Source organism: Rhinolophus sinicus, linkage group LG07 (genome assembly GCF_036562045.2).
Source record: "Rhinolophus sinicus isolate RSC01 linkage group LG07, ASM3656204v1, whole genome shotgun sequence".
In the NCBI taxonomy this organism is placed as follows: Eukaryota; Metazoa; Chordata; class Mammalia; order Chiroptera; family Rhinolophidae; genus Rhinolophus; species Rhinolophus sinicus.
Genome location: NC_133757.1, coordinates 38,336,678 through 38,480,856, shown reverse-complemented (window position 1 = coordinate 38,480,856; position 144,179 = coordinate 38,336,678). Strand labels below are relative to the sequence as shown.

Genomic DNA, 144,179 nt, shown 5'->3' with positions numbered 1-144,179 from the left:
ATAAATGCTAAAATTCCTTTATAATACTAAAAACAAGCACCTAAATGTAAACAAATAAAAATTTGAGTTAAAAAATTAAAATGAAAGTTTTTTTCCCCTGAAAGTTTGGGCCAAAAATGTAGGTACGCTTTATACATAGCTCATTATACACAGGAGCTCATTATACACGGCAAAATATGGTAAATTGCTGTTTGTCTTTGTAAACACATCTACTTATTTCTTTTGCTTACATCCATTTATGTGTAAATTCCTCATCATGTAAATATTTATTTTCCATATAAAAAGGTCACCAAAATAAAGGAATGCTTGAGGTTGCTTTAGTGTTCAAATGTGCTTAGTTTTGTTTTTTAGTTTTTTTTAAAGTTATGATGAGCCCTACTTTATAAAAATATATGTGATATTGTCACTAGGCCGGGTTTAGAAATAAACTATCCAAACAATAAAATGTTTATATTTCTCTCAAAAATGGGGAGCTCTAGGTATGTTGCTGTTGCTGATTTTGAATTTGTACTTTCCAGTAATCTCTTGTGAAAAATTTAAGTCACTGGGCAGGTGAAATAAGATTAAACTTCTTTGTCCAGTTTTAAGATTCTCCATGGAAGACAAACCATATCTTGTTAACCACAGCAAAACTCAGTGAATAATATGATCTAGAAGCATAATTTTTATATTGCATTTCCTCGTGTAGCCTCTGCAATTCTTCACAGAACTTGAGCACAGTTTAAGGAAAAGTTCAGAATAAGTAGAAGACAGTCATTTTGTGCATAACTTAATTTCCCTAATGTTGCTTTATGCTAAATAAGACATTACTTCTCTTAGATAAAACTTTAAAGGCAACATGATCTTGTTTGATCACTAGAAATGAAGAAAGAAAATCAGTTGACAAAAGACAATTACACCACACATAAAGAAATAGAAGAAAACACTACAGATGAAAAGAAATCACTTTAAGCGGACTCGAGAGATGTGTTCAATAAGAAAAGCTTTGGGTGTTTTACCGCATGTGTTGTACAAAGCATGCTGCTTCTCTTTTTATCTTTAGATTTGAGATGCAGCTTCACAGTGGGGAGGCGTTTTTGAGGAAGACAAAGGCAAGGCAAGGATATCACAAACCATTGGTCCTGGGTAGCCAAAAGCAGTTTGAATGGTTAAACCTTGTTCTTTTCCTTCATGTATGCATGGTTTCACTGAAAGCTTTAGAAATCAAAAAGCTATCATTCTGTATTTTTCTTCTTGTCAAAATTTAGTCGTGACGTGACTGGAAAAGTATTAGGAAAACCCACGCATTGAATATACGAGTATACAGTTAAGCATAATGGGGTGCTGGAACCAGGGTATATGGTTAGGCAACGGGCAACTGAGGCAACCGAGTCTTCCAGCTGATTGCTTTCCATGTGATGAATTTTATTCTATTTTATTTTACTTTATTTTATGTTATTTTTCCAGCTTTATTGAGATATAATTGACATATAACATTGTGTAAGATTAAGATATACAATGTGTTGATTGGATATACTTTTATATTGCAAAATCATTACCATCATAGCATTAGCTAACACCTCTATCTCATCACATAATTACCATTTCTTTCTTATGGCAAGAAGATTTAAGATCTATTCTCTTAGTAGCTTTCAGTATATAATACAGTATTATTGTTTTTTAAAAAATATCTTAAAATTTCAGTTTTATTGAGATCTAATTGACATATAAAATTGTAAGTTATTTCAAGTGTGCATTGTGGTAATTTGATTATAATGTAGTATTATTAACTGTGATTTCTATGCTGTGCATTAGAATCCTAGAACTTGTTTATCTAATAGCTGGTAGTTTGTACCCTATGACCTATATCCTCCCATTTCCCTCATGCCTTAGCCCCTTGTAACCAACATTCTAGTCTGTGTTTTCATGAGTTTGGCTTTTAAAAATTCCACATATAAGTAATATCATACAGCATTTATTTTTAATGTGCCAAAGTATTATTAGCTCTGTGGGTTGACCTTAACAGAAAAATTTGTAAGCATCTTCTTATCAGACCTTCAATTGGACAATATTCAATGTAGTGGAAAAAAAAAAAAAAAAAAAATTTTCCCCAAAGAGAGTTTCTTGAACTTTGGATGTTTTAGAGAAGATACTGAATTCTTTTGTCTCAAAAAAATGCCTTACTTTTTCATATGCTTCCAAAAGAGTTAAAACTTGAAGTTTTGGGGGAGGAGGATGGTGGTAGAAGAGGGTAAACGGGGTCACATATATGGTGAGGGAAGGAGAACTGACTCTGGGTGGTGAACACACAATATGATATATAGATGACGTATTACAGAATTGTACACCTGAAACCTATGTAACTTTATCAACAATTGTCACCCCAATAAACTTCAATTTAAAAAAGTGTTCTCTTGGTTCAGATATTTAGTGTTTTGAGAACTGACCTCTGATCTTTGCATTTTGGGAGCACAGGATCTATGAATCTAGACTCATAGAAGCTGTGAATAGCACTAGGATGAAACTATGGGCCTTCTGGAGGTGTCTATCACAACTTGTCACCTGCTACTTTTCTACAACTGAAGGATTTTGGGATATAAAATTTTATTTTTTCAGATGCCTTTGAGCTAGAATATTGTCTGTTTTTTTTACCTCAGATTGTAGTCTTTTTGGCTTTTTCTTTTGAATCTCAAGTTCTCTTTGAAGTGAGTCCATCCTGGGCTTTTGGGGGAGTTGGTATAAGCAGCGTTATCAATCTCTTACTCACTTGACCTACGTGCAAAGCAGGCCAATGAGATGCTGAATTGCCTCTTTTTCCATAGCAATCATATTGGTCTAAAAGGTTTATAAGTTCAATGTTGGGCACAGCGCCCCTGGTGTAAGTGCAGGGAGTTTATTTGAAGGAAATGTAATTTTAAAAGTACATGTTGCATCAGGTTGAATAACTAGGTCTTTAGGAAAAATTGTAGAGTTGGTGCCTAATGAGATGGTGGGAGGGGAATAAAGACTTATTTCTGGAAGGGGTGGCAGATACTCCATAGCTTGTTAATATGAAGAGAGTGGGGTGATTATGCGTGGTTTATCTGCTGTGGTTGTATTAACTGAAATGTGGACAGGACGTTGTCCATGGGACTTCACCTACTCAGTAGTTGAAGAGACTGGCTGCTATGGAAAAGTGTGCTCATTTCTATTAATATGTAACTTTTATGAAGAGTAACTTCTAGGTGTTTTAAGTTTAAAGAAATGAAATTGTGAAGATTTTTTTTTTTTTAATGGGGATCCAGGTTTAATTTCACTTATTTTTCAAGGCCTCGTTGACATATTCTGACTGTCATACTAGCTAGGAACAGGAGACTGCAAGTTACCAGATGAATGAATCTTTGGAGGTTGGAAGAATAAATGAACTGATGGACCTTTGGAAATTAAGGTCTGGTATCTTTGATGATATGTCTGTTTGCTTGAAGTGTTTGACTAAGGATTGGTTGTAAAGTAAAGAGTTCAGAGATCAGTTTGTGAAATTTGCTAGATTTGTTGAGGGTGCATGGGATTAAATTGACATACCTACCCAGGATGCTGTTGTGTCTGTTGAGCTGTAAGCTAAGTAAGGCCTCATATAGAGACTTTCCCTGTGAACTATTCAGGTGGAAGCCCACTGTGCATATATGTGTGTGTGTGTGTGTGTGTGTGTGTGTGTGTGTGTGTGTGTATATATATATATATATATATATATATATATATATATATATATATATATAGAGAGAGAGAGAGAGAGAGAGAGAGAGAGAGAGAGAGAGAGAGATAAGAGTATTATGACCAGTCTGGATATGGAGACCAAAGTAACCATGTGATTACATCTGGGAAAGGTTAGGTGTAAGAGGTCTGACAATTAAGTTTGTGAACTTCTGCAACGATGTTGCTAACCTTATTTGATATCAGAGGGATTATTCATTATGAATTTGTACCAACTGGACAAACAGTTAACCTAGTTTACTATTTGGAAGTGCTGAAAAGGCTGTGTGAAAAAGTTAGACAACCTGAACTTTTTGCCAACAATTTGTGGCTCTCGCATCACGGCAATACACCAGCTCACGCGTCACTATCTGTGAGAGAGATTTTAGCCAGTAAACAAATGACTGTATTGGAACACCCTCTCTATTCATCTCATCTGGTCGCCAATGACTTCTTTGTTTACCTGAAGATAAAGGAAATATTGAAAGGAAGACATTTTGATGACATTCAGTACATCAAGGGTAATACAATGACAGCTCTGATGGCCATTACAGAAAAATTTTTCAAAATTACTTTAAAGGGTGGACTAGGCACTGGCATCGGTGCATAGCTTCCCAAGGGGAGTACTTTGAAGGTGACCATAGTGGTATTCAGCAATGAGGTATGTAGCAGTTTTTCGAGGATGAGTTCACGAACTTAATTGTCCAACCTCGTATGTGTGGAATCTAAAGAACAAAACAAGTGAACAAACAAAATAGAAATAGACTCATAGATACAGAGAACAAACTGATGGTTGCCGATGAGAGGAAGCTTAGGGGGGAATGGAAGAAAATAGTGAAGGGATTAAGAAATACAAATTTACAGTTACAAACTAGTCATGGGGATGTAAAGTACAGCATAGGGAATATAGTCAATAGTATTGTAATTACTATGTATGGTGCCAGGTGGGTACTAGATTTATTGGGAAATCATAAATTATATAAATGTCTAACCACTATGCTGTACACCTGAAACTAATATAAAATATTATTGAATGTAGCTGTCAGTTAAAGATTTAAAAGAAAATTTAAAAAGATCTAAAGTGAGTATCATCTACTCCATAAATCCTGTTTTCTCTTACCCAAAAGTTAGCGCTTTCTTCTGTGCTTCCATAGCACTTGGTAATATTTTTCAACTTCTGAATTTTGTTGTTGTTACTTAAAGTTATGACATTTTTAAAAAGTAGAGGGAAAATATAACACACTATTATCCATCAAATATTAACATTTTCTGTACTTGTTTCACATATTTTTTAATGTATGACACAACCCTCCTTATTTCCCAAAGAAATTTACCCTCCTAATATAATTCTACCTAGATGTAATAGACTATCAGTTCTATGCTTTGAATGCCTATATGTATGTATGTATGTATGTTTATGTACAATAAATACACATATAAATGTGTGCAAATATGTATACATGTTTATACATTATATATATACACACATATATACATACACTTATATATATTAAAAAGAAAACAACTAGTAGGATTGATTTGAAGCCTAGATTGAGCAGAATAAGTAAAAGTAATTTGGGAAAACAGTATTAGTTCATTTTAGAGTCTAAACAAATTTGGTTTTGATTAAAGATCAATACATTTAATCTTAATTTTTGATGGAGTAACGAATTATGGAATATGACTTCTCGACAAAGATTTTCCTACAAATTTGGCTATATTCACCTGTGGCTTATAAGATTTTTCTACTTTATACCTATCTCTAAAAACCTCATGATAATTTTATCTACAAGTAATAATTTGTTTTCTTCACTGTAGCTACAAATGATAAAAATCAAGAGATTAAATGTCAGTGTTTGTTGGCTGGCCAATATAAATTGTGTCATCTGCCTAAAACCAATTTATCAACATATATTAGAGATAATATACAATTTTATGTTTAAAATGTTGATGCTTGTCATATGACTTGTGATGGGAATTCCCCTTCAAATTGAGCATTAGCTAGGTGGCAATTTCATTAAAACACGTAAGTGCTGTATTTTCTGCCTAGGAAAGTATAGGGTTTAGGATCTTACTAAATTCTTAGTAAAATGTTATTTAAAAATAACTGTTCTATGAACTCCAGCAGTAATACCAGAAGCTCACTGTGAAGCATGAATTCATAGACATTGTGTTAACTTCTTTTATAACTAACGAATATACGTTCCAGTTGCCTTGGTACACATGCAGTGCCATACAAGCAAAACAACATGCATTCCATTTTTTTTTTCTCAAAGTGGAAATAGTTGAAGGAAAAGCTCTCTTAAAATTTTGATACATATTGCTAATTTGACATGTGGAGAGTTTGTACTGATTGATAACCACCGAGAATGGGTGTTTACCCATACATAACCTTATAGTTGTAAAGGCAAACTTTGTGGAAATTATCAATATTTCAAATCTTTGCCCAACTGTTAGGTGAAGAATTAGTCATGTTTTAATTTTCATTTCTCTAATCACTAGTGAAACCAATCAAACTTTTAAAATCACCATGTTATTGAGGTATAATTTATATACAGTAAAATTCCTTTTTATGTGTAGTTTGATGAATTTTGTCAAATGCATACAGTTGACAAATAACACTCCAATCAGTACATAAAACATTTACCTCACTTTTACACCCTTTTGTATCCAGTTTTCTGCCTCTGCCTAGTCTAGTCTCTGGCATCCTTTTGGACCATATTGCTCGCAAAGACCTTGAGAAAATACAGTGCAGAATGTTGGGCTCACCAAAATGCATTTCCCTTCTCTCTGTGATATTATTTTCCCAAGTTTTGGTTGCCTTGTCAACTTTGTGGTGTCTTTTGTCTTTCTGTATTTTACCCTGCTTTTCTAGCTGTTGTTGGGTGAATGGGTGAGTTTTTCTGATACTGTTTAGGGTATGGTTTTTATCACAGGAGTTTCCTATTTCTTGTACCAATTTTTGTATTAGGATTAGTTGTGATGTGATTATAAAAACTCGCCAGATCTAATTGGATCATAACAATAAATAAAAGTTTATTTCTCCATGGCTACATATCTGTTCTGAGTTACATGGAGAGTGAATCTACCACACATGCTCACCCAGGGATCCTAGGTGATAGAGGCCCTTCCATCTTGTGGTTGCACTTTCTGGAACACAAGACTTCCTTATTTGTAGTAGCAGGAGAAGAGACTTATTTAAGCGGTTATCCCTACTCTTCTCCGTTTTAGCCAATAATTCTGCCCATGAACTATTGGTCAGAACTAGTACATGGTGCTAAGTAAAAAAGGGTGGGTAATACAGTATTTTGTGTTCTTGGAAGGAGAAGAAAGCTGGTAGATAACTGCCATGGAGCCTAATGTTTATTGAGAGTCTACTATATGCCAGCTCTTATGATAGGAAATTTACATGTGTTATTTCTTATGAGAATCCTATGGAATAGATATTAATAATTTAGTTTTTAAGATGAGGAAACTGAGGATTATGTATGTATAGTATTTGTCTGTAGGTCACTCAACCAGTATGGCTGCAATCAGGATTTGAATCCAGAGTGGCTCCTATTTGAAAGTCTGTATTTTTCTGACTAGGACATAAATTATTCATGCAATAAATATTTGATGAATTAAATAAATAACATATGTTTTGGTACATGGTACATTCTTATTCAGTTTCTTTTTAGAAAAAAATTACTGCTGATCCACAACTTGCTCTTTACAGAAAAATGTCAAGTAAGAATCTGTCATCTGTCATCTGTGAGATGAACTACTAGCTCATGGGAACTGAATTCTGGAACCAGTTACTTGTTTTTTAAAATTTATCCTGACGTCTGTCAATGTAGACGATAAAACTGCTGTGGGTTGTAACCAAAAAATTTTCCTCCCACCTTCTAAGTTCTTTTATCTGGGCTGATAATCAAATTTAACAGACAGGTTAACAGGAGAAAATGTCCAAGTTTATTATGGAGGTCCATCGAGGGTGTCATAAGAAATGAGACCCGAAAATACGTTGAGCTGTTGGTTTATGTGCTATGTTTGACAAAGGAGAAGGGTTCTGGGATTTCAAAGGGAAAGCAGGTAATTTCTTGGAAGACAACACGTGATAAACAAATTCTTGCTGGGCAACCCAGAAATAATAGGACACAGAGGGGACTCTAGTGAACAGATTTTTGCTTAGATCCATCCTGTCGGCCATACTTAACTTATAGGCTGAGGTGAATATGCTAAGGTGAGTATGCTAAGGTGAACAGGCTAAGATTCCTGAAGCTGTTTTTCTATGTGAATTCCTTTTGGCAGGAGTGGGGGAGGATCAAAGGTTCTTTCTGAGTCTTTTGATTCTTAATAACAAGCTTAAAATCAATATCCCCAAAGGCATATTTTGGGCTGGTAAAGCTTTGGTCCTCTTCTCCGCTTCTGTAGGAAAGGTTCGTAGACTGAGAAGGTAGGAGCTGTAAAATACAAGCAAAATAGATCTCCATTCTGTAGGTAACTTGGGCATATTTCATAGGAGATTTTCAATATAAATACTACGGAAGAGCAGCAAACTATGATTGGCATATTACATGTTTTTAAGGATTGAAGATCAGGAGGTTTTGATTTGAAACAAATAAACTTGAAAGAAGATGTAGTACAGTTTGAGTAAAGTAGGAGATGGTGGCTGAGAAAAACATGACCCTGAGAAACCCCTTTCTTGTTTTTCTCTCGTGTGTGGGATGTGTTCTGACAACTGAAAAGAAGGTAATTTTGGAGGCTGTACTACTACTTCTTAAATGTTTTTTATTTATGTGGGAGGTTAATTGCTACTGTACCAAAGTCTGAAATATGAAATTATCACTTAGGATGACATGCATTTTGTGAAGTATGGATGGGGGATGAGGACATGTCTATCATGTCCAGATGTGCCAAGTTTTTTACATACTTAATGTGAGTTTTACAGCAATGTGTTCAATACTTCAAATTATTTTTACCATTAGCAAACTCTATATTTCGGCACCTACCGGTACAAGATTTTGTAAAAACCTTCTGAAGGTTGATAAAGATAAATCTAAGAAAGTTGAAGGGAGTTTCGGTGAACTTTAATTGAAGGTCCAAAGAGTCCTTGGGGAGGAAAAATGAGAAATCACTGCTGCTGTGACCCTTCCAGGCCATCGAGATAAATGGATTTATAATTTTGGAATTAACTAACCTGTTGATAATGAAGCTTGTGATCTTCAAGTATTTTTATAACCATTAATTTACAAAAAAAATCTTTGCCAATGTTATCCCCTAAGATGCATGTATTCTCCCTGATAATTTTGCAGTCTCGTTACTTCCTTTTAATTCTTTAGACTGGTCACAGCAAAGGACTACTGCCAATAAAAGAGCAATTTGTCTTTTGAACCAAACTTCCATCATAGCTCCTTTTGCTGCCACTAGCTATTGATTACAGCCTGTCGTGCTCACCCCTTCTTCTCTAAGGTCTTGCAGCCATTGCTTTCTGCTGTTAATGAGGCTAAATTCCACTCTGTTCCTTGGGCAGGAGTCTGTCTCTCACACAATTCTGAACACTGAGTTTTGTTTATGATGTTGTGTTATGAAATTCCCTGACCTGTACTCTTTAGTCACTAGAGGATTGCACATGAAGAGAAACTTGAATGTTCGTGGTGGATTGGTTTTGAAATAACTACTTTTTAAAATGTATTTTTGTAAGATACTTTCCAATTTAAAATGTCAATTGTTCGTATGTATTTTAAAGAATGGCATGAAAGATTGTACCCTGTGACTGTGACAAACAAGATGGGTTAGGTTATGCCTCAGGAACACCCCCAAGGCCTTACTGGCTTAAAACAACATTTATTTCTTGCCTACACAACAAGTTCATTATGGGTCAATGGAAGCTCTACCTCATGTTATTCTCATTCCAGGATTCAGATTAGTGTAATCACCTCCATCCTTAACCTTACGAGTTGTCAGGGCAGAAATAAAAGAGAATGTAGTTTTTATTTATTGATTTTTAAGGCTTCCTTTTGGGGGTGGCAGATATCACTCCTGCTCATACCTATTTCATTGGCCAAAACAAACTACTAGGCTATGATTTATTTCAATCAGGAAGAAAAACTGTAATCCTATTATGTTTCCCAAAAGAAGAAAACTGGAATATTTGTGACAGCTCTAGTGGCCCCCACAGTAATCGAGTGTATGTTTTGTTTTTCATATTTTAAGAATGGCTTTTCTAAGCAATATACAGCTTTGAGTATTTTTTGTCTAGGGTATTTACATCCCCTAATTTCATGGAATGGTTATTTTTATAACTTGTCTATGGAAGTGTATGAATATATAAACTCTAATAATATTTAAGTATCATTAGTGAAATGTGCTGATTTTCAGATCTGTCCATTGTAGGCATAAAAATCTTGATTACAATAGCTATTGTGTTAGTCTGATTTTTCCTTTTAGATTCTACCATTAACGCTTTGTATACTTATTTTATCGTATATCTACCAAATATCCATTCCTCTCTCCATCATCTGTCTTATTTTTTGATAAATTTCAAAAGCAAGTTGCAGAAATCAGTATTTTTCCACATAAACACTTCACCATGCTTACCATCAACTAGACTTCAATATTTTATTTATATTCTTTTTCTTTTGACCAGGCACAAATCATAAATGTACCATTCAATGAGTTTTTACAAATACAGCATTTGTTTATATCAAAGTCCTTTCAAGGTGTAAAATATTACCATCACCCTTTAAAGTTCCCCTTTGCTCCTTCCCAGTCAATCCCCATTTCCAATCTCCCCTTCTCCCGAAATCAAGCATTTTTTTGATTTTTTCTACAAAAAATAGTTTTTATCTTGCTTAGAATGTCATGTAAATGGAATGATATGATGTGTACTCTTTTGTTTGAAGCTTTAAGTTTTTCAGACTCACCTATTCTGTTGCATATATTTGTGTTTGTTTATTTTTATTGCTGAACAGTATTCCACTGTATACCACATTCTATTAACCCACCCTGGGTCCTTTCTAGTTTTTACTATTGTAAATAAATCTGCTAAGAACATTCTGTATAAGTCTGTTTGTGGGCATGTTCTCATTTCTCTTGGGAAAAATATCTAAAATTGGAATTGTTGGCTCATAGGGTATGTTGATTTTTGTGTGTGTGAAATTGCCAGAACGTTAAGAGTTTGTGTCATATTGCAGTCCCTCTATCAAAGTGTAATTGTTCTGGTTTCTCTACGTCACCGTTTAGTGTTGCCTGTCTTTTTAATTTCAGCTGTCTTAATGGGTAAATGTAGGTATCTCATCATGGTTTTAATTTGCATTTCCCTGGACACTAATGCTTTAAGCACTTCTTCATGTGCTTATTGACCATTCGTATATCTTCTTTTGAAAACTGTATATTCCAATCTTTTGCTCATAAAGGAATTTTTAGTAAGCTGTAAGAGTTCTTCATATTTTCTGTATAAATGTTTTTTGTCAGATATTTGCAAATAAGTTCTTCCAGTATGTAATTTACCAATTTAATTTCTTAGTGGTATCTTTGGAAGAGCAAAATATTTTAATTTTGATGAAGTTTACTTATTTTTCTGTCTGAGAGAATTTACCAACTCCCATGACATGAAGATATTCTTCCATGTTTTCTTCTGAAAGCTTTATATATTTAGCTTTTAGGCTTAGGTGCATGGTCTATCTTAGATTAATTTTTGTGTTGGTGAGAGTTACTCCTTGCAGGGTCATTATGTTTTTCCATATGGATATCTAAACTGCATAGTTTACTGAGTCTAATTGTTCTAGCACTCTTTGTTGAAAAAAATGTCTTTTCCCCTCTGGATTGCTTTCATAGCTTTATTTGATTGCATAGTTTTGAATATCAAATGACAGCATAAGTGTGAATCTATTTCTGGGCTGTCTACTCTGTTCCATTGGTGTATTTGTCACTCTTTATGCCAATGCGACACTGTCAAAATACTCTAGCCTTATAGTAATTCTGGAAGCCAAGGAGCCTAAGGCCTTTAACTTTGCTTTTCTTTTTTCAAAATTCCTTTGGATGCTCTAGGTTGTTTGCTATTCTATATAAATTGTAGAACACTCTTGTCAATTTTTACATAAAAGCCTGGTTGGAATTTGATAGGGATTAAGTCAAATCTAAAGATCAGTTTGGGGGAAATTGACACCTAAACAATATTGGGTCTTTTGATCCATGAACATGAGTCATCTTTCCATGTATTTAAATCCTATTTAATCAGTTTTAGGTGTTGATTTATTTGGTTGGTCTCAAACTATAACTCTGACTCTTGGACAGTGGCTTTGTTATCAGTTGGGTTTCTTTAGCATTAGCTAGGCTGTTTGAAATATGCCCATGCATGCCTTAGGGAGTTTGGAGAGATTTGGGCAGAATTTACATGTAGAATTTTGGGCTTCCCCTCTTTAGCTCTGTCTTTTCCGTACATCCCCTTTCACTTTGTAGTGGCGGTGGTTCCTTCAAACTCTACCCTTTAGTTCTTTAAGATAGATCAATAGTAGGATTTTATTTACCATGTATGGTGCTGACAGGGCCTGCTCTCAGGCTAAAAGCTTTGAAAGCAGGGAATTCACCAAGTTCTGGTCCCATTTTTTTTCAAATATCAGCTCTACTGAAGAATATGCCTGCTTTTGTTTGTTCTCCAATATGTTTATGTAAATTTTTTTTTCTGTGTAGAATTTATGGTTGTTATCTGTGAGCTGGTCAGTCCTAGGAGTTTACTCAACCATTACTGAAGTACAACCCAGTTAATCTAGTTTGGACATCTGATTTTTTGCTATACAGGAAGTAATACTTTAATTTGTAATTTTAATGGCAAAAAAAGGATTACTAGTGAATCATTAAAGAGAAATTCTATAATAAGAACTGTGCATACTTTACTGAGTTTATTAATTTTAATAGATATATGCATATAATCATAATATGCAGTCCAGTCCTTCATAATCCAGTGAAAAACTTACAGCAGAGAGTGGGTTTAGGAAAGATCTATTTCCTCATCTTAATCTGCTTTCTTTCTCTTCCCGAATCTGCATTTAGTATATTGCTTCTCTTCTGTATTACATACGTTGTTTTAAGGTCTTAGTATTAAAACACATTCTTAATTTCTCCATATGGTATTGTTCAAAGGTTGCACCTAGAGGCAAGGTTTAAGAAACAATTTTTATGAAGTGTATTATCTTTTTTGATTAACTGGAATTTAAGATGTTAAAAATGAGTATGTATTACAACATGCCTATTGTCTTTTCCCTGTATGTTTTTTCTCCTTTGTATTTCTCTCTTCCCCCCTCTCTTTATTCCTCTGACCCCATGACATGTTGGTAGAAAGAAATCAGAATTTAGTTTGAAAATGACCTCCAAATGACTCCTATCATATTCCTTTGATCATGGATTCTGACGTTTCATATGTTGCAAAATCAAACACATTTTCTGACTGTAAACGTTTCAAGAATTTATTGGGTATTTGTTCCTTGACTATTATGAATAGATTCCATTTGTTCCGAAACCAATGCTGTTTTCTATTTCAAAAAATCTTTAGTTAAGTATTTCACAAAGCAGTTTGAACTTTAGAAGTACCCTGTTAACTTAATAGAACATTTCCTGGGTCCTCAATCCCATGCATTCTGCTGTAATGGATCTTTGTTGAGGCCCTGGAATCTGGGTTTTCATAACGTTACCATGGGCTCTCATGATGACAGTATCTTATGTTAAATTATCTGGTGCACTTACTCTACAAATTATTGGGTGGTCGGTAGGTGTCACTATGTTCCTGATGAAGATGGAAAAAAATCAAGACAAAGTCGAGAAACACAATGAAGAGCTAAAAAGCTTTAGAGTTAGCGTTGAATTCCGTGTCTCTTAGTAACAACTTCTTTTCCTTCTCTGTAGAAGTGAGATTTTTCTTATTAAGCTATTGAAAGAATTAAATGAGATAATTTTGTTCCTAGTCCTTATTGTACTCAAACTCTTTGAAGAACTTGACACTAACATTAAGTTCATCAAGTAGTACAAGAAGCAGAAATGTGTTTTTATGCTCTGGATCTCCTTTTAAGGCTATACTTGCTGAGATCCCTTTGGGGACTGGCTGGTGGCCTTCATAATGCCCGTTCTCTTGGGTTGGATCTAGTGGCAGGAACTCCACCAAAGAGAAAAGTACTGGCTCTTGTAATATGGTTCTTAAGTGACCATCTACTAATGGTGTTCTGAACATAGCAGAGGCTCAAAAATGTGTGTTTAGCAGATGCAAATGCATCCTTCCTAAAATGAAAAAAAATCAAATCTTTACTATTCTCCTGGTTTTTGTTGTACTAAACCTCTTTGAGCAATGGTTATCTTCTTAGAAGAAAGAAATGAGCACTCCTATATTATGTGGTATTCCAGACCCTCTGAGACAGTAAAACACCTCCACAAGTTGAATAATTGATTTTTAACAATTGGGTGCTACTTTCAATTTGATAGTGGTTAGCTGAAGAGAATTATATTTATACATGCAGTGTTTTGTAGAGCTATGGAGTGGCCCTTTCAGACAATAACCTATGAACTTTTTTTTTTTTTACAAATCTTCAATATACAGAATGAAGCTCCCACTTTAGCCCTAAAATCACACCAGATACTTCTTTTACCATGGTGTCCTCTGTTTTCAGGAGCCCAAACTTTGCAGAAGATATTTGGTTATGGCTCTGATTATTTTTACTTCCATTCTTATACAATTCCTATCTATTCATTTTATCTGATTAAATGCCTAGAGACAAATCTTAGCAGCAGGACAAGCCCTACAGTCTTGAGTTCTTATTCTTTGCTTTATCTACCTTTTCCTAGGTCTTGATTCTTCATGCTATTCCTCAGTTTAAGTCTTATTAATAATTGCAGCATTTATTGAACACTTGCTGTATACCAAACACTGTGCTAAATGTTTTGCATTGCCTCATATAAAACTCTCAACAATTTATGTGGTAGATTTATTATCTTTGTTTATACAAAGATCATTATTTTGGAAGTCTTTTGAGGCAATGCTATGTGCAGTCATTTCCTGATAGCAGAGACAATTCCTGTGGAAAACAATTGAGGGAAACCTAATAAGCAGTGACAGTCAAAATCCTTTTTTTTTTTTCTTTTTTTTTTTTTTTGGTGAATTGCCTAATACATCAATGATGAGATGTATAAACCAGCATGAAAGCTGTTGTCTGCATGAGCCAGTGGCAGTCTTATTTGTTTCATTTGGGAAAAATTGACAAAGTAGGAGACAGGTTGGCTCTAAAACGTGCCATTAACCCAGAAAACACAATGACTTTCTATCACCCATGCTTTTTTTTTATAATAGTGGATGGAAAATGGGCTGTCATTTCTGATATATGAGACATTATCACTATGCTATACAGTGGTTCTGTGAGTCACAGTAATGCAATTTACTTCTTAATAGTTTTATACAGAATCATTGGACTTCTGGGCTAGTGCTAATTAGAATGAAGCTGTATTGGAAATTATTTTGCAGGCAATTTGTGTATTATGTGTCAACATGGTGTTACAGATGCTGAAAAAAAAAAAAGATTTCTCATATTACTCCTAATTTGAAAGGGTTTTCCATGAAATGTTAAATGTGTAATTTTAGTGGAAAGAATATTTATGCATGTCTTAAAGGAGTTCATATTTTAAAGGCATTAAACATTTGAAGGGGTTACCAGAAGGTAAGGGGGGGTGGTAGAAGAGGATAAACGGAGTCAAATATATGATGATGGAAGGAGAACTGACTCTGGGTGGTGAACACACAATGTGATATATAGATGATTTATTACAGAATTGTACACTTGAAACCTACGTAATTTTACTAACCATTGTCACTCCAATAAATTTTAATTAAAACATTTTTTTTGAAAAGCTTTGATAAATTTTCGTCAAATGTTTTTAAAATTTGTTTTTTCTTAAAGTTTCTAGTTCACCTCTTGTCAAGTTCTATCTTGATGATCTGGCACCTCTCTTTAGAATATGCAGGCACTTAACACCTTTTATTCACAGTTTTAAAACCACTGGTGAAAATCTGAGACCACGGGAAAAGTCTGACTTAATGTCTTGTATTAGTGGCCTGTCCACTAAAGCTAAAAAGCAGGAACTTGATAGGCATGTTTATAACTTAAAATGTTTTCATGTGACTTTTGTCTCCATTTTTGTATTATTTTAAAATAAATATTAAATTTCTCAAACGTTTTTTAATTAAAAATATTTTTTAATCAAAGTAATGTATGAACATAGCTTTAAGAGTTAAATTGTTCTAAAAGGTCTAAAATAAATTAGGCCTTTTGTATCTTCCCTCTTCCCAGCACTACTACTTTATCACAACCATTTAAAAATTATTTTGCTATTTCTTTTGGTATTTAACTCTATTTCTAAAATGTGCTATATATTCCTCTCTTTTGACTTCCTAATTTTAGACATGTCTACTATTCCTTCTCTCAACCCACATAGTAGGGAGTTATTAGGTTGAACATGTTAAATTACCAATATTTGAACCTTTTTAACCTATAAAAATTGCAATGTTACATTGTTAAACCTAATGATAATGGCTTATTTTCTTGCCTAATTTTTTTGATAATGGCTTATTTTTTTGCCTAATTTTTTTGAGTGTATGGCTATCTCATACATTCTCATAGTCTGTAAAATATTTTCTAAAAATTTAACTTAGTTAAAACTACTATATTATCTATTAATTCATATTTTCATTTTCTGGAGACCATCCTCTTAGAGCTTTGTACTCTTGCTACAATCTGGACTAACATGATGCCCTTAGTCTGGGAATTATTTTTTCTTCATTTTGTTTCCTGGGACCTTTAGTTTCCCAAGAAGAGTGCACAGGAAATAGATTATTTGAGCCATTGTATATATGAGATACCTTTATTTTCCTTTCTTATTTGAGGAAGAATTTGGCTTGGTATAGAATAATTTCAGTATTTTCAAGGTATTTACTCCCCCTCTCCCCGTCCAGTTTCCATTTTTTCTCCTGGGAAAACTGATCTCATTCTTATTCCTGATTTCAGTTGATTCTTTTTTCTCTCTGGAAGCTTTAACAATTTTCCTTTTATCCCTGGAATTTCATGATGTTCTTTGGTACAAATAATATTCTTATTTATTATTCCGAGCACTTAGTCAGTCATTTAAATCTGGAGACTCATTGAATTATTAAAATTCTTGAATTGTTTCTTTGATTATACAGAGTTTTCTATTTATTTGTGTGTCCTTAAAGAGTGAATATTTTGGAATGCTTGGTGCTTCTGTTTGATAGTTGTGAACTATTTTGAACATGATTTCTGCTATTTTATATCATGTTTTAGTTTCCGACTTGTACTTTCTACTTTAGTGAGGAAATTTCATTCATAATACCCAAATAGGCTGTGGTCAAATTTCTCTGTGCTAATTTTCTAGAGTACTTTATCAAATCTCTATTGAATCCTACTAATAAGTTAATAGTAGTATGTGCTAATCTTTTTCAAGTCTTCTACTCCCCTATGATATGGTCATTAATCACTTAAACCACAATGGGTTTATCTCATCGATCATCATATTTCTTGCTCGAAGCATTCAGTTTAGCTCTTGATTATATTCTATATTCATTTTATTATTCACAGTCTGTCTGGAAACATGATGATTGACTGTGGCTCTCCATTCTAAGATCATCCTCCATTGTCCATGTTGTTTGGATAGGATTTATCTGACACTTAATCCCAGGCAGAGGAAGAGGCACTTGATTTAGAAGCGAACAATCAGAGCACTTCATTCCCTAGTCATTGGTGCTGGGAGTACAGGTTAGTTGTCATATTTCCAATTATGAAGAAAGAGCTGTGGTGGAATAGAACCCACATAGAGACATAGAGTGGAAAGATTGGAGACAGAATATGAAAGATGGAGGAAAGAAAATAGAGCAGAAAGAGTTGCCTCACTGCTATCCATTCTTCTATATTAGCGTAAATGAAATAGTATATTTGCTAATTGCATTTGTAGTTAGAAGTGGTCATTTGACAGAGTCCTAACCAGTGAGATGTAAGTAGGTATCACTTGGAGGGACTTTCCAGAAATCTCTAAAAGAAAAGAGGCTTATTTCTCGGGTGTAGACTCCTTTTGTGTTCCATCCTTTCATTTTCTTCTTGCCTGGAATACAGTTCAGGTGGCTGGAGGTGTAGTAGCCAAATTAGACAATGAGAGCTGAAAAGGAATATTTGGCAGAAACAATTGCCAAACTCCTATTTTCCTCCTTGAATATGAGCATCTCTAGGTCTCTTTTCCCATTTTGACTTTGGAAAAAGCCTGGGACGTGGCTCCTGGTTTAGTTCAGTAGTCTATTGTGTCAATGTTCAGATTCTTATTTCATTCGTAAAAGAGTCTTAAACTACAATTTTTTTATTGAAAGGAAAGCACGGTTGAGTATGTATAAGGTATAGTGAGCAAAGGGGAGAAGAGCATGAGAGATATGAAATTGAAGAATCGGGCAGTGACTGAATCATTTGGAATCCTTTAGACCAAGGAAAGGAGATTAGAATTTACTCTAAATGTTAGCATGAACTACTCAGTAAATAGTTATGTCTTTTGATGAGATGGAGAAGGCTGTGGGAGTACTAAATTAGGGAGAAAATGACTGCTGTGATAAGCTTGAGATAGATCTCCACTAAAAGGCATGTTCCACCAGGGCAGAGATATTTGTCCATTTAATTTATTGCTTAATTCTCAATACCTTGACTAGTGCCTGACACATAATGTAGGCTCTTTCTTTATATTTGTTGAATGAATGAGTGAACAAATGAATGAGTGAATGAATTAATGAATAAAGTACAATAGATTTTCAAATTGAGATGTCAAATAGACATAAATACAGGATCTGGAGTATAGGGGAAAGAAGTCAGTATTAGAGATATAAATACATGTTCCTTCAGGAAATATATGAAAGCATGTTGATGATGGTGATGGTTGGTGATGATGATAACAAAGCATGCCTCAGAGGTAATTATTGGTAACATTTAGTTTTACATAACCTTTCTATGCATATATATTGGAAAAAATAAGATCATACTGTGTATAATAGTTTGTAATCTGTTTTTGGTTAATATTTTGTGATTATCTTTCATTGTCATTACATATTAGTTTACATTATTTAAAATGATGGCATAGTATATTGTTGCATATCTATAGTAAAGTTTATTTAATGTTTGTTATTCAAAATCTACATTCTGTTAGATTTTTAAAAATTGAACTTCCTCCTAGCTATATCTTGTTTCTATTTTAAATTCTTTCCTTGAGATAAGTTTTCTAGAAGTGGAAATGATGAGTCAAAAATGATCACAACTGTGTATATTAAAGGCTTAATGAGCATTGTCACATTGCCACTCAGAAAGATAAACACCCCTTAAAAATGTATGAGATTGCTTTCTTCTACAACACCAGTCATTACCTTTTTCTTTACTTTTATACATCTTTTTCTTTTCTGACAGGCCCCTGTTGCTTTGAAAACTTTTAAATAATGTTACTTTATATGAGGACACTTTGGAGGAAGAAACATTTTTTACTAAGAATAGGAAAATATTTTTATCACTATGTTCATCTGTAACATATTAATGAAAACATATAAGTAAGCGACATATTTTCTTGGAAACATAAATTGGACCTTTCCAAATATCTGATTTTAAATTCTTAAAGATGAAGGAACTCTATATCATGTCAGCACAAACATTCAATTTCGCACTAATTCAATTCGAGCAGTTATTTTATTCTCTGTAAAGTCACACTTAATAAAAAGTCTCTCCTATATGTTTTGAGCTCTATGAATGACATAAAATGCAAAGAGATACTAACATAAAACAGGAAAATACTTAAATAAACCTAAGTTGGAAAAGTTTTAGAAATACGGATTTTCATATATGTTCCTGGGAAATATTTACAAACTTTCACTTGTGTATTCTAATATCTTATTACATCGCATATTTGTTATTTAAATAAGAAATGTTTTCTCTGGGGCTAGTAATAAAACTAAGTTAATGTCTCAGCATAAGGTTTTTATCCTCTTTTCATATTATGAATCTCCTCTCCTTGTTGAGAAAAACACCTACCTGTGGTTCTGAAGAGCTAAACTCATTATCAAACAGGTCAATGCTGTCAATGATAATCCCACGACTGGAGATGATATGTAAGGTGATAAAATCCTGTTTCATAAAGAGTGAACTATGAAATTTGAGTGCTTATGACAGCAGGAGATATTGACTGCTGAATGACAGGTTCTATCTCTCTGGGAATATTGTGTAAGTAAACAAAGCAAGATTATCAGACCAAGGATGTAAATAAAGATTTTTCCTTACTCTTTTACACACTTTTGTAGGCAAAATTCGAAGAAATATACTGAAAGACATAGAATCAGCAAACAATGAAGCTTAGTATTACACAAAAGAACTGCGGGAGATGTGTCTTCAATTAGGATATCAGAGGCAGGAATTCAAATCCACCCTGAGGGGAACAGGAAAGTGAACCAATGGTATGGCTAAGAGCATTTTCAGATGCTTAGGAAAAATCAGACACGAGAAAATGACCAATGAACAAACATGGTATATACACCAAAACGTAGCACCAGACTGCACATTTAAAACATACATATTGATTACTTCCCACTTTTAAAAGTATTAAATGCTTACTAAAGAAAAAATATTAATGGAAGATTTTTGAAAATTCCCTACAACTCTACCACCCCAAGACTTTTCCATTTTTATAAAAAAAATTTTATTGGGGAATACTGGGGGACCGTGTTTTTCTCCAGGGCCCATCAGCTCTAAGTAGTTGTCCTTCAATCTAGTTGTGGAGGGCGCAGCTCAGCTCCAAGTCCAGTTGCTGTTTTCAATCTTTAGTTGCAGGGGGTGCAGCCCACCATCCCATGCAGGAATTAAACCGGCAACCCTGTTGTTCAGAGCTCACACTCTAACCAATTGAGCCATCCGGCTGCCCCAAGACTTTTCCATTTTAATTTATATCTTTCCTCTGTGCTTTTAAAGGTACAGGTTTTTAAAAATATTTTTTTAAATTATGAAAGTAATTCATTTTTATTATAATAAATAAAACAACCCAGAAATTTATATGGTAAAGAGTTAAACAATCTTTCAGTTTTCTAAATTTCTCTCCTCAGAATAAAGCACTGTTAAATTTTATTTGTATTTTTCTAGTCAGTTTATGCACATGAATATACACATGTTTTATATATATATATATAGCATATATATGTGTATATATATTATGTATATGCCTATTATGTGTATATATACCTGTATAGTATGTATTAATAATATGTAGTAGTTATATATAGTCTATATTATGTAATATAGACTATATATTATATAATAAAATGTATAAATGTTTATGTTATATGTGGTCATAATCATATTATATGTGAAAGTTATACATGTCAGCTCTAAAGTTACAAACATGAGACCTGATTACCCTTTCAGTGTTGTAGCTCCCAGTTCTTTCCAAAGAGACATTTTCCTCCTTAACTATTTTGGCACCTTATCACTTTGATCCGTATTTATTCAATTTCTTTATTTGTCATAAAACAAGCTGTATTTATTTTGTTCTTTTGACAGGCCATGGATAATCTAATTATGCACTTGAATTTCTTGTGGATCTCACAAAGATAAATTGTCTACGTCTCATTTGTATTGATTCATGCACCATTTGACATGCAGCTGACCCAGAGAAACACAATTATTGTTACAGTTCATTTAAGAGTTTTCAACAGTATACGATGCTAACATTTTAGAATTGATAGTCTTTTAGGGGAGATACACATATATATATTCTCCTGCCAGAACCTAACAAAACTAAAAAAAAAAAAAAAAGGAATCATACTTAACATAGTTTTCTTATAAAATATTTCTAGTTTTTCTTGAAAAGAAAAATGAATTCTCTTTAATCTTCAAACTTCACAGTTTTACAGTTAGAAAATGAAGAATCTATTTCTTTATATTACTGAATTTTATTGATTTCATATAAATAGATAATGTAATATGAAGTATGCAAATAGGGCCAGTTAAGGATTTTTCCACCATCATGATTTATTTTGGGTTAAAATTTCTCCTTTATAGAGCCTCCTGAAATAATTTACACATATATCCTCATACATACTTGTATATATGAAAAGATTGACCTTTGACTATAATGTCTCATGACACTTTATTTACATCTTTACCATTTATAACATGGTGGCAGGTTTTTAATTTCAATTATCATGTTTTGAGATAATGACAGAATATCAATTCTTATTCTCCAACAGGTAGCATAATTGGGAATTATCAAATGTGCTTACATATAATATTTTAAATAAAGTCCAAAGTTATTAGTTTGCTATGGCTTTTATTTTTTATAAATTTGTTTTTCCCATGGACATTACCATGGAAATATAATTAATATTGCTAACATTGTTTTCTTCTTTTTTTCTTAGTAAGTGATAACTTTTATTAAGGACTTAGGTGATATAAACATATTGGAAATGTATAATATTTATGTGTTATAGCAACTTAAAAATAATCTTTAGGACATATCTCAACAAACTTCCCAGACTTTCTAGTAAACATTGAACTTTTACTCTCTGAAAAAAAAAAAAAATCACATTAATAAACATTTCTTATCTAGTTTAGTACTTGATTACATGTATAATTTTTAATCTCCTAATTGTTATTTGCATCTAAGTTTATTTGCTTCTAAAGAAATAACTGCCGAGTCCTTCCACATATTTTCTGTAGCAAGATTAGAGTAGCCACACAGAAAACATGAATAGAGCAGTCAAATTAGTTCCATTCACACAGCCATGCTTGGTTTGCATTTTAAACACGTAGGACTACTGTAAAGAAATGTGTGCATTCCTCAAATCACTCTTGATTTCATATCCCACTTCTCATAGATATGGGTAAAAAAACACATTTATTTCACTTTCCTGTTAACTCTACTACTAAAATGAGAATAATAACACAATTGACTCTTGGTTTCAGTGTCAGGGAAAGCAAGAGGGGATAGTTGGGACTGTGGAAGTGTGGAGGTTACCACAAGAGAATGAAACTCAGTATGCCAAATGTACAAATTATTCAAATAGAGAAAGCAGTGTAAATATATTTGGAAATTCTCTCAAGTTTTAAATCTTTGGAAATAAAAAAAATTAAACATAGTTCAGGCTGGGAATGTATGGTTCATATAAAATATATCTGTAGGCATATCACCAATTTGCCACCTCTGGTCTGCAGTATATAACAAAGAAAAGTGCTCAGTAGGTCCCATACAAGATATGTTCATGATGTAGAACCAACTTTTCTCTTATAATAGGTGACTAAGCTTGCTCTTCAGCTATAAAGAAATGGATAAGCAGATTTCATTCATCAGAGGATATATTAATTTAATTGGTATTGGTGCAGTGGGACTTTGAAATGGCCTTGTAATAATTACTTTTTAATTGATTATAACTTTACCTGTATTTGTTTGATTTTGGCTTTTGTGGTTCTTGCCTGAGGAGACATATCCAAAATAATATCGCTAAGACTTGTCACAGTGTTTACTGCCTCCGTTTTCTTCTGGGAGTTTTCTGATTTTAGATCTTACATTTAAGTTTTTAATCTATTTTGAGTTTATTTTTGTATCTGGTATAAGAAAGTGTCCAACTTCATTAAAAAAAAAAATCTCAGCTACATGTGATGTTAGAATTTTATCGGAAAACGTGGTATTCTTATTAAAAGGTGACCAACAATGGAATTTCCAGGTTTAGACAATCTATCAACTGTTCCATACCATAGAGTTAGAAGCTTAGAGATTGACCACAGGTCTAGAAATCAAGGAGAGTGGTATTAGTTCTAGACTTCACTGTGCTTTCTAAAAATTGGCATATAGTTTACATTATTCACACATGTAAGTGTGCAGGTGATGTCTGTTACCACTAAGTGAATCAATGTACAGGACATTTCCATGTGCCCGGAAAGTTTCCTGTGTCCTATTGAAGTCAGTGGCCTCCATTCCCAATCACCCCAGAAAACTCACTGATCTGATTTCTAGCATCATAAATTAATTTTGCATGCCCTAGATTTTAACATGGGATTTTTGCTTAGCAGTTGAAAAACATTTCTTGCTTTGCCACTTGGCTTCGTGTCTGTGAAATTATGCATGTTGTTGCTTTTATGAGTAGTTCGGTCCTTTTTTTTCCTGGCTGTATTACATTGAATGAATAGACCTAACTATATTAATTCATGCTCCTGTTTAAGGCATTGTGTTATTTCCTGTTATTAGGTGTGATAAACAAGGCTGCTATGAATAGAGGTAGAAATCTTTGTAGAAGTAAGTAGAAGTCTTTGTAGAATCTATACAGAAGTCCTTGGATGAGCATATGTTTCAATTTATTTTGAGTAAATATTTAGAAGTCAGCTACGTAGGTGATGTGGAAATTTATAATTAAGGAACTGTTAAACTGTTTCACATTTTTTCTCCCACCAGCAGCTCCAGTTGCTTCACATCTCGATCAACAGTTGTTGGTATCATCAATATTTATTTATTTATTTATGCATAGTTGACATACAATATTATATTAGTTTCAGGTGTACAACATAGTGATTTGAAGTGATGACCATAATAAATCTAGTAACCACCTGTCACTGTACAAAGTCATTAAAGGTATTATCGACTGTATTGATGTATTGACATCACACCCCTGTGACTTATTTATTTTATAGTTAGAAGTTTGTACCTCTCAATCCCCTTCACTTTTTTCACCATTTCCCTACTGCCCTTTCATCTGGCCAACCATCAATTGTTCTCCATATCTATGAGTCTGCTTCTGTTCTGTTTTGTTGGCTCATTTTCTTTTTTTTTAGATTCCACTTATAAGTGAAATCATACAGTATTTCTCTTTCTCTTCTGATTTACTTCACTTAGCATAATACCCTCTAGGTTGATCCATGTTGTTGCAAACGGCAAGATTTCATTCTTTTTATGGCTAAGCAATGTTCCATTGTGTGTGTGTGTGTGTGTGTGTGTGTGTGTGTGTGTGTTGTGTGTGTGTGTGTGTACCACACCATCTTTATCCATTCATCTACTGATGGACACTTATGTTTCTTCCATATTTTGGACATTTTAAATAATACTGCAGTAAATATAGGGGAAAAATATATTTTCAAATTAGTGTTTTCATTTTTTCTTTGGATATAGGCCCAGAGATGGTATTGCTGGGTCATATGGTAGTCCTATTTTTAATTTTTTGAGGAAACTTCATACTTATTTCCATTGTGGATATACCATTTTACAATCCCACCAACAATGCACAAGGGCTCCCTTTTCTCCACATTCTCACCATCACTTGTTTGTTGATTTCTTGATGATAGCCATTCTGACAGATGTGAGGTGATATCTCATTGTGGCTTTAATTTGTATTTCCCTGATGCTTAGTGATGTTGAGCATCTTTTTGTGTCTATTGGCCATCTGTAGATTGTCTTTGGAGAAATGTCTACTTAGGTCCTCTTCCCATTTTTAAAATTGGGTTGTGTGGTTTTTTTGGTGTTAAATTGTGTGAGTTTCCTATATATTTTGGATATTAACCTCTTATCAGATGTGTCATTGACAAATATCTTCTCTCATTCAATAGGTGGTCTTTTTGTTTTATTGTTAGTTTTCTTCTCTGTGCCAAAACTTTGTAGTGTGATATAGTCCCAATTGTTTATTTTTTGCTTTTTTTGCCCTTGTTTGAGGAGGCATATCCAAAATAATATTGCTGTGTTTTATTATTCCCATGTTTATGTTTTTGACATCATATTTTACACAGTTTATGTGTGTAATTAATTTATTATTGTAAGTACATGTTCTTCTTTTGTTTTTTAACTTTCATACTAGCTTTTTAATTGGTTGATCTACTACTTTTGCTAAATGTTTGCCTTTATCAGTGAGGTTTTTTTCTTTCCTATATTTTCTTAGTTTTAGTTTGGCCTTTTCGGTTTCTAGAGTCCCTTTGACATTTCTTGTAATACCAGTGTAGCGGTGATGGACTCCTTTAGCTTTTGCTTGTCTGGGAAACTCTATCTCTCTTTCAATTCTGAATGATAACTTTGCCAGGTAGAGGTTTCTTTGTTGTAGATTTTTTTCTCTTTTACCACTTTGAATATATCATGCTGTTTCCTCTGGCCTGGAAAGTTTTTGTTGAAAAATCAGCTGTTACATCTTATAAGGGTTCCGTTGTACATACCGTGTTTCCCCGAAAATAAGACCTAGTTGGATTGTTAGCTCTAGTGTGTCTTTTGGAGCAAAAATTAACATAAGACCCGGTAGTATATTATATATTATATTATATTATATTATATTATATTAAGACCCAGTCTTATATTATATTAAAATAAAACCGGGTCTTATATTAATTTTTGCTCCGAAAGATGCACTAGAGCTGATCGTCTGGCTAAGTCTTATTTTCAGGGAAACATGGTAGCTAGTTGTTTTTCTCTTGTTGATTTAAAATTCTTTCTTTATCCTTAACCTTTTAATTTTTAATTATAATGGTGTTTTGGTGTGGGTCTGTTTGGTTCATCTCATTTGGGATTCTCTGCCTCCTGGTATTGGATGTCTGTTTCACTAGACTAGGGAAGTTTTCAGCCATTATTTCTTCAAATAGGTTTTCTGTTACTTTCTTTCTCTCTTTTTCTGGGAACCCTATTGTGTGAATGTTAACACTCCTGATGTTGTCCCAGTGGTCCCTCAAAGAATCATCATTTTTTAAGAAATTCTTTTTTCTTTTTGCTGTTCTGATTGGGTGATTTCCACTACCTTGTTTTCCAAATCACTGATCATTCATTCTGCATCACCTAATCTGCTATTGATTCCCTCTACTGTATTTTTTATTCTTTAGTTCTGATTAGTTCTTTTTAAAATATTTTCGATCTCTTTGTTGAAGTTCTCTCTGAATCCATTTATCCCTCTCCTGAGTTTGTTGAACATATTTACAACCATTACTTTGCCCTCTTTATCTGGTGGATTGCTTATCTCCATTTTCTTTAATTCTTTTTCTGTTCTTTAGTTTAGAACATATCTTTTTCTTCTCATTTGGCCTATCTCTCTGTGTTTGTTTGTATGTACTCATATTAGGTAGATCAACTGCATCTCTAGGTCTTGAAAGAATGGCCTTATTTAGAATGTGTCCTGTGGGGTGAAGTGGAGCAATCCCCCCTGGTCACCCAAGCCTGGTGCTTTAGGGGTGTTCCCTGTGTGGGTTGTGTGTGCCCTCCTGTTGTAGTTGGGCTGTGATTGCTGCAGGCTTTGCTGTTGGGCAAGGTTGCCCCCTCAGGCTAACTGGCTGCAATAACTTGGTGTGAATGATCTGCTATGTGCATGCAGGCCTGCGGGAGAGGGAGGTGCTTTGGGGGCTCTGGTGCTGACTGAGGCTGCCCACTGGTAATATCAATGCTGGTGTCACTTTGGAGGAGCTCCAGAGTAGGCTAAGGCCATGTGAGTGTGTTGTCTGAAGCCACTTGGGAGGGTCTCTGGCTACAGTGGACAGGTTGGGTGGGGTGGGACCTCAGGGGAATGCTGATGTAGGGGAACAATATTGGCCAGGTTAATGAAGGGTGTCAGTATTAGTGCATACTTGCACCGGGTTCAGTTAGGTGGAAGGAGAGTAAAATAAAAGAAGCAAAGAAATAATGGCACCTGCCAGTGCTTCTGTCCCCAGAGAAAGTTCCCACTGATCCCTGCCTCTTAGTCACTTACCCTAAAGTTAGTCAATTTAATTCCTTCATGTATGATCCAGGCACTTTTCACACTGCTGCCTCTGTGCTGGAACTCAGAGCACGTGACTTTGAATGTAAACCCTATAAGAGTAATTTCCTATAGTTCTTTGCTCTCTTGGACACAAGCCTCACTGGTTTTCAAAGCCAGATATTATGGGGGCTCCTCTTTCTGGTGCAGGTGACTGGGGTTGGGGAGTCTGGTGTGGGGCTTGGAGTTCTCACTCTTCAGGGGAACCACTGCAGATTTGCTATCCCGTCCACTTATGGATCACCATACTGTGGGTGTGGGTCCTGACTAGACCATGTCTCTGCCCCTCCTACCCATCCTGATGTGGCTTTTTCTTTATATCCTTAGCTGTCAAAAATCTGTTCAGCTAGTCTTCAGGTCATTCTCAGTGATGGTTGCTCTATATTTAGTTGTAGTTTTGGTGTGTTTGTGAGAGGAAGTGAGGTCAGGATCTTCCTGCTCTGCTGTCTTGACCCTGACATCCTCATCAGCATTTTTAATTCCAGCCATTCTAGAGGATATGAGCCATATCTCTATGTGCTTTTCTATCAGTGTTTATGAAATATGTGTTAAGACTTTTGCCCTATTTTTATTAAGTTGTATGTTATTATTGAGCTCTTGATATATCCTGTATACAAACTTTGGTTACATATGTATGTTGAGGATATTTCTTCCCAGTCTACAGATTACCTTTCCATTTTCCTGATGGTAAATTTTGAAGAAAAGAAGATTTTAATTATAATAGAACTCTTAAAATATTGAATCTTTCAATCCATGGACATGGTAAATCTCTTTATTTATTTAGACTTTTAACTTTACTCATCAGTGTTTAATATTTTTTAGTTTAATCGTTTCATGTAGAGATATGGAACATATTTTGGTGGGGTAGGTATGAAGGACAATTCTGAGTGATCATACACCTTGCCAAGTGTGATACATATATAAAAATAATGTGTAAGGATAAAAACCTAAAGCCTTTAACTATCAGTTGGTAAAGACATTTGTGGCAGGAGTGTGAAAATTGATACTTAGAATAATTATGAGAGCAAATGAGCCATTCCTCGTTTGTGCCTTGTAGCTGAGTGTAATGAAAAACTGAATACTAGTAAGCATTTAGCAGTCGGCAAACCTGTGACACTGCAAGAGTTTTCTGAAAAATACTTCGAAGTAAGAAGGTGCTATCAATACACACAAGCAGTGAATAGCTGCTCACGATACGAGGCTTGGGAAAGAGCTTGGGTAATGATGACAGTGATAGCTTGAGAAGCTTAGACAAGCAAGGTAGACAAGATAAACACCTTTTCCCCTTTTGGGTTTAATCCAATTAAGAAAGTTAAAGCCTGTTCCAATCTTTTCTATATCATAAGGAGTTACTGCCACTCAGTTTGATCCAAGGCAGATTTGGCATGGCTTGGCAGATTTTCTTATCTCATATTCCTCGTAATAACATTATTGGAAGAGCCCTCAATTGCATGTGACAGTTCCAGGCTGAGACAGGATGCTGCTGTTGAAGGTATTTGAAATCAGTGAAATTCTAATCCTTTTATACATTGTGTTCTAACCCAGAGAAGTTAGTTACCAAGCAGATTTGCATCTTCCTTTTATTCTTTATTTCATTGTTTTTTTCTGTCTTGGCACTTGAGCTATCCATGTGCTAAGTAGAAGAGTGTTAGTGCTGAATGACAGCGATGAAAGAGCAGTTTATTTTTTTATACATGTCCATTATAAACGAGAAGCCATGATTTAAAGATAAATTTGATTAAGCTATAATTAAAATCACTACAATTGCTTAAAATAGGAAGCTTTAAATGTTATAACAAGCCAAAGCTACAACAAGACTGTTTGAAACTGTATTAAATTAGAAAATATGAATGGCATGTTATAAGAAAGTGTACAATTCCAGTTTGGATTGGTTACCTGTATCCTAAGTCAAGCCTGGAAGTTAAAAAACAACAAGGGGAATCCTAATGTAGATAACAGTGAAACTTTTAGTAAAATGCTTTATGAAAGGTAAGTATGTGAATAAAATGTGAGTAACCAAGTATAGAAGAATTGCTTTTGAATTATCTCTAATGTATTACAAACAACCCATTTCAATTTTTTCTTTTATACTCACATGTTATATTGAGTTTAAAAATTATTAATGCCACGTACCACCTAAAAGGAAAAAAAAAATATTGAGTCTAGTCTTTTCCTGGCTGCTCCTTCCTCCTTCAGACTGATATTTAGGAAATGAGCTTACTTCAGCATCTTTATCCTTAAGAGTCAATCAAGGTGGTTCACAAGCTTACAAATGAAATTGTTTCTCAAACTATGTTTTACATTTCTTTGTCTCATAATATCTTTCGTTTATTGTTCATTGTAAGCCTAAGATACTCAGTTTCTAAATCCTAAACATAACATTACTTTTGCTTCTTTTCTTCTAAGGGGCAACACTCTATTATAAAAATTCCCATACCTGGTGTGGATACCAGCTTTATTTTTATATCAATTCCCAAATTTAGAATTTTTAATTCTCTATATCAGGAAAAAAAGCACAGAAATATGAGAAAGCTTGATTTAGAAAGAGGTTAATATCTGAGCAGTTTTAAACATCCTAATTCTAGGTTATAAATGCAAAATGCTACCACCCAAAGGAGTCCTAAAAATCTCAGGCCCAGATGATGAAATGATTTTCCCAAGATCACCTGTTAAATGTTTGTGTTGAAGGAGTAATGATATTGATTGAGATCATATATGTCAAGTGCTTGACTCGGTGTCTGGCACTTCTTACGTGCATAATAAATATTATTATTCTATTACAATTCATTAAATCACATTATTACAAAACGTCAGTATATGCCAATGATAGTTTTGAGCCTATCTGTGTATTTAATTTCCCATTAATGGTTATGGGTTTGGGTTTCTTTGCTTAAAATTTCCAGTTCATGATTCCCTAGAGTTAGTGATACATTTATCAGAAATAAGTCATGCACTTAAATCAGTCTAGTCTAACTGCTGTTAGAAACAACTTTCAAATCCCAGTGGTTTAAGGCAATACAATTGTATTGCCTTTTACTGGACTGTCTAGTGCAGGCCTATAGTGGGTTTTTCTTCACATAGTCTTTTAGGGACTGGGCTCCTTTCATTTAATGGCTCCACCATCCTCCTGGGCCTTGGAGTCCTGCACTGGGTCATCTGCGTAAGATTGACAATGGGAGGTCATGAAGGAGATTTTATAGGTGTGGCCTGGAAGTATCACATATCACTTATGCTCAAATTCCATTGAAGAGATAAAGACCAAATTTGTTGCTACAGATTATAGCTCAGAAATTTCCAACTTCATTACTTAAAAGTATTACTGAAGTAATCCATATAAAATATTCATTATTGCCATTTAGGAAATTCATGCTTATGGGTGTCATATTTGCATGCTATTCACAGTTCAATTGTTACTTAATTAAAAACTTGGAAAATGTAAAAAGTATGCAATGAGCATTCCTACACTCTATCAATTTGCAAAGCTCAAACATAGAATTGCCGTTTTTAGAATGCAAACACGTGGGTAGGCTGGGGAAGATAGTCTAGCTGTAGGCCCAGAAGGAAAAGGAAGAGGGACCTGCGATAACCAAGATATAAAGTGCAACACACTGACTCAGGTGGGAGAAAATAATCATATGCTTTCCAAAGTGTTATGTCATTTGAACCTCATAACATCACAGTGACATTGGTATATAGTATCACATGAAGAAACTAGATGTGATTATGTCTAGATGCCAAGATTTCTGTTTCATGTGGTATAAATAGTTAACTCATGAAAAATTCTTCCTGAAGTTTTCATATTTGTAAAACAAAAATTTTAATCACACACTCATGATTTTTAGAGGCTGCTTAAGAGACTTCATAAATTCAATATTTTGCAAAATATTTCTAACTGCCTTTGTAGATATTAATTTATTTCTGCTTCCTGAAAAAAATTCAGTTTGGTTAGCATAGTATTGCATTTATCAAAATCTTGTTAGCTAAATGAATGCTTAAAATGGCTTAATGCTTTAAAAATTCTGTCCTTAATTAATCCTCACTGCCTTCCTGGAGGAATATTCCCAAAATGGCAATTTTATGCTTCAACTTTACTTTTCTTTATTTTTTGTTGAGATAATTTTTTTTATTAGGTTTAGGTGTACAAAGCAATGTAATAGTTAGACATTTATACCCCTCACGAAATGATAACGACCCCCAATCTGCTACCCCTATGACATCGTATATAGCTGTTACTGTACCATTGACTATATTCCCTATGCAGTATTCCACATCCTGTGACTATATGTATATTATATATATATATATATATATATATATATATATATATATATATATATATAAGTTTATAGTTGACATTTAACATTATTCAACTTCAGCTTCAGATGTATAGTGCATTGGTCTCAGGCATCTACACAGTCCATGAAGTGATCTCCCAGATAATTCCAGTGCCCATCAGGCACCTTGCATAATCTTTACAACATTATTGATTGTATTCCCCATACTGTAATCCATATCTCCATGATTATATTGTGACTACTGATTGGCACTTTTCTAATCTCTTTGCCTTCTCCCCATCCCCACCCCTCCCATCTACCAACCATCAGTATTATTTTTTCCCCTATGTCTTTGAGTGTATTTCTGTTTTGATTGTTCATTTATTCTGTTCTTTAGATTTCACATGTAAGAGATCATATGGTATTTGTCTTTCTCAGTCTGACTTATTTCAATTAGCATTTTATTCTCTAGGTCCACCCATGTTGTTGGTAAGATTTCATTCTTTTTTATGGCCAAGTAATACTCCATTGTATAAATGTACCACAGTTTCTTTATCCAATTGTCTATCGATGGGCATTTTAGTTGTTTCCATATCTTGGCTATTGTGAATAATGCTGCAATAATCATAGGGGTGCATATATTTTTTCAAATTAGTGTTTTGGATTTCTTAGGATGGATACCCAGGAGTGGAATTGCTGGGTCATAAGGTAGTTCCATTTTCAATTTTTTGAGGTACCTCCATACTGTTTTCCATACTGGCTGTACCAATCTGCAATCCCACCAACAGTGCACGAGAGTTCTCTTTTCTCCACATCCTTGCCAGCACTTGTTGTTTGTTGATTTATTGATGATGGCCATTCTGACAGAAGTGAGGTGGTATCTCATTGTGGTTTTTATTTGCATTTCTCTAATGATTAGTGACGTTGAACATTTTTTCATATGTCTGTTGGCCATCTTTATGTCCTCTTTATAGAAATGTCTCTTCATATCCTCTGCCCATTTTTTAATTGGGTTTTTTGTTTCTTTGGTATTGAGTTCAACTTTTCTAGGTGATGAATTCTCAGCACACTTATTGTATAATTTTTTAATTTTCTAAATTTTAAATAAGAATTAGAATATGAATAGCATACAACAGTTAGTACCCATAAACATGAATTTCCTAACTGATAATAATGAATATGTTTATGTGGATTAGCTCAGTGATACTTTTAATTAATAAACTTGGAAACTTCTGAGTAGAAACTTGTAGAACTAAATTTAAATTTTTATTTATGTCTCATTCTATTTTTATTTCAAGGATTTTGATCCTATCATATGCTTGTTTACTGGGCTTTTATGAAAACCAGATATGAACTGACTAACAGTACAAACTGACAGTGAGACACAGTTGACTCCTAATTAAAAATTTAAGGACATTTTTCAGATCAGTATATACATATTTATACATTAGAAATAACATTTATTTTTAAAGCTAATTACAATTTCATATTGAAATTGTAATTGTACCAGACATTTTTATTTCATGTTAAATAACCTTTTGTTTATTTCTTCAACCATCTTTTTGTCCTTCCACGTATGCTGTCCTGAGTTACCAACCAACAGGTTGGCAATGTGCTTTGCAAATACATTCCTTAAAATTTCTTTGAGGTGTACAACTTTAGAATACAACATCTATATACTCTATTGTGTGCTTACACCTGAAGTTCTAGTTTACTTCCATCACCTTGTAGTCGACCCCCTTTGCCCTCTGTGTCCTTCTCCCATCCCCTTCTCTTCTAGTAACCAAGTAATACTCCATCATTCTGTTATCTGTATCTATGAGTTTGGTTTTTTGTTTGGATCTTTTGCCATGTCAGTTCTGCAGTTTTATATTTCCCTGCAGGGTTGGAAAGAGAAATACCTGTAACAATTAAGGATTATGGAAACATTTCCTACTTCTGATCCTTTCAAAATCTAGAGCTGTAGGTCCATCAAGTTTGAGACATCCACCACTTTATGCAAATCTTACTTATGTTGAATTGAATTTTTAAATAGGATTGGAGAGTTTCACAAAGTAGGTAGTAGTCAGCCATTTCACATGTGGCAGAGAGATCACCTATGATGAATATCCTATGAACAAGAATGACACCAGCATTTTAAATCACCCACAGTTTATGTGTTACATGTACATGTTTAATCGTAGCTCAAATTCTGAAAGAGGGATTGATTAGCCCCATTTAAATCTGCGGTTGGGATTGATCCAAGATTGGGTGCCAGGGTAGGGTCCTGGGAAAGAGATAAATGGATTTGGAGGGGAGAAGGGGAGAGGACCAGAATAGACAGGAGTACATAAGAGCAGGGATAGTTGCGGTGGTGTTCTGAGTCCTGAGTTCTAGCTTGTTGCAGAGACCTTGTCCCACTTGTCAGCTTGGGTTCTCTGAGGCAAACAGCATCCTTATGATTATTAATATACTCTCTGCTTAAAGTTATTCAAGATTGATGCCTATTATATGCAACAAAAATTCTATATTATGTAGTATCTATTTTGTTTTCAGAATCAATAGAGTAAGTTACTGGAACAGGATCTGTTTGATGATAACATCTGGTCTTTTATTTTTGAATAGAGCCTTTACTATATTATCTCCTTGATCCTCAAAGTGTGGAGGAAAAAAAAAACATTGACTCCAGGTAAATTTGCTAAAATAGATTTTCTGCAGGAAAAGGCATCTGCGGTAAGATCTGGGAGCTCTGCTTTATCCACTTGTCTTTGACAGAGGATATGGCTTTCTCGTCAGCCTGTTGAAGTGTAAGTCATGTTTTGCTGACGACAACGGAAAGAAATACATCTAGGCATAAAGAATATGTTCTAAGTATATTTGGAAACCAACACTTTTTAAATATACTGCTTGGTGTCTATGTTAGCTGTAAATCAGGAGGAGCTTGTCACACTTTGTGACATAGCTGTATAGAATGAATTTATTTTTTAAAGCCTTACTCTTTTTAGAGTGCAGGGAATTCTTGGGCATTCCTAAAGTATAAATTGTTTCCCCAGAATATCAGTAGCAGAAAATACATTTTTGTGACCTCTGATAGAGACTGGAATTTCCAATTGTAGAAAGGAGGGAATTTATCCAGGTAGCCCACTTTCCACTTAAAACTCAATTATGTGAAGTCACATGCCTCAAACCTGCATACGTTATGTGCTATAGACAAGTTGTGTTACTGGTGTTTTATCAAGAACTAAGCCTAGAAAGCTACAATTTTTGATTTTCACCATAATAAAATATTCAGTCTAACAATTGATTATATCTTTCGTTAAACACATAAGAATTCTTAGGGACATTTAAAATCAATTATCTTAATTTGAGAGGGGTGTATTATCTATATGTTTCCTCAAGGCTTGGCAGGCAGTGATGATTCAGATATACATAGCCTCCCAGTATGAAAGTCACTGCCTAATGCTGCAATGAGGAAAGACCTTCTAAAGTCTCCAGAACGCCAAACTGATCCAAAATGGATAGGCTCATACATTAACAATCTAGTTCTCTCATTTGTTTTCAGGTTCCTATGGATATGAAGAGTATAATTTATTAATATTTCTGAGTAACTAAGTTATTGATCTTATCCTTTCCTTGCTGTTTTTAATGAAGCATAATTATAACCCAACGTCATTGGGAGCCAAGCTATGCTTTTCAGTTCTTCTCACTCATATTTTTCCATGACTCCCTTGGTTTTCTTTCAGATTCTTATGCTCTAAAAGAGAGGATTTACAAACTTGTTTCAAAGGTTTTAACATTTTTCTGCTGATTCTTAAGTTATTTTAGTGATATATTTGTATACTATCATAGATCTTCTGAAAAATTATAATTTTTAAAATCCCTTAAAGTATTTATATTTGAAGCCAAACCTAATTTAGCACAGCTTATTTTTAAGAAATGATGCTGGCAACTCCTCTACAAAGCTGATCTTGGGATGAAAGATAAAGATTCAAGTCAAGTGGATTTTGGCATTTCTCAGCTGTTGCTTCTTGTGAAAAATTGCTGACAATTTGAGACAGCAATTGTCACTGCAGCAAATGATGATAAATGTTCTGGGTACTAGTCCTTTCTTCTCCAGCTTTGCTGCCTAGAGATTAGACATTTATATGTTTTTATTTGCTACTCTCAATGTTCTGAATTTGTTGCTTTTAGCCACAAACAGTGGCACAAAAGCCAAGGGTATAATGGATATAGACTTTAAAAAACACCCAGTTTTAAATGGTGCTCTTTTAGGATGGTCCCTGTTCTCGTCTAAGCGTTTTTCATTAAATTCCTGGTTGGAGAAATATTTGAATCAAACATTACCACCTTGATATTTACTTGATAGTGGTACCTATTGTTTTAGACCTTGAGAGAGAAAGTGTGTGACATAAAAATGTAAGAGATAGTGAGTCAACAACACGGTCTATAATATACTGTAGTGTAAAAGAGAAGACAGGGTTAAATGAACTATGCATATTTTCATATTGAAGGACTTCTGTGATATATTACTTTAGTTTTCCTTTGGGAGTGGACATTTAGCAATTTTAGCAAAACTTGCTCCACTGAAACTATCAGTAAAGTGTTAGAAAGGTAATGATTCGATTTTTAGAATATAGGGCTCATAATAGTCTCTATGTATTTGCACATAAATAAACATTGAAATGGATGGTGATATTTTCAAAACATGACTGCTAAGATAAACCAATAATTCAGGGAACAAATTACTCTTTAGGCAATCAAAACAAATGTCAAATTGCAATGAACTCACACAAAATTCGTTATTCTCATGTGAACGTGTTTTATAGCCAAGCAATATATTTTTTCATTTAATACGTATCTATTTAAAATAATTGCACATGGTTAAATGCCATGCTGTCGGAACTAGATTGTTAATGTAATTCAGCTGAATTAGATATCAATTAAGTTTGGCAATGTTATTAATGTTAAGGTTCACAACTAAACATAAATCACCATATCCAGTGAAATGAAGCACAATAGCCTCTTAAACTAGAGATCCATTCTAATCGAGGAAAAATTCACTCAAAATCTATTCTGTTCTTTATGGTACGACAATATGATTTCTGATTTATAATGCCATTTCAATTTGTAAAACATGAATAAAGAATATGAACAATATAAAGAGGAAGAAGTAATCATTATGAGTGAAAACCTAGGTAAATTTGCTTGTAACAATTGCCTTTGCTTCTCTAACTCAGTAGAACATAAATTCCAGAAGGACAGAGACATTTTTTTTTTTTCATTGCTAAATGCATACAATCTAGAACAGTATTTGGCACAAGTAGATGCTCAGAGAAGATTAGATAAATGAGAGTCCATTTAGAAAACTGGTTTAAAAATTATTCCCCATTTTCCAAAGGGGAAAACAGCCTATTTCAAAATAGCCCATGTACTGAATTCCTGAATAGTTCTAACTATCAATATGTTCTAAAATCCAAATGTTTATATTTAATGTAGATTAAGAACCCTTGTAAAACCTCAAAAATTTTCAGTGGTTAAAAATAACTATTATAACTAATAATAACTAAAAATAATTAAAAACTGATTAAAACATATTATCTATGAATTTTGATTTAATTCTTGGGTTATGGCAGAAAATTAAAACTTGGACCTTACAATTCTTTTATGTCATGATCCCATACACTCATTTTTTTCCCTAAGTCATCATTTATTGATTTATAGAGCAACCATCACATGATAGAGGTGCTTTACAATACAGTAAACATGACAACAGAATTCATATCATTAAATACAATCAACAAATTACAGAACTGAAAAAAAATACCCAAAAAAGTGGAATGAAGCAACATTATGTCAAATTTCAAAGATGCTGAGAAGTGGCAGTATAAACAAAGTAATTCCATCACCTGGAAGCCAGATGGGCAAAGATACACGGGCACCACAACCCCAAATGGGAAGATTTGTAGAGGGTGAGTGAGCATATAAAATACAATTTCACAACCAAGAGTAAAAGTCATTAAAGATACTATGATACCCAAGTGATCACAGAACTAGTGGAACAACCTCGCAAAGATATTACCTTATAATGACAAAGGAACCAACTTCACGTGGACTTTAAACTCACAAAAAGAGGCCAAAAAGCCATTGAGTTAATCCATCCTATTATGAGCAGACTGAAATCTATAAGCCTTTACAAAACCTTGGGATAAATTTAGGAAGCAGCCAACAGTTCTGTAATCCATAAGACTATGTGATGTTGATAGTTGGCACAAGGTTAGGGAGAAAAATCCTTTTCCTAAGGCAGAGAGGAGTCACCTCACGCTAATGGGGAAGCACGGGGGGTAACAAAAGCCACCTGGATCAGTGTCACCTGAATGTGGTTTAATAACAAATGTAGAGGCATTTAAATTCACACTGTCAAATGAACACTGGGAAAGGCAGAGATGACACCTCTGACAGAGGAAAAGTAGTCAAAACATCTATCGAGGCCTGTGTTTCCATATGTAGCAAAGTAAGGGCACCAGGTGGAAAGAACTGTGAAGAGAGGTGCACTCATTCCTGGTTCTCCCCTAGATCTAGCCCTAAACAACACATGGTTATACCAAAGTAACTGTATTAAAGTGGCACTTAAAGTGCAAGAATAGTTGTCCCTGAATTACTAGGTCATTTGCCAGGTTTTAACTCAACAGATTGCGAACAGAATTATAGCAATAGGAGAGCAAAATTCAGATTCTATTTTGCCACAAGCAACCACCATGTGAACAATTTCTGATTTAAGAGTAAAGGGATTGTGTTCAAAGTCCCAGGTAGGTATGCATACTGGTACTTTGGGGCAACAATTTTTACAGAGCCTTGAGAAAAAAAGTCACAAAGTTCTTGAAGAAAATTGGGCTACAATGAATAAAATCAAACAATTTTCACATTCAGTCATTACACATTTGTGGGTTTTTGTAACGCTTTAGAGTGGAGAACAGCCTGGGATTTAGAAAAATCACTATTGTGACTATATCCTCAACCATTTTATTTGTGCTTTAAAAAGGACATGCAAAGTTTGTAGAGGACTAGGCTATTTGCAGGAATCCTTTCACGCTTTTGTCAAAGCATTTCTCCAAACCCCCCCGAGATGCACTGATTCTCATTATTAAACACCATGTCCCACCTGGTACTGTCTCAAATTCTATCCCTTATATGCCAAAGACTACCACTTCCCAATCCCAACCTCACACCAAACAGAGAGGAATCTGGGCCTGCCTTTAACACTGCACATGCTCACCTTACCATTTCCTGAAGTTGTTTTAGCAACCTTATGATATGAAGTATATGTATGCTCAAACATTAATATAATCCAAGTGTACTACATCAGTGACAGAATCTGTATGTCAAATAGCAAAGCATTTACACCTCTGTAATGCTTTGAGATTCACATAAGAATCTGAATAGAACCTAATATATATACTGACATGGTCTTGTGATTTTCAAGTATTAAAAGTTTGTTTGTATAAGGAATCAACCTGAGGTTTTTCTAAACTGCACTTCTCTGGCATTCAGCATTATAACGTTCATTCAATACAATAAAGGCCAACAACTTGACAATTATTGGGAAAAAATTGTATTTTGGAAGAACTCACTACATAAGGTGACAGCATTCCAAAATCAAATTACATGAAAATATACATCGCAATTTCGTTGTACAACAGTGAGAAAAATCTGCAGTATAGAGGAATAGAGGCAAAGAAATATGAACTTCATAAGGAGAAGGTTGTGAGGGTAAACAGTATCTTTCATAGCAAACCCAGAAGTAGAAAGCCTGTAGCGCTGCATGCTTTATTCATCCAATCTTAACCTTAGGTAACTGGACAGCAAAAATAAAACCAAATCAGAATTTTGTATAGTTTGGGAAAAATTTCAGTATGTTGAATTCAGAACCAACTCTTTTCAGTTCTCAGGGATAATGACAGTTCAAGAGCTCTGAACAACCAAAAAATGTTATTGCTACATCCAATCCAAGAGATGGGTACAGCTAGAATACAAAAAGGACAAAGCACCTAGTGATGACCACTCCTCGAAGTCATCATTAAAAATCAAGTATTTGCTTATTAAGTATTTCAGTACTTGATGTAAATGATTTGGAAACTTTCTGGCAGATGGAAGAGATAAACGCAAAGGGGACTGTGTCAAAACAAAGAAGATACAAAAGTTTAGTAAGTGAAAAGAGTTTAATGAAGCCTCAATGGTTTAAAGAAAATTAAATGGAAACTTTTAATCCTAATTGCTTTTCATCTGACATGCTTTAAGGAGTCTTTTAAAACCGATAGGAAACAATGAGTAGGGGAAGAAAACCTGCTAAAATTTTTTGGAATTTACACGATTCTTATTCTAGCACAAGAAAGCGTTATTTGGTACAAGGTGTATTTGTGGATATACATGAACAGTATATATATTATCCAGATCATATTGTGCTATGCACGGGTCTTTGCAATTCTTCCTGAAGGTTAAAACAGTTCATTAGAATTCAAAATGCGTAATCATCTGTAAGTTGGCACTTGTTAGACTCTTGTCAGCATTGATACTGACATGTTTTATTGCAGCCAAGTTCCAGCCACTTGTTTTCTAACTTGTTACAACAGAAGTCCAGCAGTAGGTGGGTAGAGTGCAGAAAAAACAGTGCCATGTTTCTCAATTGGAGACCCTAAAATAAATAAGAGAAGTTATAGCTGTTCAACAAATGTCACTCAAAAGCGGTCTCGTGGCTTTTTCTTATACAGCGGGCAACTTTCCTTTTGAATTCTCCATTTCAGTTTTCCCTCCATTCTTTCACAGGATCAACATTAATACCCGAGTCTCCCTTAGGGTCTGCTAGCACAGAAATAACACTAATCATGATGGTTTCCACGGTGTGAACGGGGAGCCAGCATTCCGCTGGTGTTTCATGCCCATATTTATCTTCCCCAGGCTCATGAAGAATAGAAATGGATGCATCACCATTTTCATCAACATTTGGATGCCAGATTTCTGTAATGAACATCATTTTAGGAGGCCAGAGGGGATAATCTTTTGGGAAAGTGAGATGAGCCTTAAAAACACCACCTTCATAAAGTGTATCTGGAGGACCAATAAGAAAGACTTCCCATCGGTAGAGATCATTGTCATTTACAAAACCTGCTGAAAAGCCTTCCACTGGATTTTTGTTGAGTTCTCTCCAGCCAGGGGCCAGTTTCTTAGAGTACTCTAGCCCCCTGCCCCCCACCACTGCCTGCCCGCGCGGCGCAGACTCTGAGTCGGAGACTCCTAGCTAGGGGGGCCCAGATGCTCTCTTCTGTCCCCGAGGGTCCAGCGGCCTCAGCCGCACCTGAGCCCGGGACCCGCCCCTCCTGGGGCCATACACTCATTTTCATTTCTGAGTCAAAAGTAATATTTCCAAGGCAGTTTAACAAATCATTTTATGTCTAATGTGAATTAATAATCAGCAAATTGGTACATTCTCTTTGTTTAGTTTGTAAACCACTAACACTAGTATAACTCAATTGAGGTTTTCATTAAATCTTAATGAATCCAGAAGTTATTCCTTTGTCATATTTCTCACTAAAGTGTCCACAAACACATTTCTTTACTGTTTACTTTCAGTGGCCAGTAACTAGCAAATAGACTTAGGTTTGAGTTTATTGTTTATTCATTTATTACTTCAAAATTTATTGAGTAACATTCTGTACCTGTTCCTGAATGAATGTATATAAATGTATATAAAATAATGCCAGTTAATGAGATGAGTGGTGCTGGGCTTTAAAAACTTGAATTGGTTACAGACTTTTAAATTGGTTTTCCATATAGAATCCAAGATGTGCTGGATAGTGGCAGAGCTCTTTAGTAGAAAACCTTAGTCACCAGCTGGAAACAGTTTTTCAAGGTCATAGCCAGAGCTGTCACATAGAGAGGGTTGGCAAGGTATAGAGAATTTTGAGATAAAATGGATGGTAAAGACCTAGGGACCCTGGGCTTTGGCTGTTCAAGAAGCAGTGAGAAACAAGAGGATCACTTCTGAGGGAATAAGGAAAAAATCTGCTCACTGTCATCCTTCACCTTTACTATCTGTGGGCAGTAATTTGTATTTCTCTATGTTAATCAATGTTCTGTGGGATCATTGCAGGGCCAAAGTTACAGTCTTCCTTGATGGGCCATTGCATAATTGTATATCCCCTATATCCCATGTTCATTAGTACTCCTGTCTGGCACCAGACTTACCAGATTATTCCTTGTGTGCAAAGAGGGGGGCATATTTGTTAGAACAGTGTACATAGATTCATGAGAGCATTTATTGCCAGATGGTAGAGATGTGACAGAAGGGCGAGTGCTTCCAGGCTTAAAAATGTACTGCCAATGACATCTCCTTTGGAATTGTCTTCACGTTCAGAGGATTAACTAAGACAATTGAAAACTCATATACTGCTTTGTGGAGACCGATTGAGGAGTGAGCACATGCTCACATTCAAAGCTGTCTGGCCTATGTTCTGGCTCTGGGAGTAGGAATGGACCAAGAAAGAAAGAGCCAGCATTGTGCAAGCCAGGGAGAACATTCTGGCTTTCCTTCTCATAGCCTCAGGAGGAATATGTATTATTTATATTTCTGTTTTTATATATTTAGAATCAATTCACTGCTCCATATTTTTCTATTGGAGGACATCTTTTGGCAATTATGGTGGCAGTGATCGGAGATGGGAAGATTCTACATTTCTTTCTACATTTTGATTTACAGGCAATATCTCTTTTAATTCTCATTAGGGAAAGTATTACTTTAAAATTTAATAGATGAATAAACTGAAACTTAGGGAGGTGAAATAAATTGCCGAGGAGAGGGCAGAAGAGTCAGGAAATCATAAGTGGTTATAAACCAAACACTGCTAAGGCATGATACTACCTGGATTGACTCTGGCATCTGAATACTGAGATCTTGTGACCTTGAGTAAGGTTCATGACTTCTTGGAACATCATTTTTTTTAACGTGCTAAATGGGAATAACAAAAGTACTTTTCTTAAAGTGTGGTAAAGGTAAAATGAAAGAAGACATATAGACAAGACATATGATGTGTTTAGCACAAGGAAGGTTATCATTACAGTGACAATATTAGAAATCAAAACCATGTATAAGTTTTAGGATATCGCTCTGCTTCCTATTAGGGTTTGAGGCACTAGACCAATCTGATACACTTATGAGAAACCAATGAACGTTCATAGTTCGTCATAAGGTAGTATATTTTGAGCAAGCATAATATGTCAGGATCTAAATTTGTAAGAAATAAAATCTTCATTACAAAAAGACATGCCCATATGTGTACAAATAAGTTAGTTCTCCTGTAGCATTTACCAAATGGTTGATTTTATAGTAAGTCAAGTTTTAAACTTTGGAAGCCCATCTAGTGTCTTGTGAAATACTGCCTATGTGAGGCAACCCACCTCACAGTCAAGAGAGGAAAAATATTCACAAAAATTTATAAATTTCTGATTTGATATTTAGTTTTATAGAATAATTAAGAGCATTGGCTTTAGGGCCAGATATGTGTTTAAGTTTTTGTTTTTAGATTTTAACTCTCTGACCTTGAGCAAATTGCTTAATTTTTCTAAGCCTCAGTTTCCTCATCTGTAAAATGATAACAATACCTACCTACAACACAGTGTTGTGGGCATTACGTGAAAGTGGATGTTAAGTGTTGATATGCAAGATATACAAGGAGTGAAGCCAGATGTGACTTTCCCCAATTCCAATCTAGAAGTCTCTTTGAAACATCATTATAATAATACATCAGAAATGTGATACATTAATTTGGGAGCCCATGTGCCATTTCATACTTGACTTTTGATATGTAAATTTGTCCTCCCATGGATTAAATCAGAATGCAGGGGCACCCCAATAAATTTAATAAAATAAAATTTAAAAAAAATTAAGAATTTTCTTGTCACAATTACCTAACCTTTATTGATTGAATAGTGTGTGTGTATGTATATATGTGTGTGTGTGTGAGAGCGAGAGAAAGAGAGCCTCCTTAAACACTAATTCAGAATCCATATCCAACCTGTGCTGCCACCAGAACAAACACCATAACAAATATAAATGTAAGCCATATTTAAGTTTAATGAACATATGCTATGTGCCAGCTCTGTACCAAATGCCTTCCTTCCATGTATTCTTTCATTTGATTCTCACAGCACCCAGTGAGTTAGATATTATAGTTGTCCCCATTTTCTGATATGAAAATTGAAGATTAGAGAGGATAAATAACTCACCTAAGATAATACAACCAAGAAATAGCAAAGACCAAATTTAAACCTAGTTACTCTGCTCCAAATCTCATGTTCTTTATCACTAGTATGATATCTTGTGATGCTATTTACTGTGATTTATTTTGTTACATAAATTATAAGCCCTTCCTAAGATGTTCTCTGGTTCAGACTACTGCAAACTAAACTAGAGGGCAGGAATTATAAAAAAGTAGGAAATATTTTATAAAATATATTTTTAAAGGATTATGTTTCAGTTCATGTATTTCTGTATACTTTTTTGAGTATTCATTACTTTGTTTTTAATATCACTTTTATTTTGATATAATTGTAGACTCATGTGCATTTGAAGATTTCCCTAGTGATAACATCATCTTACACACTACTATATAGTACAATATCACAGCTAGGATATTGACAATCCCTGATCGTCTTCTGGTTTCCTCCTTTTTACTTGTACTTATTTGAAAGTGAGGTGTGTGTGTGTGTGTGTGTGTGTTTAGTTCTGTCACATGCATTTTTATCATGTGTAGGTTTGTGTATTCCCGACTACAGTTAAGATAATAACAGTTCCATCACCACATGTATCCCTCCTGTTGCCCTTCCATAGTCATACCCACTTCCCTCCCTCCATCTCCTTTCCCTGCCACCCCCAACTCCTTTCAATTGCTAGTCTGTTCTCTGTTTCTAAAATATTTTGAGGTTGTTATATAAATGAAATTCTACAGTATGTAATTTTTTGGGATTCGATTATTTTTTCACTCAGAAACAAGGTTGCTGTAAACTGCCCTTTACATGTATCTTTTGTAGTAGTGCCTTTATCTATGGGATAAGGCCCCAGAAATGAGATAACATCCCAGAAATGTTAACTGATTAATTCTTTAATGCATTCCAAAAAGGCTATAATAATTTGTGTTTCCACCATCAAAGTATCCTGGTGGAAAGATTTATCAGCCTTAAAAAGATCAGTCAGAAATTAAAATATTTTTCTCAAAGCATTAATATTTTAATTCCCCAGCTCCTCATCAAAGAACAAAATTTTGCCATTCATTTAAAGAGAAAATAAATTGTATAATAGTAATCAAATTAAGGCACAAGGATTGAACCACAAATCTGCAAATTTTGTGTCTGGCAAACCAGGAAAGTTGAGCTAATGCACTATCTCTTATACCTGAACCAGATAAAAAGAAATAGTGTATCCTTACTTCCAAGTAAAGCTAACTCCATCTAGGGAAAGTTAGTACTTCTTAGCTCCTTGGCTAATGAAGGGTCATTCAGGTACTTGGTACGAACCTTAGGGAGCCATAACCTATAGCAACCTGGGGTCACAACTGCCTGGAGATACCAGTGTGGTAATTAGGACATGCTGTGCTGTCTCTTAAAATGTATAGTGTCAAAGTTATCTTGGGAATTCTTGAGTTCATAGGTTTCTGGCACTGTTGACTGGGAAGGCTTCTCTCACACCAGCCTGGTTTATCTCTGTTAAAGTGAGATTCTGTTTCTTACACAGTCTAACTGATAAACATGTCTCAAGCTCTAAGTGACCATGGCTTCTGCATCTGCAGTGTTTCTATGTGAACTGAAAAACTTTTTCTTTTTTTTAAATCATCTTTAAAGATAGTAAGATTTCATTTCACTAAAATACAATTCCCATGAAATTTATTTCTGCATATTAAGAACATTGGTTGAAATTTAACTAACTATAAAATCACTATTTAAATATTTTTAAAACACAGTATGTCATTTTAAAAGTAATAGCTGCACTGAAATTTATTTTAATATTAATTGTAGATAAAAGATGGGCTACAATGAAAGACTATAAAGGAAATATTTAAAACTATTAGAGAGAATTTTCAAAGAATATAAGAACAATATTTAATATAACATATTCTAATGAAAAACATTCTAATGTAATTGTAAGTCTTTTCCTACATAATAATTGGTAAGCCTCTTTCTAGTTCTTGTAAGTACATGAAAGTTTAAGAAAACTGGTTTTCCTTTTAAAAAATATAAATTCCACTTCGTTAGATAGAAATGACTTTTCATTAATTAATCCTAATGAATCATATGTGTAGTTTTATTTACTTATTTCTATTTATTTATTTATTGTGTGTCCAAAAATTGTTTGAAGTGAGTTTTGACTTTAGATTGTTTTATACAAACACACACACACACACACACACACACACACACACACACACACACACACAGAGGGTGCCAATAAAATGTCCACACATTTTAAGAAAGGAAAATCTGTGTTAAAATTGTAATACTCAATATATACTGATAACAAAAGTTGAATACAAGTCACGTTTGACTTCTGCAATTACAAGAAGTGCTCAAAGTGGTTACTATCAGCATAATTTTAATACAGTGTTTTCCTTTCTTAAAATGTGTATACTTTTTCTTCTCTCTCTCTCTATATATATATGTACATATATATATATATATATAATTTTTTTTTCTTTTTGGTTCAGGGGGAGAAAGGGAGGTAGGGAGGTTTGATCAGAAGAATCCTATCTTTTAATGGTCTAACTTATTTTGAAAAGGTCATGTAGATTCATTGGATTTTTTTTCCTTTTGGGAGAGGAGGTGAATTCCAATGATTTTTAGTTTATAGACATTGCCCTCTCTGTATAGAGTTGTCTCAAACCATTTGCCTTTGTTTAATGAAAGTCAGCTTTCACTAAGGCTATGATGTCTTGTTCACTGAATCAGCAAACAATCTATCCACTAAATTTCTATAGCAATTATTTTGTTTATTTCTCAGCATATATCATATAGCAAATTATATTATAGCTCTTCATGTGAACTTCTTGAGATAAGTGAGTCCGTATTAAATATTTTTGTACTCACCCCTTTTTAAAACCAATGTTGTTAGCATGAAATTTTGCGTGTAGTTAGTAAAAAAATAAAGGCATGCTAATTGAAATTGCCCAGACGATATTTCTTGGGAATTGGGATGGTGGGGGCAGGCAACATGGGGCCATGCTAATGAGAAGAGATAACTTTGGCAGAAAGCTCCAGAATAAGAAGATCCATATCATACTGATTATAAGTTGCACATCTCATAATAAGTTGCATAACCCAGAAGGTGGCACTTTAGCAAATGCCTACATGTGGTAAGGGAGTAAAGCCTGTGGATATTTATACTTTATCCACCTGGTTAACTGAGCTATTTATTGTGTGAGTTACTATACTAAGTTTTGGGGATAAAATGACAAGCATATCCTGCCCTACTTTCTTCAAATTAGGGGAGAGGAAAAATCAAGCAAATAATCATAAGTGAATGGAAGTTAAAACTGAGATAAATGCTCTGAAGGAATGTTAGTGATGCCTTAGAAATGTATGAAAGAGATCCCGTTTACTGTCATGAAAGGAGAACTGACTCTGGGTGGTGAACACACAACATGATGTATAGATGATATATTACAGAATTGTACACCTGAAACCTATGTAAATTTATTAACTACTGTCGCACCAATAAACTTTAATAACAAAAAAAGGGGTATGAAAGAGAAACCTTGACTTAATTTCCAAAGGTAGGTCTAAGAAGATTCCCTTAATGAAATAATGTTTGAGCCAAGATCTGAAGGATGAATGGGAATGGGCTAGATAGAGGAGGTTGCTGAGAGGGTAGGGCTTGTGGGTGGGACACAGAGGTGAAGCATGTTCCAGATGAAAGGACATAATGGGCAAAGAACCAGTGGCAGAGTGACTGGAGGGGGAGGATGGGGGGAATGGGGAACTGAAAAAAGGTGGCATATGCATGGAGTCCAGAGGCCAAGGGACAATGTAGAAAAAGGCACAATCCGTGGGGGGAGGCTGAGGCCAGGCCAGGCAGCCTCACTGGCTTTATTGCTACTAACATTAGCATTTTCAAAGCACATTCATATCTGTTTTCTTATTTTCACTTCACCCATGTGATATAGGCAGGATGCTTACAGATGACAGATGGAATCTGAGACTCGAGTAGTGTTCTGAGGCCTCATGATCAGTTAATGGAATTGCTGAAAACAACCAAATAATTTGTGTTCTGTTCTCAGGGAATTTCTCCCAGGCTATGGTAAAACAATAAATTCGTTCGCAGTTTCTGTTCCTTTTCTCCTAGATCGTGGTCATGATAGTTGATTTTACATCTAAAACACTTACCAGTAATGTAAAGCTGGTATAGTTTTGAGCTGTCAGAGGATTTCAAATTCTGTTTTTTCTGTCTGCTGCTTCTGGGTTAATGTTAAACTCTTAGGAGAGGAAATTGTACCATGTTTCTTATTCATGTATTCGAAATGAAATGCTTCACTGAATCAGTTTTATAGTATTCTATTTTAAGTTGTGATGATATTTTTAATATGACTGTTAATACCTTTTCCTCTAAGTATGAGGTTTTTTTTATATCCTTTACCTCAGAATATTCCCTTTATATAGATTTATGCAAATATGTCAGTGGCATTGCCTCCAATGTATACTACAAATTTATAGAAAGTAAATGTACAATACAAATTTATAGAAATGAAAAATGTATTCAAGAACTGATAGAAATATCTGGAGACAGTATATAAAAGGATTCAACAAAACCAACTGGTGTTAATTCAGTAATCTCTTTTTGCAGATAAGATTCCTAAATACTACTTTTCTGAAAAAAATTTTGTATTAGTTTGTCATTTCCAGTTTAACATAAGGATTATGTTTATGTGGCTTGTTCACAGGGCTTTCTTACTCTCTTCATAGCAACTAGCAATTCTGTATAACATTGCTCAGAAGTTACGTGCATTCACCTAACACAAATACAAATTTGCCTGCATTGAATTTATATACTCTTTAAAAAGTGACTGGTCAGAACAATGGATATAATAATACTACCATGTTTTGTTTGTGGCTTTACTATATTATTAAAGTTTCAACTGTATATTTCTCTGTTTATAGTGATGTTTAAAATTCTTTGAGTAACACATTTTGTAAATATTACATGAAAAAAGAATCTCTGGCCCTCTTTTTGCTTCATAATGATTTCAGTATCATACCAGTTTCTTCTTTCTTAGAGGATGCTTTATAAATATTTTGTATTCCCTGTCACTTGTGAATTGTGCATCTGTACTACCACTATTGAAAAACCATTTCACTTAATTCCTTAAGTTCTAATATACATACTACTCCATTACATCCCCCAAGTGCAAATATTCTATACACATAGCTCTGTTACTCCTGCCTTCTTAGAATGTCTGTCATTATCTAGATTCTAGTTACAAAGAAGTCTTTAAGAAGCTTGCAGCCCAAAGATACAAAATGACTCCACCATAGAAAGGGGATAAGAGGATAAAGGAAATAAGAAAATAAGAAGAAATGAGCAAATAAGAGGAAATAAAGGAAACAGGATAAAGGAAAAAATCCTAACCAGGAGAAGAAGGCAGACCAAGGCAGGCCCCTGGCATTTTAAAAATTACTCTGTTTCTTAAGTAGGCTGGCATGGACAGCGTGCTACAGTTGTTTTCAGTTTGAGCAGATAACTTTTGGCTACATAAGGATAATTAAAACAAAAAACAGCTGAAAAGAAACTTGCAGTCAAATGTCCTTTCATAGCGATAAAGAAACAGTTTTATGGGGAAAAAGGGAAGGAACAAAAGACCAGCATAAAATGTTGCTGGAAAGATCCATATGGAGCAGTATTTAATGAGTTACCTTAACTCGCTCTGGGTCTTATGGCACTGCATATCTGAAAAGCTTGCATTTATGTATTTGTCTAATATTGTATTTCCTTATGTTTATTCTGTCATTCACAAAAGAGATGAGAGGACCCAGGACATCCTGTATGATGTTCACATATGTCATCTGGATATGGGAAATACTTCAGCTATTCTAGTGAGATTGTCATGGGCCCTAGTAGAATTGAGGTAGCTTTCTTCTTCATCCTAGACTACAGAACTCTAATACTATCTATCTAGCGTATCTGTCTGCCTAGGTATTGAATTCTGTTGCAGTCTACATGTTATAACACAAAATAAAGGCAATATTTCCCTTTCGGGCTCTCATCCAATATTCTTGTCTTTTTATTAAAAAAAAAAAATCTGCAGAAAAGCACTATACAAGTCCTAGGGAAGAAGTAACTTTGTTATATAATACTGTGGTTTAAAAATTGTGTTTATCAAGAAATCCAATACGTATAGGATATGCAATGTTTATATTTCAAGACTACAGAACAATTCAGAGGAAGATAGCTATCATCTCATGGTCAGAGATGCAAAGGACAAGAGTCATAGAAATCTACCAAGCAATAACAACAGTAAGTTTTTACTCTTCAGTGAAAAGTGCTATCGACACCCATTTTTTAGATATTTATTAAGTGCATCCTATGTGTCATTCCCTGTGCCAGAAGATACAGACTGAGCAGAGAAGGGGCTTAGAAAATATCTCTGAGAATGCTCTGGAGGAAGAGTAGTGTTGTGGTTGGGTCACTGGAAATAGTGTCCGAGATAAAGATTTCTTTAACAGTGATTTGAAGCAGTGCTTTCAAGAGAAACCTGAAAGGAAGCTAGAAAGCAGGAGAGAGACGCTAGCCAAAGAGGTGTTTCCAGGTGAAATCTGGTCTCCGTCTGATTTTGTGGCAAGTTCTCAACTGTAACGAGAGTTGGGCTTTTGTACTCCTCATACCAAAAAGTCATTGGCCACCAGATATAATGGGGGTAGTTAGTTATAACCTGGCATATGTTTCTGGGCAAACAGCTTCCATCACCCAAATGTCCTCCTTTAGAGAAGGTGGCAGGGAAGTGTTCTTAGTGGCAACTGACCCAATAACTGGTAAAAGGTAGTCTGAAAACCTTGGCATGGCGCCAACAATGTCTGCTCTTATAACTGACAAAAAATGGGAAAGACATTGTAGAACCATATCAGGAAACTAATTGTTTTAGATTGGAGAAAAGAGAAGGGGTGGAGAAACACACTTCACCTGGTGAGTGGTGATGGCAAGGAGAAGTTAGGAACAGACTAATCATGCATTTGCCACAGTGCCCCTTACCAGTGCGTGCCCAAGCATGTCTGAGTGACCACCCTTCAGACGTGCTTGCCTGGAAGGTTGGTGCACCAGCTGATCTTTAAGGTCATTTTCAACTCTTGGGTGTTACGACCTTGCTGACATATAGTCCCCTGTATTCCTGCATACCAGTTAGCAATATTTTTATATGCCACAATTTCTAAACAGTATCCTAGAATTAATAATTATACTGAAATTTTTTAGTAAAAAGATAAAGGTATATCTGTGACTATTAGCAATCCTGAGTTTTCCCAGAATTTTGGTTCAGAAAATTGTCCAATAACTTTGATAGTCTCCAGAGGGAGGTAAATACATTTAGGAACAAGCTAAGAACCATATACAGCATGGGATTGGGTATTATTAAATATGATGGATATTAAATTAGTTTCTCAAGGTGACTCAGCTTCTTTTTGCTGTGACCAGGTACCTTCACTCTAGAATCTCTTTTCTTTAGAGAGGAAGTTAGTTTCTGATTGTTCCTGTAGAATGGCTTCCCCATTTGACTGGTGGCTGCCTAAGCAGAACAGGTGGTTATTTTGACATCGGCAACTAGGCTTGTGGCTTTTTAACTTGCTATGGGCTCTTCTGATTTTGCGAGGGGCAGCAGCCCTTTTGGTGACCCAGCCCTATTGTGTGGCTTTGAAAGTCCATCCTGGAAGCTCAGACCATGAAACTCTTTTACTTCAGTCACCTGGTAATTCTGTAAGGAGTTCAGTTATTCTTTCTGCTTAAACCTGCTAGAATGCATTTTGTTTTCTCTAATTAAACCCTGACTGATAAACTTTTAAATTGAACATAAATGGTTACTAGATGTACGGGTAGAAGTCGGTTACTACTTTTAACTCATAGACTTGAGAAATACTTTTTTTTTTCTTTCTGACAATGATATATTTTTATGCTAGATTTTAGACTTCAGGTAAAAATGCTTTTATTAAAAAGTTTACTGACTAAAATATGATTAGAAAAATTTCCCACATTATGCAAAAGGTGAAAATTATTTGCAAAGGTACTTGATTGCTTAAAACATTTATTATTTTTATCTGATTACAAAGATAACATTTACATTAAAGAATCTTTGGAAAGCTAGCTGTACTTTGGTGCTTCAGCCAGGCCCATCTGTCCATTTGACAGAGACAAACTATAAATTAGCTGGCTCACGTGACGCATAATGGGCGTCAGCTAGTGGCTTTTTCACAGAAATGTAAAATCATCTCTTATTAGCTACTCTGTCAGTGACTTGGTAACTTTAAATTTTGCATACATTCAAAAATTTCTGTTTTTTCATGAAAGTGAGGTCTAATGCTAAGGTTTTTTTACCCCCATAAAAGAACATGATATCTTAGCCTCAACGATTAAATTCAGAAAGAGACATTGTAACTTGCTAGTGAATTGTTTATTTCCACAGAGTCACCCATAATATTGTATTCTCAGTAATATGATGAAAATAATTCCAAAGAGGGTACTTTTAATATACTATAAATTTCAGTGTTATTTTACAATGGATAATTTGATTTCCAAACAAAGCGATGCTTTAAGCAAAGGCTTTCTCTTTTTAATGAAATAGGGAGATGGGTAGGGGAACATTCTTTAGCTTTTTTGATTAAAGGTTAAGGAATTGCTTACAGTCTTGAAATGTGACATGTACTGCATGTCCTTAGAGAATGCCACATGAAATTATAATAACAAAAATGTGTCAGTGTGCTTGGTGCAGTATTGCCAGTGACTCGATTTCATTTCAGTATAGTAAGGTTTATTATCTCATGGGGTGAGGGTATACTTACGTTTCTATGCATATCTTCAAAACTTGACTTTCTTCATGCTTCTGAAGGGTTGTCAGCTGCCCCTAACCCAACTAAGAAACTACAGAATTGCCCCCTGTTCTCTGATAATAGGAACAATTTACCCAAAGGCATAACTAATATCATCTTGGAAATAAACATAGTACCTGAAGTGTTGAATACTAGACCATGTCTACAACGGTGACTGATGCAATAATTGATACTGTGTATCACACAACTGATTTACTTGCAATATTTGGAGGTAGAGCATGAAAATTAATGCACTGGATGCCTTGGTTATTTTATGGTCATAGCCAAAGCAATTAGTAAACACTATGTTTATCATATTATTTATTACATTTATTTGCATATCAACTTAGTGTTAGCTAGTAAGAGACTTAAAAAACAGGCTATTCTTGTTCTCTTAGGTCCCCTTACTAGAATTGATTTGTGTCAACAGTAACCTAGTGAAACAATGAACTTTAAAAATTAAATACCACTTTCTTGATAGTAATGATGATAAAAATTGCACTAAGGGAAATTCCATTTTGAGTAGATAGAATATTTTAGACTTTTCTGGGCACATTTGTGTGTTTTTTAAAATTTGTTCTCTATAATAACTCTGTGAGATAGCATGAGATATCATTGTCCCTATTGTAGCAACAAGAATGCTGAAGTCTAACAAGACCTACTAGACATTTCAAAGCCTTGTGATAGAAAAATGGAAAGGAGAAATAATCTAAACACGAGTTTCCAAAGGCTGCATCTCTGTTTGCTACTTATTGATATTAAACTTATTGAGTTTTTCTCTGCTGATGAATTTCAAATTCACTGAGAGAGAAAGAAAAACAAGGTACTACCTATTAAAAATTACAATTATCTTTAAATGCACAGGCAGCTTAGCTAATGGCTCTAATAAGCATCTATTAGGCATGTTTGTATACGAGAGTGATTTCCAGACATAGAGTATGGGAAGTATCAAAATTCCATGGGTATCGCTTTTAATATACTCATGCTCTAAGATTATGAGTGTGTCTACCTGGGAAGGGTACATGCCTCAGTCAGCTCAGCTACCATAACAAAATATCACGTAGCCTTGGTGGCTAAAATAATAAGTGTTTCTTTCTCATACTTCTGGACGCTGGGAAGTCTAAGATCTAGGTGCTGGCAGATTCAGTGTCTGGTGAGGACCCTCTTCCTGATTTGAAGAGGACCCTCTTCCTTGCTGTATGCTCACATGACAGAAAGAGAGACGGCTCTGGTCTCTACCTCCTCTTATAAGGGCACTAATCTCATCATAGGCATCCCACTCTCACGACCTCATCTAAACCTATTAATAATTATCTCACAAAAACTACACCTCCAAATACCATCACATTGGGCATTAGGACTTCAACATATGAATTTTGCTGGGGGGTGGGGAGGACACAAATATTCAGACCATAGCAGGGTGTGTTTTACTCAGCTTATAACTGATGGGAACATATCATTAGTTACAAGTAACAGAACCAAATAAATGTGAATCAGGGACCGGTATCAACCAGTGAATGCTCATGGCTTCCCATACTTTGTTGATCAACAGAAATAGGCAATTCTGCAGACTAGAGAATCACTGGAACACACATGTAGCTTTTTTGTCCAACCTGAGATGATACAGCATTTCAGGTGTAATGCAGTTTAACTAGGAAGACCCCACAGACTTCTCAAAGAGGGATCAGAAGTTTGGAGAATCTGTCATGCCTCATGAAGAGTTCTGAATTTGATGGTTGATCTCAGCTTCTTAATATTGAGCCTCTCTGCTCTCTGAAAATTTTGGCTGCTTAAGATTGTCAACTTTGGTTGGACATACCACCACACCAGCTCTAGCCCCAGATCCAAACTTCAGGTCAGTTTGACTTGAGTGAGCCACCTTCTATTTGGTCCGGGTTGGGGAGGATGTTTTCAGGACCATCGTCAGTCATCTATGCAGGGGGATGGCACGTACTGTCAGGTCTAGGACCTGGGACTTCGATTTGTCTGCAGGTGGGAAGTGGTGTCAGCCTGCTGTACAGGTTATAACTGTTCCTGTACAGATATGACAGATATGTTAATGGTGATGGGGAACATTTCAACAACTGTTGACATCAGGATTGGGCATCACAGTGGGATGGTGACATATCCATGTGTGCATAGAGCATAAAAAAGAGGACTGCTTTAGAGAAGTCTCTTAGCAGATCATCAAGCCATATGTAGCCCTTAGGAAGAGAACAGACAAGAGGGCAGCAGCATCTAGATCCTAAAGGCATTAGTGTACTGGGAGTACGCCCAAAGGAGAGGAAATGGTGGCAATTCATTTAAAAGCTTTGTCCTTAGCTCGAGACTGGAAATGCCCAAGATCTAGAGTCTACTGCACATACCACACTCCCTGCTTCTGACATCTCAAACTTAATATGTCATACATCTGAGCATGCCACTCGTTCCTGAGGTTCTCTGCTGCAGGGGGAAGCAGAAGCTTCTGTCGAAGTGCCAGAGTCATGCGTGAAGCAGCCCTGTTGGATTTTTAGACCAGTAATGACAAGTCCACTTTACATTTGCTTGTATCTCTGGAACTTCTTTTTCTCATAGTGAATCCAGAGAAGGCTGTTCTAATGATAAACTTTACCCAGTAGTGCTTGTCATGGGTCAGGAACTATTCTAAGGAATTTACATAGGAAGCCTCATTTGATCCCCAACAATAAATGTATGAGCTCATTTTAATTATCATTGGCATTTTGGAGATGAGGAAAGTAAGACAGAGAGAGGTTAAGTAAATTGCCTGAGGTTACGCAGCTAGTAGATGGAAAGCTGGAATGACCTCCCAGGTAGTTTATGCTTTTTACCACTACACTATATTACCTCTTAATTCTACTATACTGCTGAGATGTTAATAGATATTACTTGTTAACCTAAAAGGGTTTTGTGGTGAAATAAGATTCGAAATGTTGACTTCATTATGCAGAACTCAGGATTGTTAATATGTGATGGGGACAGGTTTGTTTTAAAGTCTATCCAGTTTAAAAAGAGTTGCAACATTCATGGATGGGGGACAGTGTGGTCAATGTTAAATTAAGTTATGGGAGCTCTTTGCTAAAAAACGGTTTGGCTTAATTTAGTGTAATTATGGAAAAGAAAATCAATAGAAGAAATTCCATGATGACAAAATATGCTGACTGAAATATGCAAAAATCATTTAGTAATTGATTTTTTTTTGCTCAAAATTTGAAACATAAAATGGAAAGAGGTTATTTAAATCATATTTTGTTTTATGTAGAGACGTACAGATTGAGAAAAGGCCATGGGGCTTAAGTGAGAGAAGCAATAAATAAGGGCTGAGAAAACTGGATCCAGCAGGCAATCAATGTGAGTTGAATAGAATAGAACTCTCTCTCTCTCTCTCTCTCTCTCTCTCTCTCTCTCTCTCTCTCTCTCACACACACACACACACACACACACACACACACACACACGCAGTGCAAACTAATAAGCAGAGAAAATAGCTGCTCTAACATATTTGTATTTCACAGTACAGGAGAATTTCCTAAGAGAAACAGCTTTGCATTTAAAACCTAACATGGCTTTTTTACCCCATAAAAAGTAGACAAGGCAAGGAAGAACTCTTGAGAGTTGATGCAGCTCTGGCAATTCCAATAGATGCTGAACTGACCTCATTCCCTCTCTGTCTCTGGGTTTTCTTTCTTAGTCCCTCTTGCCTTCCTTTCCTTTTCTCTCTTTTCCTTTTTCTTTATATTATCTCACTAGTGAGGGCCTATCATGTGCCAGACTCTGTTCTAGGAGCAGGAGATACAGCAAAGAACGAGACAACATATGCCCCTGCTCCTCTCATGGGTCTTAACATTCTGGTGAAGGGGGTCATAGAATAGGCTAATATATATACAAGTAAAAAGGATAACTTCAGATCTTGGTAATGAACATGGAAGAGGGTGAACTGATAGTGACTGATGGAGAGAGAGAGAGAGAGAGAGAGACTTTAAGTAATCTGGGAAAGGTACTTCGAGGAACTAAAGATGAGCTAAGACCTGCAGAATTTTCATTAATAAGACACATTAATAAGATTAAAGGTAAAGTTTTCCAGGCAGAGGAAATAGCAAATGCAAAGTCTCAGGAATGACTTTGAGGTTCAAGAAACCCAGTGTGGCGGGAATATAGTGAACCACACTTGGGAAAATGCAAGTTCATAACCACTAGTCTTCTGGAGTGGGAAAAAAAGAGAGACCTTGGTGGGATTCAGAGATGGTATCAAGTCACACCTTCATAGCTAGACCAAATGGGAAGGTTGTAAAGAACTTAAAATGGTTCATGGGATATCAGAGCAAAGCATGGTTTTGCCATTCTTTACATGTGCATCATGGAGAATCTTCTTCCCACTGGAAAAAGTTAATATTCTCAAGCTGAGTTAGATTAGATGTTAACAGACAGTTTATTAAAGTTTGATGCCGAAAGTGTTATATTTGTCATGCCGGAATGAACAGACAGAATAATGCTTGTAAAACTTAATTGTCACTAGGAAAGAATTCCTTGATGGCACAGTTGATATTAAATTTAACGAGTTAATTTAGGGATAACTCAGGCTTACATTTTAGAAAATCAATTTATCATCCAATTCGTTAAGGGGGAAAAGAAAAGAAAGTCAATTTCTGACTACGGGATGAAAAAAAACATGAGCAAATGGGATTATGGAGCTTCCTTGTTTTCACATATTTGGCAAGGAAATTCCAGAGAGGATATTTTCATGCCTAGAACTCTTAAAAATAATATTCTCAAAAAGTATGTGGATTAAAATATCTCATATTTTACATGAATGATTGATTCAGTTTATGAAAGAACATTATATCTTCAAGTTCCTTCATATTCTTGAAGAAAAACTGTTTGGTGTCCATGGAAAATGAGCCACAGATGGAATTACTGTCCCACAGGGAAATCTTGAAGTTGAAAAATTTCATGTAATTTTCTTCAGGCTTTGACATGAGTTGACTACAAACCGTATGTAATTTGGAACATACATCTTTGTGCTTCTTTTTAACTTTTCATGTGTTACTTTATAACATTTTGACTAAATTACTGTGTTCTTGAAGGTAGAAGACAGATTATCTATTTCTCTTTCATGATATTCTATAGAGTTTAGACCTGAGATAATATGACAAACTTGGTAAACCAACATGGTTTTTACTGGGTTCTATGTAAGTTCTGGTTAGGACACTGGGATGAAATAGGGATTGGAAAACTATGATCCTGGAGCCCAAACTGGCCCTCAGCCTGTTTTTATAAAGTTTTATTGGAACACAGGTGTATCTGTTTGTTTACCTATTTTCTCTAGGTGCTTTGCTGCTATCACAGCAGAGTTGACTATATAGAATAGAAACTGTATGGGCCTCAAAATCTAAAATGTATGGCCCTTTACAGAAAAGGTTTGCCTTTCCCTGAAATCATCTTTTTGTTTGTGTCTTGGTGTGATTAAAAAAAAAACAACCTACATTTCCAGCTAGGTTTAAAGATTTAATTTTTGCATTTGCATTTATTTTGGTATAAAGTGTAATGTTAAAATCTAACTACATTACATTCTCCATGATAGTTGCCTGCGTACCACTTACTGGGTAATTTATCTGTTCATCACGTATATGAAATATCACACTTATTGTATACCCAGGGCCTCAATTAGAGTATTAATGTTACTTAACATGTATTAAGCTTTTGCTATATGGAAGGACTTTGTTAAGCATTTTGACCAATATAATTTTATGTATTACAATAATTCTATGATGGCTTACTTTTATTATCCCCAATTTACAGATGAAGAAACAGAAGTATATAGATATTACATAACTTGTCCAAGGTCACATAGTTAGAAAGCTGTGGAGAAAGCAAATTTTATAGATTTAAAAGAGATGAAAATGGAAATTATTAAATATTGAATGAAAGGTGAATGAATATATAAAATTCTTATATATACTTTAATTATTTGTTTGCTTTCTATTGTATTAGCTACATAACAAACACTTATGGCACCAAGCTCTGTTATAAGCACATTATAAATATTAAGCCATCTAAACCTCAAAACAAGCTTTCGAGGTAGATATTATCATAGTCAACATTTTAACAGTAAGAAATTGAGGCCTGGAGAGATGAAATGGTTTCCTGAAGGTCAATCAACAAGGAAGTATCAGAGCTGGGATTTAAACTCGGGTAGACATATGCTAGTATCCCTACTTTTCTCTAGATTATTCTGCTTCTGTTTCATTGATTTGTTCTACTAATCACAGAAATGTCTGTATCTAACTATTTAAAAAATGAGTGCTGCCCTGTGGGGACAGCCACAATTCAAGGTGAAGATAAATAGAAATCCCAAGAAAATTACCTAAATCAAGTAGTATTAATAAATTAAAAAACCTTGCTTTGTGTTCCTCAATACATCAGAATACGAAATGTGGTCTACTTGGCTTAGAAAGGCAGGCATATTTACACAGTATAATGTTACGGAAACAAGAAGAACTGGTTGTATGAACGGCTAATCCTGAAAAGAATCTGAAACCTATAAACATAAACTTCCATGTTGAAAGAGTTCAGTACTTTTTAAAGCATTACATAGGGGATCCCCCCCCCCCCAGTAAAATTGCCTTTACTTTTCTCCCCTAACTCGTTTTATTTTAAAACTGGTTTTGAAAGGAGCACTTCCCAGTTACCTAAGATTTTAAAACTGTCTGAAACATTCCTTAAGAGGTATAACTCTTCTCTTTGTCCTCTTTTTGAGCTTGGATGGGTCAAATACAATGAAATGGAATTTTAAACCTTACCAGAAAAAAATCACTGGTGGATTCTGCAGAAGTTGGATTGATTTCAACCACAGGATAATTTTTTTCAGACTCCTGTGTCTGAGCGTAGTGGTGCCTCTTCTGGCTCTGTGCGCTTCAGCGGTTATTACATTAAGAAAAGCACCACTCTGGGACTCAGAACTGTTTCCTGAGAGCAAGCCAAGTGAAGCAGAATGATATATATTTATGTTTTCTAATTGGTTATACTTTTATGGAGGGACTTGAGTTTTTCCCAGGAAGGTGTTGGTCATGTCTAAACTGTATGAACCATCAGGTCAAAGTTCATGCCATTGGAAGGTAACGCAGGGGGAATTAATTGAGGGAAATATTGGACGTATCGCATCTGGACAGTCTATTCAGTTTGGTACTATTCATAACTCCTGACTTCCTGAGAGCCAAAACCTAAATCAGTTTTAAATGGTTGGCCACACTTAAAATTGGGTTTGAAGAAGATGATTTACTGGGTCACTGGCTAAGGACTAGCTGGAAAAGAATTTCATTTGCTAACACTGTGATGCAAGTTGTTGGCATGAGCAGCCCCCTGGATGGGCTGAGCCAACGTCCTGATCAGACGTCAAATCTTGAATTTCTGAAATGCCGAAACTTTCTTTGTTCCTGGAAGGTGAAAATATTTTAATTTTTCAAAAACGTATTTAATGTTGGGTCTTTAACCAGAAATGAGCAATGAACGGGTGAAAACATTTAGAATAATCAGATACATATCATTCTTTGCATTTTTTATGCCTACCTGGCTCTGGATTAGGTGAAAGTGATGGGAATATTTTTTTCAGTAAAAGTGCTTAAAATACAAAAGTACGTTTCTATTTTTAGATCAATATTACATTTTCATTTGACAGGTGGTAAAAATTCAAATCACTATGTCAAACAATGAGATTCACAGTACAGTAGAATTAGTGGCAATAAAGCCTAAAACTCACAAAAGAATAAGGGAAGAGTTATCAGTAAGTGAACTGTTTTTCTATAAAGTTCTAAAATTTTTCTTAAAATGCAAGGCCTCAGTACAGTTCGTCTGTTCAAGGACAATGTTTTCTTTAAGTAATAACATGTAATTATACTTGTTTTGTATTCTCTAGGGGAACATTTGTTTATGATGCCACCCAAGAGAATATGTGTGTCTGTGGGGTCTGATAGACATGCTAGTACCAATATGCTTATATTTTATTCAGAACCACATCAATGCAGCAAAACCAGAGTATTTGGAAAGTTTCATAATGCATAGGAATAATTCATAGTATTTTAGTCACCAGACCAACAACAGATATTTGATTCATACTGATTAAGAAGTGATGTATGATAGAACTTTTTCCAACATTTACATACCAGAGGAAGGGAGCCCAAATGCCAGATCATTAAATTGCATTAAATTGTTTCTCCCCTTCGGTATCCATGTTCATTTGGAGGAAGACATTTGCCACTGACTAGCTGTTTAATAACTGGGTGGGCTTGAGTGACTTGCAGAATCATAGAATCTTCTGCATAAAAGGGATCTTACAGGTTATCTTGCCAGTCTACTCATAGGATCCTTGACTGTCCCCTTCAGCATTAGCACACAGTAGTTGCTTAGCTTCTGTTTGATTCCTTCCAATGATGGAGACTCAGTACCACCCAAGGGAACTCAGGCCATTTTCAGACAACTCTAAGTAACAGTAAATTCTCCAAACACCGAGTTCTTTTGTTTTCAGTTATGGAAACATAAGTGGATATAATGACTACTGCCTTTCTTATCTCACATATTTGTTGTAACAGATAAAATGAAGCAATGTATATAGAAAAGGTCGTATACTCAGTCAAGTGAGAGCTACCTGAAGGTGTCATTCTCATTACTACAAGTGTGTTGGACTGGATGACTATGTGGACATGTTTGATCTCCTTCCTGGGGAAGGATTGCACTTCCCTGTTTAATGATATTAGGCTTATCCATGTGATTTACTCTGACCAATGAAATGTGAAAAGAAGTGCCATAAGTCACATCTGGGATAAAGGTTTAAGAGCCAGCATGGGGCCCCAAGTTCCATTCCCTTTGTTATACCCATTGATATTCCAGAAAGAGGCTGCTCTGATAGTCTGAATCCTAGAGTGAAGATGACACAGGGCAGAGCCACAGCCTATCGACAGGAGCTTATTACTTGAGTCAGAAATCAATCTTGGTTGTTTTGAGATATTGGAATCATTTGTCATCAAAGCCTGGCCTAATCTTTCCTGGCTGGTATATGCTTCTCCCCAGTCTGAGTACAGGCCTGTATTACAAGTTACAGTCTTATGAGCTTCTTACCATTATGAGGGGAAAGCCTCTTCTTCCTGTTGACTCTACAGAGCCTTTTTTCTTTTCCTTCTTCTCTGTAGAAGAAGGAAAGTGCTCTTTCCTGGATTGGCCAGGTAGGAATTCAAAAGCATAATGGAAGAAAGTAGGGTTAGGTACCTGACAGCCTTGTGATCTCATGAAATTTTTCCATGAAAATTCTAAGACTAATCAATTTATCTCTTTTTAAGTTTGGAACTGTGTTTTTCTCTAATTCAGTCTTTCTCAAACATTTTTTCATTATATCCCTCTAACTACTCTTTTTAGAAATTTTTTCCTAGCCACCCTCCATGAAATTTTAATACCATAGGTAAACTGAATACTGTTTGTTTTGTGCTCTCTGGTGGAACATTTGTTTATTTATCATGCAACCCATATTTATGCTTTATAGTTAAAAAGACTAAGAGTTTTTTCACCCCCAAAAGCCAAAGTTTTTCTTTATTGAGAATGGATGCTCTACCTGAAGAGCAGATAAATTTGAAAAGGCCAGTTTCTGAACCTTCAGGCTGTGGGAAGTCTCACAATGTGTGGTCCTAAGCAGAGGGGGCTGAATTGAGTAAAGTGAGCCTCTGGAATAGGAAATGGTTTCCTCATTATAAATTAGAGAATTTTGAGAAGAAAAGAAGAAGTTTAAATCATCACAATTCAGCAATATCAAAGTTGAGTGGGTGGAAGCTAGCATAGACTGTGGTCTATGCCATAGAGTAGAGAAGGACAATATTGACATGTATAGCAAGGTCTTTATTAGCATGTTCTGTGTACTTCTCCTTTACTTGCATTGTTTCATTCAATTCTTCCAGCAAATTTCTGAAGTACTAGCATCCAATTAATTTATAGATGAGGAAACTTCAACGTAGAGAGGTTGTGAATATGCTGAGGCTATGAAGCTGACGGGCTGAGTCAGGTTATACGGCCAAGGCGGAGACTGCAATGCCACATCCCTCACTAGAAGGTGACACTTATTACCCTCCAGAGTAGCAAAGAGGTTTGTCTGGGAATGAGCTCACTGCTGGCAAGGCAAGGATGTTATAAATGATTGGTGTCATTACGTTAAGCTTCATCTTTTCAGAGCATTCTGTTCCACTGTCTTCTGGGTAACTAAATAGTGACTGTAACTGGTATATCAAAGATACATGTACCATGATTGAGGGCTGATCTTCCTAGAAATCAAACGTAACATATATCCATTACATACTTTATGTTTATTCCGCAATATACATGATTTACATGGTTATAATCAGTCCCACAAATTTTCCCCCACCCACTTTATCAGGGAGAAAACAATGTTGGGTCAATCCTTCTCCATGTCACCATATGTCTTTTAACTGCCCTTATGTAATTTTCTTATTCCAGGCTGACCCTCATGTTTATATAATCCCAATGTCCCCAGGATGAAAATCTTAGAGCACACTATAATTCTAGTTTCTTTTGCTAAGTTTTATATTCCGAACATGTATAATCATTCCCAGAATATAGGAGGAACCCAGTGAATATTTGTTGAATGATTACTCTGTAGAGTACTATTGAAATTTTAGGGCTATCTTTACCTTGGGAGTTACTGCCTACTTATAAATACAAATAGTAGTTTCAACAACACATTGGTGAGTGGCCGTTTTGTCTTCTCTGCCCAGTGAAATGGGTCATACCTTTGGATATTGATATGTCTTTAGGTTTTTACTTTAAGGTGGTAGACTGAAAAATGCATTTGAAACCCCAATGGAATGTTAGTAAAGAAGTATAAAAGGCGATATAACCTTCAACAGTGAAGGGTCAATAGTTGAAACTGTGAACAAAATTTCTGGAAGACAAAAAGCTAATGAAAGCATGTTGGTGGATGAAACAGAGCTGAAAACATGCAGAAGGGTGCTGCATGAGAATCAGTTTTCCTAGGAAACCAGTGGTGTGGTGGAGCCAGGTCTCACTGGACTGGGATTGGGTTCATTTCTTCCCAACTGTGACTTCAGAGGTATTATACTGGTAGCTTGAAATTGGCCATCCTAGGAGAACAAATCAGGGCTTCCCCCCCTTCCCCTTCTCATTAGCTGGTTGTTAAGCATTTACCAGTACATCATTGTAAGGAATCCCATAGAAGATGGGATACCAAGCTTGGGTAGGGTAATCTGATCCAAAAGGTAATAGTAAAGGGTAGGGTTCAAAAAAGGGAGTAGGGATAATTACAGCTGTAGACCAATTGTGCCAGCCAGTCCTTACTCCCTTTACCCTATTTCTGCAAGCCACTTGGCATTTACCTCCATGCAAAACTCTAGAGGCTTCTGTAAAGCAGTGCTCCTCAAACCTGAGCTACCCTCATAATCACCTGGAGGCTTGTTCAAGCCCAGATTGCTAGGCCTTACCCCCAGAGTTTCTGATTTCGTAGTTCTGGAGGGGACAACAAGAATTTACAACTTGAACAAGTTGCAGGTGCCGCTTCTGGTGGTGGTCTGGGGTCACACATTGAGAACACACATTGATGTTAAAGAAGTGAAAGGAGAATGTGAGAATGTGTGTTCACATTGCAAAGTAAAATGCTTCTCATTTTGACAGCTGTGATGGTAGGAAGTAGTCTATCGCCTGGCTTTTTGCTGTGCATCCTGAAGTTAACCTCCTAGACAACAACAACACCCTTCCATTAGAGGCAGCCCAGTTAGTTTAGCCATTTAGCTGAGAGACCTACTAAGGAAATAAAGCCCGTTATTACATGGCTTCTTGGAATCAACTTTATCTTACTTATAGGATTAATCATTATATTGACATGTTTATGTCACCTCTGTTTATCAATTTTCAACTTTGCAACCAACCGCTAGTCAAAACATAGTTAATGTAATTACATTTACAAAATAAAATGTTTATGCTGTTAATGTTAACAATGTAAAAGTAGAGAAAACGGCAGAAATTAGGAGATCAAAACTGGAAAGACATAAAAAATAATGAAGACAAGTATTTTACATAGTGAACATCTGAGTAATTATTTAAGGTTGATAGCAAAATATATAGAATTTTAAGTATATTATTCAACTTGACCAAGGCAGCCAGTAGAAGAACTGAAAAAATTTATATTTCCTCAACATTGAAAGGACGAAGGAAGAGGTACCATAAAGAAATTAAATTCTCATTGTTTTATAGTAGGGAGTAAATATAGTTCGGTAAAAACAAATAAAGAAAGAAACAAAGGCACAAACATATTATTTAGTGTTTTGGAGGTAACAACCACAAGTAAAGATAGAATGTTGAAAAGCATTGACCTCCGAGGAGTGGATAGTTGGCATGGAAACTGGGCAGACCACGGATGCTTCTCATTATAAAACTGGTTCTGTCTTATAATTCAAATGGATGTGTGAATGTGTTGTTCTTTTTAAAAAATATAATTTAAATTAAGATGACTTGTTGGTATGGATGGTCTTGAGGGTTTGTATTTGAAGCTTAGTTTGAAAATGGACAATGGATACACAGAGACTTTTTAATATAGGAATGCTGGCAGAAAATATGCTAGTCTTTGTAAATAAAACTCTGACCTGCTCACAGAATGCTCACCTGAACTGAAATTATTATCAGCTGACTGATAATTGACTGAACACTTGTATTTTTTTATATAGTTCTTTGGCTATCTTTGGAGACTGTCAGTAATAACACAAGAATATCAAGAGGACGATGATTGCTTTTATGTCAGTGGCTTCTAGTAAATATAAAGCCAAACTACAAATGGTTATGACACTCAGATAAGCACTCTAAAGTTGTTTAAAATAAGAACCCCAGATATTACCAGTTTTTGGGCATGTCAGTAATCTGCTTCACTATAAACTGCCTTATGGTTTGAAGGAAATAGTATTTTTAGTCTGACAATTTACAGTTGCAAAGAGGTGAATTCACTCAATGTCTTTCGGAGGAGCTAATGGTCTCAGGCTTTATATTTCTCTTGCATTTGGGCAGACCATATTATTTTAAATTAGAATTTGAGGGGGAGGGATAAAAAGCTATGAAAATGAAATCCCACATGAAATTGCATCAAATAGACTTTCAGTTGGCTGAATACATTTGTTATTGATTTTGCCCTTTAATAACAAATAGTCAATGAAAAAAATCGCCCACTTTTATGTCTACGTGCAGAATTCTAATATATATGGGGCTTGATGTCCTTTCTTTGTCAAAAAGTGTATTTATTCCTCAACTGTATGAGCTATTATGATGAGCAGAGTCATGACACCGTATCTTTAGCTTTCAAGACCTTGTCACAATCATAATAATTGCTGTTTTGTGTTCTAGGTGGGTGTTACTTAACATGTAAGACCATCTACAATGAAGATAATGAAGACAAATTTCTCTATCAGCTGAGACAGCTTGACAGAGTAAGTGCTGGAAGTGGGTACTTTATTTTTTCTCTATTATTTAAGTTAGAACATAGAGGTACACATAGGCAGTCTGAAATATATTATTAGTAACTATCCCTGGATCTACAACAATAACTTTTTCAAAGAATCTACTGGTACAAGATAGAAAGCCCCATACAATTTACTACTTTGTCAGTACAGGAGGCTGGAATGGAACTACTCTTGTCTGGAAAATGGAACTTGGTGAAATTGCATTGAATTTCCTGTGTAATATAATTAATGAAACCATTCCTTGGATTATTATTAATCTTTTTTTGTGATAGGTATTTCAACAAGTTTGTTTTTTAAATATGTGGAGTAAAGTGAAAAAGAAACAATGGCAAATTTTTTAAATAATTTTTTTTCCCTAAAAAATTGAAGCAGGTTTTTATTTTCATAGTTGAAGATAATTTCATCAGTTCTTCACTCTAGTTTGAGAAATTTTTCTTTGTAATTTAAATGGCATTAAATGTTTCTAGATAAATATCAAAATCATTGATTCCATTGCACTTGACTTTGTTGAAGCAATGTTCTGTATTTGCTCTCAGAAAATACACCCAATTTCATGCTTCTTGTTGAATAAAAAGTAACATTCTTCCTCTTATCTCCAAAAATGTTTCCTCCGTTCTGGAGACAGTATCTCCAAAAAGATCTGGGAAAGGTGAGGGTGTAGAATTTTGGGGTATAGAATAGTTTGTTAAAATAGCAACAGAAAACTAGCACTAATTCCTTTTTTGGACTAGATTTGTATGTGGCCTTATACAAGCCACCTAATTTCTCCCTCATCCTCAATTTTTACACCTATCGAATATTAATTAGGTGCTTTCCAAGGACCCTTTTGATTCTAAAATTTAGAGTTTGTCTAGAAGTTAGATAGTTGTGTGAGTGAGGATGATTTCGAAATACATAGATTTTGGTCATTAGTAGAGGCTATCGAAATGAGCTTGATTCACCTTCTGTCTAGTTTGTCAATTCACAGAGGGCAAGTATGGTTACTTTCATTCATCTGTAGCACTTTCCAGCATTTATTAAAGCTTTTTTCACAGTCCGTGCCTTAATCGATGTTGTTTAGTACACCTTCATACCCTAGTGGTTGGGATGGGGGACTTTAGTAACGTGGAATTGAGGTAAAGTCTGGTAGCGATGCAGGATGAAATGGAAGTGGTGACCTGTGTAGGATGGATGTAGTTAGGTCTTAAGCTCTCAGATCTAGGTTCCATTGGATCAAGGTTCTGACAATAGCACTGAAGCTACAGAGAAAGGTATGTGAAAAAGATGGCGGGGACTCAAAATATACAAGGGAGACTCTTCTTGTGTCTCTGAATTCATGCTCCTTTGATCTTTACCCCTTTCTTGTTAGATCCAAAGCAAAGATCCTCTTCTTTTCCTTCTGCTCTTAATTTGCGATTTCCCCACTCATTCCATCCGTCAGAAATAACTGAGAATATTATCCTTCGAAACAGGGCATCCAAATTCAACCATCCTTTTGTTCTTTTGGCCTTCATTTTAAAAATAAATAATTGGAGATGGATGCAAACCACCCACGATGATTTACTTTCAGAAAATACCATATGATGCTTGTATGAGAGAGAAGATTCATAATAATTTACAGAAATTATGTATCCTAAGGGAGAAGAAAACTTCCGATGAGAGCAGACCAGAAATTAGATTTTCCCTAACACAGTAAAAATGCCATCAAAATGTGCAGTGGCATTTGTACATGTCACAAAGGTGATTATTCTGCTTCTAAGTTCTAGCAAGGGTAGACCTCAGATGCTGTCTTTAAGATGAAGAAAATCAGTGTTGACAGTAGGTTGGCTGGGTTTAAAGACATTCAAATGTTTAAGCATTGAGGAGACAGAGTTTTGAGAGAAGATTACAGGGACAAGCAATAGAATTATGATGCAGAGTCATCACGAATGAGCAGGAGCAAAAAGTGTTAACTGACAGTAGTTCAGTATTTAGGGCAATGATGTGGACCTTCATACATAAAGCAAAAACAGGTAAGCTACTGAAGGACTTAGCTATGTTTTAAAAGGTAAATTTAAAAGGGCAATTATGCAGGGCCAAAAGAGGATGCTGTGTCTCTGCCTGTGCATTTTCATATCCATTGATTTAATCCTATACAACCATCAAAGGAAAGGCTAATACATATGAGCTTAATGTAATACAAAATGCATTGGCTACTAGAGTGAAAATGAAGACTATATCAGGAACAATTTTATGAAAGCAGAACAAAGTTGGAGGTCCTATATTATCTGATTTCAGGACTTATAAAGGTGCAGTAACCAAGATAGTGTTGTATTGTATGTGAATAGATATATAGGTCAGTGAAACAGAATAGAGATGCCTGTAATAGATCCACACATATTTGTCAATTGATTTTCATCAAAGGTGACAAGGCAATTAAATGGGGATAGGATAGCCTTATCAAAAATGGTGTCAGAACAATTGGGTATGTAAGTGGAAAAAAATGAGTATCAGCTCTTGATTCATGCAGTGTACAAATAATAAACTAAAATAGATCATAGACCTAAATATAAAAGCAAAAATTCAAAATCTTCTGGAAGAAAACGGAGAAAATCTTTCTGATCTATGGTAGGCAAAACAAAAATTCTAGAAGAAAAAATGATAAACAGGACTGCATCAAAATTAAAAACTTTTGCTCATTTAATGACCATTAAGAAAATAAAAGCAAGCCACAGACTGGGAGAAAACCTTTGTGATATATATACATATATACATACAGACATATATTTGTCAAAGGGTTCGTATCCAGAACCCATAAAGAACACGTATAACACAATAATATGAACTAAGTAAAGCAACCCAGTTGAAAAATGGGCTTAATATTTGAACAGACACCTGACAAAAGAAGATACACAAAATGGCAAGTCAATACATAAAAAGATGCTCAACATCATTAGTCATAGGGAAATGCAAATTAAAACCACAATGAGATGCCATGAGATACACCACTAGAATGCTGAAAACGGCTGAAGGACGAAGATTTTGGTGAAAATGTGGAGCAGCTGAAACTTTACAACATTGTTTTTGGGAATTTAAAATAGTAAACCACTTTGATAAAATGCATGAGAGTTTCTCATAATGTTAAACATATACTTACCATATGACCTAGCAATCCTACTCATAAATATTTACCCAAGAGAAATACGTCCTTACAAATGACTTACATGTACTATTCTCAGTAGCTTTATTCATAATAGCTCCAAATTAGAATTATCCAGGTTTCCATCAACAGGAGAATAGATAAACTGTGGTATATTCATAGAATGTGGTATATTCATAGAACTGAATAATAAAAAGGAACAAACAACCTGCTGGTATACACAAAACATGGATGAGTGTCAGGAACATAAAAGCTTAATGTAACTGAGAACTCATCACATTTGGAGTGAAATATGATCAAACGGTCACACCTTTTGACCTCAATCTCCATGGAAAATGATTTAAACAAGATTAGTTAGACGAAGAGGAATATAGGAACAATTCTCTTGTTAAAGAACATAGTCATGTTATAAACCCCAACTGCAAGAAGACAGTCTTAAAATCCTTGAATATAACTGACTTTATATCTTTGTGGAGTGAAGGCTAACATATCTTTAACAAATCCTTATTGGGAAATGGACTTTTAAGAATGCTGAACTATTCTGTCTATACAGCAGATCCCCAAGTCTCTCGTCGTTTTGTTATAATGTTAATGAAGGGAAAAAAAATCCATTTGCAGCTGGGGCCACTGTCTGTGTGGAGTTTGCATGTTCTCCGCATGTCTGTGTGGGTTTTCTCTGGTTTCTTCCCACATCCCAAAGATGTGCATGTGAGATGGATTGGTGTGTCTACATTGTCCCAGTCTGAGAGAGTATGGGTTAGGGTGTGAATTCACCCTGTAGAGGAAGGTCACTCTGTCCTGTCCAGGGCAGGTTCCTGCCCTGTGTCCTGAGCTGCTGGAATGGGCTCCGGCCACCTGCAGCCCTGAACTGGAATAAGTGGGTTGGAAAAAATGATCTTACTTTTTTACTCACGTTTCTTAAATGGATATGTAGCTCACATTTATTTCAGTGTTTAACATTAGAAGTGTTTTGTGTCTTTAGAAGTTTGGTGATGTTTTTGTGACCAGAAATAAGCCGTGGGAACTTAACTCTTGTTTGTATCAATTAGCCTTTGGCAAAATTGGTTTCATTATATGTTGTTTTGCTTCAAGTCACAGTTTCCAAGACCCTAGTCATACATTAAAGTGAGGACTTCTTATAATTTAGGAGCTTACCCTTTTTGTACTTTTATCTTGAAATCTCAGCCTCTAAAGTCTGGAAAATTCTTTAGACAATGGAATTTGGTTTAAATGTGTTTCCACAAAGTCACTGAGGCCTGGAAATTGCTTGTTAAAGGCTTATGTCAGAGTTAATTTTGTGTTTTGCTATAGACCATCAACTGCGCAATATCCGTGGGACATATAACTTCCTGGCATTCCGAAGCACAGAAGAAATACCAAATTTTATAATCTGAGTGGTATTATTGGTTGTCTTTTTTCACTTCCTATATCACCTTTTCCCAGTGTGCCTTTTACATACAAACTGCAGTCTCTATTTTAATACCTCTTATGATAGAAAACTCACTACCTTCCAATACTGGCTATTTCACTGCTAAAGAGCCTTCATGAAATAAGATCCTCCTTCTGTAAAGCGTGTCTTTAAATTCTACAAATTGACTCTAGTTTTATAAAATAACCATAGGAAGCTTGTATTTCTGCATTTTACCCCATTAGTATCTGAAAAACATACCTTTCTCCATGACTTCTTTATTCCCTTGGCTGAAAATTTCCTGTTTCCGTATCCTTGTATAGAACTTTTCTGCTCACAGCATAAATTTTCAAACGTCTTATCATGGCAAGAGCCCTAATCATCTAATTCCTCCTTACGTATTTTTTTTTCTTTTCAGTTTTACCTCCTGTCACTCCCTGATACTTCTTCTATGTGCCAGCCATGCTAAAACACCCATGGTTTGTGAAATGCACCGTGCTCTTGCACAGTGACATATTCAGAGACATACGGTTTTCTGTGCCTAAAGGGCTTTTCTATTCAGCAAACTCCTATCATCTTTTAGGACTCATCTAGTGACACCTGCTCAAGAAGTCCCCCTTGATTCTTCCCGGGGAAGAAAAGTTCTCCTCTCTTCTCCCTTACCATATGAGGATACCTCTGCCTAAGGCATCTTCATGCATCTCACTTCCTCAGTCTTCAAAGCAGGGACTATGCCTTTTTTATTGCTCTGGGTATTCCTGAGCTGCACATAGTGGATATTCAACAAATGTCTTGTGAATGCATGGACTCATGTCTTGGACTCTAACTAGTAGAACAGCCCTGAACCCATAGATCCCCTGGTAATAATTACACTGTGTCATGCTTATAGGCATAAATATTATCGAGGACATATGATCTCTTTTCAAGTGTCAGGCTCACTTCGTGGTCCTCAAAAAGCCACAGGTGTCAGAGCTGAGCTCGTTGAGCTACATGGGTCATTGGCCTTATCTACTCTGACTGACAAATCACATTTATTCTTTGCAAATTATTTGTCACCTTCAATTCCACTTTTTGTTTGTTTCCTCCTTGACTTTTCTCTCTCAGCCCTTGGCATATTTTTGACCTCTGTTTCTATTCTCCTTACTAATGCCATATGCTGGAAGCTCTCTCTCCTGATTCTAGCTCTGCCCTGATTAATTCTGTCTCTGGATGCTGTCCACGCTTCAGCTTAATGTTTTCTTCTCGTACTGTGTTGACATTATTGCATCATAGTCAGTGCTAGGCATAAAAATGGCAGCACATACAGTGAAATTAAGCAATGCACCGAGATACCATGTTTCCCCGAAAATAAGACCTAGCCAGACAGTCAGCTCTAATGCGTCTTTTGGAGCAAAAATTAATATAAGACCCAGTCTTATAGTAAAATAATACCGCATCTTATTTTATATTATTATTATTATATTAGGTAAGACTGGGTCTTATAGCAAAATAAGACCGGGTCATATTAATTTTTGCTCCAAAAGACGCATTAGAGCTGATGGTCCAGCTAGGTCTTCTTTTCAGGGAAACATGGATATCTGGAAACTAGTGATCAAGGGAGAAGAATGATTCTAGAGTTAGGCAAGCAGTCTGAAAGGTAAGGACAAGTGTGCTAGAAAAAGCCAGGTAGGCTGGTCAAAGTCAGATATGCACAAATCATGAGAATCAGAACAGAGGAATCCAGAACAGAGGAATCCAGCAGAAGAAAAACTGAGGAGAGAAGATACACCTAGAACCCGAGCAGTGTGCATGTCAGAAAGCATACAATGTGGTCAGTCAAAATACAAGCAGATAACTGTTTACTGACTACATGTGAGGCAGGTACTGTGCCATATATTGCACACTGAGGGATGAGCAAGGGAGTCAAACCCCTGCCCTCTGGTTGCTTACAGTTGAGTTGGGGGACACTTACAAAATAAGCAATTATAATCCTTTGTGAGAAAAGTTGTGATGGTGAAAATAACATGATGCTACTGGACACATAGCTGGGGCAATCAGACTGCTGCTTCCACCTATCTGAATGCTCTGGGCAAGCATTCCAGGGGTGCTTCTTTCTTAGTACCCTCAAATCTCATTTTCCTTTCCCATGACCACCTTGAGAATCTCCCAATCCTGAGCCCCAACAAAACCCCTTTATCCATTTCCGTCTCAGACTGCTTTGTTGGACCAAGTCACAAGGCTGCTGCTTTCTTCGCTACTTAGCCATCCTTTTATTTAAGTCACGTTCACTCCCTAGTGCATCACTTGAGTGGCTGCTCTAGTCCTGTCCCTTCCAATCATCCTCAAATCTTTCATCCTTAGCATATGACCTTGTCTCTTATTCTCCTGAGAAGATTGAGGTCATTGAGTGAGAACTCCTGCGTCTCTCCAATCCTTGCTACATGCCAAAGTGCCAGCTCCGCTGCGTCTTACTTATTTCTGCACTTTTGCTTATTCTCCTTTCTTTCTTCCTGACATAGAGAAAAAGGTAACGTTCCTTTACAGGGCTGACCTCCTCTCCTGTGTTTCGGCCCCACCTCTCCTTTCTTCTTCTGGATGCCTTCTGTTTCCCTTCCTCTCTGGCAGCTTCAGTTTTTTCCTCGGCACTTGCTTCTTTTCCAGTACCAGAATGCATGTGCTGGACTCAATCTGAAAAATATGTTTTCCAGATCCTGGGTCTTCCTTTATATTTTAATCTAGCACTCCCTTACTCTCACCACCAAACCTATGTACAGGTGGACACATCCCACATTTACAGGACAATATGTTGGTAACTTAAGAAAGAGGGCATTGGATTTTGTGTCTCTGTTACTTTTATAGCTTTTCCAGATTTATTCCTTTTTCCTTCTGCTCAGATTACTGTCATCAGTCTTGCTGGTGTATTGTCATCATTTCCTCTTACTTGGTAGTAAATCCCAGTAGGGAATCACTGAATCACTGGTTAAATGTGCAGGGTCAAGGAATGGGCTATCTGCATTCAAATCCTGGATCTACCCAGTAGTACTAGGTACATGACATGGACAATACTCACCCAACCCAAACCTTAGGTAATTGGTTTGTGAAGTTAGTAGAACAGTAACACCTACCTGTTTTGGCTGATGTACTCATTAAATAAATGATAAATAACCCTTTAAAATAGATATCAGCATACCTGGTAAAAGGGAGCAAAATATACCACCTCAAAACATGCATGTTTGGCATATGGGTTATTTTGAGCTGGTTATTTTTAAGAAACAGCAGACACAGGTGAAACTGCAAAGTGACTAGAAGTTACCCTTTTGTAAGAGACATTTATATTTATAAGGGAAATCTCCATTTGAAAATCTCTATGCCCTCCCACCCCCCCAGAAAGGGATGACTACATCCTACATCTTTAAAAACACTTATCAGTGGAGAAGGCAAGGACTTAAATCTGTGTCACAACCTTACACTTGTTTACTGTATTTTGCTGGTCACCTATATATTTGGCCTCCTCCCTCCCCAACATCTTTTTGTTTTTAGCTGAAGATTGTATTTAAGGCGGTGGCTTGGGCCATTTCAGGAAGTTACTCAGTTTTCCTGGGTCACTCCCATATATACAAGGAGGTATATATGTTTTCAAACTTCTGTTTGTTTTTCTCCTGTTAATCTTTCCTTAGGGGGGAATCTCAGCCAACAAACTAGAAGGCTAGAGGGAAATTGTTTTTCCTCCTTTACACTGAAAAAAGTAATCACTCAATAAATGAATGTTAGCTATGTTTATTTATTTATTGATTTTTTTGAGCTGTCTTACTTACCCCGTACCCTTCCCCAGTATCCATAATTGTCCAAATGTCTGGTTAGATCAAGTTGTTCATACTGTGGTTTGCACTTGATAAACTGCCGGGTGTGGAGGTGGTGAATGGGAATAATGAGCTGAACTGGAAGTAATAAGTCTTTATTTACTTACTAGGATAGTGCAGACAGGAGACAGAAAAGAGAGGCACTAGTTCCCCAGAATTCCATTTTCCCCCATGGAATGGCAGCTGGTGAGAGGTTCAGATGGATGCATCACAGAGGAGGGAATCATCTCACACTTTGAACAAAAGCATTGCTATGAACCCTGGGGGCTGAGGGAAGGGAGAAGGGGCAGGGCTAGGAGTGGAAAAATAATGAGTCAGAGGTGAGAAAAGTTTTTTAGCCAAGGTCCCCTTCCCTCATGAGGGCTCCTGGGTTAGGAGTGCAGATATACATGAGTGTCTCAAGCCCAGGATAGAGTGGGGGGCACCCCCACCTTCTCAGTCCTTGATTGCAAGTCTTCCAGAAAACTGCAATGAGGGAATAAATATAAGGTTTAAAAACCAACAAAAGAGTATTTGAAAAGTTAGGAATAAACAATTTAAGAATTTTTATAAGAAAATTGCTTGTTCAGATACTAAATTGGTTAATGTCCAAAAGACATTACCAGTTTCACCAGACAGAAATTATTTGCATCTCTGCTGGGCAAAAATCTTTAAATTAACTGTTGCCTCTCAGACTTGGAAATTGCTCAGACAGTAAAAGTTAAGTCTAGCATTGCATTGGTAAAACAAACAAACAAACAAAACAATTTGCAATCTCTTTTACTTGTTTCCAAGCTTCAGGTAATTTTTCTGACGCTGTGAAATGTGGTTATTCTGACCTCACATGGTTGTTGTATTAAATAAAATAGTGTGTGTTAAGCTCATACAAATTATATGGGGATCACTCAAATGCCAGGTGCAGTTATTATTGTTAGACTGTCATTATTTCTCCTCCATAACCTTTGCAATCTCACTCTTCTGCACTATTTAGCTGAAATGTTCTGTTGGAAGGGACATCCCAATGGCTACATTAATTGGCATATTTTTACATATCACTATTACTATCCGCCTCCCCCCCCCCCCCCCCCCCCCAGCATTTGGCCCAGTTAACTATCTCCTACTTGAGGCTTACTCCCGTTTTGGTATTTTTTTTCCTAATTCCATGTTTTCCCCAAAATAAGACCTAGCCGGACAATCAGTTCTAATGCGTCTTTTGAAGCAAAAATTAATATAAGACCCGGTATTATATTATATTATACTATATTATATAAGACCCGGTCTTATATTATAGTAAAATAAGACCGGGTCTTATATTAATTTTTTCTCCAAAAGACGCATTACAGCTGATTGTCTGACTAGGTCTTATTTTTGGGGAAACACGTTTCTACTCACTTCTTGCTAAATCATTTTTCTTGACTCACCTTCTTTCTATTAGTTTTTAAATGTGAGCACTCGTGTAATGCTTCACCTTTCTTCATCTCATTCTCTTTATGCTTTAATATTTCATACAGATAACTCTTATTTCTAATCCTCCCCTCTAACATAAATTACAGACATATTTTCATTTACATTTAGGAAATTTCTACCTGTACATTTTTTCAGCATTTTATACTAAATACATCTTGGCTACAGGATTATTATTATTTGTTTATTTTCTGAGAAGCAACCAATATCCTAAGACATTCAGACTTCACACTCTTCCCTGTAACTTTTGACTTATTCCTCTTCTTTATTCCCTATATTTAATCAATTGCCTAAACTTTTGACTTTTGCCTTAAAACACCTGTCACATTGTGGTAGACTGCTACTTTTGTGGCCCCGAATGAACTATACCTCCAATATTCATGCCTTTTGTAGTCCTAATGGGGTACCGAAGGGGATGGGCATAGTCTGCCTTGGAATGCAGGCGTCATCTATGGAGAATTTTAAAATAATGGTAAAATCAGCTGAGGATTGGTCTGCTTTTTGTTATCAGCATGAACTTCAATTTGAAACCATGTCAGTGATGGCATATTTCTCCCTGCTGGGGTGGACCTCTCCTATTGTCTCTGCTGGGTATACGCTCTCCTTTATTAACTCCAGGTTTAGTTTTCCCTGATGCAAGCATGACACAATCAAAGGCTTAATAACACTCGCACACTAGAGCTTGTCCTCTTGGAATATTTGCTTTTGGGGTATTCCCTTTCAACAGTAAGCCACCATTCTGTAGGAAACCCAAGCCCCATGGTGATGTCATATGGAAGACAACTGAGGAGACCTGGTCAACAGTCCTACCTGAGTTGCGAGATTTTTGTTTTGTTTTATAAATATAACATCAAAGTGTCTTACTTCATTTAGTTATATGGCAGACCTAGTAATGATCTCAAATTATTCATATCCCCACCAAATAGGGCTTATCTTTTAAAATAATACAGAAACCAGAAACAACATAAAAATCGCTGATATAGTCATGGCTAAGAAAAACAACTGCAATAAGAATTGAATTTCTTTTAGGTCAACCCCAGTCATCTTAATGAATAATATAAAAAAGGTTATTAGTAACTGGAAGGAAGAAAATGAGGATTTTCCAAATTTCACCTGACTTTTCTAAATATAAAGGCAGGAGATAATGTTTTTAGAATACCAATATTCTTTTCTGTTGTACAATTCAGCAAAATTTAACATATGGGCTGATCTACAAAGAAGTGAGTAAACTTGAGTGACTTTAATACTTATTATGATTTTTAAACAATTATAAATTCTTTTTTGCAAAATAAAAATACCTAACACTTAACATTCATAGATTTTAAGCATCAATTAATGCAATATTGATTTGGCACTGAATTGAATACTGTGATATTTGGATGTATGAAGATAAAGCAGCATGTAGACCCTGCCCTCTGGAAGCTTTCAATCATTTGGGAAGTGGGACATATGCATCACAAACTTAATAGTGTAAGAGTTAAATAACAATAGATTGGTGGAAAAGTAATTGTGGTTTAAAAGGTTAAAAATTGCAAAAACCGCAATTACTTGTGCACCAACCTAATTATATTTAGTAAAAAGAAAGAAATAATTTTCAGAGTTAGTGTTTAAGTGACCAATAAAGTATATGAAAGAAAGAGAAGTGCTGACAACTCACAAAGATGAATTTTTCTTTTGGGCCCACATGGACAAATATTGAGATAAAATACTGGAATAGTGGGTAAAAGTTAGACTGTGAAATACCATGTGCACTGCATAGTTACCTAATACATCAAAGATTGTAATTTTAACTATATGTGGTCCTGCAAGACTAAAAAGCTTTTCATATTTAAATACAGGGATGGACATTTTTTTCCCTTTTAATCAGAGTTGTAAGCAATCCAGAAAGTTGTCTTAAATAGTATGGCTCGTTCATTCATTTCACAAGTTATTATTAATGGGCTCTTACTCTGTGATAAGCACACTGTAAGACATGGAGAATGTAAAAGTGAGGAAGATAAACATACTGGCCCTTATGGAGACAAGACTCTAGGAAATAAGACACTTAAAACTGGTACATGTAACACAGTGGGCTATAGTGGGGCAACTAGGAGTATTCTATACCGGTAAGCACAGAGAGGTGAAGCCAACTTTTGTAAAGGAGGGTAAGGGAAGGCTTCCTGGGAATGAGATAACAGAGATCTGAGGCTAAGTGGGGGTCAGCCAGAGAAGGGGGTGCAGAGGGTCTTCATGTACAAGAGCCTAGAGACTAGAGAGAGCAAGAGAGTTAAAACAACAACAACAACAAAAAACAAGTAATTCTTAGAACAGCCTTATAGAAAATGTGAATATATTTCTATCTTTATCTCTATCTCCATACATCAATCTATATCGGTATCTTCCTACTTAAATATCTACCTACTTATAGAGGGATATAGAAAATTATATGACTTTGATACTTGATTAAGTAATCAAATATTGATGGTTTGAAAGAAAGCTGGAGAGAATATTACTGTGTGAATGGATAATATCATCCTCCAAGTCTCTGTACTTGCCCTGCTTTGTTCAGTTCAACAGCTCAGCTAACATTTATTCGAAAGTATTGTACTAAATGTCAGACACAGTGATTGGTATTTGGGATGCTGAGATAAAAAAGACAAGGACTCAGCATTCAATAATGGAGAAGACACATCAAGGGCAAATCCAGTGTTGTGCTGTGTGATGTGAGCTCAGAGATATATACTGGATTCTGAGCACTTTGGGCTGCAGGAGCATGGGGAAAAGCACCTCACCTGGGCTCAGAGGATGGGGATGATTTGCCAGAGGACTAATACCTGAGCTGAGCCAAGCCGTGAGTCCGTTCCATTTGGTTTATTTTTATTATGTACTTGGATGAAGTCCTAGAAACCTACAAAGAGTAAACCTTATGAGAGCTAGGGGTGAATTAATCTATATAATTAGCAGTGCCTTAAAACACAGAAAACACTAAATAAATATATCTTGAAGAATTGAATAAGAGACATTTTTATTATACTCGCGAAGAAAAGCCAAAAATGTTAATTAATAACATTCAAAAATAAAGAACTTTACAGGTTGGAATAACTGTCCTTAATAATAGGAAATTTAATAGTGGAAAATATAATGGATTATACCAAGTTCATATAATCAAATGTCTAAGGACAAGAGTAGAGAGATCATACTGAAATGATGGCACTTTCTGAAAATGAGTCCATGTTATGATGTCAAAGAAAGTAAAGACATTATTTAGATTGAAGTAAGAGTGTTCAGTGCAAAGGAATTGATAATTTCATTGTTCTCCTTGCATTTGTCAGAACCTCTGGATAATTATTTACAGTTCTTAGTGTAACATTTAAAAGAATGATTATGACAAAATTGAATGTGTTTGCAGGAAAGCAGTCAAAGCAATAAAAGTTTAAAGCTATTTATCATGAAGAATGCAGTGGTCTGTTCCAGCTCTTAAATTATGTGTTTTTTTAGAATTAGACAATTGATTTTCATTGTAGAGAATTTTCCTCAAAAAACAGCACCACTTTATTGGTGTATCTGTGTCCCTTGATTTTTAAAAATGATTGGTAAATTTCTGCTATCCATAGGCAGTAAAAATAGGTAAGGCAATCATAGCAAAATAATCTATCTATGAATATTTAATGGTCAACATATTCTACTATAGATTAAGAATCCTGTTGTCTTGAAAATAAAATTAACTTTAAAATGAACATGATGTGCTTTATGTGATTTGTTGAAACTATCAGGATAGTATCAGAAGCAAAGTAAGTATATTTTTTGAGTTGTTTTTTTAAAATCCCCTGAGACACAAATCAGGTCAAGTTGAGGAAGTGAAAAATATGAAAATTATGCAATAAAATTATTTAAAATATTGAGTTCCAAAGGTGAGATTTGAGCAAGCGTCAGGGCACTATGTATAGCTAACAATCTGTGGACATAAAAAAAGACACAGCTGAACGCAACAAATGAACAAGACAAACAAAAAACAAACCTCAGAGACACAGATAATATCATGATGGTTACCAGAGGGAAAGGAGGGGGAGGTTGAAAAGGGTAAAGGGGGTCAAATATATGGTGACAGAGGAGATTTGACTTTGGGTGGTGAACACTAAAGGCAATATACAGATGATGTATTATAAAATTGTACACTTGAAACCTATGTAATTTTATTAGCCAATGTCACCCTAATAAATTTAATAAAATTTCAAAAGAAGACCAAGTGAAATAATAAGTTATGGTGTGCTTTATCTTGGAGGTATATTTTTATTATAGGGACCATGAATATTTATGGCAAGGCACTGAACACATAAATTAATAAATGAGTAAATGAAATAGAAAGGAATATAATTCTGGGTCCCTATTTCACCAAAGTGAAACTTTACCTCTGGTTATTTCCAAATCTTTGCCCTTCCACCCCACCCCACCCTTAGACCTGCAGCTGCATTGTTTGAATATGACTGACTGAAAACACACATTTCTCACTCAAAATTCAGGAAACTGAACTGAGGTTCACCCTTACTGCTGCTTAGAAATCCTACTTCCTCTAACTAGGTCATTTACTCCCCTAGAAACCCGTTTTATACTCTTCTCTTTTTTCAAATCCCTAATACTTCCTCTCCCATGATCATACATATGACATATCCATAATTTATCTAAGATAGTCACTTCAGTTCTACAAATATTGCATCGTCTTGCCTTTGCCCACACAAGAAACTGGTTCTAACAATTCTCTGTCTTCCGTATGCTTTGTCAAATGTTAGCTGCTCCTTTTATTTTCCTCACCAGCATTAATATTCCACTAGAACCCCACATTTCCCACTGTTAATCAAAAAGAAATCAAACTTTTGCTTTTAGCCATGAGGGAGTAAGAGGATTTGAAATTACCCTCCTATCACAAACAAATAAAAACACTATAAAACCTACAGAAAACAGGCATTTTCAGACATTAGAAAACAAGCATCCTGTGACTGTGATCCGTGAGAAGGAGGAAAAAACTTTGTCCATGCATAAGCCATACTTTCTTCCTAGAGGAAATGTCTAGACTGTGAAGATAACAGAGAACAGAGATCTGGTAGGCCAAGGCAGGATTGTGAGGGCATAGTATCTAATAAGGGAGAGTTACACAGAGAAAGAGCGCCAGAAAACTGCCTTGGGATCCCTTCCAGGCTTTAGCTGAATACAAATCTGACAATGTGAAGTATCAAGTCCTATGAGGTCAGGAAAGCCCAAGTTCTGTGGGAAAAATTATCAAGAAGCTGAAAGCCAAACAATTCCCAGATTTCAAAGAGGGCTGGGAATCATTCTTGTTCCCACCCACCAAAGTGGAGAGATCTTACCGAATACATGGGGCATTTAATAGAGACTGCCGTAGGGTGATGACTTAGAAGTGGGATTAACTTAATCCAAGAGTAAAGTCTTCTGTTGAGTTGCCTTAAAAGAAATAAAAAATAAGATCTAAAAGGATCAAATTGATCTGCAATAACTTAACTGTCACACTGAAGTGTATCAAAAAATTTTCTGATACTCTTTAAAGGAACACACAAAAAAATCCAGCTTCAATAATATAAAATATTCATCATTCAAAGAAAAAGTTCTAGATGTATAAAGAAGCAGAAAATGTGACCCATAACCTGAAGAAAAATCAATAAAAACAGACAGAAATTCAGAGATAATAGCATCAGAAAAGGGAAATTAATATAGCTATTGTAATTATGCTCCATATACTCAAAGTGTAAACAGAAACATGAACATAATGAGGACAAATGGAAAATATAGACAAGAACCAAATGGAATTTTTAGGGATGAAAAATATAGTATCTGAAGTGAAATTTCTTTGGATGAAATTAACAGCAGATTCAACACTGCAGAAGAAAATGTTAATTTGAATGCATAACAATAGAAATGATCCCAAACAAAAAGCAGAAAATAATATGATTGGGGGAAAAAAAGCACATAGCCTTGATGAGCTATGAGGAATTATCAAGTAATCTAACAGGTGTAATTGAGGTCCCAGAATAATTGGGGGAGGGGAAGGAGAATACTGAGAAATAATGGCTGAAAATCTTCCAGATTGCAAAACTCCATGATTCCCAAGCAGGATAGACACAAAGAATACTGCATCAACATATACCATCATCAAATTGCTGCAATCTGATGATAAAAGAATAATTCTTAAAAGCAGCTGGAGAAAAAAAAAAGGATATGCAGAGAGAAAAAGAATTAGTACAGACTCTTTTTCAGAACTATATAAGCCATTGGAAAATGGGATGATACCTTTTAAATGCTGAAGGACAAAAAATGCTCTGAGAGTTAGGCATTCGCAGGCTGGCAGGAGGCTGTGGTGCCATAAAATAACAGCACGAAAGGGGCTACATTTCCTGCCTCTGCCTCTCTGTCTCTTTTCAAATCCTAAAACCAGGGGCTAGCCGGAGTCCCCATAAGCCAGAGAGGTGTCATTGCTGTAACAGAGCTGGATTCCTCAGCCCAAAGATGCCTATCCATGTACCAAATAACCGTCGTGAGTGTTTCCTGACTTGTGCATGATTTGTTCGTATATCAGTTAACTTTTGCTCTTCTTCTTGTAAGTTTGTTTTGCTGGCAAAGACCCATTCTTTCTAGCTTTGAAAATACTTTTGATTGTCTTGATAACAAATTCAAATACATAAAAGTAAAATGAATAATATAAAAAACAGAATATAAGCTTCATGGGGTGGTTCCATTTCTGTGTTTTGTACGTCTTCGCCTCACTGAGGAGGATGGATGGCATATGATAGATACAAAAATATATTGTTCTGTATCTACTTCTTTCATTTAATGTTATGTTTTTAACTTTTAAATGCCATGTAGTTTTTCATTATATGAATAGGCCATATTTAATTTATCCGTCCCTTGAGTGATGAGCTTCTAAGTTGTTTCTAGTTCTTCAATATTATAAAAATGTGTTTATATATGCATCTTGTATGAGGTTCAGTATAAAAATTTCTCTAAGGGTACATTATCAGAAATGAAAGTGCTGGGTTATAAAATATGTTCCTTTTCAATTTTATTAGACTCTTCAAATTGCTCCACAACTCACAACACTTCGAGCCACTTTCCATTCCCACTAGCCACGTATGGTACAATCAATTTCCATATATCCTTGTTAATAATGACTACGGTGAAATGTTAACTTTGCCTATAAGAAAAATGAAACCTGTTATCTCATTACTGTTTTAACCCAATCCTTTAATAATCATGAGGTTGAACATGTTTTCCAGGATTTGTTAGGTTTTTCTCCCTTTGGGGAATTACCTGTTCTTGTCCTTTGCTCTTTGTGGTATGTCCTTATACTTTGATTTGTCTTTAGAGTAAGGCAACATCCTGATTACATGGTGGCAACTAAACACATATTTTGAATTTTATTCCTAGAGTTAGGAAAATATGTCCTATTGGTCTTTGAAGAAATTGTCTTTTTCTTTCTTTATCTGTGATTAAAAAACAAGACTTTGTTTTTTAGAACAGTTTTAGGGTCATAACAAAATTGAGAGGAATGTACAAAGATTTCCCATATACTCCTGCCCCCACACATGCAGAGCCTCCCCCACGATCACAATCTCCCCCCACCCCGCGTGGTACATTTCTTACAACTGGTGACACCTGTGCTGTTTTCTGAATCCTGCATTTGATAGGATGTGGGAGGCAGGATGGTTGAATGTGAGAGTCTGTACTTTGGAGACAGATTGGCTTGAATTTGGGTCCTGGCTTTTTCATTCAGTCAACATGGAATCTTTGGCAATTTACTCAGACTTTCTGAAATGGGGATAATAATCAATAGCTCATAAAACTCCAAGCATTAACTTGAGAAAATAAGTGTAAAGCACTTAGTAGAGTGACTGTTGCATAGAATATGCTCAATAATAATAATAATAATAATAATTCCTTTTTTTTCACATCCTTAATTACAAACTACATGTGGAAATACTCATTGCTTTGGTCTGATAAGATGTCCAGTCAATCTTTCTCTTTAAATGTTACACGAAAACCCCACCCAGTTATCTGGATGGCCTACTAGTATGCTTGATCTTATAGCTAAGTCTACATGGGGAAACTTGTATTAACTCCCAAGTTTATACTAAGAAATCTAAACTACTAATCAAATAATGAGGTTGCAGCTGTGGCTGACATTGTTTTTTAATATGCCGTTTAAATTTAATGCATTGAACCATTCTTTTTACATTGCAATCTTAGCCACACACAAATGGGGGCTGGAGAGGAACAGGTGCAATGCCTGCGGCTAGTTTGCAGGGAAACTTGGGGTAAAAGTAGAACTATTACATGCTGACACATTTTTACTTCCTTTGAATTTTGCTGAATTTTCTCTTTCTTGAGAATCAGAGGCATATTTTTAGACCTTGCATTAACTTCCAGTTTAGTGGCCCTTTTCACCAGAAGCTCAAAAGAGTTTTCAGTAATGATGCTGAGCTCTGCCTTGAGAACTTAAATGTACAAACAGATGTGGACAGTAGGGGTCACAGTTGTCCTGGATTAAGATCAGAAAACTGGCGTTCACACAATATGGTTTGTTTGTTTTACCGTTGTTTTGAGATTTATAGAATAATAGCTATAAAATATGAGTTTGGTTTGAAAATTCAGTCTTTGGCCATGTTAATAGGCTTACAATCTTGCCCTTCCCCCCTTTCTGCGTATTTGTGTAATTGTTTTCAACATTCCTTTTGAGAGACAAGACGTTTTTATTCTTAGACAGCAAAGTTCTGCTTGAAGGTATTCTTTTAATCACTGTCGAACCAAAAAGGAATTTTCATTAGGGACTTTTAAATTTTTCTAATCAAAGTTCCTGAAAGCAGTTTTTGAATAAATGAGTTTCATATTTTACAGTGCAGTAGGAATTATTTCTCTCTTCTGCTTTGAAGATAGGAGGAATGAGGTTTCTAGTTTTTCCATTTTGCATTAAAGCTCTAGTTGCTAGGAAATTATTGTTGTAACATGTTATTTATCAGTGATTGGTTAGAATAGATATATTTACCTAAGTCTCTTCATCATGTACTGTAATACGTCATGAAAGTTCATAATCAATGGCAATTTAATACAGTAATTGGTGCAACAAGTTATGTACTTAGTCCATAATTTTTTGATTCAAAAATATTTATAGGAGATCAGTGTACTAGAAAACCACAAAGAAGTTTACCACTTATTGTAGATTAAAAGAGGGTAGTAAAGCATTGATGGAGATGCGGTAAATGTAAGTCATTGCTAGTGAGAGTGAAAACTCGTATAATTTGAAACACCTGTTTATAACAGTACCTACTAAAGCTGTTCGTATCTGTACTTAGTCACCCTACTCTTAAAAATATACCATCAAACATGCTGATAGCAGCACTTGTTGTAGTAGACCCAAATAGAAAACTATCTGAAAAATCTATCAATGCATATTGTACTACTTCAGTATAAAGTAAAAGAGGCAGAGGATAATGATGAATTCGTTTTATTAGTTGAGAATATTTCGATGGCCTTGGTACTTGGCAATATCTTTAGGCATTTTTTCTATGGTTCAGGATACGATCCTTAATTGGCATGTCCACAATTATATCTTTGCTAGGGCATCTTGTGTTGCCCAGATTAAGAAAAATGTATTCATTTTAACTAAACTTATAGAAGACTCATGAATAAATTTAGGTAGATGCGTTAATTTACAATGAGTAATATTCTTTTTCATTAACTGGAATATTCAAGTCCTTTGTTTCAGTAAATCCTTCTGGTATTGTCAAATTAATAATTAGAAGATGGTTTTAGTGAGTGTAGGATGAATGCAGAGGCAGGTACATAATAATTACGAGCTTTTTCTTTAGAATATGTAGATGTCCAATGATTTATTTCTTTTATATAAAAGGTTTTTCTTCCCTAATGCTTGTGTTAGTATCTCTCAGATATAGTCTCTCATTCTGGAAGATGCTATGTAAACAGTTCTTCCTCTTAATTCTATAGGCTTCCCTTTTCATATTTTCAGACTATTTTTTTTTTGGTCAGATCATCTTTTTTTTTTTCTTCTTCTTTTTTCTCCATCACCTGTAAAAGACAATGCAGATGATGATGAAATTTTAGACAACTGCAAATGTGTCTTAGTTATGTTTACCTGAGATAATGTTCAGATCACCATGGGAGAGTCACTTTTTTTTGTTTTTGGTCACACATTTATTAACGATCTCAGGGCACTCCTCTCTATGATTAATCACATACTTTGATTGCTGATGTGTTTAAAGGGCTATCTCAATTTCATGTTCTTTGGGGCTACCTTGTGGTCTTACTTATGAATCTCTTATTGATAAAGTTAATCAATAACATAGAATCATACAACTGGAAGAAACATTAAAATATCATTGTTCTTTCCCCCTGTTCAATGATATCAACATAAACCAGTTTAACTAGATGAGAATATATTCTACTCTGAAGAAGTATTTTCAAGGAAGGCCACAGTATTCTCAAAAACCCATCTCATTTTTTGAACTGTTCTAGAGTGGAAGAGAGAACACAATAGCAATAACCGTGAAGACAGAACCAAACAGTAAGTAATATTTGGGGGAAAAACTCAGTTTTCACTTAAGAGAAGTTCTTAATGAATTGAAAAATCACAGACAAATTCCCTCTTGCAGTCATCATCTTTTTTCTTATCCATTTTTGAAGTCAAGCAGCCATAGGGATAAGAAATAGCAGAAAGAAGGATTGATCACAAACCTACAGACTGAGGTATTGGTATTTTCTAAATATCTCTCAGAAGAGACTTTTAATTCTAGCCCAAGATCTGAGGACACACATTCATGCAATTGAACAATACCCAAAGAAGGATATAACTTGTTTTTGTGGAATTAACTACACATATCCATGGAGAGCCCAAGTTAATGGGGGTGACAGTATTACATTCAAGCATGCTGACCTCACCATATTTTCACCAGATGAAATGGATAGCAACTCATTAAATGATGTTGAGGATATAGTCAGAAATACGACAAGGTCAGGTACCCTTGGGGAGAGAGCAGACTTGAAAGGCAGGATAGATAAAATATTTGCCTTTGGAAGGATTTTGAATAAAGAACACTTAACATTTCCATTAAAGTTCATGATGATGCATGACAATGAGCAAAGAAAATTGATTTCAAACATTTGAATGCTTGAATATAAAACCATGTTATAAAAGTGGAGAAAAAGATTATGAAACTTATTTCCTGGTGACCTGGTTACTTGGATTGGTGACTGTGATTAAATATAACGTTGATAAGATCGAGTGATTATATTATTTACACAAATTAATTCATCATTGCACCATGAAGGAATTTCCAAACTGTTGTTTTAAAATGTTTTGTGCTGTCATGAATGCTGGATTCCTAATTTTAGATGTTTTAATATAATGAAGATTCATTTCTCATTCATTTATTTTTTTCATTCATTTAGTGTCTATCCTAAATGTTTTTCTAGGTGCTTTTTGGGAAGGGATATAAAAATGTCTAAGTAATAATGTGCTTTAGGCATTTATGACTTAGTAAGTGATGTAGAATTAACTACCAAATAAGTATATCCAAATGAAATTCATGCTAGAAGAGATGCATTAGCAACGTACCTCAGGAGAAAGAAAAATTAATTTTTGTTATCATGGAGGCGGCAGTGAGGAGGTGATGTTTTAATGGGGTCTTGAAAGATAAGCAGTATTTCAGTAGCAGGAAAGAGTGCAAAGGGCATCCTTGGCTAAGAAAAAAGCAGTAACAAGAACACAGAAAGTCCTTGACATGCTGAGGCCAGGAGAAGTGGTCTGCTACTGGTGATTTTCAGTATGGGATGAAATATAGTGAAATGGGAGAGAGTTGATTAGGAAATAGAACAACTTTATAAAGAGAGAAGCTATAGTCATTTCTCTGACATTAATCAAACTGAATTTAATACCAAATCTATCAAAAACACTGAGAACAAAATGTTTTACACTTATATTTACAAATGTTTGATCTAGAGGGAATCTCAGAAATTATCTAGTTTAATTCCCCTTCCCCCTCTTTTTCATTCTCTCCTCTCCGTCTCTCTTCCCATCTTCTCTCCCTCCCTTCTCTCCCCAAAGCAGAGGCTCATAGAAAGCTTAAGTAATTTTAAACAAGATCACATAACCAGGTTGGTTAGGTATGAAAAATCCCAGGTTACTATAATTGGTCTGTGGCTCTTTTGACCACAGTAGGTAGAAGAGAGTCTGTTGGGCTGTGAGTCAGAGTAGAGATCCAAGGTAGAGCTATTACCTATTATTAATGGTAAAAGGCAGCAATTTTCTAGTTTTTTTTTTTTTTTTAGAAAGTGGTGGCCTAAATTTGATACAGGTAACTCAATGTAGCAGATGTGCTGGGAAGCGCATTTTCTGGTTCCCAAATTGAAGTGTTCACATAACCACATATGAATACACACAGGTAGTCAGATTTGTGTTCTGTGATCCATTTCCCTACAACAGTTACTTGAGCAGACATGGGCATCTGTTTCTGGCTGATCCAATACTGCATAATTGCTTCTTTCCTGGGAATTTGGAATTGGGAAGGCTGAGATGAAAGATGTTGGGTTAAAGACTAGTGCTGGAATCCTGACAAGCTAAAGCCAGGTATAAGATGTGGGAATACAATAATGTGAGTTAAAAAAAAAAAAAAAAGAATAAAGAGGAAAAGGGATACAGTGTGCAGAGAGATGCGGAGACAAAGAAGAGTGGAGGTAGAGTCTCAATGTTACCCATCTCTACCTAAGTTTCCCCTCTTGCCTAGTGATACCTAATTTTACCTTTTCATGTGACATCGGAGAAATCTAACATCTATGAACTGGTTGTAGGGGCCTCTGCTATGTTGCAGACAAAGCAGCTTTGTTCTCAAAAACCATTTTACTGTGTGACTCTTTCAACTCCAAATTGTGAATAATCCTGCCATTTCCTCTTGAGCTGTGTTTTCCCTACTTTTCTTCAAGACAAAACCAAACAAGAAACCCCTGAGGAGCCCTACTTTCTCCATTTAGTTATTTGGGGGAAAATGCTCACTGTCTTTTCCTCCCTGTGACCTGCTGAGCCAGGAGTGCCTTACTCAGTTACCACAGGACAAGGGGAACCGTTGAAGCATTCTTAAGTCTTTCATACACCTGACCAGTGTAGGTTAGACTGAAGGCTCCTGGCCTGTGTACCCGAACACACTGCATCAACAACCTCCCTCCTTCCATCTGTTAAAAAATCACCTTTCAGTTGAATGAACAACTTGAAAATCTGAAGAACAGATGAATTATTCTTAATGGTTTTCTGTTTCCTGTTCATCCCTCTATTGTCATTTAAGGGGCAGTGGATCTTGATAGAGATGATGAAATGAGCATTTATTATAGGAAGGAGAATAATTGGTGGAGATACCATGCTGGGTAAGAAACACCTTTCTTACCAACAAAGGTTCTGTCCAGATAGTAAACCATCATAAATCTTTCTAACTGGGAAGACCAAAATTATGTACTTAACTAGTTTGAGACTAATCAAGCTATAAGGAATATATTTCAATTAAAAATTCGTTTCTTTTTATAAAAGGGAATATATAAATATTATAAATATCTGTTTTAAATCATTTACAAATAATTTACTTATAAATTATAAACATGAATTTGTGACTCATCACAACCATCCAGGAATAATTTTGCTTAGCAAGTACCACATACCCTATTTAGTAAAAACTGATTTACCTACTGCTTTTTTAAAGGAGTACTTTTGTTTTTGTAAAGTTTCTAGCAAATATATAAAGATATAAATGGACACATAGGAAAGGCATTGAGTTGGTCAGGACGTTCAAGATGTTCAGTAACTGGAATCTTACTGTAGGTTTGCAATAGATTCAGAAAGACCAAGACAGAATTTAATCCAGCCTTCAGGTTCTTGGAAAGAAGGAACCTTTCTGCCGGAGATTCGTGCTGGAGGAGTGAGGATGCCAGGAACACTGTACAAAGTTGCCAACTCTGCCACTTTTAATTTAGGGAACATCTTGGCTTAATACTCATACCTCTGTCCCTTTCTTTGCTGAAAGAATCACCTACAAGCCTCATTATCCTCATTAAACTACAGTCAATATCTATAGATCAAGGGCTATCTGCAGGCAGCTTTAATGAGGCAAAATAAAAGCAGCTCTGTCTAAGGCATAGAGCTCAGCAGGTCTCTATGTTCACCAGTGCTGTTCCTGACTCTACACATAGACTCTGAGCGCTTGCTCAGAATTGACCCCTCGTGATTTAGCAACAACTCCCGACTTGGGCCCTTGTCCACTGGATCCTACAGTATATGTAGAACTCTTCGTTTTCTTCAGAAGTCAAAGGCCGGCTTTTCCTGACTAGCTATCTCTCTTGCACGCTGTGTTGTATTTAAGGCACCAAGAAAGAAGAATTAGGTCTTCCTTCTTCTTTGATTTGCACATTTACTATCAATTCCTAGTCTGTTACTTAGTCTTTGGGGTCTCAGTCTCTTCATCTGTAAAATCAGAAGGCTGAGAACTGTACTGCATAATTGCTTGAAGAAATAGGTAAAATCTATATCAGATAAAATGTATATAAAATGCCTAAAAATTCTAGACACACGGTAAGGTTCTCGGAAAACAAGAGCAAATGTTGCTTATATGAGAAAGTTGGCTTGGATCCTCAAAGTGTCTATTACTATTTTTATTATAGAACAATAATTAAAACACATAGTCAGATTTTCATATTTAGTAATGAACAAGTACAGCAGTATTGATAATGTATGTGCAAATCAGGCTTTAGGCCCTGATTTAAATAATTGCTTTAGGTTTTATGGAATACCCAAGACTAATCTTGTAGAACGAGCTTGCTAATATGAAACTTAAAAAACACTGGCTCAGCATTTGAATTCATTCTTTTTCCCCCCTGAAATAATAGTTATAAATATACAATGGAAGTAAAAAGATTATTTTAAGGGGAACATTGCGGCCTTGTGGTCTCTGTTCTTTCATAAAAGAAACATCTGCTTTTTACGCCCCCATATTCACACCTCCTCGTTGCTGAATATGGAAAAGCTGTCTTTTATTTGTGAAAGTAAAAAAAAAAAAAAAGACTGTAAGTCTATTAGTATTAAAGGGAAAGCACTTTAAGTTTATTCAAATCATGAAATGCTAAGAAAGATAAATGTAGTTTAATTTAAAGCCACTTACTTCTCACAGGGCTTTGGTTGGAATATAATTTAGGTTGTTTCTGCACATGTGGCAGCAACTCTTGCTGGACCTGCCAGGGTTGTGACTGCTGATAAACTGATTTAAGAGCAGAGACATGCAACTTGGATATGTTCTCAGAATTTATTGTCCATAGAGAGGTCTGTGACTAATAAAACAGAAATGATCATTCCATTCATCTATCATCTTCCTTCACTTGGAGAATTAGAGTCCTAAATGTATGCATATGTCATCATGTCTCAGGAAGGACATGGTGTCCCCAGTTAGGGAAGTCTGCAGGACAGTGGTCTGAATGTATGTCTGCCACTAGTCACTGCGCATTTTTGGATCCTGGGATTTCTAAGTAGGTGATGTTTACATTTGAGTTGCTGAGAGAATGAGGTTTTCATTTATCTAATTGCATTGTCAGAACATTGAGAGTACATTTGGAATTGAGCCCTAGCTCAAATTACTACTATGGGTTAAATTTGTCCTCCGCAATTCGTATGTTAAAGTCTTATCCCCAGTACCTTAGAATGGACTTCATTTGGAGTTACAGTCTGTACAGAGATAATCTAGTTACAATGAGGTCAATGAGGTGGGACTAATCCATTATGACTGGTGTCCTAATAAAAAGGGGAAATGTAGATACAGACATTTGTATAGGGCGAATGCCATGTGAACACGAATATGACTTTCTACAGCAAAGGAGAAAGGCCTGGGGCAGAACTTGCCCTCTCAGCTTTCAGAAGAACCAACCCTGGCAACACCTTGACTTTGGACTTGTGATCTCCAGAATTTTGTGACGATGAATTTCTGTTGGTTAAGCCACTCAGATCATGGCACTTTGTTACGATAGCCCTAGTAAACTAATACAATGATTTACTATCTGTGTGACTTGGACAAATTACTGAAACATTTTTCAACCTTAGTTCTCCCCTTTTCAAATGGGGGAAGATAAAAACAGAGTGTTTAAGTGAGTTCTGAAGTGGGTTGGTGGGTTCGTACTCTAGTTCTACCACTTAATAGATGTGTAACCTTGAGCAAATTTCTTAACCTCTCTCTGCCTTAGTGTTTTCATGTGTAAAATGAAGATAATAATAGTACCTATCTCACAGGTTAGATGTGAGGATTGAATGAGTTAATGAGTATAAAGCATTTAGAATTATATCTGGCATTTGCTAAGTGCTCAATAAATGTTAGCTAATGTTAGTCATTTGGAGTATAAGTTAGATAGTGTGTATAAAACATATAATGCCTGGTACATAATACAATTCTAGCAAATGTTTATTATTATATTAGTTTCTTTTTACTAATCATCGTAAGTAGTCCTAATAACATTAAAGAGAATTCAGAAGTCTCAAAAATAATTTTTTTACCAATTAAAATGACAAAAGACAGTGATTGAAATGAAATCCCATGTTAAAATTTTAATATACAATTATTTGGCATAATCGCCTATAAGAGTTTGAATAACTGCCATTATTTCTTCATATTAAACAATAAAAATCTTACCATTTATGAATGAATATCTTATTCAGGTCCTTTTTTTTTATGATTCTTTAATTGAATATGCCATGGTTTTTACACTTTCCTTCAGTAGAATTTTCTAGAACAAATATTTCACTTAGAAAGAAAATCTTCAGTATCATGATAATAAGAGGATGCTGGTTTCCTTTGCCTTTACTCTTTTCATTTTCCCTTTTTTCTCTTCCCTAAAATTGGAAACATTTCTCATAGCTATATTTAATGAAATTAAGATGTAAAGACTTCAGCTTCATTGACAGTCTCCGTAATTAAGACAAAATGATTCTTAGTAAATTACTTCAACTATCAGAAAGAAATGACTTTTGAACTGATTCAAAGAGAACAAAAGTTCTTGTGATTGAAAGTATTTTCTCTTTCAATTCTCAATTCACATCTCAGTTAAGGAATCAAAACTTTTTCTTCAGGAAGAAACTTCTTACAGTTCAGGCCTTTATAATTTAAAGTTACACCAAAGGAATTGAGAAACAGTTTACTGACTGTCAGGTGGGTCACAGGTGTGGTTGTTGAACACAGGAAGAAGAGCAAACACTCATTGACTGCATAGTGGATATATTATAGTTTGCTGTACTTTGGTGAGAAACCATTTCCACAGTGGAGAGGTGAGTGTGGTTTCCTTGTTTGTTTATTGTTTTAATTTTTCTAAACAATATATATCATTTAGGGTCCCAGCTGCCATACAAAGGCTGTATGCAAAGGGATATCTGAAGAGTTTAATTGAGGGACTGTTTATAGAGGTGTGGGAGGGAATAAAGAAACCAACCAGAAACATAGGCTGGTAAAAGTGAAAAGATGTTGCCACTTCCAGGCATAAAATGGCAAGGGGAGGAAACAGGTAACCTAACCAGCAGGAGATACAGCTCTGACAAGAGCTGTGGCTGTAGAGAAGAGGAATGAACCACTGCCAAACCATGCTGGGAGAAAGGGAGCAAGGGGAATAAATTCTTTGATCTATTTATGTCCCTCCTTTCAGATCCCTTCCCAGAACCTCCCAGTGGTGCAACACTGGAAGCCAGAGAGCAAGGGAACTAGTGACAGCAGTCTTTGCAAATCAGCCTCCTGAATTAGAAAATAGAGCACAGAAAGGCTGAAAATGGATCTAGAAGGGCAAACTAAGATCAACTGCATGCAAACGTTTTGTTATTTTAAGTTAAAACTGTCTCCTAAATATGAGACCCAGTTACATGTTGATTAGAATAGCAGTGATCATTTCTCAAATATTCAAATGTGGCATTGAATTCACTCTTTTATAGTCATTAATAATCTTGATCCACAAAAATGATCTTTGGTATCTTCTGTTCAAATGTTGTTTTCTTCCTGCTGGTGAGCTATTAAACGTAAGTGAAATATGTGTCGTAACTCAGTACTTTACTGTTTGTGCAGCTGAATGTTCACTCTCCTTTAATCATTCACAATGCACCTAGAAAGTTACTGATATCAGATGTGATCATCATCCTTGTATGGAAGTTGAGATAAATACAAGATAAAAAGATGCTTGGTTGAAGAGTGAGCCTGATGTACTGTTGAGTGATAGACTGAGCATCAATCTTGCAATAATTATTTCTGTTTTCTTAGCTATCACATCCAATTAATCACTCTAGTCTTGGTGACTTAATATTCAGCTGCTGGGAGCCTTTAAGCTAAGCCGAGCACATGGGGGATGGTTAAGAGTATAACTCTGGAGTCCTATTGCCGGTGTTTAAACTGTAGCTCAACAATGAGTTTGTGGTGCAAGCTTGGGCAAGTACTTTAACATTTTAAACTTACTTTTTCTGATTTATAAAATGGATTTCATATTATTAACCACTTATAAGGTGATTGTAAGGATTACCCAAACATGTATGTAAAAATATTTAATATAATGTTTGGTGAAATAATTATAACCCTGAGCACCAACTGGATTTACTCTTTATACAGAACCCATGACAAATGTGGTAAATCAGAGTTAGTATTGGGCCTAAACTATTTGGAAGACTGCTCTCACTCGTGAGATTTCATACATAATGGAAAACATGCCCTGTTCTTGAGGCAGCATGGAGATGGTCTGAGGAAAAGGAGAAAGTATAAAAACAAGAAAAAAAGCAAAGATACAAAAGAATCTCCAAAGTGGCCACTTTCCTGTTCTCCAGTGGTTGATTTAATTGACCACTCAGTGAAAGCATAGAAGTGATGTATTTCATTATAATACTGTACAAAATTTTAAAACATTTACTATTTGACCGTTTGGAACTCTCAAAACAGACCATGAGATGGTCTAGAGAATGAGAATTGACATGAAAATATTTCTGCCTCTAGACATAGAAAGCTTGGATCTTAGTACTAGTAATATAATTACCTGTGACTTTGAATGAGCCACTTCTTTGAAATTCAATTTCTTTTTTTGTCTCCTACTTGAGACCCAAAGAAAAGTAGAAAGATAATCAATTCTGATTCCCTGGAGTATAGTGAAATCAGCTTTTTTGTTATTCTGTACTACACTATGTGAAATTCTTAGAAAACTAGCGATGATTGAATGTAGATGCATTTTAATGAATTATCTACAATGAACATGGAACTAACTGAATACTTAAATGAATACTGAATTAAATCTGTACTGAATGTACTGAATGGTGTTTTTCTAAACCTACTCATTAAATCCCAGTAAAATATAGTTATTATTTTCCGGGTACAACTGCATAAATAAAAATATAAAGTGCGAGAGAATTGTTGCCACTTATTATGAACTTGGAAAAAAACCTGTTTCCTAGACATTCTAGAATGTCACTTGACTTCAAAAACAGTAGTATAAGTTATCTTGGCTAATAATTAATCCTGTGATTGGACCCAAAGACTCACAACATGTGAAAATATGGTTGGTATGTTGGACTCTTTACTAACAGGCTCCTCTCTACCATTCAGATTTCGTCTGCTTATAGACAGTAGAATAGTGTCTGTTTGAAATAATTCAGCAATACAAGTTAGTATTCTTGACTTTTTTTATTTTTAGAATTGGAATATTAATTTAAGCAGACTATGCTTTTCTCCACTAAAAAAAGAAATTCAATTTAAATGCCTTTGCTTAAAGGAATATTGTTAGGTATAGTGCTTCAGTTAAATATGTGTTGGGTATTTGTGTATGTTTTGTGTGGATGTGTGTTTATGTTATTGTGTTTTGAGCATTAGTCCAGACCTTGGGTTGACAGTTCCTTCCAAGCATGACAGGAGGACAATTTTAAAGTTCTGCTGTGTATAAACGTATAAAGTAACCAACATTTTTCTTGAGATGACTCACTTCTTTCTTTATTGGCTCTTTCTCCTTTCTTGTGTTTTCAACAACCAGAAGCATACCTTGCTATTACTTCAGCTCCATCCCATATCATATTTTGTTTCCATTGGTTGTCATCTCATCATTTAGAGTAGATTAGTTTTTTCTACTTCTTGGTTAAACAGGCAAAATAAGTAAATAGTAACAGCTGCTTCTGGGTGTTCATGATAATGATAACAATGATAGTTACCTTTTATTGAGCATTTCCTGTTTTACAGGCATTACACTTACGTATATTATCTCGGACTCTTTCAACAAACTCTGAAGTAGGCTATATTATCATCCACTGTTTCAGAGGCATTCAATAGCTTGTCCAAAATTTGACAGCTAGTAAATTTCTAAACAATAATTCAAATCCAGGACTGCTCCGATATTCTCATTCTATCACACAAACTGACTTAAATTGCAATGGCTGTGCATATGGTCAGTCTGCTGATACCACACATAGTATAGCATGTGATTTAGCCTATAGTATATGCTAGCGAATGTTTCATGTACATTTACAAAGAATGCATAGTCTGCTCTTGCCATGTGAGACAACATGGATGGACCTAGAAGGTATTTTGTTAAGTAAAATAAGTCAGAGAAAGACAAATACTGTATGGTTTCACTTTATGTGGAATCCCAAAACAAAACAAAACAAATGAACAACCAAAACCAAACAAAAACAGACTCTGAAACAGACTAAAGGGATGGTTGCCAGAGGGGAGCGGGATGCGGGGATAGGTAAAAAGGTGAAGGGAAATATAGTCAATAATATGGCGCTACATTTGCATGGTGAAAGATGATTGGTAGCATTAGTGGGGTAATCACATTATAAGGTATAAAAATGTTGAATCACAATACTATACACCTAAAATTACTATAACTAATACAATATTATATACCAACTATATTTAAATTGAAAAAAATTAAAAATGCCAGTTACGACAATTTGGCTGATAGTGTTACACACATCTTATTCTCACTGATCTTATGTTTGATGGTTCTTTTAATTACTAAGAAAGATATTGAAATATTCATCTGTAAGTGTTGAATTGTCTGTTTTTCTCTTCATTGTTGTTCATGTATTTTGGAACTCAGTTGTCAGGTGCATATACCTTTATAATTTTATATTTTCCTGATGTATTGACCATTTGATTATTACAAAATTATTCTTTTTGTTTGTAGGAATGTTGCTGAAGGTCTGTTTAGTCTACTATTACTATAATGCCTCCAGATCTTTTATGACTACATTTTCAGTTGTCTTTTTTTATCCATTTACTTTCTATCTATTTATGTGCATTCTTGTAGACGTGAAGTGTATGGTTGTCTTTTGCTTCTTTATTCTGTTCGACAATCTCTGACTTTTGATTCGAGTATTTTTGGTAATTCATATTTAATATGATGCCTATGTTTGGATTTGTAACTCATATTTTATTATTTTTTTCTATGTATCTCATGTCGTTTTCCATTTCCTTTAATATATTCTTTTTTTGTTCAAATGTTTTTCTGCATACCATTTTTATTGTTATGTTGATTTTTAACTATTTTTAGAATTGTTTACTAAGTGATTGTTCTAAAAATTATAATATACATTTTATCTTACGAGAATTTTCAGGTTAATAGTAATGTAATTCTGGTAAAATATAGAAACTTTGCTACAATCTAGCTCCATTTCTTTCCTTGCCCTTTGTGTTAAATTAATATATATTACAATTATATATGGTGTAAATCTAGCATTGCTGTAATTACTGCTTTTTTACAAAGTTTTATTTTTTAGAGAAACTAAGAGAAGAAAAGAGAAAATATGTGTTTATATAGTATCTTAGTTCAGGCTGCTATAACAGAATACTATAATACGGATGGTTTATAAACAACAAACGATTATTTCTCACAGTTCTGAAGTCTGGGAAGTCCATTATCTCATTCATAAGGGCTCCACTCTCATGAGCTAATCACCTCCCAAAGGTGCCACCTCTAATACTGTCACATCCAGTGTTAGAATCTCAACATGTGAGTAAAGGAGATACCTAGGACACAGTCAGTCAGTTTATAACAGATAGTCTTTAATGTTTGCTCACCTATTTTTCATTCCTTAGACTCTTTATTTCTTCCTGTGGATTAAGGTTGCTGTTTGGTGTCATTTTCTTTTAGCCTGAAAGGCTTTCTTTAGTATTTCTAGTAAGGCAGGTCTCCTAGAAATGAATTATCTCAGTTTTTATTTATGTATGACTGTCTTTATTTCACCTTCATTTTTGAAGGGTTGTTTTACTTTGTTGACAGATTTTTTTTTTCTCAGCACTTTGAATATGTCATTCCTCTGCCTTCTAGCTAGCCTTGATTGTCTCTGATGAGAAGTCAGCCATTAATCAGATTGTTCCCTGGTGTGTCATGAGTCATTTTTCTCTTTCTGCATTTAAGATTTTCTCTTTTTTGCTTTTAGCGACTTGAGTGTGTTATATTTAGATGTGTATCTCTTTGTGTTTATCTTATTTGGGTTCCTTGTAATTTTGGCATCTATATAGTAATATTTTTTTCCATAAAATCTGGGAAATCTGTAGCCATTATTTCTTTAAACATTTTTTCTTATTTTTCCCCTTCATTCTATGAGTGCTGTTACACATATATTAGTACATTTGAATTTGTCCCAGTTTTCTGACACTTTCTTCAATTGTATTCAAACTTTTTTACTTTCTTTTTTTCAGATTGGACAAATTCTTTTGACATATCTGCATCAACACGAAGTTTACAAAGTTAATTTGACAATGGGGATTAATATCTTTTTCTCTTATTTTCATTTCTTGTCATCTGGCCTCAACTTCTTAATTTAAAGAAGTGACAAAGCCCAATGAATTTCTGAATAGGAGATATAGACAGCAGGAAAATCTCCACCCTCAATCCCAAGGCTTCTCTGTCAGTGGAGTGAAGGGAGTGGTGTGTCTCTGATCAGTTTAGTTTTGGAACACAATTTGCCTACTCCACGCAGCAAAACCAAAGCCCCATAGTTAATTAACATGACCAATCGATCCCCTTGAGATGGTAATTAGTGGCCATTTTTTTTTTTTTTTTTTAATTAAGGCCTTTGTGTGTATTTGTTTGGTTCAGGATGGATTGGTAATATCATTTCCTACAACAAGTGGCAGATCAAGGTGTTCCTTTCAAAAACAAACAATACTTGCTTTGGTAAATGCAATATTCTATTCGAACAAATTACTTATCTTCTCTTGTGACTCACTTTACTGTAATCTGTAAATGGGGATAATAGTGGGTATCTTGTAAAGTTATTGTAAGGATTAAATAAATTAAGATAAGTAAATATTTTAGAAAAGTGTCTGGCACATAGCAAGCATTCTCTATTATGATGATGATTATTTTTGTAACTTTTCTATGGTGTTTTAAACCTGAGATGTCCTAGCATACCAGTTGAGTTGGCTCCCTGGGTAATTTGTCATTGTAGACTTGGGGTAATCTTATTTCTCTAGAACTTGTTTTCCTGGTGGGAGGATGGTTCCAATGACACGTGCTTTAAAGAATCACCATGATGATATTTATCAGGTATGAAATTCATGGTCGCCTGTAAATGGTATCTGTACATAGTGATAAAATCAGTCAGTGATTATGGTCACGTTTCATTTTGGTTATTTTCAAAAGAGAATAGTCAAGTCAATCATGTGAAATTTCATTCTGTTGTGAACATTGTCAATGTGATGCCTTCATCTGTTAGATCCCCGTTTCGAAGTGCACTTGTGTGATGCAATATCAACACTAATGGATTTGGAGTTCTTATCAGCTATTTTCACTTCAATACCCCACCCCCTTCTTCCAACAGTTAAATTTCAGGAGGACTGAATTAAGTTTAGTCATCTCTAGTGTCCTGGATCAATATTATAGCTGTTAAAACAAATTAAGAAAATGTTTGGCACGATGACCACAAGAATTGTGACATATTTTTTTGACCAACCTCTGTAAAATATAATCACCTTTCTGAAACCTGTGTCTGCTTTAAAAGCACTGAATTTATGGATCTTTTGTAAAAGTTGCATCTAGAAAAAAAATCAGTATAAATTCCCTTAACCAGGAAGCCCTAAATAACTCTAATTAGAGCAGTTGAAGTGGGTTTTACTACAATTCAGGTTCCCACAGAGGGCTTAATCAACCTTTATGCATAATAAACACCCAGTGAAGTTCAAGTGTAATCCTGTGTGTGCAAAGGGCATGGGAAAGACACTATCCCCAGAGATAAGACTGGCTCTTCACAGAGCAGTACAGAACTAGCAAGAGGTCTAAGTAGAGTTCTATCTGTATGTCTCAGAAGTTCTCTTACACCAAATGTAAATTCTGACATTATTGTAGTGCATTCAAGGCCTAGATGATGAAAATATGCATGGAGCATTTGCTATACTTCAAATTTTTCTTCAGTCTGTAAAAGCAAACAGAAGTTACACGTTGCCTACTCATTATAAAACTTTCAGTGTTATAATAATATGTGAATGTTATTATAAATATCCTTGTTGTTATTGTTTATATATATCAATATCTTCAATGATCATTTTAGTAATTCCCTCAGAATTAAGTGGTTTGGTAAAGCAAGTGATGAATAGGGCTGAGCAACAAGTACCTCAGTAAACCTTTATTTACTGACTGATAATTTAGAGTCTATTCTATTTGGAATAAGTGTTTAATAACATTGTGCTGGTCATTGTTCCACACAGTCCTAGGTAACCTGAAAAATGTCTTTGTCTTAATAGGTTTTGTGCAGAAAGGAATGAGGGAATCACGGTGTTGAATTGTGGGCATAAATGAAGTTTTAGGGTTTGCTGAGATGTCTTTATGACTGAAACCCACACCAAGAGGGAAAAGACTTATTGTGACCATGTGAACAGTGATTATCGGTAATTTCTCTGACCTCTACCTGATTTTCCTTTTTTATTCAAACACGACTACCAAGCAGAAGGGTCCTGGAAGTGCTGTTTTCTGTGATTTCAGGAGACTCACAATTTGGTTTTGAAGTTCATTGTCAGTGATTGGTACCTCTGACTTGGTTTCCAAATTGCTGCCTCAGATTTCTTTTGTTGTGCTTAGTATTTATTGCTTCAATGAGGATGTCATACTGACATAACATACAACTTGTTAAAGAGTAATCTTTCTCATTATTTATTGAAAACATATTTTTCGAGTGTTATACTAAGTACAGAGGATAAAGCAGCAAACATGGGACTGTCCTTCACCTCCCATACTCATAGCTCCTTGGTGGCTCTGGCTCAGTTGCTCTGAAGAGAGGCTGCCTCTTGAGATCCCTGTGCTGCCTCCATTTCCACTTCTTTCCATGTACTGTTGACCTTCCCTGAAAAAAGTCCTTATACTACTGGAGTATTTTGCTTCTAGTTATAATCCATATTGCTCTTAGTATTTACAGTCACTAGTTAATGAGCTTTAATCTGTGAAAGGCACAGCGTCAAGTGCCTTGGAGGGATCATCTCATTTAGTCCTGACAACAAGAGGTACTATTATTTTCTCTATTCAACAGGAAGTGAAACAGGACCTCAAAGAGTCTAAGAACATCATTCCAGGTTTCACAGGTCCCACCTGGTGGAGCTGAAACTACTACTACCATCTTACTCTAGAACTCAACACTTAACTACTATGATAAACTTCCTCATGCGCTCTTCATTTTCATTGTTTACTCTAGTATTTTGAACTGAATGAGCTATGTATATGGGGGACTGAATGAGCGGAATGAGGGACATGTGTTAATTAGTGTTTTGGAAGTATAAAGAGAAAATTTTAAAATACACTTCTTAGATCTTCCTCTCCTGAGATTCTGATCTAAAAATGATCCTAAAAGATATATGAGCAGAAGTCCATTCCTCAATTTGGTGTTTTTGAGTGAGTTCAGCCATGTGAGCATTTGATGGGAAAATAGCAAAAAGAGTTGTCTGCTGACTTTGACAATTGTGTAATTTCCTGGCATTATTTAGTTAAATCCAGTAAGCATTTATTCAGTTCTTAATATATATGGCACTTCGCTAGGCATTACACATGATATCAGAGTGAGTGTGACAATAAAGACTGCTCTTAAGAAGCCTAAAAGAAGAACACAAATACAACTGCCAATAATAAAAAGCATGAGAACCATAGCAGAGGTTTAAATCAACCCCTGGAATCTATGAAGGCTGTTAACCTTTGTAGTTGTGGGCTTCAAAGCACAAGAACCACATTAGAGCTGAGCCTCACAGGAGAAGTGATTGTTAAACCACCGGGAAGTGAAGTAGAGAGGGTTGGAAGTGAACAGCAGGAGGAGAGGCTAGAGAGGAAGGAAAGGGCCAGTTCACGCAGGGTTGAGTGCTGTCTATGTTTAGTATTATCTGTCTTTGGGTTCAATTCATACAATGTGCTTCATTTGTGGAGTTTGTGAATCTGATGGGGATTAGTAGCTCACTTTGGTTTCTATTGACCTAGACATAAGGACATCAGTGGGCACTCGTTTCTCCCAGCTATTCAGGGGATTGACCCTGACTATGTTTCCCTGAGGGTGACAGAAAGTCACAACCTCTTTTTACTTATTGTTCATTGCGTCTATGTGGTTCATACTAATCTCAGGGTAAATGGCAATCAAGAGAGTCAGGTAGAACCATACTTTCCATCAGTCAGCACTTATATATTATGTGCCCATGATACCAAAAAAGAGAAGATAGATCCTACTGTTAAAAATAATTAATTTAATGCGAATTGGCATGATCAACTTGTACTAGTCTGAAAGCTATTTTTTTTTTATAGCCAGGTCTGAGGTTCAGCAACAGAAAGCGAGTTATTATGTTTGTTACTTTTCTTTTCAACTTACTCCTCCTACTAAAAACACTACCAGCGTATAACTGTTTTCTTTACCTTCATCCCATCCTCTTCTCTTCACTTCATCCTAATTTATATTCCATTATCTCAATCTAAAAGTTAGGCTAAATTGGTTAATCTTTTGTATGAAGTAAAAATCTTCTTCCTAAAATCTCCTCCTTTTTCCCTTCTCTAAAATTTGTTATTCTAATCTTGCCATGTATTTATGCTCATTAGCTACACTTTCTCAAAGATATCATTCATGAGTAGAGTGAAATTTAAGTTTCCCTTCAAATGTCAGGAATCCAGGATTCTATTTGGATCAGTGACTTTGGAATGATTGTAGGTACATAAACTGCAATGTATTGCCACTTACAAAATATATTCTGACAAAAGGAACATGAAGTTGCTTATCACAAACTGCAGTGAAATACATCTATCTACCCATCCATCTTTCAACAGACTTTTATTCAAATTCCTTTAGCTAATTTCTTGGAATACAAAGGTGAACGAACACCAGTATAGCTGATCTATTTTATGTATTGACCATGTTTTATACAGTATCAGGGTCCCAAGAAAATAATTATACTATACGTAGTATATCAATAAACCTGCTTTCTTTAGAACTTAAGTAATTAGCCACTTAAGGGGAAAATGAGTTTATACTGGTTGACATTAATTTCAAGTACAAAAGTAATTCAGGGATGAGAGAAATCAGTGTGGCATCTGGTAGTTAAGAAAGGATTAGCAGAGAAGCTGGGACTATATAGGAGTCTTGAAAGATGGTTAGTAATTACATAAATGAAGGCAAAGTGAGATATCCTTCCAGCTGTGGGAGGGTTGAGAAATAATCTCCCTTCCTCTAGTGCCAAGGCTGGTTTTCACTCCCGTGTGTTCAGTTTCCTTATGATTGACCACAGAGAGCAGGACCAGTTTGAAGCCAACACATCTGATTTTAGGATCCTTGCTTGTGGCAATATTGACAAATTATGCATTTGATCCTTTGCTTCTATCAGTCAGGTGAACAAAAGATACAAAAACTTAAAGAAATAATCTCATTTAAAGGGTATCCTGCAGTACGATCCATTTACCGTTTTTAAGTGAAGCAAGGAAGGCAGGGATCATTTCCATTCATTTGGGTTTTTGTGCTTAATTTTTTTTCTTGTTTATAGTAAGTATTCAATAAATTGAGGATACTAGGTTGAGGAAGGGCATAGAGATTATAATTCCCCATTGTCTTTTAGGAGTTAATTCTACGTAGGTCTAATGGAGGTGGTAGTGAGGAAAGTATGAAGCTGCAAAAATTGATTGTGTTGATTAACAAAAGGACATACTGATGAGAAATTATTTTGTGTTCTAAAATCATAAGTTTCACTGTGAGAAACTTTGCTGTTAGAAAACCATATCAGTAAGAACAGAATAGCCCATTTTACAGAGAGGAGCTGAGTCACTTTGAGACAACCTGAATTGATAATTCATGTTCAGAGCTATAGATAAGGAATTTCTAAATAAAACATTCTAAATTTATCTTAACTTTTTAGTTACCAAGGAAATAGAACCTTGAGTCTGCTTTGCAGTCCAGACAGGATGTAAACCTCTTTACATCAAGCCCTTGCGTCACTGTGAACAAATCAAAGCTCTGTTTCATTTAAATTTTACCTGAACGTCATCCTTTTCATGAATCCTACAATAACCCTTTGTTTCATGAGTCATTACACAGTTGCTTTGAAGTGCCCTCCCTAGTTGTAGCAAGAAAATAAACCTGTTTCATTAGACTATAAATTTGTTCCTGTGGCCTTTATCAGATTTGCTTTCTCAAATTTTAATACTTTAGATCATGATTTTAGGAGGTTAAAGAGACTATTTTTCTCTACCTGCTCAATAGGATTTGTTTCAAAGATGATTGATCTGTGCTCAATAATCTTTACTTCAAAAATACATATACTACCTCTAATGCAGAAGGTTATTTGATGTAAACTAGAGAAACTTTGGGAAAATTGCTCATTATAGAAGTCTGCATATCTTGGTCTTTCCAATGCCTGGGAGTATAAAATATTAGAAAATCTCCGACTGCCACAGGATAGAGATTTTGTCTTTTTTGTAGACTGATTTTTCCCAAGCACCTAACAATGTCTGGCATGTAGTTTGTTCTCAATGTATATTTATTCAATAATACATGCACGTATGCACACACATACACGCACGCAAAACATACACACTCTCACACACAAAGGTTTATTGTGAAGGGCTAGAGGGACTAAAGTAAACATACCATATCGGTCTTAAACAAAATAGAGGCAATTGTCTGTATTACCTTGTTTGTTCTTACCTTTTATAACCTAGTATATGAGGCTTTGCCTCCATTCACACTGTCTTCATTTATGATGCCTTTTGGATTATAATAATCTTTAATAACTTTTAGTTATTTACAAGATAAAGTCAAATTCTCAGCTAACAATGAAAAAATCTACACACTCTGACTCAATCAACCTTTTTCACGTTGATATCCTGTTACTCCTGCACTAGAAACAATAAACTTCTAAAAAATTCCATTTTGTGGTGACAGCAATTGCTCCCCAGATATTCATGTGCTTCCCTGACATTTACCCCTGCCACTGAGGCCAGATGATAAGCAGATGTGACATGGGTTGCTTCCAGGTTAAGGAAGTTAGAAACCATTGTGCCACCTCCTCTTTTTCCCCCTAAATGATGAACTTGGAGGCTACGTGTTGGAAAAGTTTAATTCCAAGATTGCTGAGGGGAGCATGCCTGCATCAGAATTTACATAAGGGATATGAGTGACATACGAAGCCTTATTGTGCATTTAATGCCTTATTGTTTTGTGTTATAACAGTTAGCATTATTTACACTGCATGATACAGCATTTATATTTAAGCTGTTTCTCCAATCTAGGGTGCCCAACTTTCTACGTTTCTACCAGAAGCTTATTTCTCAAGGTCCAGAATTAGCTCCACCTAAATTTTGAGAAGACTGCCTAATGGCTCCAAATCAAAGGAGAAGATTTATCTGCTTTCCTTCAGCTGACCCATTGCATAGCTAGTTTGCAGCATGTATTTAGAATTAACTGTTAATGGACTAGAGAGGATGGCCTGGAATATTGTTTGCCTCTTTCAGTATAGTTGTAATTTGTCTCCTGGCTTCATTACGAGTTTCTTCATCTTCTACTACTGTGTTTCCCCAAAAATAAGACCTAGCCGGACCATTAGCTCTATTGCGTCTTTTGGAACAAAAATTAATATAAGACCCGGTCTTATTTTACTATAAGACCAGCTATAATATAATATAATATAATATAATATAATATAATATAATATAATATAATATAATATAATGTAATATAATGTAATATAATGTAATATAATGAAATATAATGAAATATAATGAAATATAATATAATATAAAATATAATATAATACTGGGTATTATATTAACTTTTGCTCCAAAAGACACATTAGCGCTGATAGTCAAGCTAGGTCTTATTTTCGGGGAAACACCGTACCCTGTGATCCACAAAGACCTAGGACAAAATGCTTGTAGGCTCCTCCTAGTGATTAATTTTGTGATAGATTTTTATCTTTTGAACATTCTAACAATGACATTTTTATTAGAAATGTCGCAGATTTTAAGGCGTGTAGATGTTTTTCTCATGCCTTGAATAAAACTTGCTCCTGTCTAAAGCTATTTTTATTCCAATTTGAGTAAGTTGAAAATGACAATAGGAATTAAGCTAAATGGTGGTAATTTAAATGATAATCCAGTAGTAGTCACCAGGGAAAACTGCATCCCTTCAGTGGAACTCAAGATAACTCTCCTTGACCATGAAGATTCCAGGGTGTGATGGGGCCATCCTACTCCCCACATTGTGAATATACAAACCTCTCCCTGGCTGTCATTCTGTCCAAGTTTGCCGCTAATTATTTTCACCTCAAGTATTATTCTATGGATAATTATTCTATTGGTATAATAATTGAAGATGAATAGTTTGAAAATTACTAACATTAAATGAGCTCTTCACCCTAGATTCATATGTTGAGATACTAAGCCCCTTTGAACATATTTCTGTTTATGAGATAAGGCTGGTTTGCTGTCAGTCTTACCTGGCTCTTTTATTGAGTTTATATATATATATATATATATATATATATATATATATATATATATATATATATATATATATGTTTTCTTCTGAATGAATCAGACGCTTCATAACTGACTCATCAGGAAGTCTCCTATCTAGTGCATGGAAACTACAAGTTGAAAGGGAAGAAGGAAGCTTCTTTCCAAAATTTTGACGCATCCCCTGTGTATAAAACACTGAAGATGAGGCCATGTCTTACTTCCATCCATTGCATCCATTATACCTACCCCCCACCTCCCCACATAATGAGGCAGACAAAAGACTGATAGAATTCTGTGATAGCCCTTTCAAGGTCAAGGTGCCTGTAGCTGACCAATAATGAGCTTCTCCCTGAGCATATCTGAAAACATGAATCTCTGCCAAATTGAATTGTAGAGACTAAGTTAACTGGAGGTTTACTTCATTTTATACCCTTACTATGAAAAGTCAGGTGTAAGTCAAACTTTAGCTGAAATGCCCTAGGGAAACTGGCTGTGTAAAGAGACCCTAGGTTAATGCGTTTATTGTTTGAATAATCACTGCATCAATTGGGAATTTTACAAATTGGCTTGTAATAGCAAGAACTACCTGTAGTGAGTTATCAAGAGTTCCATGGCAATTGCAATTCTTTGTTGTACTTATTCTGATATTCATGAACTGACATAAAATATATACCCTCCCTCTCTCCTCAGCTTTTCCCTATTTTTTTAAGCCCCACCAATCATTATTTCATCACAAAGTTTGTCAGCCTGTTTTGACAATGATATTCACCATTGGGAGAAATTTTGCCATGGTTTGATCAATTATAAAACACTTTAACTAAAAGGTTAGGTTCTATTCATGGACCTGAATGTTAGTCTTATGATGAGACTTCAACTTATTGTTATGTAAATAATTTTGCATTAAAAAGCAAAAATAAGTAGGGGATTGCTTTTATAATGTGCTTATTTTCACCCCCATATTGTATCCATAAATTGGGATTCGGTATTAAATTTAATACTAACTTCAGCTTCCATAGAGTGATTTCAGGAAACATTGTCATTTCATGTGGAACCTGTATTCTGAATCCTGTTGTCCCATTTTAATAGATTAGTAAATTTATAATAACAGATTCATAAACTGAGCATAGGAGAGATCAGGCAAACATCTATATGCCTTAGAACAATCCTGGTTCATTGTAAACGCTCAATAATATGTGTGGATTGAAAGAATAAATGAACTTGCCTGAAGTTAACGTGTATTAAGAAACAAAAACACATCTGGGCTTAGGACTCTCTGGTTCATAAGTTCTTTCCACTATACTCACTGACTCTAAGTTCAAACCTTATGAGCTATAAATTGTCCATGTTGGATTTTCAGAAGTTTAATGAAAATTTTATTTTTCTGTGACTACTTTGACTGCATTAAGTGACAGTTGATAGTAATACAGAGGCTAACGTGCACACTTTAGTCATAGCATAAAAGGAAGCTATGAATTCTGCTACCGACTCAAGCCTGTTTTAAACAAATCAAAAGCAAAGAGCTTCTATCTAAGCAAAAATTAGAAGCAAAGATTCTTTCATTTTAGGTATCAAGTAGTACTGTAAAAGACAGTACAGCTTGAGTAAAATAGTTTAATAGGAGGAATTAAGACCTTGTGTCTTTGTGCTATTTTAAAGATTTAAAGAGTCTACTATTATTGAATTGGATTCAGATGAAATCAATAGCAGTTTGTCCAGCACATCCAGAAAGCCTAAGAAGTGAAAATATTTCATTTTGAGAAAGACAAGTTTTGCAAAAGCTATCTTAAAACTAAGGAAATTCCCAATAAAAGCTTGAACTCCCAGCTGGCTCATAAAGTTGCTCAGCACAGATGGGTTAGTCAGCATGCACTTAATAATTGTCAGCTATTACTACCATTAAAGGAGAGAAAAGGTAAAGAGATTGTCCTTGAGTTCCTTGTCAGCCTCTACAGGACTTTCTCTTCAAAAGGTCCTTGTCTGTAATTGTCTTAGAACACCTGGAGCTTTTCATTTTGACTCGTTCAAGCATACTTTCGGATGTCTTATATTCCCAGTAGATTGTGAGTTAATTTGATGAAGAAACAGTATTTCTTTCTGTTCTTACCACAGAACTTAGCATGGTGCCTTACATGCAGTATTTAAGGCTAAGAAAAGAAGAAAGGGAAGGATGTAGAAAACAAGGAAGAAATTACATTTTCAAATAATGGCGTAATGTTTTGAGTTTTTGACATACCCCAACTTCATAATTTATTCCTACCAATAATTCTGTGATATAGGCAGCATTAGCTCTGTTTTAGGGGTGAGGAAGTTGAGGCTTGAAGAGGATAATTTACTGAAGATCTCACAGTGTATAAAGTGCATCTTTTAACTCCCAGGATTCTATGTTTCATCCAGTATTCAATGATACCTTTAAGGAAAGGAAGAAAGAAAGGAAGGGTGAAGGAGGAAAGAAAGAAAGGAAGGAAGAGAAAGAAAGGAAGAGAGAAAACTTAGAAGGAAGGAAGACAGGAAGAAAGCAAGAAGTCAAGGCAGCAGAAATGAGAGTAGGAATCTGCTTTGGACCTGGTCAATAATTAGGAATATGCTTTGACTTGCAACACGGTATTGCAATTCCAATTTATGCTTTTTACATGTGGACGTGAAAATCCTCAGGTAAAACTGCAATTACAGGGTATAGGTGAGCTCTTATAACATAGCCTTGAAGAAATTCAATTCCAATAAATTCTGTGGCGTGTTTTTCTCTGGGTGATAAGATAAATTCCACATTAAAAAAACCCCTAAAACTTAGAGTTACACCAAACTTGTCAACTGGGCTTGGACTGTGGCCATCGAGAACAGGTAACAAATTAATTGCCTTTAACCAACCAAAATGTTTAAACCAGAATGTTGGCCTATTTCATCATTTAACAGTAGTGTTGTTTTGTTAAATCTTGAGTTGAGAGGTAGAACAATGCCCGATTCATTATCAGAATTTGAAAATTCCCATTTCACATTATTGCTGGTCATAAGGTGATTTATTGTTTTAATTTTCAGTGCAACATTTAAGACATTAAGAAATATTCTTCAGGAAGACTCCATGTGGAGTTTTGTTCTGTTAACCTGAAAATAAAAAGCCAAAATGAGAGGCAACAAGCATTTATTTGAGATAAGAAAATTGTAATCTGGGGGTACAGATTGAGTAAGAACCCCAAATTGTGTCCCAATACAGGGTGAGGGCAAGGGTTTTTTTAATGCAAAAAGGAAGGGAAGCAATTACATGAATAGAAGAAAGGAATTTCTATTGGTGTTAAAAAACTGAGTTATTGTTTAGCTATTCATGGCTAGTTATTAATTCTATCTACAGAAATAATGTCCATAATTAACAGTTCTTGTGGTCAGGGTGTCAGCTTTCCTGTTAGTTTTAAAAATAGTCATTTATAAGACAATGTTGCTTGGCCAAAGGTTATTTTGCCCAGTTCAAACATTCCAAAGGTTCAAAGAGCAAGGGGTCCATTTATGTCAACTTTTGATAGTTCATACTCTATATAACCTCATTATGGCTTGAGGAAATTTACTTTGTCAGAGAGATATGCAAAGCTGGAACTTTTTGGATTAGACATTGGTTTCAAATATCTTCATATTTAACCCACACATAATATCTCCCACATGTCCACTGACTTAGATAATTTGTGCTGCTTAAATTCTCCACCTATTAGAAATAATTTTGATTAGAAATGAGGCAGATTCAGGCTGGGAATGAAAGATATATATGGAGATATATCCAAATTTTTTTTTCTTACATTTGATCCCCTTAATAAAAAGGCATAAAGTATTCAAAGTTTTTTTTGTCCTATAATCATTGCTGAAGTAAAATCTTAATGTAAATTCATAATTGAAAAATAGAAAAAATATAAAGACAAAAAAGAAGACATGGGATGTGAGAAAGAAAAGAACAGATGAAGAAAATGTTAATGGAAAGAAGGTCTTCCATTGAGAAGGGGGGGATAATGAAAGTTGTCTTAAAAAAATTAAGGAACGGTCCCCTTAACATGATATTCCTAACACTTGTTTTGGAGAATGACAACAGGAAAAAAGATGACTGACTTCATTATCATCCTACAAGCTGGTTACATTGATACATTTTACACACATTTGGGGCATGCCAATTGACATCAGGGACTGAATGCAAAAATATACTTGCATCATTTAACCCTCAAGATCCTGTGACATGTTATACTCTCATCTGTGTTTGTTTGTCTTGTGCATTTGTTGCTTTCAGTTTTATATCCCATATATGAGTGATGTCATGTGCTTCTGTCTGACTTTTTCTGTTTGACTTATTTTGCTTAACATGATAATCTCAAGATCTACCCATACTGTCACAAATGGGACTCTTTCATTTTTTCTTATGGCTAAGTTATATTCCATCATATGTATGTACCACGTCGTCTTTATCCAATCGTCTATCGAAGGACACTTCAGTTGTTTCCATGTCTTTGCCACCGTGAATAATGCTGCATTGAACATAGGGGTACATATATCTTCATGGATAAATGTTTTCAGATTTTTTTGGTAGATACCTAGAAAAAGGATTGCTGGGACATATGGTAATTCTAGTCTTAATTTTCTGAGGAACCTCCATTCTGTTTTCCATAGTGGCTGTGCCATTTTACATTCCCACCAGCAGTGTAAGGGGGTTCCTTTTTCTCCACAATTTCCCCAACACTTGTTATTACTTACCTTGTTGATAATAGCTTTATGCAGATAACATGATTATATAGAAAACCCTAAAGGTTCCATCAAAAAGCTATTAAAAACAGTAAACAAATACAGTAAAGTTGCAAGATACAAAATCAACGTACAAAAATCCATTACATTTCTATGTATTAAGAATGAAATTTAAAAAAAAGAAATGAAAAAGAAATTCTTTTTGCAATTGCAACAAAAATAATAAAATACCTAGGAATAAACTTAACAAATGATGTGAAGGACCTATACACTAAAACCATGACATTATTAAAAGACACTGAAGAAGACACAAAGAAATGGAAAGATATTTTGTGTTCATGGATTGGAAGAATCAACATAGTTAAAATGGCCATGTTACCCAAAGCAATATACAGATTTAATGCAATCCTCATCAAAATCCCAATGGCATTTTTAAAAAAGAAGTAGAACAAAAAAATCATCAGATTTTCATGGAATTACGTTCTTAGTCATTATTTTTTTTGGAAGAGAGACTATGAGAACTTCTCATTTTTTAAAAAAACAAATCCTTTCTGATGGTTTTTGAAAATAAGAAGACAAATGTCAGAAAAGCTACAGCCACACAACGTATTACATGACAATTGTATTATATTATTTGCATTTAAGAATGTGGAATTTTAAAGAACATTTCATGCTACTTTAAAATAGAGTAAAGTTTTCATTAGAAAGGAAATACAAGAAATCATACATTAAATTTGGGGCGAGAAACATCATTATAAAGTTATACTTTGTACTTTATACATCTATTTGATTGAGGAAATCTTTTCAGAGGATTAGGATTTGAATTGTCAAGAAATTTTTAAAAATGAAGATAAATGCAAACAAGCAAATCCAAAAACTGCTGTTCATAGCCAAAGTAAATAAACTGGTGACAGGCACAGAGTAGTGACTATGCAGAGCAGGCTCAGAGATGGGGTCTCCTGACTCAAGTCCTACCTCTGCCATTTGCTGCGTGTATGACTTTGGCAAGTTACTTAGCCTCTCTGTGCCCTCTTACTTTCTGCATCTGTAAAATGCGGAGAATAATAGTACCTATTTTATATGATGATTGTAAGCATTAAATGAAATGTATGTGTTACGTAGGAGAGTGCTGGACAGAAAATACGTCCTGTATAAGCAGTTGTTATTAGTACTATTACCTGGGAGGTGCTGAGGGTTGGGTAGCCACCCTGACACTGGGAGGTCACTGGGAAACTGAAGAGCAGAGTGTGGAGGTTAATAAGAGCAAATGTTAATTACACGTCTGTTGTAGGAGAGGATTATGAGGTTCACAAACAAATTTAAGCCCTACTTCACACACACACACACACACACACACACACACACACACACACACACACACAGAGTTTTTGTTTAAAGATACAGAAGAAAAAATAAAAAGATGTATGAACACAATTTTTAAAATAATCATTTAAAAAAAGATTATAAAAATATTTCCTAGAAAGAGAACAATTTGAAAGTAAGTTCGAGGCCTCATAGAGAACAAATTGTGTGTATTTTCATAACTTACAGATATTGGTGAAGTTTCATTTTTCTGTAGATTTTGACAAAATGTCTACCTTTTGGGTATCAGGTTATTTGACTTTATTTTAGTTTTCATATTCACTATTCACTGTTATCATCTTCCTAAAAAAGGTAGTCTTCCCAGAAGGTTGCTTTTAGGCCCACACTCAGATGAGTGAACAATGTCTCTACCCTCATAAAAAAAACACACAAAAAACATAGGGTACATATTGTAATCACACATTTAAGAAATATGTGGAGCAAGGTGAAGAAAAGGGGAAAGAGCAAAGGACTGAAGGAAATAAGAGCTGACTATGGAAAAAAAATGACTGAATATGCACATTATACAATAGAAATGGTTTTCTGAACCCCTGGGGAGATTTCAAGTGAATCCAGAATAGCAGAGACTCAAAATAGGTTTGAGAGTTAACAGGCCACTGGGCAAAATAAATACTTAGGATACCAATTACAGCAGCAGGAGAATGAATTATGTGTTAACCAAGTGAAATTTGCCTTAAATGAAAGGCTCTGAAGGTAATTAAAATGAAATTAAAGTCCGCTGTTTGTATAGGTGTAGTGCCCTTCATTATTTCTGAAAGGTTAGAGGGTAGTTTAAAAAATAGCTTAGTTTGAGATTTAATTTCAGTTTCAGCATGACCATTGTTTAGGTGCTCTCTTAAATAGCGTCATGTGAAGGGAAAACCCCTCAGATGGGCACAACACAGCATTCTCAAAGAGGAGGGAGGAATAGGAAACAAGTATATTGGTAGTTGGAAAGGGGAAGCAGTAGGGTAACATTAATGTGAAAAATTAAGAGGGGGAAGAAGGGGCTAACCAAGTACTACTTCTACCTAAAAGTAGGCAGACCACAATCCTTGTGAAATCTTGACTTTTGCTTTTTTTCCTCTAGGCTTAGCCACACTCATACTTTCTGGCTTATTTAATAGCTAGGAAGAATAAAATCAGTTAACTGATTCCTAACAACTGCCTTTTTGGAATTTAAAGGGAATATTTTATTCCAAATCAAATTACAGCAAGTGTAATTGTCTGTTTTTAAAATTACATTAAGAAAGAAAGTGTATTTGAAAAGGCAGGACTGTTATGTTCCTGAAAAGCCCACCCACCAACGTTCTTAACACTGCTAAGGTGAGAAGACTGAAGAGGTTCATTGAAGTCAACTGCATATTAAAGTTTTAAAAATGTAAATCATAACTCTCCACTTAGATCAATAAAATAGCTCATGTCCAATGTTTGAAATAATATGGGTTTCCAAAAAACCTTGCTTGAAGTTTCAACTTTTGAAATTTAGGTGAATTTTGAAGAAACATATGTTTGAGGTTATAGTATTTCATTTGTTCTTTTCATGTGCACTCACCTGGTAAGAAGACATAAGCACTATATTTAAAAGGAACAGTAGATTATTCCACCTTTTCTACCACTTTTTTTCTCAATCAGTATAATTCTTTTTCTTCTAAAGTCTGATTTATCTGATTAATTTTTAGTCTGACCAATTTTTTTTCAAAGACATAGTTTTATCATCCAAGTCTCTAAGTATGGCTAGAGTAGGCAGCTTCTAACTAATGCTGTTTGAAGGGTGCACAAGGCTTTGTTCTTCAATGATATCTTATCTACAAATCTTTAAAGGGAGCATGTGCCTTTTCTGAGCGTCAAAATATTTGCTATGGGTTTGTCAATACAAATAATGGTGTCTCCATCTTGCCACTTTAAAAAATGCATATGCATGTGGAAGAATGGCCCTGACTTTGATTAAACTGTTTCTTATTAGAAAATAAACACTTTTTAATGCATCATGTTTATCTCATCTTGGAAGAAATAAAGAAGCTAAGTCTAAGAGAATGGGCAGTAGAAATCCTATTGGATGAGAGTGGGTGGGGAGGACAATATGTAGTGAAACAAATAGGATAGGCCTAAGGGAAATCCCCTGTGAGAGGGCTGAGTTGGGGCATGTTAAATCCATAACCGATGGCTTTTCATAGTACATGTTTATATGTAAGATCTGAGGAGGAGGGGCTAATGATGGAAGTGGTTATAAAAACAAATAGTTAATGAGCAATAGCTATACAGTAAGTTCTCTCCAAGGGATTGCAACTCAAAAATCAAGAACATGCGATACTTGATCTCAAAAAGTTTACTATCTATTGGATAGTCAGATGCTGTTTAAAAAAAACCAAACACACAATGTGAAAAGTGCTATCAAGAATGAGCACAGTTCTAAGGAATGTTAGAAGAGAGCTCATGCATTGTGTTGAGGACAATCAATTAGGTCTTCACAGGGTAAATACTATTTTAGCAGAATTGGAAGGGTGGGCAGTAGTTTAACAGGCATAGAAGAAAGATGGAAATTCCTGGTAAGGGCATGGAAAGAAAAAACAGAGGTTTTCAGGAAATAATGAATTATTCTGTATGATGGAGAGTCAGATGCTGTTTAAAAAAAACCAAACACACAATGTGAAAAGTGCTATCAAGAATGAGCACAGCAAAAGGTGAGTGGTAACAGGGCTTGGCATTCACACAGGACTAGGAATAGTGCCTGTTCCCACTACACAAACTGGAAATGCTCAAGTTTCATGGGACACTGAGGTGAGTACACAGAAGGGTCCTACCCCACTAGACTGGAATAACTAGCCTGGGACTTATCACTAATCTGGTTCCAATTAATATGTCTTAAAAACAAGTCCCAAAAGAATGAAACTGGTTTCAAGTAACTTAACTGTATCACAGAAACTGGTTTCAAGTAACTTAACTTTTTCTGTACCACAGAAAAAGCTCAAGAATATTCATAGGAATATAAAAATATCCAGTGCCCAACAAGGTAAAATTCAGAATGTCTGGCATCTAACTATAAATAACCATGCATGCAAAGAAGCAGGAAAATACTATCCATATCGAAGAGGTAAATTGATAAATCAAAACCAGCTCAGACTGACAATCATTTTAGAATTAGCAGAGTAGGACATTAAAAGTTATAAACGTAACCCATACTTCAAAAACTTAACTTGAGATATAGAATATATGAAAAATACCTAAATTGAACTTCTAGAGATGGAAACTAGCATGTCTAAGATGAAAAATTCATTGGATGGGATTAATAGCAAATTAGATATTGCAGAAGAAATTATTAGTAAACTTTGTTAAATTATCCCAAATGAAACACTGAGAGAAATAGGGAATGTAGTTTCCTGTGGCTACTTTAATAAATTACCACAAGCTTGATGGCTTAAAAATAACAGAAATTTATTCTCTCACAATTCTGGAGATCAGAAGTCAAAAACACTTTCACTGGACCCAAATCAAGGTGTATTCACTCTGAAAGAGAGAATGGAGGAGAATCCATTTCCTTGTCTTTTCCAGTTTCTAGAACTGCATTCCTTTCATTCTTTAGCTCATGGCTCTTTACTTGCTCTTCAGAGCTAACAGCACAACATCTTGCTTCATTGGTCACAATCACATTGCCTTCTTCCTCTGTGGCCTCTGCCTCTCTCTCAGGACACTTGTGATTGCATTTAGTGTTCACCCAGATAATTCAGGATAACCTCCCAATTTCAAGATCCTTAAATTAATTACTCTGCAAGGTCTCTTTTGCCGTATAAGGAGATGGTCACAGGTTCCAGGTATTAGAGCCTGGAACATACAGGTAACATGACAGTATACCCCTAAAATCAAGTGCAAGATGGGGATGTTCCCTCTTACCACTTCAATTCAATATTTTATTGGAAGTTCTAGATAGCAATAATGGCAGAAAAAGAAAACACATTCAAATGGAAGAAAATAGGTGAAATATTCTTTATTCACGTATGACATGATCATTTATGTAGAAAATCTGAGGGAATATACAAAAGAAAGCTTCTAGAGTTAATGAGTGAGTTTACCAAAGTTGCAGGATAATAAAAGATCAACATAAAACTGAATATGAAATACTTGGAGATAAATTTGAAGAAAGAGTGAAATTCTTGTATAATGAAAATTATAAGACATTTATGGAAGAAATTGAGAGAGAAGTGGTGTTTATTTATCAGAAATGATATTATTACTACAGTTTCAGATCTCCCCAAATTGATCTATAGATTCAAAACTACTTCAATCAAAATCACATTGTTAGATATTAGGAAATGCAAATTGAAACCACAATGTGATACCACTACACACCTATTAGTCTAAAATTAAAAAGACTGACCATACCAAATATTGTCCAGGATGTGAAACAACTGAAACTCTCTCACACTCTGGGTAGATTACACTGAGGGAAGCAGTGTCAGCACTTTGGAAAACTGTCAGTTTCTTCAGTTAAGTGCATACCTACCATAAAATCCAGCCATTCCATTACTAAAACATATGCTTATGCAAAAACTTGTACATAATGTTATAACTGCTTTTTTTAAATTAAAGTTTATTGGGGTGACAATTGTTAGTAAAGTTACATAGATTTCAGGTGTACAATTCTATATTACATCATCCAGAAATCCCATTGTGTGTTCACCACCCAGAGTCAGTTCTCCTTCCATCACCATGTATTTGATCCCCTTTACCCTCATCTACCACCGCCCTCCCCATTTACCCTCTGGTAACCACCAAACTATTATCTGTGTCTATGAGTTTTTGTTTCTCATTTGTTTGTCTTGTTCTTTTGTTGTTTTTGGTTCATATACCACATATCAGTGAAATCATATGGTTCTCTGCTTTTTCTGTCTGATTTATTTTGCTTAGCATTATATTCTCAAGATCCATCCAGGTTGTCACAAATGGTCCTATTACAGAGGACCTGAAGAGACATTTTTCCAAAGAGGACATATGAATGACAAATAGACATATGAAAAAATGCTCAACATCACTAATCATCAGAGAAATGCAAATGAAAACCACAATGAGATATCACCTCACCCCAGTTAGAATGGCTATCATCAACAAGACAAATAGTAACAAGTGTTGGAGAGGCTGTGGAGAAAAAGAACCCTCATACACTGTTAGTAGAAATGTAGACTGGTGCAGCCGCTATGGAAGGCAGTGTGGAGGTTCCTCAAAAAATTAAAAATAGAATTACTATATGACCCAGCAATACCACTCCTAGGTATCTACCCAAAAAATCTGAAAACATTTATCCATAAAGACACATGTGCTCCAATGTTCATTGCAGCTTTATTTACGGTGGCCAAGACATGGAAACAACCAAAATGTCCTTCAATAGATGAATGGATAAAGAAGTTGTGGTATATATACACAATGGAATACTATTGGGCGGTAACTACTTTGTTTTTAGTAGTCAAAAACTGAAACAACCCAGATGTCCATCAAGAGGTGAATGGATAACCAACTGTGATATATTACACAATTGAATACTACTCAGCAATAAAAAAGAATAAGCTCTTGACACATGCTACAACGTGGATCTCAAAATACTTAGGTCTAATGAAAGAAAGCGATATCTAAATAAAGCAAATAATGTATGACTACATTTTTGTAAAATTTCTAGAATATGCAAACTAATACGTAAGGACTGATAATAGATCAGTGGTTGCTTGGGGATGGATAGCGGGGCCAATAGGGGTAGAATGGAGGGATTAGTTAAAAATAAAAGGAACTTTTGGATGATAACACATATATTCATTATGTTGATTGGTCATGGTTCCATGGTGTTTACGTATATTAAAACTTACGACAGTGTACATACTAAATATGTGCAGTTTCTTGTATGTTAATAACTTAATAATACTGCTTTTTAAAGAAATAATTTTGGGGGGTGGAGAAAATAATTATGCTGAAATGTCTGAAGTAAGCCTTTGCTTTTTAAAGACATTAACTCATGTCTGTGTGTACGCCTTTTTATAATTATTGATGCATAAAAATACAAAGAAACTTTTTTATGCAGAGTCTGAATTTCTGCTAACAGTGAACCTGAAGCACAAAAACACCATTTAAAAATGAAAGAAAGTAGAGGTGAAAACTGAGGTCATGAATGCAAGGCATGCTAATTCAAAATGTAATTTTGACATTTAGTTGAGATAAATACCTTTCCTTCTGCATCTGCATTTGTACAGAATTGAAAATTGACTTGGACGTTAGTGAGAACACTCAAAGACTATTTACTGGAGCTGAAATGTAAAAGTAAGGTGGCCAGGGATCAATGATTTATAAATACAGTCTGGTTCAGTAAAAGGAGAAATGACATTTAAAATTTCAAGTATATACCTTGCTAAATAATTTTTCAGTGTATAATTGACTCCATGAGCTGAAAATTGGCAAAAAAGAAACATATAACTGGTATCCAGGCAAAGCTAAGAGGGCAATTAGTCCATTCCTTGTCAGTGTAAGATTATTCACTATCAAGCATTCACTTTTATTTGACCTGATATGGTTTTAAAAAAATCTTTATAGATACATTTTCACCTAATCTCATTTCAATTACTTCCTTCAAGAAGATGTCCCTTACATTTCTAATCTTTGATGTCAATAAAATCAAGATCTTCAGTATATTTAGTTCTCAATTTTATGTAATTAACCTTATCTCATCCTGATAATTTTAAACCTGTTTTGGCATTTACACTTTCCTGATGTCATCTATTCAATTGAACAGCATTGTCTAGGCTTCCAAGAGTTTCTACTTCTCCTTTTGGCTACCTTCTTTGGCTGTTTCTATGGTAATTTAGAGCCGTGTGTGTGTGTGTGTGTGTGTGTGTGTGTGTGTGTGTGTGTGTATTCTCTCCTTTCCAGTGAAATTAAACAAGGTAAATGTCAAACAAACAGTAAGTTGACTTCTTATTGGCGGCTTAATGAAAATATTTAGTAGGAAGAAAGTAAGAAAATTAGTAAAAATCACTTTAAGTTTCTTCTGTCAGTTATTCACAGATTGCCTTTTACCACCAATGGGCTGAATTTGTGATTGGTCTTCATTTTTAGTGACAACACATATTTCCTTTGAGAAACCATCATCATTTCTTATATTAATCAACAGGTCTTTTGTCTTTTAGAACTTTCCACATTGCACCTAGAAACCAAGATCCCATCACAAAGAAAGTTGTATTTGTTTCCTAAGTGACAGGGTGATTATACTGTGGTGCTTTCGCTGTGCGTTAACTACAGTTATTGGCAAGTGGCTTAGGGGAAGGCATGAGGAAGGACATGGTAACAGGTGGTCAATGAAATATGTATTTATTCATTAATTCCACCAACAAACTATCAGCTGTATCCACTTTAGATGGAGTCAAATATTATTCAAGAGGGCTGGTAACTATGAGCATATTTGATAGTGAGGCAAGGGCTAAATTGAATCAGTATTTTCTGAAATGATCTTTGACTGTGCAAGTGTTCTCAGTAGCTGGGAAACCAGATCCAGAGAGCATAAGTGTGGGGGACAGTTAAAAATTATCTAGATATTTTATATTCTGGTAGCACCACAGTGAATGAAGCTCACTAGTCTACAATGAGACATGAAACAAACTTGGATTTTCAGTATAATTAAGAGAGCTTGACTTTTTCTTTAAATTGCGTTAATTAAAAATATATCTTCTAGAACTGTTTCTTTCCAGTGTTAAACAAATTTATTCTGAGAGAGAATACTATCAACTTAACCCTGTCATCAACATCTAATGAGCTAAACTAAATTTACTCTTAAGTTGCTGGCCAATGAGAAGCCTCTAGGGACCCCAAAAATGTGGTATAGAAATTGAATTGCCAGAGTTGCTCTTTTCCATTTATTTCACTGGCATGATTCAACTGTGATTTCTTGTAAACTAGTGAGTATAGTTTGAGTTTTAAAATGTGCTGTAACTCAGTTTATTAAATGAAAAAAACAACAACCAGATTTTAAAACATTTTGGTGCTAATTTAAGAAAGACCATAATGTTATATGCCCACATGCCAATTTTGGGTTATGGTGTTACTGCAAATTTTATTTTATTTTTTCGAATTTTCCTGTACTTCATAAATGTTCTACAAAAGTAACTACTGCTTTTATGAGCAGAATAAAAACCATACATTGTAAATATATAAAAAAGAATGTGCTGTAATGTGTCTAATAAATGAGATGAAAATATGCATTCCAAAATTTTGAGATCTTGCCTATGTAATGGCACACAGGATAAACGGAGACTGAATGTTTTCCTGGTGAATTTGATCCAAATAAAGTATGATTAGACTTACAAATTGCTTAATATATACCCTACATTTTTCTTAAATTGATTTGAAAGGGGTCTCAAGGGTTCAATATCATTAAGAATATGAGCAAATAAACGAAGTGGATAAGAGATCAATCTGTTATGTAGACAATGCTCTAAACCTCTGAAATTTCTCTCTGACAATTTCTAAGCTGTCTCTTCCTCTTTCTCCTCTTTTCTTCTATACAGCAAAATATGAAAATCAAAGATGGAGAAGATATGCACTTCCAAGTTGGGTATGTTGTGGATATACCAATTTTCTATTTTTGAATAGGCTACGCTATTTAATGCTAAAGAGATCATTTATGTTTTAGAAACAGAATCGAACAGAATGATTGATTTGATAATATATCTTATGTTTGTATTGGGTAATAATTATAATTACCAACGTTTACTGAGTGCTTATGCTACATCTTGGTCTAAGTACCTTACGTGTATTAACTTATATAATTCTCTCAACAATTCTACGGAATAACTACTATTATATATATATATATATATATATATATATATATATATATATATATATATATTTTTTTTTTTTTACTTATGAGGAAACTGTGGTACAGAGGAATTAAGGACTTTTTTCTCGGGACACACAGCTGACAAGTAGTGGAGCCCAGATAATCTGATTGTGACCTTAACCACCAAGGTATACAGCCTCTTTGAGTATATTCTGGTACTTCTTTTAAACATGGAAAACTAAATAAAATAAAAGACATGGTAATTAAATAAAAGACAAACGAAATATACTAGTTGTCACTAAATCAATCAATAATTATTACATTCCTAAGCAAGTATTAAGCTTTGTCATAAATTGTTCTCTAATACATTTTAAAGGGATTCCACTTTACCTCCTTAGTTTATTTGGATGTTTTGAATATTTTTTAGGAGGGAAATTGTTTATTTCTTTTTCAACTAAAGTCAAGAAATTGCTAAAATAACATACTTAATTATAGGTTTCAAATCTATTGATATTTAGTATCATAGTCCAGTCTGGAAGAGCTGTGGCCAATTCTACATAATTTAAACAACAGGCCTTTAGCATTTTTGTTAGTCATTTCAAACGTTGTTAAATGATTGATTTGATCGCTGTGAATTTGGGTCTTTGTTATATGCTCTTGCTTTCATTGCTATCCTGACTGCAGTTCTGGTAACCTATGTGAGGTTGGGCAAATTCATAAACCTGTGACGGCTCAGTTTTCTCATTTCTGAAATGGGCATGAGAATATGAATTAAAGTAGTTGGGAGGCATCAATAACGTATTTGCCAAATATAATTTCTTAGCTCTTCCTTAAACTTTTGACTGACTTATGTCTGTGCACTTGTGATTCTTTGTCACTTGCTTCATTGAGTGTCATTTTTCAAACAACAAATGAAAACCTACTATGTGCCGGCATTTGGGTAATGTATTTGGAATGAAAAAACTCTAGTTGTCCTATTACTTTTCCTATGATTAATTTACTCATTAAAGGATGATTCATTTTTGAGCAGTGTATTCCAGAGTCTTCTGGATAAAGTGTCCTAGAACATGAAGATAAGGCATTCCTCTTTGCTCTGAATGTATTTCAGCTGGTGAGATGATGGAGATCAGTGCCATGTCATTAAGTAAGATCAGTATTAAATGATAATGAATGATTTCTCAGCTCTCATGCTTCAAATACATTGAGTATTTTTAAAGTTTTGTTTTCCCCATGAGGTGTGTCTCTGCTTATGTGATTTGGCTAATTTTACTCATTAGCCCTCTCATTTCCTATATCAATATCCAACCTAGCTTTAACAAAATGTAGGTGCAAATCATTTGAGCACTCAGGAAATATTGTTTCGATGGGTTAAAAGGGAAGGATATTGGCACCTGCATTTGGTACCGATGTGCATATTAAGAGTTTATGTGGAATTATATTTCAGATTACTGTCTGATTAAGAATAAACTCTCTATGTGAGGAAACAATCATCTTGAAGGAAGAAAATAAGCATTATTTAGATATCTCATTTCTGACAAAAGATTTGCCTGATTTCCTGTCATACTATCCAATAACACAATTTGAATTGTAGATTTGAAACAAGTGTTTGAGTCTTAACATTTTCCAAAATAAACAGATTTGTAAGGTATATTAGAGAAACAGAAATAAATGTCTCTGATTTACATTATTGTGGTAAATGTCTCGCTTTTCCATTTCACAGAAGCATATCTCTTAACTGGATTTGTGGCCACATGGTTAGCTTGTATCCTGGTCATTCTCTCAGAATCCTATTCGCTTTTCATCTCTACTACCTGAATATATTGCTTTCCTATTTGGGGTTATGGATGGACATGGAAGAAACTAGGTGGTCAAGGTTAAAAAGAAAGTAAATAAAATATGAATTCTAGTTCAGAATGGAGTACGTTAATTGATGATAGGCACTTAATAAATGTTTTTTAAATACACTGAATAAAACTTTGATTTTTTTCAGAATCAAATTAGTCCTTTTTATTTTATTGGCTATTTTAGAGATAAAGCTTAAGTGTACATAATACCCTGTAATCTTGGAGGACTGGTGAAAAAAGTAAAGTTCTTTCCTTCCCATAATGAAAAAAGTATAATAAAAAATAGTTAGATACCACCTTCTCTATGCCAAGGACTTTTCTAAGAGATACTCTGCATAAGAACATCATGAAAAAGATATTATGATTATCTCCTTACTCAGACAAATGATAAGTGGTTTGTATTCTTCACTCCAATGTTTGTATTCTTAATATCAAAATTTATTCCAAATATAATAATTTATTTGTAATATATGTGAGAGTATACTTTTTGACATTGGTATATATTTTCTTTTATTCATTCAAGAAATATAACCATTTATCATGTACCAGGAACTGTATTAAGTCTTGAAGCTGTCATGCTGAACAAGATAGATGGAGTTTGTGTTTTCATATAGCTCATAATCTAGTGAAGAAATTTAAATTTTGGTCCTTTCCTTAGACATCTGTTACCTATAGACATGATCATTGGTGGCTCAAAAAGAGGGCCACTTCTAGGGACTAGTGTTACAAGATCAACTTTCTCCTTCTTGTCTAGTCTATTCTTACTTGCTCCATGAAACTTTGACATAATAATCAGACTATTCCAATCTTTCTTACTTTGAATTTACTTAGTATAAATTACACTTGCATAATATCTATTTGTATCATGCCAACATTGTCTTACATTGTTATCTGAGGGTTTTATGAATGAATATCTCATATATATATATAAAATCCCAATGGCTGTAGGTTTTTGGAGGTAAGGATGATATTTTATGCCTCTTTGGTATTTTCCCTCTACATATCGGAATAAGTACTAGAAATTTAATTAGGTTATACTGATGGTGACACCTCAGATTAATGACTCAGTGCCTTTTTCATTTGAGCAAACATTTTTTGGATTGAGTTGAATTAAATCATAATTATTTTACAATAGAGGACTTAAACTGTTATGTGTAACAATATGTATCAAAGGAAAATGTAATTAACAAAGCTTAATTTATTGTTATGATTATCACCCAAGATGTATTAACAGGCTTTTTAAGGGTAGTTAACACACAGATTTAAAGCTTGGGTTCTCATAGAAATTAAGTTGTGCAGATAAATATCTGGTACAATTTGGGTATTGGGATTTAAAATGTAAATTAAGCATTTAGCTCTCAATAAAGCCACAGGTTTACTTTCTTGTATACAGAGGGATAGATAAGAAAATAAAGTAAAGCATAGGAAAATTGTTGCAATGAAACAAATACTTGAAAACCTAAAAACTTCCACATCATGAAAGGCAAATATAAAACTACTCTTCGATATTGAAGTCTCCAAAAAAAGTAGCCTCTCTCTTTTACATAGGTCTGCCTGCTACTCTGAATTATTTGTTTTTATGTTGGACTACGTGAACAGAAGACAGAGAGGCAGGTGGCCTTGAGGTCACGATGTCAGTGACTGCTTAGATCTTGGACTATTTCCATCCTTCCTCACCTTGTTAAGTTTTTATCAAAAACTCACTGTGTCCTTTTTTAGTTTATTGTATATATTTGTACTTTAGTCAACAATGGATTTCACAGTCCATTGGATGGTTTCAGATTTCCTTAGTTAGTTTTTGTATATGTGTGTTTGTGTTTTGTTATCTTCTGTATCTATAAGGACTATATTCTGCTACAAACAACTGAAAACCCAAAACATCAAAGGCTAAACAATACAGAAATGTCTTTCATTCTTACATATATGAAATGTGGGAGTATATAGTCCCAAGGTTAGTTCAGAGAATCCATAATCATCAGGGACCCAATTCCTTCAACTCTTATTATTTGGCCATTCTCGACACGTGGCTATCACAGCACAGGCCAAGATGGCTGCACAAAATCCAGGCATTATACTGTGTTCCTGCACATGAAGACGCAGGGAGGGCACAAGGGACAGCCTCCTCTCCTATCCTGGAAGTCACATATGATCATTCTGCTTATGCTTTTGGCCAGACCTTAGTTACATGACCCACCTAGCTGTGTGTGTGTGTATGTGTGTGTGTGTGTGTGTGTGTGTGTGAGGAGGGAGGGTAGGGAGAAAATATGTTTTTATTTTTCCTGAGTGACCCAACATTCAGCTAAAATGTATTCTTCTTCTTATTTTTAAAAATAAGTAATGAAGAGATATTAATAGAACAAATATTTGGAGAAAAACCAGTCTCTGACACATCTTCATAAAATTGTTGGTACCCAGGCTTTCCCAGTGATATATGGACCTCACTCACTATTCATTCGATATTCCGCAACGTACTGTAGGCAAAGAAAAACAGAAGAGCCACATAGAGAGCTCTTGCTATAACAAAGCTTGGCCCTACTAAGTTTTGCTAGATTTGCACTTACAAGTCTGATGAAAGAAAAACTTGACTGAAATTTTAATATTTTTGTGTAACAGTGTTGGTGAATCTCATGCAGTCTCAATACAAGGTAGTCAGTCCTGTAATAGAAGCACTAAATAGCAGTTCCACACATAACTGTTTAAAAAGTGTAACAAGTGCGTAAGTGATAAACTTGTAAACTGCATGCCAAACTAACTTTTGGTTTTGAGAAAGAAATGTGCAACCTCAAAATTTTAAGAAAACAATACTTCTCACTTTATAATAAAGTAATAAGGAAGATAATTCGTGGCAAATGAATATGAGATGCTCCACTCTACTGGACCTCTTTCAACATTGACATCCACTTTGCCAATAAAAAATCCAAATGAGGTAGAGTATAATTAATCATATACTCTATTAATGTGAACAAAAAGTCTGTACTTACTTTGTAAAATAACTGAGGAAGTGAGGAAATATTAATGTAATATATAAAGCAAATGTGACTTCCTGTCTTTGGAGATTTAAAACATTATAGTCTGTTATGTTAGAGAAATGGGTGATGGAAATTTAAAAGCTAGAGAATAAATTGACAGCCGTGTAATTTTTTGAGATGAGAGTACTGCTCAAGTAGCAGCAATTATTTTAAAAGATTATTGTGAAGTGTGTGGAACCCAGAGAGTACTTATGTTTTAACCATCTGTCTATAAACGTACTGTTCATTTTATGTGAAGTTCTTTTCATCCAGCTTCAGCAGTGGTGACACATGTATATAACTCATCCCTTCTGGCTGTCACAGTTCCAGAATGGCACACAAAGTGAGGGGCTTTTTGCGATTAGTCCATAGATTGCAATATCTCTCGAAAGATAAAGGGGATCCCCGAAACCTCATCCACGAGCATCACATATTCTCAGGGCTGGGTAGCTTTTAGGTGGATTAGCTAAATGCCTACAAATTGTACAAACTCTTATTTGACAGATTTACAAAAAGATTTGAAATGGAGATCATAGTTATATTGGTTTGAAAATACTATACGTCAAGTCATCTCAGTGATGTAAGATTTTCATACTTGAAATTATAACTTAATTTTCACTTTCAATTTTTTCCTCATTCTAAAGAATAAATCTTATCATGCGTCTACCCTACAACTTTGACAGTTTTAGCCCCGAACGATGATGCTTTGTCCTGGGATTTGGTAGAAGGTTAGAATTGCCCTTTGCCGAGCCCTTACCATACACTAGGCATGAGAAACGCAACTGTTTAGAAAGCTACCAACTTTCTCATTTTCAGATGGGAAATTGAGATCCAGTGAAGTTAGGTAGCATCCCAAACCTGGGAAATTAGAAAATTCTACTTTGAATCCAGATCTGACATTGTAAACACATGTAGATTTTTAAAGTGACAGTTTTTTATCTTAGAGGACACTTTTCAAGATTCCTTAACAATGAAAAGATGTAGCCCTGGTAACATGATATAGGTTTCAATTACAAAAAGGTACCTTCTGCGGAGACAAAATTTTATCTCATTATATTTTCCCTAATTAATTTCTTTCTGGTTATAATTTATCCTCAGGAAATTGGCTCAAGGTCCTGTTTTATATGCTGGCCCATTATCCAAATAAGCATGTTTTTCTCCAATCTAAATCCATACGGTCTATTTATAATTTTAATAAAGAGTGCAGACTATTGTGGGGTGGTTTCTGAGCCCTGGATCATGATAAATTAAAGAACACAAGCTACCCATGGCTTCTCAGGATGATCCATTCGGGATCAGCAAGAACACAAACTTCTTATACCTGAGTGTAATTATTAACCCCAGTGTTGGTTGTTATTGTTAATGGTGAAACACAATATTTCCCTGGGATTGTGCTTCCAGACTTTCAAAGTCATTTATGATCCTATTGTCACAGCTGACAAAGCTGGAAGTAATGGGACTCCTATCCAAATATACCAGCTGAAAAACTCGAGATTATAAAGGTCTGTTGGTTCTGTTTGGATGTATCGATCCCCTTGGTCCATGCCAGGATCATCATAAGGGCTTCTGAGTGGTTGAAAAGCAGGTTTTGCTGCTGTGTGGGAGGAGTTTGGTGCCACCTGCCTTATGATGACCCTGAAACCTGGAATAAGGTAAGGTCTAAGGCTTGTGAGTAAGGATGCATAAAGGTTTAGCATGATCTTCAGTTCTTGGTAATTCTGAGTGCCTGGTGATGGACTCAAGCTTCATCACATAGGAAAAAGCTATTCTATATCTTTTACAAATCTTGTCCACTACTGCCTGCTTGCGTGGTGCCGGGTGGCAAAGCGGAAAGAATACAGTATCTGGACAATGCTAATCTCTGTTGCAGTTATGGCTTTGGAATTTGGAGATCATATGGTCTGAGACCAGTCACCTCATCCCTCCAAGACAATTTTCTCAATCACAGTTTTTCACAATACAAATACGTAGATAGGGCTGTTGGGAAGGTCTAATAAAAAAAATCAGATGAAGCTGCTCTACAAATGGAAAGAAGTTGTCCAAAGACTAGCTGCCTTACAGTCTTTTTTTTTTGTAAAGGAGTTAGCAGTATAAATCCAGTAGAAAATATATTAATATCCATAATTAATTATTAATGTTTTTCCAGAGATGACACTGATAGAGTTAAGTTTAACTAAGGGGATATGGTACATTGGTTTGTAATAGTAAGTAGTATAGAGGGTAACCGAATTGGATACTGATTAAGGAACGTCTACAAATACTAATTTTCTTTTACTCTCAATACATTTAACAATAATTAAAGGCTAGAGAAACCGGTAATTTGACACACATAAATTCCACTTCTCTTCTCAAGTGTGAGACGAAATTCTTGCATACCTTTTGAGGCAGACTCCTATGTGTTAATATGACTGGGTAGAAAATAATGTGATCTAGACTACCTATGTAATTAAAATTTTATTTCCGCAGCACATGAAAACTGATGAATTTATTGTGAAAAGTTTTGGTGTGTGTGATTGGGATTTTTCTGGCAAAATATGGGAAATATGACATATATGTGCACTTCAGAGGACCCTGGGGCAGTAGAGGGTATACAGGGTTGCCAGTAGTGTAAGGCACACTTTGTTCCTGGCAGCTAATACTGTTGTCTGTCTGAAAGATGTGTCCTTCTTATTGGGTGAGATATGTCCTACATATAATGTCAAAATGAAGATTCTAAGAAATCTATGTTGAAATTTCAGAATTTGCATTATTGTCAAGTCCTGAAAGCTAATGCTTTTCTACTAGTAAGTTCAAATTGGAACCAATTTCCAAATCCCTCAGGAAAATGGAGATGTTTATTATAACAAAGAACCATCCAAAATTGACATTTTAGAAATTTCAACAGGATGCAATATGAAGGAATGAATCTTTGCAGCCACCTCCACTACCCCTAATTTCTTGAAGCCACCCATTTATTCGAAAATAACCGCAATTCCCAAAGTCTGTCACGGGCATTGATAAGTCAGTAAAGCATAGGTGCTGATCTGCGGAGGCTGGCTTGTGAACAAGCTGCTTTGCACATGGCAGCCTCACGCAGGATGCTGTTAGATAAGGAGCCGTTAAGAGCAGAATACCAAATGTGACATTTAACATAAAATTTTTTTTATGAAGTAGAAAATTATGTAAGACTATATTAATTATTAAAGGGATGAAATGATTAAAATTCTATTAGTAATATTTTATTGTTGCTAATAAATTATAAAATGATTATAGATCCTTACAAATTATTTTCATGAACAACACAGCAATAGAGCCAATAAGCAGTGATAACATCAACAGCGGACTCACTGAATTCAAACTATATGCCATGCTCCACCCTGAGTGCTTTACTGGCTTTATCTATTAATCGTCTGTCATCTAAGCTACATTAAGGCTTTGAGAAATCAGGTATTTACCTAGGATTACTAATTCAGTAAGTATTGTTCTGGATTCACGGTGGTCAGATTTCAAAGGCTTACTCTTTATGACCACACTGCATTTATTTCCTCCTTCCCATCACATGCTTTCTGCTTGGGTTTTATAAGCAAAGAGATGTGTAGAACCGTATAAAGCACTAAGGATATATGCACAAACACCGGGTGGTATTTGTAAATGTGATATGTTTCCCATAAGGATGATGCCATTTGAATAATGACTCACAAGGGTCCTGCATTTTCCTCTACCAATTATCCCACAAACCAGTGTGGTCAGAAGAAGGATATGGTTGCAAATAGAATGTACAATTCAGTTGTTCAGTTAGAATCTGCTTATCCAGCAAGGATGTTAAGCGTGTGCAGAGCACTCTGACAGTCCCTGGCAAGGATCTGGGGAATGTCCGTGCTCAGTGCCTAGTAATTTCCTTCCCACCCTGTCCATACCTGAAACCAAAACTGCTGGCTGCTTTTAGCCCTAGGCTATCGCACTCTGTCTTGCTCAGTTCCACTGTGGTATATTTGCACATGCTCTTCCCTTCATTAGGGAAGTTCCTTCCTTATAGCTTCCACTAATCCATACCCTGAATGTCACTGAAGGTTCTGATCAAGTCCCACAATTCTTTACCGCCCGCATTGATGCTTTCCCTGTCTCAGTTCTATTACCAGAAGAATATACCCTCGTGCCTCTCAGCCCGCAGTTAATGACATTCTTGTATTGTTTTGGCTTCTTAAAAATAAAGAAAAACAATCCTGCAAGCTCAGAGACAATGTCTGGGATACCGTCTCCATTTGTGTATCTTGGCAACAGTCCTTGTACACTCCCAGACATACCATAAGGTAAAATGAAGCCTTGTTGATTGGTACAGTTTTTACAAATTGTCCTCACTTAAATGTTCATTTTAAAAATCGACTCCTGTATAGCTTTCCCCCTGCTTTGGGTGATGTAGGCATAAGTCCTCTGTGACCTCCCAAGATCTCATTCAAAACGATTGCCGTATCATGAAAAGCTGAGATATTTTGTGTTAAGAAATGTCTTTTAAATGGATGCAAGTTAAATCTTATATTCTTTCTTTACTATTTTCTCCTGCTAAATGTGCTGTTAGTACATATTTGTGTATTGGGATGACCCCTATTCCTTGCGTTTTTTCCACATAAGCAGTTGATAGTATTTTGTTTATAAACTGCCATTTCCCAGGAAGAGGTGGCACATTTTAAATGAAGAGCTCTTTATAGAGATCATCTTCATGAAATAATCTCTATAAAATAATCTCTATAAAATTATTAGCCCCCTTTCAAGTAGAAAATGTAAGAAATATCATTTTATCATGATTCCTCAGCCTCCATCTACATTAAACATTTGCAGTTATGCTTGTCTCAATATATATGAGTGCTATGACTTTTTAAGACACCCAGAGCTGCTGAGCTGAAAAGTCCTCAGTTGCTCATGACTCAATACTGGCAAAGTAGATAAACAGCACTCCGATTTGTTATTTTGGTTGCTAAAGAGCTCCATTTTTGTTTCCTGAGCATCCCTTTTGCACATCATCATTCATTCATTTACTGACTGCTTCTTTTAGGATCTGGGGCTAAAACAATCCAAATATAAAAAGGTCCCTGCACTCACAGAACTTATATTTTAGTGCTGGCAGACAGACAGTTAATGACAACAGCAAAAATGTAATAAATCTCTACGAGTATATTATCTATGGCACAATTCTGAAATTAAAACGCAAAGTTTTCTCATAATTCATCTACTGGCATCATGTGACCTGAATTAAGAAAAGACTGTTTATAATCTTTATTCATCACAATTAGAGTGGACATTCATATATTTTTATTACAGAAATATTAATGTGCTTGATTTGGAGTTGCTGCCCCAGGTCCAACGGGGAGTGTAACAGAAGTAAAATACATGCAGTGTATTGCTTTTCTAAAATTAGAAAACATCTGATTTCTCTAAGATATTTGGCTATAAGAGTTTCAGATATGTGATTGTGACCTGTATAATGTGGGTAGTGATAAATCCTATGAATAAAATAAAGTATGGAAAAGCGATAGGAAGTGCCAGGAAGGACTCGTCCCTTTCTTGAAGTGTAGTTCATTGAATCCTTGTTGCTTTCACAGCTCTCTGATGTCTTGAAAATAAAATTTGTTTTTGTTATACATTGTTGTTGAGCAGTGGGAGCTTTGGCCTACTGCATCCCACTACATCTTATTCAGAAGCAGAATCCAGAAACAGGCTTCTTTCAAAATAAGTCACAGATGTAGAACAGTTATATAGACTTAAACCCAAGCACTTAGCTATAACAACTATCTACATATACATATATCTAAGTATTTATTTTAGAACACTACACTCAGGAGAGTCTTAATGCATAATATTGACTTCATTTTTCTCATTAGTATCTGATACCACCAAATCACTCTAATGACAAAATATAGGTATGTTAGAATTTATCTAATTTCTCTCTTCTTCCTGTGATATTATTTCTCTTAGTCCTTTAACAGGAGTCAGATAACTTTTGACTGATCTTCTGGGTAATATGGCTAAGTCCATGGTTTGTTCTCTCTACTTATGTAAAATAATTTCAAAGCTTATAGTGAAGGTGGTTTTATTCTAAAATAATTGCCTCTATTAACATTCAAGTTGTGATTATATATATACATATATATATATATATATATATATATATATATATATATATATATATGGAATATAAGCTATTTGACCTTGGGTAATTTAAACTCTCTGAGCTTTTAATAAAATAACATCTTTAACTGAGAATGATAAACTTGCTTGTCAATATCACTCTATTATTACTACCATTATCCTTTTTTAAATGATTTTTATCTCAACTGATTGTTTTGATTCTCAAATCCACTAATGAACATAAAGATCCATGGCAAATGATAATTTCCATTCAGTGTTATTTATGGTTCTTAAGATTAGTAGAATAAATAGGTGACAACTAGGAATATCCCAAAATAAAATAAAATTAAATGATAGTGATTATATATGAAAAATATCCATTTATTAACTAGGAAATAATGGTGTTTAAAAGCCTATATGTTTGCAAAGAGTGAAGCACAAAAGTAGGAAAAATATCAGATTTGATGTTAGTAAATGTATCAAAACTAGTATGACATAAAATGTATAGTATGACCCAAAAAAGCAACAAAATTTATAAGACATTTTGCACTGCTGTTTTAGTGACAAAAATAACATGATTATAAGAAAAAGTCAGGACAGAAAAGATTTTTATTCACTTTTACCTGGAGTAATCAGCTTAATAATAAGGCTTTGAAATAATAATGATTAAAAACAGAGTCTGGGAAAAATGGTATACTTTGTTTCTAGTTGCAATACATTTGTCCTATCAGACAAAATAAACTTAAAAGTCAGGTTTATTCTACATTTATTTTCCACCTAATTTTTAAGTATATATTAGGTTGGTGATAAAATATTCAGAGTTGATTTTAACTACTTTCGAGTTTTGTTAATAACAAAATATCCTTTTCTTGCCTCTAGCAAATCCAGAAGCAAAAATTACTTCTAATTTCCAGAGGGTATATTTTTAACATTTTTTGAAAGCAAGAATAACAGACTAACATGCCATGGTTGCCTACTGTCAAGCCTGTATAAGTATATTCACAGTTCATATGAAACTGCTTATGTTTTGAAATAATAATTTGTATTGCGGTGATGCAAATACAGCTTGTATAGTGATTGTGAGGTAGTCTGATACGGAAGAAAGAAGTCTAAACTAGAAAACAGTACACTGGTTCTGGTTCTTAACTCTGTCACATTATGTGGGTGAGTTTGTGAAAGACTCTTCACCTCACCAGACTTTTGCTTCTTTATTGGCTAAATGATAAGGTTGGAGTAGAACTTTTAAGGTTCCTTCCAGTCCCAAAATGTTTTAATTTTATAACCCATGAACCCAGGTGTGCATAAAAAAGTAATATTTTTTTGTTTTTCTGTGAATCAACTTAAATTCTATAGTGCCTCTTCTGCTTGATATCAGACAATATAATTTTGGTTTATGGCTGCTAGAGTTTGTCTAGTGACATTTAAACCCAATTAGGTAATGATTGTCCTTTCTTTCTCATTCATTGTAGCTTGGGTGGCATCTTAATTGCTATAATATCAGATGGGATTACCTGGTCATCTCTTTGTGTCTGCCGATGGTGGCATCTGCTGAAGTCTACACAATCTCCCATCTGGTTCATGGGTATGGCAGTCTTGCACAGTGATGTTTTCTGAAGTATTTGAACTTGGCTTTATGTAGTCCAGAGCATTCTCCCTGTAGTCCTCTGTTCCAGTCAAAGATACTTCCAGATAATTTCTCTCTCTCTATCTCTCTTTCTCTCTCCCTCCCTAACAGCTAACATCTACAAGTTTCTTGGAGGCATAAAAAATATAAACTGCTCTCTCGTGAAGCCAAATAGAAACATGTGTATGTTGCCTGGGTCAGTCTCAGTTTATATGCACCTCATTTTCATATCTTCTTCCACAGAGGCCCAATGAAAACTCCTAAACCTGGGTTTGGGAAGCAGGATAAAGTCCTCTCCATTCTCAGATCCTCAAACATATCTAAGGTTGTATTGTACCACTGCCTAGAACGTATCTAGAGGGGTAGGCAAGCTGCAGGTCTGCTCAAAGAGTCCATCACAGTTTGATTTTCTTGCCCCCTCTTCAGTTCTCCATTTTTGTCTCACTTTTGTAGAATTTCAATTCTTAAATCGAGTATTGGACAGGAAGAATCTTGACAAGAACAAGATCACTGAGTCTGCAGTATCTATTATTAGATCAGTCAGTAACTTGGGTTCATAATGTGAAAACATTTGTAACTCAAAAGCCCTTTTGTTCTCAAATGTATTATTATGGTTATCAAAATTCTATCTTAAAACTCAGTACTGAACATTGACTCACATGTTACTCTGTATTTTTGCAGTAAAGGTGTTTTCCTGAGGGCATATGTAGAGGTGGAAGATTTTTGCCTCTTGGGTTTAGAGAGGGTTTTATGTACAAAAAGGATACATATGTTCACATACAAGTTCATACATGAAAATATTATCCCTTCATATGCTTTTCAATATTTTACACTTTTGTCTCAATTTTTATGGTTAGCTACTTTTGATAAATTATTCTTTTTTAAGCTAACATAATAAACAAGGGTAAAAGAAACAGTTATTTTGTTTGTTTTTTTAAAAGTATATCGGTATTGCAAAATTCTTATTACTTGAGCATGCTCAATGAATATTCTTTTATTTCTGTGGCCCTGAATAGGGGTGGAAAGTGTGAGGTTTTTTATTTTCAATGTCTCTGGAAATAAACTAATTTACAGATACTTTACTGTATAAAGATAAATGATTTGGGCCTAACATTTAGTTTTTCAAAAAAAGATTGTCAGAATGATGTCAGAAAAATGACAGAGTAGGCAGCTCTGACTTCCTCTAAACCAACATGAAAACATTGAAATCCAAGCAGAAACTGTCAGAATCAACTTAGAAGTCTGGAAAACAAGGTTTACAGCAAGAAAGCTAATGCAGAATCAAGAAAAATGCAACTTAAAAATGGTAGGAAAGTTTTGTGGTGTTTCACTTGCCCATGCCCCACCTCCTCTCCAGCTCAGTGGCAGTGTTGAAAGTGGCAGCCCACAAATCCAGTGTGGGACTCTGGTCCCTAATTCTAGAAGGAGCAGAGCTGACCTTGTCTGCAAATTAATGTGCGTCTTTTCTAACCTGTCAGGGGCCTACTTGAAGCTCTGACGTAAGGCACTTGTCTCTGTTTCACCTACCTGGAACTCATCCAGGTTGGAATAGCTGGATGGTATTGCTAGAAAGCACTGTAAGGTGGAAAAGCAACATGCAGATGCCTGGGGCAAAAGATTACAGTTGACACATATACAAAGAGGTCTGACAATTAAGTTTGTGAACTCATCCTAGAAAAAGGGCTACATCCCTCATTGCTGAATATCAGTATGGTTACCTTCGAAGTACTCCCCTTGGGAAGCTGTGCACTGATGCCAGCACCTAGTACATCCTTCAAAGCAATTTTGGAACTCTTTTTCTGGAATGGCCATCAGAGCTGTCGTCGTATTTCCCTTGATGTCCTGAATGTCATCAAAATGTCTTCTTTTCAATATTTCCTTTATCTTTGGGTAAAGAAAGAAGTCATTGGGGGCCAGATAAAGTGAGTAGGGAGGTTGTTCCAATACAGTTATTTGTTTACTGGCTAAAAACTCCTTCACAGAGAGTGCTGTGTGTGCTGGTGCATTGTAGTGATGCAAGAGCCATGAATTGTTGGTGAAAAGTTCAGATTATCTTTTTCACGCAGCCTTTTCAGCACTTCCAAATAGTAAAATTGGTTAATTGTTTGTCCAGTCGGTACAAATTCATAATGAATAATCCCTCTGATATCAAAAAAGTTTAGCAACATTTTGCAGCAAGTTCATGAACTTTATTGACAGACCTCGTAGACCGTCCTAAAGCAGAGAAAAAAAGCCTGGGAGAGAGTTTCTTAGGGAATTCAGGGTGTTGCAAAGCACCAGTGTGCACAGAGGAATTTAGAAAATCACACACACACACACACACACACACACACACACACACACACACACACACAAGCAAAAGGAAAAAAATGCAGGCTCAGAACACACCTGAGAAGACCCTAAGCAGGCTGATGTCTCAGTAAAGTGCAAGCCTGGTTAACTGTTGAAGGAGGCCCCCAGAGCAGATACAGTCTGCAAAGATTTGAGGTAATTTTTGTTCTCTCTTTCTCTCTCTCTCTCTCTCTTTTTACTTTCCCTCCCCTCCTGGTACTGAAGGAAATCTCTGTGAAACATGAGCTCACTAGCTGACCACAAGCTAATGAACAGTCTTCAGTGACCATAGGCAGCAATGGATAAAGTCTCTGCAACAATATTTAAGAAAAGTTACTAAACAATGGATTACTATAACCTTCAACAATAAAACAGCAAACCATGGATAAGAGGGAGAGTATATTTTTCAGAATTATCCAGTTTTCAAAAAAAAAAAAAAATTATCACAAGTTATGTAAAGAAATGGCCTATTTAAGGATCAAAATAAATTGACAGAAACTTCCCCAGAGGAAGCCTAAATATTGGACTTGCTATACAATGAATTTAAAACTGTTTTTTTTAAAGCAAACTTAAAGAAATTGTGGTATGCTATGTAGAACATATAATGTGACATTTTTGCCATTTTAAGTGTACAATTCAGTGTCACTAATTACAGTCACAATTTGTTGCAACCATCACCATTATCTCTAAAAATATTTTCATCACCCTAACAGAAACTCTGTATCCATTAAGCAGTAACTCCCCATTCCTGCCTTGCCCCCAGCCTTTGGTAACCTACAATCTACTTTCTGTAACTATGAATTTATCTATTCTAAATATTTCCTGTATGTGAAATTATGCATATTTGTTGTTTTGTTTCTGGCTTATTTGACTTAGTATAATGTTTTCAAGGTTTATCACTATTGTAGCATGTATCAAACATTCAGCCTTTTTAGGGCTAAATAATATTCCACTGTATGTATATATCTCATTTAGTTTATGCATTTATCTGTTGAATTGAAAATATATGTCTATGTAAAAACTTGTACATAAACGATCATAGTAGCATTATTCATAATAACCAAAGTGGACATAATTCAACTGTCCATCAACTGTGAGTGGATAAACAACAACAATAAAAGAGGCATCATTAATGTAGTGTGGCCTTTACATGATTAAAAATCCACATTCAATTTTAGAAAGCTCACAGAATGCTTTATGGAGGAGGTGAACTTTAAGCTGAAACTTGGAGGAAGTATAAGACAGGTAGAGACAGAATTAATGATTTTTTAAAAAACTCAATGTACATTTACCACTCAAATTACTACTTCAGCAAGAGTCTTTGCAGAGATATGGTAGTATAGGTCATTATCTGATTTTGGTAGACATTTGTTTTCTCCAAGACAGTAAAATATGATTATTCTCATCAATCCAGTAGGATATGTTTTCTGTGGTTGGGATATATGGAATGATACATCAAGACACAGCTGGCTCTGTTCATGAAAAGCATCTTAATCCTTTTTTCTTTTGGGTTAAAAAAAGAGGACCAGTAATTATTGTAAATATTCTAGAATCTACTCTTCATTCAGGTGACACATTTCATATTTTTATCACAATTTGAGTGTTTACAAAAGCCTATGGGTCTGACAAATGCAGCTAAATACTTGTGCCTGCCCTCTATTTCTGCTCCTTCATCGCTTCTCAAACAAGCAACAAGTCTACTCTTTTTAACTATAAGGACCACATGCAGATTGATTTATCCATTACTTCTTATGTTTTGGCTATTTTGAATAATTCAGTTTGCTCAGTTGTGTTTGTTCTGTAGCAATATAGAACCTTTCCGAAACTTTCCATTCAAATTAGGGGTAAATCACTCAAGTGATTGTTGTCCTTGACACAATCTTGGAAAATGTGAATAAATGTGCTTTTCTGTATATACTGAAAGATGATGAAGATGTAAGACAAAGACTTCAGCCTGAATTTATCCATCAGGAGTTGGTAATGGCTCCATGTTGTTGTTTTCTGCTTTCTTTAGTTATATTTATGACTTGAATCTTTTACTATTTGCTAAAGACTTCAATAAGCAGACGTCATGAAAATGGATTTGGAGTAGCAAAAAGAGACAAGTTACATTACAATTAGGCAAATGGTAGAGATCGGAAGTAACTCATTGCCTCAGTCTTTCCGTGGAAAGAAAACAGTTATTATTTCTGGCAGATTACCTAATCCTGCAGAAGATGAAGACTGTGTATTTGAAATCCAAATGAGTTTTCCAAAACTTTATCACTGAGCTTGGTTGAAGATATGCCTCATTAGTATTCAGTGCTTCTGTCTTAAGATAAAAGAGAAGAAACTCCTCAGGTGGAGAGAAAATAGAATTACTTTATCTGAGAGGAAAAGCTGCCATCGTTTACACATACCCAACTGTCACTGATGTCAATCACCTTCAGCCTCTGAGTAGAAAAATCTAGGCTGCAAGATAGAAATTTGAACTTCACTAATGGTATTACAAAGGGATCAAGGCTTTCATAATGAGTTTAATAACTTGAATGCAGAAAGAATCATTGGACACTGGAGAGACTTAAAAAATTCTATTGGCTTGGTGAATTTTTATCTTTTCTAGAGATGGAAAGTTTTAAAGTAAGTGCATATATTCATGATATGTAGTTGTTGGAACTCAAAAGTAAATATGAGACCATCACAATGTTACCTAATTGATTTCCACTCACTGGTTGAAGAATTGGGGTATTTGGATCCCCACATAGGGAATTTGAATCATAATGTATTTGGCTATGGAAATTAGCAACATTCTTAAATTTGACCTCTATAGCAATCTTTCTTCTTTTCTTCTTTACCTCTCCCAATTTCTGAAAAAATAGTTAAGGTTTTTTGAATGTTTCCCCACGTGTCAAGTAATGAGCTACTTATTTTTACGTGAATTGTCTCATTATTTCTTACTATAATCACTTGACATAGGAAACTCAAGTCAAGAAATGTTAAGCAGTTTTCCTAGGCATATAGGAGTGACGGCATATAGGAAATTAAACTCAGGTCTACTTGAAATTAATGATTTAAATGAATCAGTTGCTTGAGGTCACAGAATCCCCCCTTTCTCTTCTATGTAGAGCATTTTAAAGCCAGTTCTTGCCTGGTACCTAAATTTACCAAAAGAGCAGCATCATAATTGCTAGGCCTAGCTGCCTAGCGGGAACCATCATTAAATAGTAATTTGAGAACTAGGATCCGGGTCCAGCAGGGGGCGCAGGGAGAAGCAGAACACCACCTCTGTCCTCAAGGGTTAGGCACCGGGGCTGCCGAGGCTCCAAAAGAGGAGATGCGGAGCTCTTAATCATAGTAGCCACCTACGGGACCCCAAGGCGACGCGGGTGACTTGACAGCGGCGGGGGTGGGGGTGGGGGGTAGCCTCTTCGAGCATGAGCATGGTGGCTCCCTGTTTCCCACCAGGCCATGGTGAGGCAGGGCGAGAAGAATGGTGACAACCCAAATGCCCCAGAAATCCCTGAGGCCTACAGGGCTGGAGCTCGGCGGGCCACCTTGGCCTCAGCCACAGGACTGTGTAGATGCCTGAGCTGCCACTGTGATCCACCTGGATGAGACGCCACCTAGTCCCAACAATGGCAAGCAAAGACCTAAGGGTGCCCGAGGGTGAACTGAACCCCCGATGACGATGGGGTAAGATGTGAGTGGGGGCAGGCGCAGCTGTCAGTGGGCTCGGATCCACCTGACTTCGAAATTGGAAGGGAGAAAAGGCGAGAATACTATACCATATTTGCCAACATCAAGCACTCATCACCCTTTAGGAAGATTTACTGGCCTGTGTACATACTATGGAAAAGCTACTTTTAACTTGTGAATGTACAGAAGTTGCTTAATATAACAGCGTTAGAAAATCGCATTTGGTAAATGCCCCTTTGTTTAATAATAATAATAACAGTAATAATAATAATAATATAAAAGTAATGCCTTCTGGAAATCACTTTTGGGTATGAAATTGCTAGATTACCTCTGGATGTATCACTAGGAATGACACAGACCATATTTTTTCAATGAGTTAAAGGAGATGGCACACAAGGCCTTGAGGAAGAATTTTCAATGCTAGTCTGGTCATATTTAGAAGACATTTCCATATTATTACTGTCCTATGTGTGAATTTTATTCCATATATATATATATATATATATATATATATATATATATATATATATTTGACAATGTTAGGTATTTTTAAAGAAACATCTAGTCTTTTTAGATATTCTAAAGTGCCTGTTATGTGTTAAAAGTAGAGACAGTAAAATAACACAAGTGTAAATACCCTATTATTAAAATTCATATGATATACCGTCTTTTGGAAATGCAGTGGCTAAGCCACCTCTTCGTACAATACTCACTGTTTGTGCCCTGGTCCCAGGAAGGAGGGAGACGAAAAGGACATTAAAAGGATTCTATGCCAGTGTGGTTATAGTAGTTAGGACATGTTAACTGTCGCCTCAAATGTTCTGTGCTTCCCATTTTACTTTGCTGTGTAAATTGTGTATATAATGGACAAATGAGTTCTAATTTTACATCTAGTATTTCTAGATGTTAAAGAGGTTGCCAATGAACAGAAGAGTTAGTAAACTAATACTCTTTGTAAATTTTGTGTTAAAATTCAGGGGAAAGGTATCTTCTCAAAATGATTTGTGGAAATAAAACTGTTAAAATTGCCTCTTATCAAATCAGTTATTATGACCTGTGGAGTCTGTCAGCATTTCTCCTAGTTTTCTTAAAGAACTTGGGCTCTGGAAGTAGGCTGCTTACATTAGAGCCTTAGTTCAACAACTTGCTTAAACTCTCAAAGTCTCTTCTTTTCTCATGTGTAAAATAAGATAATATCACCTGCTTCCCTGAGTTATTCTGAGAGTTAGGATGATAATAAATAGAAAGACTTAGAATAGTCATTGGCTTATAGTCACTTCTCAGTATCTGTGACCCGTTCTTATAGTTGTGTATGGCCAGAATATATATGCTTTTAGGAGAGTAGGAAAGAACAAATTCTTTGTGTAAGAGGGAAGGAACCATTTGAGGATGTTCTTAAGATAAGGAGTGTATAATAAATCTTGTGGCAAATCTTTCTCAACAGATCAAACATGAGGCTACTGTGGGAGTCTAAGAAGGACATGACGTACTTCTAAACGAGGTAGTGGAAATGGGGTGTAATAGAGTAGAATGAATCTGGAGAAACATGTCTTGTGATACATTGAATATATATAAGTGTTGAGTAAGGGAGCGAGATCTAGGAAGAATTCCTGCTTACTTGTTTGAAGTACTAGGATCATTAATGCAAAACCAGAAGTATTAGGCTGGTGCAAAAGTAATTGCGGTTTAAAAGGTTAAAAACAATTGTAAGAAGCAAAGTTACTTTCGTACCAACCTAATAGCTTTAGTGCATAGACTATGGCTATTATGAGTTTGGAATATGTTAAATACACTCATATGATTACTGTGGCTCTTTTGATGAAGGTTTTCTGCTGATGTGACATTGCTGACAAACTAATTGATGGTTGTGGATAATACTGGTATTTTATTCAGGTAACACTTGTGTAGTTTATCAGGTACAATCAATGCTGGAACTACGTGACCTAAGGAGAAACCTAGGTCGAAGACACATGAAGTAGGAGTTGGTCTGTTTCCATGGCATTTTTATACCATTTAAATAACACTTTTTAAGAGAAAAAACACATGCAAGATACATGCTGTTTTATGCCTCAGTTGCACATGTCAGAAAAGAACCAACTTTTACTCCCAAATAACCTGAACCAGAAGCCTCAAGGTCTGACATTGTGTACAACTCCATGTTTACTGACTCTCCTTGCACTTTCAGATTATCTTTTTGGGAGGAATATAACAGTTACTAGAACATGAATTAACAATTGTTTGCAAATGTAGGCTGACTTCTCTGTTACTATGTTATGTAAATGCTCACCAACTTATGACGTGCTATGTCCCATAAACCCATCATAAATTGAAAATATTGTAAGTAAAAAATGCATTTAATACACCTGCTCTACCGAACATCATAGCTTAGCCTAGCCTATCTTAAATGTGCTCAGAACACTTCATTAGCCTGGAGTTGGGCAAAATCATCTAACACAAATCCTATTTTATGATAGTGTTGAATATCTCATGTAATTTATGTAATTATAGCTTGCTGCCTTCATGCTAGGAAATTATCTTGAATTTCATCTCAAGAGTAATTGCCTTTCTCTTCTCACCAGAAGCAAGAGACACAGATGGGTGCTTTATGACATGATTGGATGCAAAAACATAAACCACAATATCCAAAAAATGGCATTATGTTACACTGTAGACTATCATTTGTTTTCCTCATGCTCACATGACTGAGTGGGAGCTGTGGCTAGCTGCCACTGCCCTGCATCATGAGAGAGTATTGTTGTACTGTATAATTGCTAGCCCAAGGAAAGATCAAAATTCAAAACTTGAAGTACAGTTTCTACTGAATGCATATTGCTTTTGCACCATCATAAAGTTGAAAAATTAAGCAGAACCATCCTAAGTTGGGGACCATCTGTATATATTTGGCCATAACAATTGGTGGGTGAGCATAAAAGAAAATTTAAACCCAGAAGAAATTAGTTTATAAGTTATTGCTATTACTGATATCATTGAAACAACTGTGCTTTTAAAGTATTGTGGAATCATTGACTGACTGAATGTAACTTAAGAAAAAAACTAATTTATTTTATAACAGTATACATTTAACTCTTCAGATTTGTCTGTTTCATCCATCAGAAAGGGTCAAAAATGGAAACATAATTAGGAGGCACAAACAGTGCAAAACTAACTTTCACAAGCAGAAAAATAAATTCAATAAGACAGAGGAGTTCAAAAAATTCCAGTTAGAAATTCTTTATGTTGCCTGACTTAGTTTATAGCACAGTCTCATATGATATAAGAAAATATAGAGTGGTCATGGAAAACATAGTTCACAGTGAGGGATTGTGGGAGAAATTTCAGAAGGCAACGGAATTCTGCTCATGAGAAAACCTTCGTATGGGGCTCCTTATAGAGTCAGCAACCAACTTATTCCATCAGTATAAAAGGACAAATTTCTTCTTATGGCCTTTACTTCAATGATAAGGCAAGTCGGTGACTAAAACCACACATTTTCTTTCCACTTTGAAAACAATACTGCCATTTTTGATTATTGGGGTGAGAGCAGAATTTAGTTTTTCCTA

At 35.2% G+C, this 144,179-nt stretch overlaps 1 pseudogene; it reads right to left on the bottom strand.

The window, feature by feature from the left end:
* Window positions 1–40,471: 40,471 nt before the first annotated feature.
* Window positions 40,472–140,393, bottom strand: LOC109447381 (ubiquitin-conjugating enzyme E2 G1; annotated as a pseudogene).
* Between the last annotated feature and the right edge of the window lie 3,786 nt (window positions 140,394–144,179).